Below are 144179 nucleotides of genomic sequence, written 5' to 3'. Positions count from 1 at the left end.
CCAAGCTACACCCTCTGACCACCAATACTTTCCCCCCTTATACATGTGATATATGTTCCTTACGTCTTATTGCGGATTTGGTTGATACGCAGGCAAAACATGAACATACCATGTTACAAATGTTGGGAAACCACTCACTTGAGTATTGCAGCGTGTGGTAAAAGAAAGAAAGGTGGCAACAGCACCCCAAAGAAAAGAATGGAATTTCAGAATGTTTAAAGGGAGTAGTAATAGTAACAATGCAACAAAGAGCTAAAATACTTACAATAGTCCACCTGACTGGGAACTGATGGGTTAAATTTTCATCTCCCCTGGGCCACTGGACCATACAGCACTGACAATGCAGGATGACAGTCGACAAAACTGTCCTAAGATTGAGTCAAACACATGTATTTACATGTGTTTACATGTCTTGGTTAAATTGTAATTACAGAGTGTGTTAATGAAATTGATCAAAACTAAATCAATCAGAAATCTTTTATTTTTCTTGGTTCAGACCAATGACCCAACTTACAGGTGTGAAAGCAATGTGTGAAGTAGGTATTATTTTGGACAAAGTAACAGTTTTGATTTTTATCTATATATAAAAGTTACTGTTGACTCCTGCAGTGTTTTCAATATGAGCAGCTCTGATTTTGATGAATATATCTGGGACAATTTGGTGCAAAAAAAAAAAAAACCTCACTATATGTTATATTGAATGCAGGCTTGTGACTATGAGTAGTGAATGTGTGTGACTGAATCAGACGAGCAGGGCATGGCTGAAAAAGATCCAACATGCACAGTCAACTTTCCCCAGATAAATAAAGGTTATAGGAAAAATCAAACAGGCATGCAGGTTTTCATTGCTAAAATTTCGGGTGCGTGATTTGGGTCTGGCATCTCAGCATTTTCCGATGTTTTCCACTTTGGGAAATACTGATGAATAAGTTCCAATGTGTGAAATTGGGAATATTTAACAAGTTAGAGTGGTAAAAGCAACTACTACTGTTGGAAACAGTAATCCTGATTTTTTTGGGATTTTGTCGGCTGGTGTGTGATTCACCACCTGGTCTTGTGATTGCTACAAGACTCCGAGGCCTAGAGCTGGGTGTCACGTTCAAGTCCTACTGTTTACATTGGAGTGTGGACTCGGCTATGTGGGCTTCACTGCCACTGTTATAGAAGAAGCAGTAAAATAATGGAAAAGGTTTAACACAAGTGTGTGGAAAGGGAGAGGCGTGTGTGTGTGTGTTATATATACTTAAATGCATGTGTGCTTGTGTGTGAATGTCTGCACGCTGTTAAATGTGCATATGTGCAGCTCACGTGTGTGTGAAAGCATGTGTGAGTGTGCACAGGCATGTGCGTGCACGTGTGTGTGTGTGCGTAGGCGTTCGGTATGCCTGCCAGTCTGGGGTTCTCCTGGCAATGAATGCTTCCCGCTGCAGCATCAGAGGTGACGAGGTGCGAGGGCGTACACACACACACACACACACACACACACACACAGAGGGTTTTCCTCAGTCTCATGCCAAAGCAGAGAGAGGAAAAGACCAGTGTGAGGTGCTGGGAAATAAGCAGCATTAAAATAGTGAGGGCTTTTTCCACTGGCACAGTCCCACATATGGCGAATACACAGAAGTGACAGGTGACTAGGCCTGGCGTGACTTCTGTCTACACACATACACACACACACAATCTTCATATGCATACAAACTGTAAAAAACACATTAAAAACACATAAACATAAGCATGCGCTGCGGACACTGAATACTAGCAAAAGCACAACACGTGCATCAACACGCATGAAGCTCTGAAGTGCACACACATACTGAGCTTGATCAAATACCTCTAAATTCATCATTAACACAGTTAAGTCCACTATTAGGGGAAAAAAGTTCTGTTTTTCTTTGCCATGTGTTTGGGGTTTTGGCTCGTATTTTTGTGTGAAGTGTTCCACGCCATGAACATGATTTATTCATTCGTTCAGAGAGACTCTCTGGATCGTGCTGTCTTTCTTGCAGCTTTCTCTCTTCTTCCATTTTATATTCTGTATGGTTCCGGTAAGCAATAACAGGCCCTCGTGTTGTTATTGCTCTCCAGTGTGTCTTCTTAGCTTGGCAGTTATTAGCAAACAGTCACAGAGACACTTACAGACATGTACGCTTAAAACACACAAACACATGCATACTGATGCAGATTTACTAACTTGTTTCACTAAAGACAGATTTTTTTTCTGGCTAAAACACAGCAGCCAAGAAAAGTGAGTGGTAGGGACATTATTATCTTATAATAAATGAAAAAAATGCACTATTTACAGGCATATCTACTTAGAGTATTTGCCCTTTTAGGTTGAACCCTCAAGTAACATGAAATTTAAAATATAGTGTAGGACAACAGCTCTGGTCAATTTAAACCTGCATTTTTTGTCCATTTGGAGGCAGCCTAACAAGCTGTAAACACAGCAGTAATATGGTGATATGTTGAATATGTTAGCAAACAGTTTCTCATTTACAAATCCAACACACAATATCAGCATTCATTTGGAGGTGGCTTCCAAACAAACCAGCATCTGAGGGAAATATTTTGCTCTTTAGTTGCTTCGGTATGTTCACCAGCTCATCAATAATTTTGTCAGTGTACCATTTGGTGCTGGCCAGGTAATGTACAGCTGGTTTATCAGTGCTTTTTCATAACACCACCAACAGGTGAAAATGATGAACCAGAACAGTAAAGCTCCAGAAAACCAAAAGAATGAGCTGAAAAGCACTAAAATGCTTCACAAAGCTGAGGGGAACTGCAGAGTAAGGCTGGATGTTCATATAGAGTTTTTCTCTGCAGAAAGCACTGACAGGCTTCCAGCTCTTCATCAAAAAGTGCTGTTTCTATGACAGCAATATTTTGACAATATATACACCACGTTGTATGATCACTTATTATTTGTTTATTAAGTTCAGAGATTTTCAACTAGAAGTGCTCAGAGCGGCCACACAAACAGGCTGAGCGCATGGAGTATACATCATTCTCTACTCACTGAGTACAGCTGAAAATGAGATGCTGGCACTGAGAGAAAAACACTATATAGCAATGTGCCCTAAGGTGATAATTCTCTGCAGCTATGTCAGTATGAGTGACGCATTTTAACATTACGCACACATTATTGCAAGAATTCTGGCAGAATTAAAACATGAAGCTTTTACAGAGTGAGACTAATTTACACCAAACCAGACAGACTGGCAATGATAGACCACCGAGCCAATAAAGCCAATGTCATCCTTGGCAGCTATAGTGGGTCAGACAACAGCCACTCTGCCCTCCCTGGCTCAACTGCTCCTCTGGATGAAACAAATAAATATTAGTTATATAATTTATAAAAATATTAGTGTTCTTGTTGCTGACACAATGAGGGGTACCCTTATGTAATTCACCCACTCACCCTCAAAATGCCTCCATACGTCCCTGGGTGGTTGTATATTTTGAGTTCTTCTCTTCCCATTACCTTACCCAATTTGCCTGTGGCTGTGGCTCTTGTGGCTCGGTCCACTGAGGACTGACTCAAGCAGTGAGTTAATTTCTGCCTCAGGGAAAATGTTTCTATATAAATATAATGTATTCAGCCCATACGCATTACGAAAACATTCTGTCCTCCTGTGCATAATAGAGGACATCGTATTCACATTAAAAAAAGTGTCCTCCAACAGCAGGGTACTGGCTTCATGTGTGAAAGCAAACAGAAGACGGTCACAGTGGTTATACACCATTCATCCAGCATATAAAGCAATCAGCACCAAGCCTGCACCAGCAGATCATCAGAGCAGGAGACATGATTCAGTGGAACCTTATAGCCCTGCCACTCCCTGCGCTGTGTGTGTAGGCATACTGTGTGAGTGTACCTGAGAATATCCTGCTGTTCGACAATGAAACAATAAGACTAACGGAAAAAATGATGTAATGGATAGCATCTTCAGTTTACTATGACAGAAGTTATAAAATGCCATAAGTTTCCATACATTACAGAGAGGGAGTTGATGCATCAAAGGAAAAAAAAAACGACAGTGAAAGGGACAGGGAGAACCGTGAGAGCGCAAGAGGTGTCATACAGATAGCCAGGCAAGGTGAGGAAAAACTGAGCGCACTGTAAAAAAAAAAAAAAAAAAATAGAAAAGCAAAAGACAGCAGCAACCAGTTAACCATTTGAAAAAAAAAACAAACTAGTCTGCTAACAGACTAGATGCGGTTTCCAAAAGCCAGCCAAATGTTGAAAAATAAATACTTTAGATGATGTGTCATAGCCAAGCTGCATATGACCCTCAGCTGTGTGTTCTTCTCTTAGCCTTTTATCGTAATGTCAATGAGCTACATGAGACAGTTCCCTCAGTTGTGACTATGCCATATCTGAAAAAAAATGTGCCACTTACAAACAATGACAGACAGCTCATGACCTAGTTAGTATTGAAGATATGGCAGGAATTTCCCTCATATTAATAAGTTTTCAATTAACTAGAAATGACGAATGGAGGCAGAGGTGAAGTGGTAGTGGCAGGGTGTGTTAACTCTATGGCTCCTGGACACGTCTGAAGTGCTGCATGCAGTCAGGAATATGCTAATGTCAGTTGTTGATGTTCAGTAAGTACCACCAAACTTTTGCATTAATATTTCTACATGTGTTAAACTAATAAGTTGCTTTAAGTTGCTAACAAATGAGCAAACTCATTTACACATCTAGTAGTAGCACCCAATTAGAGCTGCGTTCCTGGCCATTTAGCTCTGTTTTTGGTCCCCACCAGCTCGAAATATTTGGCTCATTAGCTGCTAAATGTTCCACTGTGTTCACAAGCTCCTCACTCACTGTGTCTGTGTGCTGTTCGGTGCCGTTTGGTGCAGATTCAGATGAGAATTCTCCATGGATTCATCACCACGAGCAACTCTTTTTACTTTGTCAACTGATTTCACATTGTCATTTGATATGTTACTTAAAAAAATATTGATAATAGCTACTTTAAAGAAAGCTACTTATTTAATTGTCAACACATTTTCATGGAACTATTATTATTACAAAATGTAGCAGATTTGTATTCACCTAATAAGCCCATAAAAACTTCATTGGTGGTGCACGGTGCACTAGTGGCCCGTGAGATCCTTCAGCAGTAAAAAGAATAATTGCTGTGTGATGCAGAGTGGTGAGGGTGATGGAGCGGTGAATATGAGTCACGCTGGTTTCTCCCTTGGTCATTATTCTGTCATTGAAATTTCACTTGAAACTCAAGCGCGGACCCGAAACAATCCAGACACTCATTCACATACAAGTTAATACATTACTAATTACGGTCTACGCCCACTGTACGGACAGCTGAAGTCACAGGAAGACTGTAAATGCAACATTTTGTCCAGAAGCGGCCATTGTAGTCCTCCTTTACACATTCATCCTGCATCTGTGAAGTTTCAAAGAATATGAATTTCTGAAGGCACAGACTGACACTGCCATTATTGAATTAGAGTTGCCAACAAATTGAAGTATTTTTTGCCGATATTCAATATCATAAAATTTGAACATTCTCGTGCCAAAGTATCATGTTATTTTCTGTATTTCTGTCTACTCAGAGTTTCTTGGCAGGACAGAAAAGCCTCTGAAACTGTATTTATACCATTACGCACTAAAATCCCCGCTGATATGAAAATAATAATACTTATATTTAGAATAATAGTCTTGTATACTTGTGAGGAATTGTGAGGAAAATGTCACATCACAACCACTTTAACTTAGGGCCTCTCATGGGCTAGATAAAATTGCAGTCAGCAAGGAGTCAACTGAATGGCTACATCTTTATGCATAGAGTATGAAATATATGTGGACATTCCAATACATGCAGACATCCATCCAGGTAAATATCATTAAGTCTACAGACTCATAAAAGTCTCCTTCAAATTTCCTGCTTGCGGTAATCTCCTCTCCTGTGTCTGCAGTTGAACGCAAACAGCAAGACCTGTTGTTTGACTTCGGATTTATATAGTGTTTGATTTTTCCCCTCCATAGGAAGCACATGTCAAGATCACTCAACACAATATTGCAAACCCAAACATCCTATACTCCACTGTAGGAATTTTAGGAATTAAATTTTCCCCTGCACACTTCGCAGGAAGCTGTGGCCTCGCCTCTCGGGGTTTCAGAGAGGAGTCAGTGGCTTCAGCTTTGACCTCTGCTGATAGTCTGACAGGCTGTCAGTATGTCATGAAAGCACAAAGATGAGTGTTGAGATGCTTATTTAGTTTATACAAGGCACTGGATGGACCATAAACAAACACATTTCACAGCCCTCTAACTTCAGATCATGATATGTAAAATTGAAAAAAAGTCAAAGGAGAAATGTTGAAAAGTGAAGAATGTAAAATAAGTGGGAATATAATGTATGAGGGAAAAAACAGACAGAAATAGACACTGGGGGGCATTTTCTCTGCAGCTTGATTGAAGAGACTTTTCTTGGAGGACCTTCAGAAAAGCTCTCATTCTCTTTCCTCCGAGAACTTCTCACTAACTCCCAGTTGTTTTCTTTAAGAAGTGATCCGCCAAAATACTTCATCGCAGCAATAACAGAATTACAGCTGACGTCAACAAGAATTGCACTTGAAGTGTAGCTGGTGTGAGTTATTCGGGGTGTCGAAAGATTTGATTCTTAAAATGTAGTTTCCGTTTGGGATTTTTTTTTTTCGTTTTCATACTTGACGTTAATGAAGGACATAAAACCTGTTGGAAATGTAAAAGGGGTGGCAGTTATTTCCGAGCAAATCCATTAACTTTTTCAAGCTCTGTGACTTTTACTGCCTTGATGTCTCACTTAGTGTTGAGACTAACTTCAACAACTCATTATGCACAATGATTTCAGATGATCTTCGGTGTAGTGGGCCTCGCTGACCAGGCCAAATACACAAATGTTTTTATGTACAGCTTTGGGATCTTTCATTGTTCAACATATACACAGATGCAGTGATCTATTTCATAACATTTCCAAGCTGATCTAAAGTTTAGGCTTTTGCATTGCAGGAATGTACTTGATCAAGAGCAAGTAAGAAAATAATGGGTGCAACATTCATAGACAAAAATCATGGCACCAGGTTAACTCATCATACCATTAAGTTTCCTCATCATTTCATTAACTTTTTTGAATCCCTCTCATTGATACAGAAACATTTTCACCTCAGTGGATGAGTATTTACCTCAGTTTTCATCAACTAAATCAGATATGCATCTCCCTCCTTTTGTTTTTCTTCTGACTTAGTATTCATCCATGCAGCCTACATTTGGCATGCTGATGAGGTCCCACACTTCGAACCCTGCTGCTCTCTGAATCAACAGTGTATTACAGCATGTCCTTGGAATGCCCTTCATATCACATGGTGATAAAAACACCAGACGTCTTACTGAAGAACCAGGCCAGAACCATCACAGATAAAGTAGTTTACCCAACTAAAAGATGTCAACCATATGGTGACTGGCTCTATGGACAGCAATGGTCTGTGGTCTGTGGGATGTTCTATGTCTGAACTGAAACATCTTGACTATTAGATGAATCGTCATTCATGGTCTCCAGAGGATAAATCTTGACGACTTCGGTGATCCTCTGCTTTTTAGCAATGATAGCATAGCACTGCTCAAAGCACCACTGTGCTTAAGTACAGCCTCACAGACTAACTAGCATGGCTGTAGACTCAGTCTCTTTTCTCTCTCTTAAGCCCCCACTTTCCAGCCATCTTCCTCTTCTCTGTGATCTGCTCCATACAATCTTCTATCCATCCATCCCTTCCTCTACCCCTTTTCTCTATTACCCTCTTCATCTCCATCTGCATTGCCCCAATTAATATTCCCAGTCAACCATTAAGCCATCTCAGTGGTAATAACCTCTGAGCCAAACAGACGCAAAAAGCATAACTTTATGAGCTGTGACTCTGTCTGTCTCCATCTTCGAGACTGTTTAAACTGTGATCAATGAATACACGCAAGTGATGCTGCAAAGGCCACTAAACAAACTCTTTATGTTGGAGAGCAGCGGTCGGAACGCTGGGGGAGGTGGTGAACAATGCTCTTGACTTTCACTTGGTTGCTGATTGGAAAAAGCTTAAATACAATCGCCTGCACTTTGATGACCTTCCATACTGTGGAGAGAAGCAGGATCGTAATGTTTGACTCCTCAGACTGGCTCCAGAACAGAACAACAGAATCAGGCTTTTTTTAATGACCTTTATGACCTCTGCCAATAAGTTTATGTTTTCAGCTGTGTCTCCCTGTCTATTTGTCAGCAGGGTTATGCAAATAGTACTGAACCAATTTACAGGGATGGGATATGTGCCACAGAAAAACCCATTAAATTTTGGTGAGGATCGGGTTAAAGGGGCAGATCCAGGAATTCTTTATTACTTAGGTATGCACTCTATTGAGTGCCATTCAATCTTATCCTTTCTTAATAATACCCATATGGCAGTTGCTGCAGTACAACCAACAACTGTCACCTCCTGGCGACAGCTCCACTTCTGAAGATTACTCTACTGTTTCCCAGAAATGTTGTCAATTCATTATCATCAGCAGCAACTTGTTGATGAACAACTTGTTTCTTTGAACTCATAACACTAATAAATCTTGGTCAAATGCCAGCTGACACTGATTACTTAGACTTGACTGCAATGACTGACAACAACCTTCATGACATCAGTCCCAGGACTACAGTGGTGCAACTACTGACATGTTGATAGATTGTTGCAAAGAGCCACCTATTGAAATACTTTGCTGCCGGCACCTGTAAAGGAGGAACAGAGGAGTGATAAAATGGAAAAGAGGACGAGGGCAGAAGGGGTTGGGTGAGAACATGACAAGCCTTCACTGATGTGGTGGTGATGGATAGGCCTCACAGCGACAGCTCTAACACCAGGCCTCCTCCTGAATGTCAGGGGTGTGAGGTGAAGAACAAAACAAACACACACATTTGAACCGACAAGAACAAGGAGTAAAAGATGCTTTTTGAGCAGCATACATACTGACAAGTTTTCGATAAGCGTGTATGTGTGTGAGTATGTTTTTGGCTTGCTGATCGTGTTTGCATTTGCATCTCCAGATGCAGCTGAGTCAAGGGTAATAATACTGATTAATGCATGTGTGTGTGCCAGTATGTGTGTATGTGTGTGTGTGTGTGTGTGTGTTTCCATTTGCATCCAGATGCAGCTGAGCGAACAGGAAATGTGGTGTTAACTAGAGTCTCACTGCAGCGGCCCACAGGTTAAATGGTGTCACACTCAAAGGGAAGGGTTAAATGGAACCACATGGACACACACACACACACACACACACACACACAAATAAACAGATACAGGCAAACAGATGCACATATGGACACATTGTACACAAGAGAGAAAATGCAGAGGCGCATTCTCCCTGCAAGTTTTGGAACATACTGCACACACACACAATATGAGCATGTGTACATGTGTTAAAATGCAGATGTTTTCCCTCTCTCTCTCTCTCTCTCTCTCTCTCTCTTACTCTTTGTCTCTCCATTAGTTTCACACACAAACACACACACGTGCAGCATTCCAAAATTATATTCTGTCACTTGTCTGTGTCTCTCTATTGTCTGCTTGACAGACTGGATCAAGAGTGTGTGAGCGTTAGTTTCATGTGTGTGTGTGTGTGTGTGTGTGCACTACAGCCCGGCAGCTGAAAAACCTCTTCTGCTATGTATTAGCGGTTTTGTCGGGGCTGTGTGTTTGGCCCTGTTACCATGGTGACAGACCCTGCAGGCAAGCTCCAGGGCTTCTCTGTTAGCATTAGCACTGTTTATGATGGCAGTGAGCAGACAGAGGGAGGTAACTGGGGGAGAAAAAAAGAAAGTGCAAGATACTGTGATAGAAAGAGAATGTCAGACATGGTTTTCATCAGTCAACTCTTATTTTTATAATTTGTATTTTCCTTTCGGTCACGTCTTTTCCTCCCTTTCTTCTCACTATATTTACTGTACTTTAAACATCCATTAACAACTATTAACTTTCTGCTTTCTTGACGCAATCAGTTGCTACTCTTCTCTCCTCTGCTTTCTCTCAAAGGTGTAAAGTGGTGTACGTGCAGACAGACCTGTTGCTGTGAGGGCATGAAGCAACATCAGTGATTTTTTTAATATTATACCAATCAAAAAATATTAAAAAATACATAATTGTTTCATCCATCAACAAGCTACAAAATGTAGTTTTTCCAGTCCATTTGCCACTTTTTGGGGTTGTCCGCATGTGCTCCAAGCCTATTAGTGATATTTCCAACAACAAATGAAGGACTCAACTTAGATTTAACTTGGACTCAACTTTGGATTTTGGCAACATAGTGTTTTTTCAAGGACGTTTTTCATCCCTCAGGGGAAAAACACACAAGTTTCCTCTATTTAGGAGGATTTACCATTGCCAGGATGGTGCAGTCCCGTAACAGGTGGGTGTTAAAGAACACACACATCTAGTTTGGTAAATATTTTCCGGGCTTATAGCCAAATATGGCCTTGAAGTGATATTTTAAAGCTTGAACAGATTCATCAAAAACAGTATAAACTCAGATCTTGTTCATGAATGAAGGCAGGATGGAGCAGGCGGGTTGGTGCAGCATCAGCAGTGGTGCTGACGATGTGCAGGACTGTTGTAGTGAAGAGGTGGGTGAGCAAAAGCAAAAGCTCTGAATTTATCGATCTATGTTTGAACCCTCACATATGGTCAGACCACAAGAATGAAAACGCAGATACAAGCAGCCAAAATGAGTTTCCTCAGGAAACTCAGAGATAACTTACAGATACTTGGATTGATACGTGGAGGTCGGATCCCTAGATAAGCAGTAGAAAATGGATGGAAGATTGGATTGATGGACAGTATACGTAAATACATATAAGAGTCTACACAATTTTTACATGCTGCTGTATTGAGTTTGACCTTTTTTAAATCCATCTCTCGCAAGACCCACAACTACAACTACATGCAATACTATAAAGTATGTAAGCTCATTCTTATCTCCAGGCACTACTACAAGGTTTTTATCATTCAACCAAAAACAAAGAAGAAGCAAAAATAAATAAGTAAAAAAGTAAGAACATATGGAAACCCCTTAAGATGGTCAAATAGTTTTTATTATCTGCAGCCAGGTGACCAATCAATAGAGGACAAAACAACATGTAACTTTTTTGCAAGACTATTTCTTAAATTCTTCCCAGGGCAATAATTTGCAGGAGGTATAGTGTGATGTAAAGCAGTACTGGTATGAAAATGTATTTTATTTCTTAGATTTTTTTCTAAAAGAAGGACATACGCCCTAACAGCTCTGGCTGTAATGACTGTCACAGCACAGGCAGGGAAGAGTTAAAGGGGCGAGCTCTAAACCAACACAAACTCCTGCAGCTCTTCTCCAAAGCTCTCATCTGTAATTAGTTGCTCCATTTGTCAGTCATACTCCTAAATGACACATTTCCATTTGTTTATTTCGGTTTAGGTCAAATAGGAATAAATCACCCCACAGATTCTACTGAGGAGTGTGTATTTGGTTTGAATACTGGTTTCCATTCATTTCACAACAGGTATTAAAAAAAGTCAACATGCAGAGATTTACTCACTAAGTCATCCATCATGGTAAAAACTTTAGGTTTTTGTCAGCTTAATGCAGTGGCAAGTTGGGGTTGATTTAAAAAAAAAAACTCTTTACTGGTGCATTCAAGGACGAATTGGCTGCTAAAAAGCACTGCCTTCATGAGCTGTTGGAAAAAAACCCAACAATAATCAAACATGGATCATGTGAATTTGACAGCTGGCTCAAATCTCAAATGTCAGAATCACAAAACAGTTCCAAAACAATCCCTGTCTGCAACTCACCACACAATACTCACACAATAATGTCTTATTTCAATGAGGTTCTTTAAACCTATTTATCTTTACATCCTACAGGAGTGTGCATCTGTAATAATTACACAAAACTGACAGTAACAAAGTGCATTCAGTCCTGAATGAAGTACTGTACAATTGAGGAGTATGTAACTTGAGTATTTCCATTTTGTCCTGCTGTTTACTTCTACACCACATATTTAGACTTAGACTTAGACAGGCTTTTATTCAGACAGAAATGTATTTGTTACTCCAAACACACACATATATATATATATATATATGTACTGTCTGATATACATACATACTGTATATCAGACTGCTGTACGTTAGTTTGCTTTTTTAAGGTTTTCAGTGCACGTAGGATTATAACTGAAATGCATCACCATAAACTACCCAACAGTATTTATTATTTATTTAATTAGTCTGAACTCAACTTGCATTAAATCAAAATGCTACAAATTAATATGAATAATTCAACATTTTAATCAGTGTAAGTACAAAACCTACTTTAATAAATATCAAATACATTTTAAATGTGAATTTTTTAATTATATATCTTCATCCACTGAGTGTGACGTCCTGTTGTAGTGTGTATTTGTTGTGTGTTTATTCTTCAACTGTCATCATATTATTACCACACACATTTACCATACCATACACAACTTGTGGCACAAGTTTAGCCAGGAGGACAACGCAAGAGTTTCAGCTTCCATCCCAAGCACTGATCATTAATTATTTGCATGTGCAAGATAAATGCAAAATGTATTTTAGTCCATGTCAGAGCAGTCTACTTCACACACTGCCTTTGTGTTATAAATTTTGCAACCTCATGATTCATGTTATAAACTATGCAACTTATTTTGGAGACTCACAGTGCATGGTATGTTAGATCAGGACACGTCACCAGGTGAAATTTCTTCTGCTGTAGTTTCACTAAGATAAATGAGATTCCAGGGGAGCTGGGGAGTTGTGGGAAAACTGTTATCTGACCAGAACTGGAGGGTCTGAGGGAAGAGGAAAACCAGGAGCGCACACACACACACACAAGGAGCTACAAAGTAATATTGAATGCACACACATAAATATATTTGTGTGTGTACACAAAAGCAAATACACAAATATGCTTAGTCATTCTATGCATGTATGCATGCACTCAACATGTACAAACACACATATATATACACACACTCACACACATCATGGGATCCTTGTTGGACATATCCAAAACCCTAACCACAATGTTTACCCACCTACGCTCAACTGTAGCTTGTTACCACGACAACGCCAGCAGCCATAACTCCCTATATTGACTGAAACGATCATTAATCTTTTCAAGTCGCTCCCAATGGACCAGTAATGATATGTTAGTATTCCAAACTCCTAGTACCACAGCATTGGTGGACTATCACCCACCAAATGAAAATATGAGGCAATGGCATGTTGGAGACATGGAGAGAGAGAGAGAGAGGCTTGTGACCAGGAGGTTGCCAGTTTGAATCCCGGAAAAGCAGGGAAAGTCTGACTGGGGATAGAGCAGGCCGAATGCTCTCCATTCCCTCAAAGACTCCCACTGGGAGAGAGTGGAAAATACACAGTGAGCCTGGATCAATGGTCATTTTATTGACCACTGGTGATGAGAGAAGGAGCACCACAATTAATCATCATCTGATGGGTCGCTTTCTTCACTAAAACAAAAGTGAGGGGCCATAGAACCATTTTAATCCATTTTATTCTTAGCTTCAGCAGAATACTGTCATGAATGATGCAGTCTGAACATAAAATTATTTTGAAAAGCCAATTTCTTCAAATGGATGGTCACTTGTTGCTACCAAAGTACACTCTGGCTAAAATCTGCTGACCTGCATAAGAGAGGTCACTGGATGCTGCAGGTCACATTATAACACTCAAGACAGACACTAAAAGGAAGAGACCTCAGAAAGAGCAACATTGGACGGATCCTTCTTCCAAGACAGATAGACGTGCTGTAGATATCATTTGTATAGAGCAGACAGACATGGGAATGCAATAATGATTGCAAACATATTTTAAGAATATGGATCTGGGAAGACATCGAGCAACTCCCAGATGCTGCCAGAAGAGGTTGAACTTGGACCACACAACCTACTCTCTACCACAGAGACAGGATGTCGCTCTCACCTCACCTCCAAGTACATTTCTTTTTATTAGCTTGGCAATCAGCACCCCAGTGTCTAAAGTAAAAGTGTCTCAAGTATATGGAAAGTTAAATAGAAGATTTGTATTTATCAAACTGAATCACACTGAGGAATCTTCCAAAAAGGCAACTTAAGAGCAAAATATATCTTCAGTGAGAGCGATAAAACACATTTATCAAGTGACTTACTCCTACTTACAGCAAAGCGTAGGAGTATCATTTAAGAACAACTCTCATGGAGTTGGAAGAGTCAAGCTGATGTAAGAATTCAAGTTCATAATGTCATGTTAAGCATTTTGATAAATAGATCTCCCAGATTTTCAGAGGGCAGAGCTCGACAGATGGACCTTCACAGAACAAGTTCTGACTTTGCTCTTAAATGCTGATCATTTTTATATCTCAGAATTCAAGAATTTGTTAGGTGCATTTGATTATTCAAATCATGAAAGAAAACTTTGTATTTTGTCATCCATTTTCAAAAGTCTGTCAATTAATGACCTTGGTCACCCATAGTAACCAAATTACCAGTTATTTCAACCCAGAACAATTCCTGAAGAATTATATATTTAGATAACCCAGCTAAAACTGTCTTTGAGAAGCTCCAAGTCCCCAGTAGCCACATAGAGTTAAGGTGCTATGTAGCTAATGTGGCTAATCGCCTACACTAGCATCGTCATGGAAAAATTATCTATTCTTGCATTTTCCACACAGTGTGTGTACTGTATATATTCTGATAGTTGTTTCAATATCACACAGAACCAAATCAGTAACATTTAGAAACTTAGGAGGGACTTTATTTATAATATCTGGACGTACAAATTAAATTTAGTTTGACCCCAAAAAAGCACGGAAACACTGCCGGTGAGGAATCTGCCAAGTCACTCTGGCAGATTTTTATTCCAACACTTCTCGTCACCGTTCCAGTCTTGCAGCTCAAAACAAACCGCTCATGGCATATCGAACATACCCAAGGCCGCATTCTCCATTCTCTCGCGCCGCCTGATCGACCGCAGTGCCGTGTTTGTTTTGCTTGCACGCTAGGCAAAGGCTAAGATAAATATACAGCATTGAGAAAGCTACGTGTGATGGGTTATTAATGCGGCATTTTATGATGGACAAATATGTCTTGTTGCAGGGTGGGGGTGTCGGGGGTTGGGGTGGGTTGTGTAATAAGCACATTTTCATCTAACCATAATGGCTTTGGGTTGAGTGAGAGGAGAGCAGAGAGAAGGCGAAGGGCGGGCAATGTGAGTAAATGAAAACCTCCATCTCAGTTCCAGGTCCTGGAGTGTAAGTAAAACTGATTGTTACATGTTTATCTAAGACCAAAGACAATATACATGGAGATGCATTGTATTGTTCTGGCCAACATGATGAAGCCAGTGATGGTTATTTTTCTACACGCTGCCTCTCTCTGTGCTTTCTCTATAAGCAGCCCTCCCCCCAATTCTTTTCTTTTTTGGATTTATCAAACACAAAAGAGTGAAGAAGTCAAACCCTCAACTCAAACTGTGTGAGATATTAGCTATTAGCCTATGGGGGCCTGCAATCTCAATGTCCATATGACTTCACAGGCTAGGAACTCGCTGTGTCTGCAGCTCATGCAGTCTTCAGAGATGAAAGGATAAGCAGGGTGACTCTGCTCCTGTTTTAATACACAAGCGTATGCAGTGGACAGTTAGGTCCAGAGAGGTCAAGTGATTCTTGAAAAGAAGATTGTTGAGGGAGCACAGTAAAACAGACAAATGAAGACAATGTGTTTTAGAACAGAATTAAAGGATTAAGTTCTTTAGATTTTCCACACTGTTACACCTGCTTTCTGCCATCTAAACATCTATATGAAACAAACCAGCTCTTTTTTCTACGTCCATAAAAACTTTTATTTCATCTCTACTCTGCCTTTTTCATCTTATTATTAAATCATTTTTATTATGTTATTAATATTCCTGTCCTGCCTTGTTTTCAGCAGTTTTTATATTTTTTCTGTTCTGCTTTGTTTTTAACTGTAAAACACATAATCTGCTGATAGAGGAACCATATTTACAAATTTTATCATTATCATTATTAGATGTGCAGCCTTACCATCTGTCTGGTGTCATGTAACAATACAAACTAACGTGTTAGCTTAGCTACCGCTGTGCATGGTCACTGACAGAAGAATAGCAGTCTTGCCTTGGCTAGTGTCCTTGACAACTATCTGTAGGAGGGGAGTCTAATGCCCTAAACTGAATGTGTGTGTGTCTACTTATGTGTCAATTGCCTTTACACACACACACACACACACACACACACATACACACACACACACACACACACATAAATGGCAAATTGACATTTAACATAGAATATAAACTTGCATAACTGATTTTTTGGCCACTTGGAGGCAGCACAAGCTATAAAAAATAATATTATCACCACAAGAGTTTATTAACAAATAGCAGCGTCCAGCAGACACAGAGCATTGGAGGCACATTAGCTTCATTTGGGGTCATGTTTCTGGACAGGTGATGAATGTGAGTCCATGGCGATACCTGGCTCTTTAGCTGATTAATGCTCCACCAGGTTTACCAGCTAGTTGCTAACTTTGTCTGAGACACAACCAAAAGTGTAAAACCAAAACAGATCTGTGGTAGGATCATTATGAATGACACCTTTAATAGAACAGTCAATTTTGATTCATGCAGCTGTAATATTAAGCTTTGAACAGCTTATATATTATTATATGCATAGCTGATTTATGAGAACCAAACAGAAGGGAGACACACACACAGTATGCACTCATTTAAAGCACATACATCCCTTCAACATTACCTCATACAAATATATGACAAAGAGAGGGACAGTGACAGAAAGGAAGAAGGAAGGAGACAGTATCTCTTTCCATCCTGTCATTATTTTCTGTATTGGAACTGAATCTCAGGTCTTGTGTTCTTTCTCTGCTCTGTCCTCCAGCTCCCTCCTCCTCCCTCTGACGTCAAACAGCAAAACACACTGCCTGGACGTGGCAGCCTTACAAAACTTAATAACACATGTCAAGAGTCCCCTACCCATAACCAGTTGTGTAACACCGGTGGATCACATTATGTTTCTATTTTTGTTACTGCTTTGGCCGCCGTCAGTCTATTACACAATAAATCCCACCCTTATTTTCATTTTGCCTAAGTTTTTACCTCCATATACTATACACTCACAGACGCCATTTCCTGAACACAGTGTATGTTCTCATACGTCTGATCCAACTTTTTAGGCTGAGAAATATTTAAGAGGAAGTCACATATAGTACAGTAAAATGTCAGTTACATCAAACGTTTGGTAAGATGATGTAAACTGTGACATGACAGGGTCAGGCTTTTTAAAAAGTAAATTTTATGTTTCTTTTGATGGAGTTTCTTCTTTGCAAAGTTGTTTTAACCTTTGTTTATGTGTATTAATATTGATTCGTGCAGCTTTAAAGCTCTTTGCTCCTGATTCAATTATTCTAATAGCAAGGTTAAACCTTAAGGGAGGAGCTCTCTGAATCTTGGAACACATTCCTACAAAATATAGCAAATACTGCTGTAGTGTATATTTTTCCCATAATACACCAATGAAAGAGCTCATTGACCAGCATTTTTACATCGTCTTATATCATCTCAGTGCCCCTTCAATCTGCTGTACACTGTAGACAGGAAGTGAGCACTTCAAAGGCGAGAATTACGAGGAGGAGCATTTCCAGAGCTGTCCAGGATGCTCTCTGGGTGAGAGGATTTTCCGTTTTTATCCCAGGAATAGAAAAGATAGCCGCAATGTGCCAGGAGAAGCTTTGAGGGTCTTGCCAAGGCATACGGAGATCAGAGAGAGATGAGTCTTGTTTCAGAGGAAAGAGAAAGGAACCTCCATGGTGAGATATGACCTAAACCTCCTCACTGACTCATGTTACTTCTCAAAATCAAAATGCCACTGCAGCAGATGGTTTCCTTCAAGACAGGTCAGTTTTCATTTCCTCCAAAACTACAATAATATTTTTTAACAAATTACATTTTTTATGTATTCTTTAGTATTACACACACACAGATACACACACACACACACACATTAAAGTTATACATATGTCATGACATTTTGGGCAAAATTAATTCAAATTAAGTTACTAGATTTAGTAATATCTAAAGATGATACGAGGTGCAATCAAAAAGACTGTGCGAGTGACGTAACAAGTACAAACCATACCTAATTCAAATCTGGCCACTAAACTTGATGTAGACACCTTGTGCAGTGTGAACCCCACACACACACAAACAGCTCCTGCCAGGCTTAGACCACTCCCTGGAAGTCTTGCACATCAAGCAGCCAAAGAGATTGTGCTGGTCTGCCTTCCTCAGTCTTGGAGACTGCAGGCTCTTCCACTGCAAAGACTACTGTTTGGTCTTGGGGTACCAACTGTCATCACTGGTGTTCATCCTCATCCTGAAGGCTGGGTCTTTCTGGACTTGTTGATGAAGATCCTCGCAGACAAACTGCACATGCGATGTAACACAGAATACTGATCCACAAAAGTTATTGCTTGCACCTGCAGCATGCACATTACCCCACCACGCTATGTTCACTCGCAACAGGAATAGTTTTAGCACTGTTCTATCAACTTATTTTTTCCATTATGATGCAAAATATACCACTGGAGGGACACTGGTCCAGTAAAGCTGTAAGTGGATTCAGATCCTCTAAACAATAACAGAGTTTGAGAGGAAGCATAAAGTCGTTGTTTGCTTTTGTGAGACCCAGGGTTTTCTGGGACCACTTGAGTCTCTGTGTTTTTGCGTGTGTATATGTGCATGTTGTCCTTTTTTAAAAATGAAAAACATAAAGAAAAGAAAAAAATATCCCATCAGCTCATTAGAATTACGAACAAAAAGAACAAAACGTAGAGTAACAGGTCAAGCTATCTTGCAACAGGCTGAATCAAAATAACTGAATATTTCCATTCAAGAAATTGAGCTTCACAATTTTTAGGGTTTGGATTATTTCTCTGTTGCCTTTTTTGTCTTCTCTCTGGGATACAAGCACAACTGCTGCCCACATATTTAACATGAAGACACATACTGGGGTCTCAAAAGTCCACTCTGCTTATTTGTTGTTCCAAAGGTCTATTCAACCTGATGGATGAGTACATGAGGCTTCTGTCACTCAACCTCAGGAACACACAGCTTCAGCTGGAGGACACCTGCAGAATAGAGGCCCTGCTGAGCACCCAGCTCACACGACTAAAGGTATTGAACCACAGTTCTTTTTTTAAAATCATAACTGGGCGAAAAAGAGATTCTGTTTGATTGTTTTAAGGCAAAAAACAATCATGTGCATTTAGGAATTACTACTTGGAGGCTCAACGTAACATTATAATCTTGATGTCACTTGGTTTGAAATCAGAACTCCATGCTGAAAGATGGACAAATGTCAACCAGAGCTCTCAGTCACTGGGTGAATGGAGCCGCCTTCCACACCCAAATGCTGATCCACCAGGCCCGTCTGGAGGGCTGGGATGGATCCAGAGTCAACGCTGTTGTGGACTTGTACCAGAGAGACCTCAACCTGCTGAACAACAACTACAGGACCCATGTGCCTGACTTCTCCTTACCTGTGCAGACTGACCCACACATTCCTGATAACATTAAATGTAACAGAGTTGGACGGACCAGAACAGTATTTTGCAGGAGTTAAGAGTAAAATTGAAGCCCTTGTAAAACAACATAACTCCTTTAGTATTGTAGTCAATTCATGAAATATCAATGTAATATTAACTGTGTTTCAGTAAGGCGATCAAAGCATCAACTGATTTGATGCTGTAATTACACCTTGTGTTGAACTTTCTCTCCTGTTGAATGAACAAAATGAATAACACACACTGAGAAGGAACAGCCTGAAGTCAGTCTGCAGTCTTCCTGCTGTCACAGAATAGGACCACATTGATAAGTCCAAACAACCTGTAATCCTTATGTACACAGAAATGGAAGATACATTAAGATCTTATCTGTGTGCACACACTTCACATTGGTGTTGGTATTAAAAGTTTGAAAGTGACTTTACAGCCTCACACTGCACATCCTATATTACATGTACAAGTTACTTTGGCAGCTTCTCCTGTTTGCTCCTGGAAGAAATCATTATTGTCTCAAACAACAATACTGTCTCTCTCACTGTCACTCTGTGGTGCACACACACACACACACACACACCACACACACACACACTTGCAACAAACTTGTAACTCAGAGTAGTACTGTATTTGTGCAGAGAGGGGAACTCCCTCCTGTTTTGTGTGTGTGTGTGTGTGTGTGTGTGTGTGTGTGTGTGTATGTGTGTGTAATGTGTGATTTGTACAGACAAGCTCAGATCATCCACTCTAATCACCTTGTGTTTATATAAACTCTCCTTGTGCTACCAGCTTATTACACATTGGACTGAGGAGACACCAGGCTGTACACACAGTCATTATGGTTGTTGAGCAATGCAGACACTGGCAGCAGCCATGCCTAAAGCACATTACAAGCAGAACTAAGTGTCTATATTTGGAAATGAACTACTATTTGTTGTAAATTGGGGATGACTGCTTCTTGTGTTTAGTTCCACAAATCTGTAAGCGAACAGGGACACCAAGTCTCAGAGACATGGAACTTTAGGACACATTAACAAACAGCTGAATATGAGATGAGCATCAGTCCAGGCTGTGGTTTGCCCTCAGTTCATTTTGTTACACTCGGCTCTCCAGGCATGAGGAACTGCTGCATCCGTCTCCTTCAACCCACAGTGAACAACCCTTGTTTTTCTGAATAGTTCAGGTTACATTATAAGTGAGACTCAATAAAAACCAAACAAGAAATAGCAGGACCATTAAGGAATGTTCCTGGACTAATTGAGGCTAATTGGGGCATTTTTAATTGGTCCATATTTCTGTTTCAGTACTGGCAGTTGGAGCCATGGGCAGATTAACCTGTCAGAGGGCTCTGTGGAAAATGCAGACACCAGACTTAATATGACAGTGATGGGCCCGAGATCCAGAACCCAACCAGGTTTCATATACTGGAAAAACACTACCTAGATCTAGGTTTTCTGCGTCAATAAGTCTGTGGAGATTTGATAAAACACTTGTTCACATTCTGTTGATGTGAAGCATCAACAGAATGTGAACATGAAGGTTCTAATTTCCTCAAAAAGTTGCATTCAATCAAACCACCAAAACCCATTTACATGCATATACCTTGAGAACCTGGGGCTCCTGCTTTTCTAAAACTCTTGAATTGCCCATAACAGTGAGCTCAGTGTTCAGTCAGCCTTCAGTGGATAAACTTAATAATACACAGCCCTAAATGTTAAATTGCTAAACATTTTTGAACCCCATTCCTTGTGCCTTTTCCTCAAAGCCAGAGTAGTGATGTATTTAGTGCTCAGGTGGCAGGAGAGAGTTAAACCACAGTGGAGGGTATAAAAACAACAGAGGACCGTCCCACTCTGAGCGCTCCAAACTCTGACTTATCGCACTCCAGCGTCTAACAATGCAGGAAACGAGCCCAAGCCGGATCCAACTGCCTCTGTTACATTAGCCACTTATGCCATGCACTCTAATTCCACTGTGTATGTGTGTGCATGTGTGTGTGTGTGTGCGTTGAAGGGGATTTGAAAGTGGGGTTTTAGAGACCTAAATCTCTTATTGCTCTTATGACCAAACTGTGCTTTGTGCTATTTACTCCCCACACACATTGACACAGGTCTTGCACACATCTACACACTATACACAACTTCACTTGCATTACACACACATTCAGTATATACAACTAAACTGTGTGTTTGATTTGGCATCAGAATAAAAGAGCACAGAGTAGAGCAACACACAAGTTGCTAAAACAATCCAAAATTCCTCTCAGGAACCCACTGAGAAAGATGGATGAGTGGATTTGGGATGTGGAGGCTTTTTGACATTAACTATTATTAACAACTATTATTAACAACATACTCTACTTCTTTTACTGCTACTAATGATCAACTGCTGCAATTTCAGTGCCATAAAGTACAGAAAATATGACATTTTTATTAACAATCAGCTGTAATAAAACCATATAACTCACACTAAGCACATGACACACCAAATCATGTGTCCCCTGTAGATCATTAGCTCTGGTGCTCCGTGCTAACACTTTCTCATAAACTATGATATACTGAACAGACTTTCATCAATAAACCATTTTGCCTATACCCAGATATGTTTAAATCACATTATCTGATTATTTAACTGCATGGAGTCAGCAGGAGGGAGCTGTAGACACAACACTGACCTTTTTTTATATTAATACAAAGCCTGGGAATCAAAACACAGACGGTACATTTATGCGCTATGCACCTTAAATATTATGCCACCAGACGCCCTTTAACTCTGACAACAGCTCCTTACACATTCAGCACTGTTAGCATGGATTTTCTGTCCGCCTGATCAATTATATCAATATTCACTCTACTTTTAGCTCCAATCTGATTTCCAACCACTCAGTGTTGACAGAATACAAACTAATATGTGATTTTTTCAAATTATTTTTAATGCAACCCATATAGCGTGAGAGTGTGAGTCTGAGGGTACAGTGAGCTGTACAGAGAGCAGTGAGAGTGACCTGAAAGATGTGCACACATTCTGCAGAACTCCTTTTACGTTCCTCATGATCATTTATTATTAATAATAATATAAAATGTTGATTAGAGCAGCTTTAACCATTCGTGTTCATGTAGCCTGTCAGATATGGCTTACAGCCTATGGCCTCTGTATGTTCCCAATCCGGGCTATGGCCTTGCTGATAGTTTGTACTGCAACGTCATTTGGAGGAATTCACCACACGAATCATACTGGTTTATTATAAGGGGAAAAGAATACACTCAGAAGTCCATAAATTTCTCATTTACACTAAAAAAGCACAAAAATTAGATTGTCACAGTGTTTGTTTCATCTAATTTTCCTTTCTGTGCTTGTGGTTTGGCGTCGTCCATCCCATCACATATATTCCACTGAAGCAAATGGCTTGATGTTATGCCTGTGACAGATATTGTTTTAAAAAGAAAAGGATCTGCATAAACACTTTAATGGTGACCAAATGGCAACACATCAGCAGGCTGTCCTCTTTGCCTTTGATGATCGTTCTCACAGCTTTGCCCGTGTAATTAGCAGACTGAGTCGGGGTAAAGGCTACATCAGCGGCAGGGATTTGTGGCGAGGGGAGGAGGCGCCATTGGCGAGGTGACATGGGAGAGGATGACTGTTGGGGTGATAGGAGAGGGACAGGAAGATTTCAAAGAGGGAGTTGGTTACTGTTAAGTCATTGGTCGGCCCCTGAGGGCCCATGTTTAAATGTGAGATAAAACGTGAGACAGAGGCAGAGTTCAGCAACTAAAGGCCATGCTGTAAACATATGTACGTCATACAAGGACTTGTGTAATGTCTGCATGTGTGAAGTGAGCAGGGAGCTGAGGACTGCAGCTCTCTGTAATGTTTGTTATTCTAGCACATTGTGCTTTTTTCCCCTGCCCTCCCTCCATCTCTGTTCTCACTCTCTCTTGATGCTACATAATGAAATCCATCCATCCCAATTAGGAGGTGTCGCAGTCTGTTGTGGTGTGGGAGCTCTAAGTGTGGTTGTGTGCGTGTGCGTGTGTGTGTGTGTGTGGGGGGTGGTTAGTCTTTTGAATTAGGGCTTTACATATGACAAACAACTGCAGTAATGTGTATACAAAATGGATTCAAATCAGGACAAAGGCTTTGTATACATGTCCGGCACTGAGGGTATGCATGTGTCTGCCCACGCATGCTAGTATTCTCACACACACACACACACACACACACACCCAGATCAATCACCCCAACACATGCTCCAGGAGAGTGTTTTTGTTTTGAGAGGAAGAGGGGTTAATTACTTACATTCTTCAATCGGAAACATCTTTCCACCTTCCCCCCTCTCTCACTCTTAAGCTTCTTTTTCATTCTACACTCTAAAAACATGGGATCCAGCTGGGGTTCTTCACTTTAAAAAAGAGCACTGGAAAATGATTCCTCCTTCCCTTCTGACCAATGTATCTTCGAATGATACACTCAAAACCTTCTATGAACAGTATAGATGGTCTTAATGGGATTTTTCCTTTTGAAGTGAGGACAACAGGACGCCCCATAAATGATGGGGACTCATCTAGAGGATTCATGAAGCTACTGTGGGGCAAAAAACTTCTTTAGAAAAAGATTTTGTAATTTGGTTACAATTTTAAGAGTCAAAACTAATTCCACGAACCCCCTTTTTCCCTTTTAACTTTTTAGAGTGTAAGCTAACAGTGGGGAAGAGAAAAGGGGGATGGAGAGGAGATGAGGGGGTTAAAGTCCCAGGGAGCCTCAATGGGGACCAGCTGCAGGGTACTGGGCAAAGGCCAGGGAACGTTCTGGATGGATAAAAAGAGGACGAGATACCCCCAGAAGAGGAGAGGAGAGAAAAAGAAGAAGTGATTGGAGATTAGATTTTTTTTTTTTTTTTAAAGGAGTGACATTGCAAAGAGCAGAGAGAACATGAACAGAGGAGGGAAGAACACAAGCAGGGAAAACAAGAGAAGAGTAATAAATATAGAAAAGTAGAAAGATACATTTTACCAGGAGGAGAAGTAAAAGAGGAATAAATACTACTGGCCATTAAAATCCTCCCACTCCTAACATTGCATTTTCGGGTCAAGTCTGGGCAATCTAAAAGTTTAAACAATGCTTTTCCTAATGGTCAAAGTACTGTGTATCCATAATCAGCTAAGTTTGGTCCATTTATACAAATAACATCCTTAGATACAAATCTTGCCACTCAGCAGCCATCTTGGCAACATCTTCAGGTATTATCTGGGGCAAGACCAGGCTTCTATTTAAATGAATGGGGAGAGAGCGTAACTTCACTTTCAATGGTCACCAGGACATAAAAACTGCTGGTTTAAAATCACCAATCTGATAAAAACCATCACTTTACTCCACAATGACGTTAAAAACACATCTTTTAACAGGTTAGACTTCTGTTACACATGCACATCTTGACATATGACGCAGGCTGCAACTGGCTATTTGACGGAGGGGGCAGGACATGTGTCATACAACCACAACTCTGTTCAGGACTCTTCAAGGGGTTGCCGGTCCTTTACAGTGTCTCTGGTACAGTGCTATGAGCAGTTTCAGAGTGGTAAATACTGTACCAACCGGCGGAGAATACGCAGTGCTAAACTGTTGTATTGAAACTAGCAAATAGCCCTGTCTACTTTTGTGAGAATGTCTTGCTTTGGGTACAGGTGAGACATGAAATATCATTAAGGAAGTCCAGTCTGTCCAATAGATTCATGAAACTGAAAAGCTTATCAGACACTACAACACCACTAGCAGTTTACAATACTCTGAGACAGGCTTTTGACTGGAAGGTTATTACAGCAGCAATCATTTTATCTTTTAATGTTACAGGTAAACAGTAGAAAATGACATTTATGTTACTAAGTAATCTGCCAGGAATGGGTCCTTGTACATTTTTGACAAAGCAGTGCTTTGCTATAGCCGCAGTACTACTTAGCCCTTGGGCAAAGCACTAAGCTTCCAAGTAGAGCTTCCCAGATGCCATAGACGAAGGGATTTCAGCTTTACTTTGTATATTCAAGTGTGAGGTGGCAGCATGAAGGAAGAATTTGGTTTGGCTAAAGAAAACAAAGATAGGTGTCAACAATAACTCAGTGAAGATGTCTTAGGTATCTTAAACAGCAAGCAAATAAACATGAGCATAGCTGGTCATTTCTCAGCTCCAACCATTTACTCTCCCAGCAGCAGTACAGCACTGTAGCAACATGTTCTGAAAAAAGGATTGTGGGTATCTAAATAAACACCTATCAGGGCGGTTCACCAAAGACAGATTTATGCCGAGGGCGCTTAATTTGTGGTTAATGTAACTGTCAGTAGCAACAGATCAGGAAAAACTACCTTCATTAACAACCACACCTTCACTGAGAGAAACATTTTTCTAATGATGGAATAAAAGGTTTGTTTAGAAGAACACTCAAGTTCTCTGTGTTGACAAGAAGTCAAGAGTTTCCAGGAGAAATATGGAGAGGAGGGAAGAGAGCTGCCATAGTCTTGCACCCCAGTGGCACATTAAACAACTATACTTGTATTTAGTGGGCAGCTGAAGGCCATGATATGTTAAATGTGGGTTCGGTAGCCAACAACATTGATGAACACCATTGTCTTTGTGGAGCATTGCTGCCACCATGTGCTGCGAATATGGAAGTTTATTCTAAGAGACAACAACCTAAGCATGTGAGACACTGAGTAATACACACACTGAAGGATTACAGTATTCTAACACATTTCATGTTTCCCAAATTTTAAAGTAGCAGTGATTACATAGTGACCGTCTTCTTATTGGATAATAAATTATTAGGATCAGTGCTTTGGTACGTATGGTAAAAACTCACCCCAAAGTATAGAACAAACAGCACTAAGGGGTGTGTGTGTGTGTGTGTGTGTGTGTGTGTGTGTGTGTGTGTGTGTGTTGGGTGGGGGCTGATGTGTTGCTGTTATATTGGATTGAATGTAATATAGAATGGAATTAATATAATACAGTGGAGACTTGCAATTTCATGTTCAGCCACAGAGGGGCAGCAGAAACAAGCTGTTAACATAGCACTCATACATTGTCACCTGGCTAAAACCTGGCTGTTGATGCCATCTACTGACTAATTTCTGTATTACATATACAGGCAAAAAAAAAAAAAAATCAGTATAGTGTGTTAAGGATGTTGTACTTCCCTACATTCCCCCCAGAGAAATGAAAGAGCCTCAGATGAAATACTAGAAGTTGCTATATGTCTGTGGATCATGAAAACTCAAATGATGACAGTTCATTTAAATTTTAGCTGGTGTTCATTTTCTGAATCACATGATGGACCCTTTAGAGTGCCCTAATGTCTGTGTGTCTCTTGTCAGCTCACAAGTGGGCTTATTTCCTCAAATAACTCTTTCTTACTGTAACTACCAAACCATCACTGAGCATGACTGATACCCAATTACTTTGGTATGAGTCTAGAAACACAATAAGTCTAAGAAACAGGAAGAAGTTATATGAGGACCCCTGACATATGATTTATCTAAGGCTTATAGGTGTCACTTCCTTCTAATAAAAAGCCAATTTTAGATGAAAAAAAAAACAAAAAAAACATGCTGTATAGGCAGGCAGGGCTGAGCGCTGTATCTGTATCTCCAAGACAACCCACTCCATCCTTACACCATCTCTATCTCCGTCTGTTGCTATTTCAAGAAGAGAGTCTACTTACATCACTGACTGAGGCAAGACTCCAATTGTGAGCATGTACCTGCCAGAAATCTATGGAGACACTGGATATTGACAAAGGATGTATTCACTCCTGCCAAGATGCAACTATATTTTTGGGAAACATAGGGAAGAAGCTTGGAACAAGGCAGAGTGAGAGAAACAAGACTGATAAAGAAAGAAAGAAATTCATAAACCACACACAGGGTTGATAATTAACTTTATCATTAACTTTATTATAATTATTCCTCTACATATTCCACAAGTTTTATTTTTGTAATCTTTACAGTATCACTTATAATCAGGATCTACTGGCTTCAGTGCCTTACTGAAATAACTAAATATTGGATTGCATTTCAAACCCAACATGACAATATTTTTATGGCTGCTACATTACATCAGATACCCTAATTTATCAGTGTTTTCATATTAACTGATTAATGACTTATTCTGCATTTACCCTCAGGAGTACTCTGCATTTTAGTGTCTTTTAGCAAGCCTGTTTTGGTTTCCTGACCTGAAAAGTTTCTGTTTTGATTAAAGTTCAATGCTCTCATCAACATGGTTTCCAGATACAGCAGGCAGCTACTTTCTGTGTAAACTACTACTGCTACTGTCTGATAAAAAACAATAAATGTTGTTTGTTCACTACCTGGCCCGCACCATCAGACAGACACAGTTAGCGACTAGCTGGCGGAGGATTTAGCCACTAAAGAGCCAGATTTTTTTTTTAGGAGTTGGATGAGGCAAGTATTAATTCGACATAAATTCATCAGACTCCAAATAATAAGTAGTTATGTTGCTTCATGTGTGCTGGATGTGTAAATATATCAGCAACTGTTTGCTTCAGGAGATTCAAGTTTTAAGTCCAGTCCAATTGCAAAGATTATGAAGAACATCAGTAACATTTAGAGTTTAAATCGGGTTTACACTTCCCCCAGTCATTTCTAACACATGCCAACTCTAGCTGCTTTCCAAAGACACCATTAATCAAAATGACTTGACAGCAAAGTTGGCAGTGTGTTGTTGGCTGAGCTGTGACTGTTGTGAAGCAAAGTAACGTTTAAAATGATTAAATTACCATAAATAACAACCTGTAACCAAAGCCAATGATGGCTTTATGTTTTCTGAGGTGGACTGTGGCTCATGGTCAAAGCAGTTTTTCATACTGTACAGGAATTAACAGCAGGAAGTGGCTGCTTCTTAATTGAAAAGAAGTCCTAATTTCTCAAAGCTCTGCTCTGAACCTTAAAAACACAAAGGAAAGGAGAAGAAAAGACAATTACACTGCAGAGAAGTAAATTATCCCTCACACCCAGTTAATTTTGTCTTAAAGGATAATTAACAAGATGCAGTGATGTTGATGCTGTAGACATGGAGATTTAGTCCTGACAGAATGATTTCACACACATCGCACCTTGTAATTGAAGATGACCTGGAAAAACACCACATCGTAGCAAACTACTAATCATCCCTCCACAGTGCTCAGCATGCTAATCAGCTAGAAGACATAATAAGGAGTGATGAGGACTATATAAAGCTGAACGCAAGGGGATGCAGTGTCAGAGCAAATGCTACAGCCTGTTATTAAGCCCAATAAACACCACAAGACATACTTCTGAGGTGAAGTTAAAGAAAACGGAGATGGATGCATAACTAATACACACACAGATCGTATGTAAACTGTACATGTGGCTTAGTCTACATAAGTGAACTTAATTACTATCTAATGAGTCTATAAAAATCTGAAGTCACTTTTACATATTTAAGTGATTAAATGTGCACCCACATATTCATACAGTGCACACACTCATTCTCATGCATGTTTGGGCTGAATGTGCTCCAGTTATCAGCTTTTGGGCTGGCACTGGGCTGCTGGATTTGGATCAGCATACTGTACTTGGGCCAATCTGTGGTGTGTTTCTGCAACCGGTCCTGCAACCAGGTGGACCCAATCTTCCCAAAAAAAAACAACAGCATCAGTCGCTTCAGCCCAAACATGTTCAAATTATTATGACTCTTGAACATTGGTAGCCATGCAGGAAACTGTGAGACATTAGATCATCAGACTCTGACACGAGACGTTGCTGTTCGTGTCCTCTCCCCCATCACTTACACTGAAATCTCCTTCAGTCAACCCTGATGGCCGGGTTTTCACTACCTTCCAGTGTGGGCATTTGGAACATTTATACTTCACACTTCATGTTGCTCTGGTCAGACAGCACATCAAATGGATTAGTTTTGGTCAAGCAAACGTGCACATAGCACACACATCATTTTGGAAGGCAGTAAAAAACTGCATGTTATTGTTTCATTTGGAGGACTTGTTGACCAGGTGTGCCTGCCATTTTGGCTTCATGGTTGCTAAACACTACAAACATAAAGGGGGGAATTTCCATGCTAATGATAACCCACACAGTTGTATTCTGTTTAGATATTTTAAGCTGTTCATTCAACCTGGATTTATACACATCATATATTTTGGGTATTACAATGGCCTAGCAACGAGTCCAGGGTGCTTTTGTGCTTTTCACCCAGTGCATACTGAGTTGCAAACTCAATTGATTCTGAACGAATACAAGAGTGGCAAATGGATGGAGGTATATTTGAATGCTTTTCGATTTCCAGGGAAAAATCAGTAATGAGACAGGTAAGACTGAGATTGCTGGGGATTTATAGAAAAAGACGAAGAAAAATCCCAGCAACACATGATCCTTTATTAATGGTGTAATAGGCCTTTTTACAAAATGATCTACTTTATTCTTTTTTTTTTAACTATTGTATTTCACAGGTATCTGTCAAAAATAGTAATTATTACCAAAAAAATATGGATTTAATAATTCAGCAGAGCCCCTCAGGCTCCCACAGTGACACCTAATTAGATTTTGTACCACTTCAGTAAAGTTAGTGTTCCACAGTGTCACGTTGCTGTTTGTTACAGTGTGATCCACACTGTGAATTTCACAGCCATTTTCATCCTATGTATAGAATAAAAAAACAGGACACTACATGTGTCATTTTTCACAGCTTTAAAGAGGACTGGGTGGTTTGTTTGGAAATCTGTTTGTGCTCTATGATGATCTTCATTTTTTAAAATTAGTAATGAATGTGTCATTTGTTTTAGTTAGAGCGTGAAAATAGAAAGCTGGATACAAATGGAGCTACAGTACTTATCCTGTCTGTAATAGCCTGCTCTCTGTGAGCGTGACTCATCTGACCTACAGCCCCTCACTCTCTCTTCCTTCATCAGATCATTATCAGTAATGATAACCTGCCGTCACTCTGTTTTTCAGCCGCTATGTTTTAAAGAGGTTTGATTTGTACTGACGGACCTGTCGGCTCACCTTCCTGTGGTTGGGGTGGAACAAATTGTCAGCAGTTCAAATGGAAAAAGCTTGAGCTCATGCATGAATGCTTAGATATCCATAAACATACATTTACAGCTACAGGCAGTTCATTAAAGGGATAATACACTGTATGATGTTTTGACATTGTGAAAGTCAGCTGACACATAGAGCGTTTTTAAGCAGCTCTGTGACAGACCACAGCAGATATTGGATGTGGATTATTCTGAGGCTTATCAGCTGTTCTCATTTTTGCCAACAAACACGTCCTTGCCCTGAAAGCACACTCTTTTGATTCTTACTGATCCTCTGTCCTTCTTATGCTTGCTAAAATATGCACCACAAAAGACCCCTTCAACATCAAATAAAGAACCTCAGTTTTTCCTGACTCTACAGCTCAGTACAATCAGAACCTGAATAAAATCTTGTCAACAAAGCTCAGGGAAAAAGCCTTGAGGTTAGTTTCTGTGCTACTTCTTCATATTGTTATTGTTTAAAATTCTAATGAACTTTTCTTTCTGATCTGAAAATGATTTTTATCTTAAAGTATTTCTGATTCTGTGCTAGAAGCTCCATTTGTTCCATTCACACAGTCCCCCTTCTGTTTTATTGCTCAGGGCCACCTCAGTTCTAGATGTTGACAAGGATGGAGATGCTCTGTTCAACCATATTTTTCAAGCTAACGACCTTTTGACCAAACACCCACTATCTGTATCTCCGTGCCCACACACACACCCACACTCACACTCACATTACTTATGATACTTTTTTTCCCTCACCAGCAAGTGGTGCTGTTCTCTTTCCATTGCTCCTGTCTACACGAATTGTTTATTGTAGGGCTTGTGTTTGTATTTACCGAATGCCTCTCATGTAAATTCACGTTGTTTGGTGATGAATTAAAACAGATAAGATTTTACTGCCTCTACAGCTCAGAGTAGAAAACCAAAGCTGCCTCATATACAATACTGCCAATGGACATGTCCCTGATTATTTCTGTTCAGAGATAACAGTGGTCCACATTCAGCATGGCTATAACACCAGGCCTGGTTGTGTAGTACCTTGAGGAAGACCTCAAGTCATATGCTCATATTCATATTTGTGCCATGCTGGGGATCAGTCCATCATTAAATATGAGGCTGAGAAAAAGGGAAAAGAGAGAGACTTTAAGAGGTCAGGTCAGATCTGACCTCAGAGCTTATTTACAGGTGAGGTAAGAGGTTATTCATGCAATTAATCTGAGAGTTTACTTGAACTATTTGTTGTATTTAGGTGTTTTTAATTCCTTTACATGAGCAGTGGGTATAGTTTTCCTTTACAGTTAACTTTAATTGAATGTAATTATCCTAATGATCAGCAGGTGTATTGCGAGGGCCATTCAGGGTTTTTTGTTTTCTTTACTGGAAGTGGACGGATATGAACCAGCCCTCTAAACTAGGAATGATTCATAAAAGTTGCCATATTGAAAGATATTTAAGCCACTTGATCATGCGTCAGAATAAATAGAGTCTCTGCCCCTAAGAAGCTTCATTTTTTGTTTTTCTAAGAGAAAGATTGCTGCAGTAACTGTCAAATTAGGAGGTCTAATAAGGTAGATAACCTGTTTTATCTGGGTGCTGTGACTCTGACACTCCTTAGTATGTGCTGTTTATGATGTTTCTAATTTAGATAATGAAGCAAAGTCAGCCACTGTGCTGTGTGAAAGTGTCAGCTAAAAGCCTAAAATAGAAAAAAGAAAGACAGAAAACCCAGCCAATTAGTCCAAAGCACAAGCAGCAGCATCCAGGCGACGATGGCCTTGGTATCACTTACTCACAAGCTGTCTGACCCCTGTATAGCCAGGGTGTGTGTGTGGTGGAGGGACACGCTGCATTTTTATGAATGTGTGCGTCTGTCTGCAGCAGACTTCTCTCACACACCCCCAGCTTCTACTTATCTTAGTCGTGACCATTTGTTTAAAATTTGGAGTATTAGATGAGTCATAGTGAATCTGTGTGAGTGACGAGAGAAACAAAAATGGACTTACTTTATACTATGTCTATGCCAGTGTGTGTAATATGTGTGTGCTTTGTTTATTTTGCTTGAGCCTCATCTAAGTCCACTAATTCTCATTTTCCAAGTCCACAAGATAACACATAATGGAACAATAAGTAAAACTCTAATCAGGTGAAAGCAGCAGAGCCAGTCTATAATTGACTTATGGCTCAGACACAGAATACTGATAAGTATGTAGAATTGTTAGTCCGCCCTGTGAATAGCACTGTCCAAAGAGAACTGACCTTTTAGACACAGGGAGAGGTAATGCTAACTTGACAAGACTCTCTAGAGATTCATACATTTAAAAATGTCATCACTGTAACCCTGTGAAGCTGATAGAGCCTGTTCCATTTCTGTCCTACAGTAATGAGGAATGAAATGGAATCCCTGCTTCTTCAAACAAACTATTCGTTCAATCACCAGTGCCTGAAACCTCTGACATCACAACTGTGACCATGTAAACACAACTACAGAGGTGTGACGAATGACAGAAGCATCTCTCAGATATTATTTGATTAAATATAATAGTAGGGGGGTAATCACACTCCTTTCTCTCAGTCAAAACAGACATGTAAAGCTGATAGCTGTGTACTAGTTTTTGGTCCCTTTCTCCTCACTTCTTGTTTTTAAGGTGGCTTCTGATGGACACACACTTAGGGGTTTATTTTATGACTCCAGGGGGGTCAATGTATGTGTTCGTTAATGTGTAAGATGAGTGAAGTTGAGAGCTGTGAGCTGGGTTCTCAGAGTCTGTAGCAGTCTATCGATTGCTTGTTGCAATCAATCACTTAAAATGGTGGTGTGCTTAAGTGTTAGTATGGTATGTTGGTGGCCCAGAACAAACAGAACTCTTGGTGTCATTTTTCTCAGTTACACTTGATTCCAAAAACCTAAGCCCTACACTACAACGTAAAAGCCGCACATGAATATCCCTTGGTGATATTCTATATTTTACTTCAATGAAATAGACCAAAATTGTCAAAAAGTATTGTCTGTGTGGCCAAAATTGTTTATTCTTCTGTTGCCACTGATCTACACTGATGTCCAAAAACTATTAAATACACAACATATTTCTGCACTATGATGAACACACGTTAACCTCTCTAACTTACACTTTGGCAAAAAGTTCAATAAGAAAGATCTTCCCTCTCTTCCCTTCTCTGCCATTTCTGCTTTCACACACTGTCTGAGTCCCTGCAGACAGTGATCTTTCTGCCCATGTTCCTCAAACCAGTGAGTCACTGGATGCTGTTCTCTAAATACCATTTCAGTCTGTCTTTAAGACCCACCATTGTGATACCGGCCACCTCCCCATTATCACCATGACCCCCAGGAAATTCATGGCCATTCAACTGAAATTCTCCATCAACCGCCTGCTGGTTTTACTCCACAAACACCGGTGTATAGACTCAGAGGATCCTGTCTTACCTCCTCTCTTTACAAGAGGGGCTAATGTGTTGCTGGGTTTTATATTTTTCTATTGGATTTGTTGACAACAAGAAACATACAGAATGTCACCAGCCTTATCTTTTAAATGCAAGTGATTACATTTTGCTGCAAATGTTTAATAAAGCTCTCACCCTACTGTCTCCCAAAATAACAAATTAACAGCTTGTGCAGCCTCTTCCTGGAATTCTACACATTTAGCTGTACTGTAAAATCTTGACAACTGGGAAATCAGTTAATGAAAAGCATGACAAGGAGAGGTGAGATTAAATTTGTCCAACTTGGAACCTTCCTGAAAAAAAAAATTTCCTTTAGCAAATTCTCCTCCCTTAGAAGCCGTTTAATTGCTGTTAATTTAAAGCTGTTAAATTGGATCATGTATAGACATGATGGGTAATTTGTTAAAAGAGAAATTCAGTTCTGGTAATCGTGATTTTCAAGTTCCCTGTTGTTTGTCACAGGTGACATGAGTAGGTAGGTTTGCCCGCACATATCAGCTATAGATATGACAGTTGTCTTGACGACACATGTTCCAGCTGGTGAAACCGCAGCTCTCATCAGCTTCAAACATGGACCTAGATAAAGATTTGAACTAATTGAAACTTTTTTTTCCCTTAGTAACACAAAACCCACAAACTCCCACACATGGTTGTCATCTATCTTTGTCTCCTGGCAGAGACGCTTTGAAAACTGAACACACTCTCACAAACAGCAGCCTGCCAATATTAATCTTCTCTGCATCAGGGCTGTTTAATATCAAGTCTATTTTCATTTCTTCCCATATTCATTTTGTTTTTGTCTCATCATCTTCTCTGGGCTGAGTGTTGTAATTTTCTGTCTGTGCCAACTTCATTTATTTCTAATTATTTATTGTGGAGAGTCTTTCTTTATAACCCTCCCAGGTTTTCTTCACCTCCCCCTAAACAGTTTGAATTTCTTATCACATCATCTTTTTTTACTAATTTGTCTCACAAGTGAAGCATTACGGTTCGAGGTATTGATGTGATTGTGGAGGTGGAGGGAATCTCAACCTTACAATTGGAAGGAGGGCAACTTAAAAGAACCATTGTTCTCCTGTGAGTGTGAGTGGGTGACAAGAGGAGGAGGCTTCAGACAAAGTTTAAAGAGGTAATCCACAGACTTTGTTTTCTCCATCTTTAGTGCCATTGTATTTTTGCACTTTACACTTGTTAAACAGTGTGGGCTGTACGATAATGCTCTTTTCCTTTGATTTACAGATGGTTTGAGTATTTGTAGGTGGCATTGAACATTTTGTGAGATGATTTTGTATGACTATGTAAATGTGGATTAGTACTTTAACATGGCCCTGTGTTGACCAAATTACATAAAACGACTTGTCTCAGTTTAGTGATATTGAGAGATTTTATTTGCCAAAGTCATGCAATGTGGTACGTCTAAAAAACAAGTTTTTGTCAACACAATACAGGCAAATAGAATTTAAAAATAACCCTGCCTGTGTGGCTTGGTACAGGGCTGTAGCAAGGATTTAAAAATACTGACACAATGAGTCCACATTCCGCCAATCTAACCCTGACATTTAAAAATAATAAAATGAAATTGTTCATATCTCACTTATTCAGTTAACAGTTCAGTTTTAGTTTCTGCAAATTTAATTTTCCAATTTGAAAAAGTCTAACTGATGTTTCAAAGTCTTCTCCATGCTGCTAGAAGTAAATGTAAGGAGAGAAATACTGAATCCATGATCTCAGATTTGTATTTTAGTTGTTGTTGTTGGCCTAAAAGCAGTCCAATTTAAAGCTGCATTTTAAGACATCATCGCCTGATTCTCACCTGAGAGTGTTTTGATAAGTAGACTATATGTTACCTGCGCCACAGTAAATGACAAAGTCAGCAACTAGCTAATGGAACTTTTAGCAGGTAAAGAACCTGATTTTTTTATCCAGACGTTGTTGAGTAACACGACTTAAAATAAATGCTATGTTGCTAACCATCTACTGGATGTGTAAACAGGCAACTGTTGTGTGAATGATGCCAATTTTATAGTGGAATAAATAAATATAGCTTTAAATACATGCAGTCAAAAAGACAAAATATCCATTATGTGCAAGTTTTTCATTGGCTGATAAAACACACAAATTACCAGGAAAGTACCATGGGCATGAGCTCTGATTCCTTAGTGGTAGCCATGGCTAGATCCCATCAGAGCTAAGTTAGCAAGTATGTGTTTAAAAATTTGGGTGGATTCAACCTTTAACATGTTAACAAGAAACTTGTTACTTTTAAACATGACCCCAGTCTCAATATTGGCATTATAAAATTAAAAAAGAGCAGGAGATGACTGAATGAACAGAGAGGGAGAAGAAGGGGAAGTGGAGAGCTTACATCCTAAAGGTGTTCAGAAGGATGTGAGTGGGTGGCAACGTAACCAAGGCTGACAGGGCATGATTTGGCACTTTGAGCAGCCAGATGGGCTTGACAGCATGAACCTCAAGGCAATAGTCAACCTGCCAAGGCCCTCTCAGTAGCACTGCCACAGCAACAACAGCTTCCAATAGGCGTGCTCCTGGAAGGCCCCAAGCCACCCAGGAGCACATTTTTTTAATGTCGTGACGGCCACTTGCTTGTCTGGACAGAGTGTGTCCTGGCTCATTCCAAAAAGAGCGGGAGTACAAAGAGCAGAGACATGAGGGTCTTTGCATGACCAAATAAACAACCACATAGAGCCATGCATGCAGATATATGCCTTGTACACACTCCAACACATATGCATCCCATCCAAATGTTGTCTTCACTCTTTATGTTCTTCTAAAGCTTCTTCTCTTAAAGAAATATAGCTACAATAGGCAAGGTGTTTAACCAGATTACATTAATGTTGTTCACTTTGTGGGTACTAAATAACAAGATAACAGTGCACTAGAAGAGTCTTTAAACACCAAATAACAATTATGTTTAAGTTTACATTATGTACAAAGTAACACTGCAATAGTACACTTTTGCTGTTTTGCAAGTTTAGGTATGGGTATATGTTTACACACAAAATAAGACTCCAATCCTGCACTTTTACTGTACACTTATTATTTTATAAACTAAAAAGTTGGCCAAGTTAGTCTGAACACGCGATAACAGTCTGCTTACAAGTGTCCCAACAGTTTATCCACTAAATGTCTCCCTCATCCCCTAATCTTCTTTTAATGCTCTTTCATTAAAGCCAAAAAACAGACTGGATGTTTAATAAATTTACGTTCAAGTCAACCTAATGGGGATGGAGCAACAACAGACAATTCCCACTAAAACATCCTATTCATAACTCTATAATTTGACTGCCTTGGGTGATTATCAACTAAGGACAGACTGATAATCTAAATGGCACCACTTATATCCCTATTCATCCATCCTTCTAATTACTACTCTTAAGCAGAGGCTACAGTCCTGTCTTATTATTCTGCATGCACACTATAAAGGTCACAGGTGAGCATGGTTAGCCGTGGGCTAAGAATAAAATTAGTTTTATAGGGTGATGGCTTAATAGCTCTAATAGTGGCGATAACAACAACCAGAAGAGCTTCTAATTTTTTTAATCAAACCTTTATTCCCTATTAACTGTAGGCTGCCTCAAATCCTTCCAGAAGGAAATGTGAAATCGTGTATCTCTTTTACGTGTCATGTAAACATATTATACAGTATAAACACTATATTTTTAATACAATCTTCATCTGTAAACTTACACATTAAGTACTGATATCATAACCATCACAGCTTTATTCTTCTCAGGCTGTTTGACGTCAGCTATTTAAAGTATGTAACTCTTGTGATTTGAGTCCATATTGAATAGAAATGACATAACCTGCAAAAATATGTATTTTGAAATCTGTATAAATCCTGTCAATTGCTGCTGTTCACCATAAATAGCTCACGGACACATGCATTCACACACCCCACATTTTAACCACAGCTGCTCCAACATTCTCCACAGATATTCTCACTTTGTTCACCACCAGCTCCACTGACCCACGAAGATTCTTCTCATTATATGTATTTTTGCACAGTGGGTGGTTTCATATACTGTATGTGTGTATGTGTGTGTGTGTGTGTGTGTGTGCGTGGTGGGGGGCGGGGGGTACATGCCTATCTTCGGCACAAAGCTCCTCATTGTTACCCAGCATGAACTGGTGACGGCAGCACAGCGGACAGTAGTGTGTAAGATCTTTCTATAGCGCTCATCTATTCCTCCTCCTCCGCCTCCTCCTCATCTTCCACCCTTTCTCTATGCCCCCCACCCTTCCCCCACCACCATGCGTGCGTGCGTGCGTGCGTGGGTGTTGAAACACTCACTCTCCATTATTGAAGGTTGCTGTCTGTTATTAGAATGACCTTCTTCCACAAACCTGAACCACACAAATAAGCCTTTATGCTACAGTAAGGTAACAGAACGATATCACCTTCACTGACAATGTTTTCACAAGCCATTATGTCTCCATATTAAGAGGGTTATTTCAGTCTTGGCTTTACAACTTAAAGTCTCTGTGACACTAAAAAACCTCACATGGAAACGCCAGAGGACATTCAATATGGCAGAGCGCACAAAGGATGTAAATAATTGGTGTCTGCAAAAGAGTATTAGGGCATTGTGGGACATTTACTTTGGTGTTACCAGTGGTAAAATGAAGTACACATGCGTCAGAAGAGGCCCATAAAACACATGGCCAGTATTTTTACTGCAGATTGGCTGCATTTGCTTGCATAGATACTAGGATGAGTGCAAACAAACTACGTCAGCAAGCACCTCATAGGCAGGAAAAAAAAATCATGGCAGATGTAGATGGCTCTAAATCTGAGCATACATTACTGTTATATAGCAAAACACAACACATAATAAGCAACACGGTAAAATAGAAAAAGTATGGTCTTACCTTCAGTTGAACTTGGATGCTTTTAATCCACCAACAAGGGATATTGGCAAAGTGTCATGCAGTGTCAGTTGGTTCCACATTAATATGAGATTACATCTGTCATTTTCATGGTGGCTCTCATAGTGAGAACACAGGGACCAGCTTAGGTACTCGGTGTGCTTTCCACTTCACTGGCCGCACATAGCTAATTAGCACCGAGGTACTGACCCATTAAGTCACAATCAGGGACACCTGAGTCATTTGATATCAGGTAGAGAAAAACTTTAAAATCAGACTTGTAGCTTTGATACACAAATACTGACAATTTGACTCACAGACCTCTCTCACTTGGCCCTCTCATCGCAGGAGCACAGGTGTAGCTAACGATACTAATGATGCCTCCAATCACTAGCAGGTGTGCCAGTAAGCCATGTCAAAATATCAAAGTCCCTAAACGACACCTGAACGTCACACCGTCATTATTTATGCTCTCAGTCAAAATGTCCGTCGTGAGAGTAACAAATTTCCTATTCAAGTAAATTATCTCTCTGTTTTAAGCACATTTGGAACAGTGATACTCTAATATTATCATTACCCTCAGCTGCTGTGAAACTGTTGGTCGCGAAGCAACAACGTTCTCTTCTTTGAAAGTAAGCTGCAACAACACTACACCTTTGTTGATATTAGCAAGCTAGGCTAATGTTAGCTACTCATAAAAGTTAGCTTACGTGGTAGAAGCTATTTCACTGTCACAGGAAACATCTACGGTGAAAAAAGCGAGTGATATAACTGTAGCTAGTGAAGCTACAAGTTACTCTTGTTGGAGGTAGCTATAGTAACGTGTACTATTAAAAGATCAATTGCCGTATTAACATATGATACATGGGCAACAGCTTAAGCTAGTACATGGGAGGGAAGTAGGGTGATTTTAATGTGATGGTAATTTTAATCCCATGTTTAAGTAAAATATTGACTGTGACTCCAGTAAAGATAAAACAATTATTTGACACTTGATTTTCCTACCTAACTTTTCACTGCAAATAATTTGACATATATGTCATAGCAGGAAACACACTGGTGCAGTTAATTATACATTATTAATGCCTGCATTATGCTTTGTCCTGCCAGTTCCAAGGCCTGGTATTGTTCACGCTGGTTCACTGACAGGGCACTGGGAACATTTCATTGTAACTTAACCATCATTAATACTATTAATCATACCACATCAAACCTGCAGTAGCTAGTCAATGTCTGCCTATAAACAGGCATGAAGTTGAAACATCTCTTTCATATTAAGTTCAAGGAATGGATTTTTTGCATTTTGTTTGTCTGGGGAGCAACAGCCAGTCTTCAAAGCCAGTAAACAAATCTCATTTGTGCCTGTTTACTGAGGCCACAGGCAGTGAATGGCTAGGAAAAAAAAGAGCGCACATTCAGTGGATTGGTTGGTATTTCCCACTAATCTGTGATCATCATCAGTTTCATTTTGGTGTCTAGGTAACAGTGACAGTTAAAACAATTGTGGCTTGCTGTCCAAAGTGTGACTGGTGACAAACGATGTTTTCAATTAATATCAACTATACCAAAATGCCTTTGACAACTTTCATATACAGATGTCACTGTGCACCAGTTACATCTCTAACTCAAAGAAATTATTACAGCCTTTTGTGAGGTGGTTAATATATGTGTTTTGACTCAGCGAGTCATCATTAGAAAAGCTTCATATTAAACAAAGTCCATCTTGGATTCAATTTGCAGCTCATATGGTTTCTGCTTGAATATTAACTCTTCTTACCCTTTGCCATTTTCACTGGGCTTCAGTAATAGAAAATGTGGCTCTGTGGCTTCACTGTTTGAGGTTTAACTCAACCAATGAGATTAGTGCTGCCTCCAGAGCAGCTGTGCCTGCGAGATATCAGCCAGAATCAGACATGGGATAATTACAGCAGATCCTGTGGATTGGGAAATTTCACCGCCTCCAGAAAGAAGAAAATCGTGGACAGTATAGATCAACACATGCACATGCACACACATATGCATGGACTTACACACATCGCAATGTATGCCCTATTACCAGTGATGCGAGCCGTCCCCAGGGATGCACTTGGCTCATGTGTCTCACGGTCATTGTCTGAGAGGAGAAATTGAGTGTGAGCAACAAGGCGACATATATGGTGGGAATTTGACGAGGACAGCGACCGTGACAAGGCTAACTGTTATGCCTTTGTGCAGGGGAACACGGATGACGCACATGATGTGGGACAGTGGAAAGAAAGAGAGGGAGAGGAGAGGAGAGCCATGTTGTCAATGGATGTTTTCTCTTAAATCCTGAATTACACCTCACTGTTTGCATGTGAACATCCCTAATAATAATGCTTTTTAAATTAGATGTCATGCCTCTCTGCATGCTTGATATATTTGTCATCTCCTAGGCTAATGAAACGTAGTAAGAACTCCACTGAAAAATCTTACAATTTCAGTAGTAGGGCTAAGGAAAAAAAACCTGGTTTTCTTGTTGAATAGGATACACTTTGGAGATACAAGGTTTCCACCCATCAGTAATGATATTCCATCATCTCCCCTGAGGTGGAAATCCTGCACAGTCATGTTAAAAAAAAACAAAAAAAAACCCTAGGGATATTGGGGATATTCACATAACAACAATCATTTGTGTGAGCGCAACAGTGAAAAATGGAGAGAGATGAGATTGACATGTAGAATGTGCTGCACACACGATGTGTGCATGTCCAGCAAAACCAGGAACAACAGCAAATCAGTGTTGATTGTATGTCATGATAAAAACTGCAATGATGTTGGATCATTTTCTGCTTGTGGTAGACAAACCAGTACACTTGGAAGCTGTAGCAGACCAGGAACAAGGCACTACCTTCGGGACATCTCAAATTCCTCGTCACGCTAAATAATGAATTAATATCAGTGAATGAGACTGCTGAACGGTTAACCTCACTCCCACCCCTCCTCCCTGAATTCACTCTGCTGAAGGAGCCAATCAGAGCCTTGCATCCTGTCTACCACTTCCCTCAGGCCCCTCCTCCTCCTCCGCTCTGTGATTATATAGTCTGTGGACATCGGTATCACAACACACGCACACACCGTGCTGCTGCTGCTGCTGCTGCTGCTGCTGCAAGCAGCTCGAGAGACGGCTGCTGTGAAAACATTCACCCATTCATGGACTCTGAAAATACATGGTGAGTGCATCTGTGTGAAAAGGATATTTCTGTCTTGTGTTTTTTTCTTTGTGAATGTTTGAGTCTGTAGCTCAGCTGAGATGTTTGCCCAGTAGTTGTTTTTTCTTGTACATATTGCCCTATTTTTCTCCTACTCTCTATTTTCAGTGCTTCTCTTTTCGTCTCTCCAGTGGCAGGCACATGCTGGCAAGTGTTGAGAGCAACAACAGCAGCAGCAACCTCCCTGGCATTGACAGCACCAGAAGCAGCTTTAGAGAAACCTCCTGTGGTGTCATAAGCTCCAGTAGCAATCATCGGACAGCTCGCTGAGAGGACCGCTGCAGCCAGCCTCCCTTGAATTACCCAAGGACAGCAGCTCCCGAGATGGGCTGCTCTTCGGGCCGTCAGCCCCCAGCCCCAGTCCTTCACCCGGACCTGGACTGCGGCGAGGCCAACACCTTACCCCAGGACTCTGAGAACCAGAACCAAGGTTTGAATGGCCTCGGAGAAGAAGGGGAGAGGAGCCTTGGAAGAGACTCATCCAAACCTCCAGAGTCTCTCCCCACACTGGAGCGGCTCGCCCAGGCCACAGGCGGGACAGAGAAGTCCTGGTATCGCTGTGTGTTCCCGTTTGGTGTGATATCACTGGTGATTGGCATGGCGGGCACCGGGGTGACGTTCACCTTTAACACGCTACTCCAGACCAAAGTGGTGTCAGTAGCACTGCTGTGTGTCGGCGTGGTGATGCTGCTCGTGGCAGCCGTTTGCTGGAGGGCCCACAGACTGAGGAGGAGGAAAAAGAAGGAAGGTGGATTCTTCACAGCTGATCAGGGCACTTTGTGATGGAGGGTGGACTGACAGTCAAATCCTTGTTAGTCCGGACAGTGCACTTCAAGTTGGACTTTTTGAAAGAGAAGAACAAACTGAATACAGAATGAGATACAGGGAGGGTAGAAGAGCTGGATAATATTAGAAATATTACTGTGCTAGGGAAACTTTGTGACTGTCATTCAGTATTCAGAAAATGCAACTTTAGCAAGCATCATCACCATCCTGAGCAGATACACAGGAGTAAAGCATGTGTCACACTAAAAACTCCCCCTCTCCTCTCCTGTTCCTTCCTGTTATGGATTTACCTGGGGATCTAGTGGAGCAGCACAGAGCCCAGAGCACATTATAGATTATTGCTCCAAGGCTGGCCTCTTTGTGTCAGAGAAATGTATGAGAGATAGGCACCTCAGGAATAGTTTTTTAACCTCCTGGTCCTCTATCTGCAACTAGAAAGTGCACAGTCTCCCTAAAGTGGTGTGCGCCAGGAACGTCTGGATCAGCTCATTTCTAAGTGATCAGAGCAACACTATTAGACTTTTGTGTTTGTGTTTGTGTTTGCGCATGCTAGTTGAAATGTGCAGTTGGTTTATACGTAGAGGGACAATCATTTTTCTCTAGCGAGGGAACTGTAATTGAAAGAGAAGCTCACAACCACAAGTTTGCAGGTGTATAACCCGGCCCGGCTTACAGAGGTAAATGAAACATAATTTCCCTTTTGCTACAAAACCACTGTTGAGATGCCCTTTTGCACATGTGCCACTTAGTCTCCAACTGCTCCAGTGCGGCTGCTCATTAGGCAAAAGTACCCAGCAGCAGTAGAAGCTGGTATCTGAAAAGGAAATGGCAAATCAGGCGAAATCAGGCCAAAAGAGCTGGCACCCTCAGGAAGTTTTCTCAAGGGGGACGAATTCTATAATGTGCAGCCTCTCTTTCATGTTGCTTGTGTTTCCACCTGCACTCCAATTTAGTGTTATCAGGCACAAAGGTCAACACTTTACCTTCATGCCACCAAGCTTTGTGGTGGGTAATCCACACAGCTGTGCCGGATCAATAGAAATCACCACTCTGTGAAGTATTAAGCGTTGGAGGTAATGGGCTGTGTTTTCTGTCCCTGCAGATGTAATTGCCTTCCCTGAGTACTTCTGGACTTGTCATAGATGACTTGTGCATTGTATGACCAGGAAATCCCGTTACAGACATGGCTCAGTGAACACAGACTGACAAAGATAAAGCGTCTGTCATCCTTGCCCACCTGATTCCTCTGATCCTGGCTTCCTGCTGAACCAAACAGAGGCCACACCACTGGACATTTAGGGTGTGAGGAGTGAGGGAAAATCAATTCTTCCTTTCTGTGTACCCTGCATTCTCCACCTCTGCAAGGAAGGATGTATACCATTGTTTATATAGGTGACTGATGTGAGAACTCTTTCATGGTGCAGGCTTTATCAGTTTAACCTATCATTCCCCATAGATCAAGTTAGTTCTCCTCCCTCTTAGTTGAGGAGCCAAAATGTAGCAGTATGTTAGCTACATTAGCTATAACAGTATATGGTCTTTAGCAGCAGGTGATGTGTTTTTGAGGAAGACCCAGCAGCTTCTTGTCAGCTGTAGCGATGTTCTTGTGTTTGACTGATGATATTTGATAACTAAAATGTTTACTGGGCATCACAAGTGGTCCATTTTTTGCATGGAGTTACAACAGTTACCATGTGGAGCAGCAGCTGTAGAAGTGTGTGTGTGTGTGTGTGTGTGTGCACGCACACCAAAGCTACACTTAATCTTTTTACTCTGGTTTCCCCACATCCTCCCTCATGTCGATTATCCAGTTTCATGGGGTGCTGTTCACAGTTGCTCATAAAACCTGTGATGATCTGACGTAATCTCTCTCAGTACTGATGTGTTCATCTGTGTGCACACAAACTTATTTTGAAATACTGAGTATTCTTTTAAATTACATATCATAAATACTGTAGGTACTGTGTCTAACTAAAGAGTGTAGCCACATTTCTGAATGTACCACCAACATTGAGTGTCTTACAAACATCCTTGTACAGACTGTAAAGACTATTTATGTATCTTCTATTTTGAGTAGACCGAGTAAATTTAAACACATAGTACACAGTCAGTTTTATTTCTGTCTCAATAGCTCGCTGGTTGTAAAGCATTGCAGTGAGTTTAAATTGTAACTGAATCATTCCAAAATGCCGTTTGAAGAAAACAAAAATGTTCCATTAAAACAAGCACATTATGGGTTATAGTTACAGCTATTTTTTAAGGACAGAAACATGTTTTTTGGTTTTTAACATTGACAAGTAAATTTCAGATTGTATTTTTTTAACTTGATAAATATCCATGGTTTTGGAATGAAACTATTGAGTTGCTTAAGTGTTTGTGGTCAGTTTGCTTTGAGTTTATTGGCATGGCCGGCTTTTCTCTGAGTGCCTTTTACTTGCAACATCAATATTTCTCTGTAAGGTGCACTTAATGTAAGCTGTCCAGGCCTACCAGTGCCAGTAAGAGAGTAGCTAGAGAGAGGCAGAAATATTTCAGTTGATTTCTGTGTGTGTTTAGGTGAGCATGAAGTTCCCTTAAGTCACAGTTTGACACAGTTTCTTTTGTAAATACCCAGAAACACCAAATATATTTATCAAGAAGCTTTTTTTTTTTTCTCTTAACTGTGTGTAAAATTGTAAATCTTTTGTTGTTTACTGTAAGCTGCTGAAGCACTGAATTAAATGCAAAAGTTGATTTTGAAAACAAGCTCAATGGTTGTTTTTTCTTTTCACCATGCTGGGTACGAGCTGCTGAAATGTCATTTGGTATCATTAAGGAAGTCATTCACACAGAGCATTTGGAGAGCGGTAGCAACAGTTGTGATACAACCACCATTTCTTCCTCACTGACCAGCATACACTACATTAGCTATGGTAGAGTGATGAGTTCATATATATATATATATATATATATATATATATATATATATATATATATATATATATATATATATATATATATATATATATACATGTAAAAAAAATTGAGATTACCATAGTCAGAGGACTGTGAACTTTGAATATGCTTGTTGAGTACTTTATTATCATTGTTCCGTTATATCAGCATGTCCCACGTAACTTATTCCCTGTAACTCATTAGTATTCTCCACTTAGTAGTCAAGCCTACCATCCAAAACTCTCAGCAGCAGAGGCTTCTATTGATTTTCACCAATGCATCCGTGCTCATCTCCGTCTCGACGTTTTTGTGAACACAGCTGTTTCTATGAATATTCAAATAAGCACCCATCCTGAAAGCACCCACGCTTTTTCCTCCTCCTCCTCCTCCTCCTCTTCTCATCTATAAGGGATTGTGTCAGTCTCTCTCCCTCTCTCCCTCTCCCCTTGGATAGAGCTAAAAATAACCTGGGATGATGTCAAAAGCAAAGGAATCACACAACAAGAGGGGTGGGCTGCTGGTTGAGAGAAGAATGTGTAAGAGTGAAAGGGAGGAAACAGTTCCTCACTATTTTCACTGGAATTAATTGTTAGTCGATGGACACTGAAAATATTAAGAGCAAGAGAAGATACAACTGATTATTGTAACAGCCATAAATGAATAACGACTACTTGTATGTAAAAAGCGTTGCTTGTAGTGTTCAGCTCACACGTCTCTTTTTCTGACCTGCAATTATTTTGATTTGGTTAACTGTCACTGCTCTCCATCAGTGTAATTTTCAACCATCGCAGGCAGCTGTGGAAAAGCTCTAAAATTATTCATTGTATGCTACGTATTCAGCACCAAACAAAGCTAACAAATCGCTGATAAACGTGGCTGAATTTAGCAACCAAACAAATTTCCTCAGGAGTTGGTAGAGAACAAACCAGAGCTAAAAGGAAACTGAATATTTTTGTCTGAATACTCACCCTCATCTGTGGACATAATCACAACTCCAAATAAATACTATCTTATTCCATATTTACTGGATGTGTAAATCTGCAACTCTTTGGTAACAAGGTCGCCATATCAGCTATACTACATCAGTGGTGCTTTTAGTTTGTTTTCACTGACCTTAAGTGGCCAGAAAGTCATAAGGACAAGGATAGTTAAACATTTAGGAAAAAACACTTGTTTTCTCTCTGAGAATGAAATGAAGATTGACAATATTCAAGAGCAAATAAGCACATATCCCATGTTAGGTATCCACTAAATATTATCTGTTGTTATTCATCAATAAATTAAAAGCATATAGTCCTACTGAAAAAAGATACCCTGTAGTTGTAGAAGCATTTCTGGCAGAGTGAGGAGGAAAGCTTCTCTCTGTTTGTTCAGTGTCGTTTATATGGTGTTTGAATTATTAGCAAAACCAGTGCACATAAAAAAGAGGTGATACAAGCGCTTAGAACAGTATGTGTTAGCTGAAAAGCATCCTCACGAGGGAGCATTTCTTCACCGCCACCATGACAACCATGATGGAATGTGGATAGATTAGTTCTAATCACGTTTAAATATCACTCTCTGTGCTCCCATGGTCATTGTTACTGTCTTCTCCTCCTCCTTCACCCTTCCCCTTCCCCTTTTACCATTTTCACTTCTGTGGTTACAGCCAATGTCATGGACACCCATTAGCATGTTCTGTTAATTAGCCTGCCATGGATTCCTTCTGCTTAGTTGCTTCTGATTCGTGACGGGTCCAGTGTCAGAGACTGCCAAATATCACGGAGTGAAGTCGCCTCACATGCTCTGCTCTATCAGCACGATCTCTCATCCCCTCTGACATCTAGCCTTCTGCTTCTTCTGTTGCTTTCATTTTTGCTGCTCATTCACTTTATTTAGAACATGAGATGAAAATAGCAGCCATTTTCATATAAAAGGTGAGCACTAACTCTCAAATTCAAAACAAGCACCTTGAAAAGAAATGATAATTACACACACAAGCCCAAAGGCAGTACTTAGCACAAGCTCAACTCTAAAGCGAAGGCTGAGGTTTGCTTCTGTATGTGAAGTAAGTACAACATAAAAAGAAATATAAGATTGAAGAGACAAATGCTGGTGCACATTCATACACGGTCAAAAAAGTTTTCAGTACAAAACAAAAGCTATAATTGCAGTGTGTTCTTGCATGTCTTTAATATGTGAGGAACAAAGTGCACAAGAAACAATAAAATAGTGCAGAGCTGTAAAGAGGAGGCCCAGTGTATATAACAGCTCCAGTGTGAATGGTCCTCTCACCCAATGTCAGCTAAGATTGGCTCCAGCCCCCCCGCAAACCTCAAAGGATAATATTTGGATGGATGGATATAACAGCTCCACTGGCTGTGTATGATAGTTCTGTCTTGACAGTTTCCACCTGTAAGCCTCAACAAAGACCATGTAAAGACAGTTTTATCCCCTCTGCTGAAACTGCTCTAACTCATTTTGCCCTTAACATGACACTTTTATGTCTGAGTATCTGTGCTGACAGCAGGCTGACTACAGATCACTGCAGCTATCGTGCTCAAAGTCGTGAGGTACATTACTCCACATGACTCTATTTTAATGGTAAAGCAAAAGTCATCTCTCTCTGGCATGCTTACTGTGATCCAGGTGTTACTTTCTGATCAAGTGTTGTAAATTGCTTTTCCCTGTACCCTCTAAACCCCTCACCCTGCCTTGTCCTTCACTACAGTTACTGATTTACTACATTTTCCAGAATGCTTTAACATATAAATCTGGTTCGAGGCTGCTCTCCATTAGGTTAACATGGCTCCTCACTTCTCCCACTCACGTCTCCTCTTCATCAGGGCATCATGGAGTGTGACTGCTAACATCAACAGATGATTAGGGAAAGAGCAGAAAAGACACGAGTGGTTAGCAAAAATGCTCTAAATAAAATTGGCGTGCTGCCTTAATTATTGTTTTTTCTCTATTTTTTAGGTTAATGAAATAAAAAAATAACAATGTGTTAACATTTGGAAAAAGTCTTTTTATGTCTGTTTGCTGCAGGAGTTTACCTCTTTTCACTCCTCAAATTAACTAAATATGTCATTTGCTCAGGGGTGCCCAAACCTGTGCATAAAACTGTACAAGTACACTAAGCTGTGCTGACACATTTATTAACTGAGTGGGACAGAAACAAAAATGAAGTCAAAAAAGCATAAACTTTGAATGTGCAGTATTGTAGCCCTCCTCTGGCTTACAGTGGTTCCTACTGACAGATAATCCCATCTCCACTGTGGATCTGGATCTTTGCAGCTTCTTCAGTGTTATCTTTGGTGTCTTTGTCTCTGATTAATGCCTGTGAGTGTCAGTGGGCGGCCTTATCTTGTCAGATTTACAGCGGTGCCATATTAGTTGCATTTTGTTATAATGTGCTTAATGATGCTATATGGGATGTTCAGAGTTTGGGATATATTTTATAAGCCTTCCCTGATCAATATATTTCTCTTCTCTCTGAAATGTTTGGGGAGTTCTTTTCTTTGCGGTGGTGCAAACACAGGGGCTTTTCACAACAGGTATTTATACTGACATCATGTGACAGATCATGTGACACGTTGATTGCACACAGGTGGACCTTAATCGACTAATTATGAGATTTCTGAAGTTAACTGGTTGGACCAGGTCTTATTCAGGGCCTTCATAGCAGTGGGGCTGAATGCATATGTAATCACAGGTTTTCCATTTTTATTTATTCATTTTCATTTTAATTGGTTGATCAACAGGTTGTAATGTAACAAAACAGGAAAAATGGGAAGTGAATAATGTGTACAAGCAGATCCACAAAAAATCCCAGAAACCACTTAGAGGTTCTTCTCAACCTCTAGCCGGTTTTATTATTTAATCATTATTGTCTGATTCTCTTCCTTTACCACTTAAATTCATTCTTTCTATTTTTGTCTCTTTTTTTTCTGGGGCTGCAAAACAAGACATTTCATTTTAAATTAGTAAGCGCTTGGTTAGGCCTTGACAAATAATGACTCAATTTTAGTTCTAGCTCAGTTTCTTTGCATAGGAAGAAGCAGAAACACATTCAGTAACTGCTGTCATTTTACCATTTATTGTAAAATATTTGAATGGAAGCAATTGGTTGTAGACAGCACCGTGTATCTTTCTTTTCTATTTCTGTCACTGCCCGTTATCTTTATACTCTTCAGGTTTGTGTTTGTTTTTTTTTTTAATGCAGGTCTCTAATCTCTTTTGAATCAATGTATCGCAAGTAAGCCAAGAGCATTTGTTCCCTACTCGGATGAATCAGCGGTGAATGACAGGAGAGCAAATGAGATCTCCTATCAGGTTCTTTAACACAGCTCACACACAAGGGCAACTGGGCATACACATGCCTTGACACACATGCTCACACAATTCACCTCCAACTACACCTTTTTGACAGGTGACCTCAAAATGAATGAAATGAATGCTTACTACAATAAGAATGGAATGTTTGTGTGTGTGTGTGTGTGTGTGTGTGTGTGTGCAACCTGACTGGAATGCAAACCTAAATTAACAAGACTACATGAATCTCACCTTTCCAATGGCCTCCAAAAAGTATTTTATATATATAACACACACACACACACACACGCACAGAGAGAGAGAGAGAGAGAGAGAGTTTGGTTTATTCTGTGTGGGCGAAATCTGTAATTTCAAGCAAAATACTAAAGGACTTTTCTGGACATGCTTGATATCTTAAGCCTTAATCATAGTCGAGGATGCATGATAACATGGATAGCTCTGGACTTGCACCTTGACTGCACACATTTCTATACATACTACAATCTGTGTGAGAATGTTTAACAAGAGTAGGACCAAGGATACATTCCAGTCAATCAATCCCAATCCTACATTCAAAGATGTTCAGTTTACAATCAACACACCCTCTCATTTGACAAGTTAAAACCAAAGAATGTGTAGCATTTTTAGCTATTTTTGCTTTAAAATAACCAAAATTCTCAGTTGGCTTATAATTATAGGGCTTCAGCCCACTCAAAATGGAGGATGAGACCACATGGCTCCTCAACAACTCTTTCTCATCACCCTGCCACAAGCGTAGGAACAAATCTTCTCACTGGCTCCTTATCCTGCAGCATGAGGTCTGCTTGAAGCAGACTGGTGCTCTGAACCTTGGCAGCGATGCAAGATCCTGCCTAGATTTAAAACAGTGAACAAGAAATTAATCACCAGTAGGTACGACACAACGTCTGCCAGCTGATTTCCTGACAAGCAACCAGAGCTGCAAAGCAGAGTTAGCATCAATATATAATTTTTTTCTGATAGCCAATATTGATAAGCTATGCATCTACAGAATCCCCAGTGTAATGTATTCCCTAATTACTTTCAACTAACTGATCAATCAAGTCATTATTTTTAGCATAAAACATTAATGTCCATAAAAAATAACATTCAAACCTTCTTATACCCTGCGCACATGTGCATAGGAAAAGCTAATAATAGGTTGACCATACCATGTGAAAGCAGCTAAGTCTGACTCACTAATCAATGAACATCCCTGCGGACTACTACAGACACTTCAGTTAAACACACATACATGTACACACACACACACACACACACACACAATCACAAAACGCTAGCACATGGGACCATTCAATACATAACACACTCACTCAGACACTGGACAGTTCAATTACAGGGCGGCTTTGCTTTGTCACTACCTACAATTGATGCTATTTCTTCTCTGGCTGAGACACACCAACGCAGCGCAGATGGCCACACAGATGTATACACATACATAATACAAGGACTGAGAACAATTATGTTATACAATGTAATGTGATCCTGTGCAATAGCTCAATAGCTAATAGGCAAAGTAATTTTGTTAAGAACTACACTGTGGTCATTTTGATTTCATCAGTGGGTGTTACTACTCGGTAGTATTATATGAACAAGATACAAGATAACACAATACAAATGACATCAGTAACACTGTTGCTGCTTTTGTGAATCAATTTCTTCTATTCATATGTATCATAATGCATTTCCACTGTTTACAGTCTGGAAATTCATCCATTTGCCTTTATGGTGTTATCTTGGGTCATATTACAAAATGCACCCAAAAAGGATGGAAATTATATTTAATGATCAGTGGCTGCAGACCTTTGAACACAAATGAAATATTTTTCACTGGTGTTGGCATGAACATCACTTCATATAAAGAAGTTAAAGACAGGCAAGAAGTGCTAATTAGGGAGCCTTAATAACATCAATGATACAAAACTTAACAAGAGTAGTTTCTTATTATAGTTTTTAAGGTGTGAGCTCACTGTAAAAGTTACAACAAAAGTGCCCAAAAACTTTTATAAGTCAGGAAAATAATCATGTTTTTTGCTGTGAAAAATCAGGCAGGAAGGCAAGGAGAAATGCGGAGGACTTAGTCAGATTTTCATATGCACAGCAACAAATAAACATTCACCTCTGTTCTATATCAAAGAGGAAACACTCCAAAAGTCAGTGGCACCCATCTCCTAACACCATAATCAGACTTAATAATTGATACTTTTCCTGATAGCTGTCTCAAACTTGAAAGATCACACAGCACTTTTTCGTGACTCAGTTTTATGTGCCTGAGAACACAATGCACTTTTCTTGTCACAGTTACATTGTATTTTGTGCTCCAGTGTGGAAAAATATACAGTTTATTATAATGCAAAGAAATGATGGCAAAGAATGAAAACCCAGCACCATCTGCTGTTATTACAGACTGTTCATCTCTTTCAGAGGAGCAGACAGCCATCACATCTGTCATTGTTGGGCAGAGTTAGCTTCTTTTGTGAGCCTTTTTTTTTTTTTTTTTTTGAACAGAAAACTTTCTTGTTATATGAGATTTGTCGTTCTTATTTGCAGTTAGATGTTTTATAGTTCCCTTGGGCATGATGTCACCCACACTTTATGTGATCCTTTTCTCTCATGCATTTAGAGGAGGATAAATGACATAAAACTAAAAGCCTATTATTATATATTATATTATTATATAATTATATATTATTATTATGAGGCAAGTGTGTAAGCAGTGCAATTTAAAATAAAATGTGCATATCAAGGATCAAAAATTTGTCAAGTACTTGCTCTATATTGTTTTTTTCATTACCCAATATTGGAATACAAAACTAGTAGTATCTTCACCCTGGTGTTGACTTTAGCATTTCAAAATTTTGTGCCAGATCACTTCATTCAAATATTGCAATAAATGGAAGTCCAAAATGGAGGACACCATCCACTTTTATTTACATGGTAACCCCCACAATAGCTACTCCACAAAGCAGAAATGATCTGCAGTTATGAGGCACAAGTTGATGGTACAAATACATCTTGTAAATGAGCTTGTAATCCTGCTAACTCACAGTTAGCATGCAGTTAGTGAGCTTGTTAGCTTGGTGAGCTTTTGTGCGTGTCCAAAATATTTTTACATTTTGGCTTAGTTTTATTTACAGATGGACAGGAGAGACAAGGAAACGCTGGGAAGAATTGTTCACAGAGGAAGTAAATGACACAGTACAGGAAATATAGAAGTTTGAGGAGCTATCATGATTAGCACATCTTAGCTGTCTAGAAAGCTAGCTAAAGCAGTTCACCTGACTTGTAAGTAATCACTACAACCCCAAGCTATTAGAATCAAATATTTTGAATATAATTGGTTGAATTTGGCTGTGTGACTTTCTGGTGTGACCAAGTCTGAACTGTAATCGCTAAACAATATTTTAAGTCTGTATAATTAATGTAGTTTGTTTCTCTTATATTGCATTCTTCCATTACAAGCTCAAAGGAACTCAAGGGTGCACCTTGGCTCTGACCTTGCAGTTTCAGTAATTAAGGGACTGGCTTTATTATTTGCACTCACTGGTGCATATAGGTACACTGTCTAAATGCCTACAGTGTGAATGCAGTAATGGTGGTTATACTACCTTGTTGGCTTTTCTCCTGGGTAAATGGATGTAAAGCAGCCGGCTTACCCTGAATGAAATGTCAAAACCTCCATGGCGGAATCAATATCAGTTTTATTTAATGTCATTTCTTAAATGGACTCGCTGAAATCACCAAATTAGAAATGGATTAGCTGTTAGCTCTGACAAACACAGAAAGTGCTCACCAATAATAGAACTGTCGTCAGGTATAGTGCTGCTTGACATTTCCTGGCATTCATTTTTTAATTATGATGCTGCTGTGTATATTCCCTTTCAAATATTCAAAAGAGTAGAACGCATTTGTGATTATGTTTAAAATTTTATCCTCTCTGTTTGTGCAGGGCCTGAAAAAAACTATCTGCAGAACTACAGACATAATCAGGGGTGTCAAACCACCATAGATAGAAATGGTGATGATGTGGATGGATAACAAATTATTTCTTAAGCTGTTCAGTTCAACCAGTTTTCTTTAAGCAGTAATTGAAGATTTTTTTTAAAAAATCCACTTTGCAGCTTTTGGTGAAATGAGAAACAGGAGCAAACTGGTTTGAGAGTCAAATAAATGCCCACATACTGATATCTTCCCAATTCCTTTTTTATATTTATCATTAATGAGACAGCGTCCACCTGAGGAACCATTCATGGTTAAAACACTGTTATATCCTAGAATTTAAGTAGGAATGAGATAGCAGTGTGGGGGGAATTTTTATTGTCTTTTATGTGGATTGTTACCCAACACCTGCAAATAATTAATGGATGTGCATGTTGATTGCATGATTTAACTGAATGAACTGACAAGCTTTACTGCTTTATGTGATTCACTGTCGTGGCAACCTCAGTGTACAAGCCAGGTTGCACTAAAATCTATAGTACATTACAGTACCTAAAAATGTCTTTTACTCCAAAAACATATCGCTGGAGTGGGAGGATTATACTGTAGGAGTTAGATAGCAGAGATTGTCTGATCTGTTACACACAGCTCACAGAAAACTTATCCTTTCAAAATCCCACCTTTCAGTCAATAACATCTACAATTGCTGAAAAGGACATGAGCTAAAATGAAAAATAGGCACCTTTTCGGGTAACATTTTTACTTCAACCTGAGAAATACTTGATTCAGCCAGCTGGGCATGTAATAAAATGTATTATTTATATGTTACATTGCTCAAACATGGTTGCTGAGAGAAATATCAGAAATCAGTAGCTGAACCAAGTAGCAAAACCAGTTAAGAGAAAGTGTGTGTTTTCCAAAAAGTTACCACTGCATATTGTCATAAAACAGCTTTCTAAAATTGTGAGTTATAGATTGGTTATTCTTCTATATCCATCTCAACAAAAGGATATGTTTTTGCCATTGTCTTGCAGTGTCTCTTGTTGTAGTCGAGTCTGTGAGGAACCTCAAAGTTACACAATCAACTCTGTCAGTTCTTGAACTGCAATGATTTTGAGACAAGTTAAAAACCAAGTATTGTTTCCATTTGATGCTTTTTTCAGCTGTTACTGGGACATTGCAGTTGTATGATATGAAATTAAATTAAATTATCCAAGCAATGGAGATGATGCAAGTTTTTGATTGTTATTTAGATTTTTTTTTTTCAGGGAGTAAATTCCATGTAACATACATGTCAGTGTCATCAGATGTATTTTTCCCACTCTAGAAAAACAGGTTTTTTTTTTCTGTTCTTCTGTCATAACTGATGAGACACATATTGCCTACACAATACGTGTAGGCAATATATGTGTCTCAAAATAAAACTGTAAACTAATGTGATAGGATAAAAAGCTGCCAAACATAAAACCAGTTATTAAATGAATTACTTGAGTTACATAGATATTTGAGAAGTATGATGCGTCAAACAGTTCTATTTATGCTATATACGTCAGTTGGTTCCAGTACATTGGAATTGAATCAGCACACTCCTGAGCCTACCACATGATGGCAATAACTGTAATGGAGGTGAAGACGTAATTTCACACTGTCAAAATCTATTCAGAAATATAAAGGGTTGCTTGTGTCAAATATATGTCCTGTGTAGACCATCTGCTGTCTTTCTGTTCAAGAGCTGTTCAGAAGGCTGAAGTGGGAAGGTTGCCATGGATCCCCCTATCTTTCTTCTGAAGATAGTATCTGTTTATCCAGACTTTTCTCCTCCATTTCTTTGTCATTTATATCTTCCTCTGATTCATAAACCAGTGAAACCAGTTTCTCAATTTTTAGTCATTTCCTGCTTCCTTTTCTGCCCATGACTTTCCACTCCCCTTTTCTCCTCTGTGTCCTTCTTCTGACATCCAGTTCCAACTTCCGCCCTGAAGATGACAGTCAACCCAGGAGGAGGCCACTGGGGTCAGCACCTGTTAGCTGGCATCTGTGCTGTGTGGCACAAGTTTACACACATCTTGACATATGGGCAGAGTGTGGTTTTGACAATGTAATGTCTATTCGGCTACCCTCCACTGTGCAAATAACACACCAGATGCAATCATAACTTTGAGTATGTATGAGTGTGTAGCTGTGAAGTTAAAGTGTATATTGTGAGTTGAGTACATAGACTATATTGAGCAATGTAGGGAGAAATCAGTGCTAACATTAGCAAGTCAAGCTAACAAGCTTACAAATCTATCAGCACAATGGTTCTTCCAAATGTTGAATGTTAGTAAAAGGACATATGTCTTAAATGGCTAACAGCACAGAACACGTCTTCCAACAAAACTACTGTTAGCACACCACAGAAGTTAAAAGTATAAGCATAAGAATTCAGGCTCTCTGGTGTTAGTCAACTATTGCCATGACAAATACCCATCCTTGAGATGTTCCATAAGCTAACTATGTCCACAAAAGGTTTTAGCTGCCTTTTAAGAGTGAAAGAACGATCACAATAGCCGCAGTGTCATTACAGCGATATTTTCTTACACACAAAAAAGCGAGGGGAGATCAAATTTCACTTCAGCTTCTAAAAGTTCAACTTTTTGAAGGTAGTATCTGATGCACTACTTCTTTTTTTTTTTAGTAAAACTTTCTCAGATGGATGATGCATCCTGTTCCTTATCATCTCCTGCAGGCTTGCCAGTGTCATTTGGAGGGGAAGCGACATGTTGCTGTTTCCTTATTTTTGAATGAAAAGATGAGTGGAAACACGAGAAATATCCAACAGAGAACCTCTTTCAGCCTCTTTCAGCCTGCATACTTAGAGATTGGTGTTAATTAGAGTGGATGTCAGCTTTCCGTTCTCAAACAGATGTTCCTTGCTTTGTTTGACCCACAGAGATGTGTGTTTACAGTCATCATCCATTTCTGTGTTCAGAGGGATTTGTATTATTCTGTCTGGTTTCATTACGAGCAGTTTTTCAAAATAACTTCCCAATGCTGCACATGTAATGACAGCTCATGTGACAAAAAAAGAGGCAAAATAGATATATTCTGTCTATGAAAATGTCACACTTTATTACTTTAATTGCACTTTTGCTTTGCAGTAGATCCCCTTACACACTTGAGCTCCTGTGTGGGTGGGTTGGATGTGCATTCCTGGATTGTCTGGGAAAATGTCACAGGAGACAGAAAGAGAAATGGAGAGGAGGAAGCAGTGCTGGGGTTGACATTGATCTTCCTTTTATACGGTTGCATATCGAATGACTCACTCATTTGCAATGGGGTGTGTGCAAGCGTGGGTGTGCACACGTCCACATGTCCTAAGGTGTGTGGTCTTTGTGCATCTATTGTGCATATAAATGTGTGAGCGCTTAACCTGATTTGTTGCACAGTATGTATCCGAATTGCCCTTAGAAGCCTCTTTTTAATCATTCCAAGTGCCTCCCATGAACTCATACTGTATATGTGCTCCATCTCCTGCTGAAATTGGCTTACCCACATGGCTATCATTTTCACTTCAAGTCTGCGGTGGGAAATGCAAGCTTTTTGGGTACTCAAAATAAAAGTAAATAAACCCTAATGTTTCCCAGAAATAAAGACGACAAGTTATTGACTTGTCTTCTTTATTTTCAGCAAACATCAGCTTCGGTTCACACATGGACAAACTCCTGGACCCCTCCATATGTTGATCTGGAAGGAGAAATTGCAAGGTGGTTACAAAATTAAACTCAAAAGAAAACTGTGCAGGTCATTGGTTTCCCAGAAAAATAAACTGCTGTTGTTTATTAACACGACAGAGTTTGTGTAGGCTCCATCTAATGTGTGTACATGTGCGGAGGAAGGTGCTGTGTGAGTTGTGTAATGAGAAAAAAACTCAAGTATAACAAATCTCCTTCTTTCTTTGTCTGTCATGAAGCACCCTTTTCTTTTTTGCACCTACACTCTCTCTGCATCATCTCATGCAGTAGAGGGAATGGCTACCCCTCATGGTCCCACAGTGCTCTTAGCTTCTTCACTGGTCCACCCACAGCCACTGAAAGCAAGGTGTGAGTTGACATCAACAGACATTACCCCTCTGGTGCTATTCTGCCTAGCCAGCATATGTGTCAGATGGTGCCTCCATATGCAGAGTGTGAGAAGCATGGTGGTTGTCTCATTTTGGTGTGACAGTGATGAAGGCTGGATGTACGGCAGTGTTGAGATCTTTGGTAACTGGTTATCCACTCAAGCAAACAGATTTTGGTAACAGAAGTAAGCAAATTCCCATTATTTTTTTCTGAGAAATACAGTGACTCAGACTGAATTATAGAGTGACTACAATCATTAAAATATTTCCATATATAATTCACTTGGAATTTGTATGATGAAGTTTGCGCAGCTATCCTTGTGAGGACATTGCATTGACTTCCAGTCACAGTGGACAGCCTAACCCAAACCCTAACTCTAACCTTAACATAATCTCAGGTCAGATGTCAGGCCTTACCCCTAAACTTAACCAAGACCTCAGAAATGTTGTATTGCCAGGACTGGGCTTTAGTCCCCATAAGGACTACTGGTCCCAACTAGGTTGGTGTTTGTACCGGAAATGGTCCCAGTGAGATATAAAAAACATGTACACACGAACACACACTGAAATTCAGTGTTGCTGTTGTTGTTAATTTACTGAGTAGTGTAAGGCGAGTAATGTAACTAATTATCCTGGCAGTACAGTAATTAGATATTTAATTCTTATCTAATTTTGTAATATGTAATGAGTGACTACATTTCTCAAGTAACTTGCTCAACCCAGCTTATGTGCCATAATATGAACCTGCAGACAGTTCCGCTGTCTGAGGTGTTTGAACTAAAGACACTTTTACCTGTATTTTCTCTAGGACCAGTGTTCTGTGTACACATGTTCTTTTTCAAGCTTTAGGGCTTGTCCTAAAAGTGGCTTCCAGCTACCACCTCTCCATTACATACCTGCCTCCTCCCCACCTACTCCCTCTGCTCTTTGTGATAACTCAAGTAGCTCTCATAAACATTGCAAGGTAGGATCACTTTTCTAAATGGTAAAAAGATGTGTGGGAGGTTACCCATGGGAGGGCATTGAAACACTGAAACCTTTATGGGGTTGCATTATACTCATTGCTGAATCATATCTCTCTTACAGACCTAAATTGTTTTCACTGTCACTTTTCATTCAGCCAGCTAGGACATGAAGTAATTGTGTGTCATTACCTGGGCTTTTTTATCCAGTGTTTTGTTTGCAAGATTAAACAAGCATGTTTTGGGCATAAACTGATCTCTGTCCCCAGACACCAACGTTGACATAATCGCACTATCATACTTTTCTGTTCACTTGTGTATTGGTGCATTAGTGTCAAAGCTAGCAATGCTCTGAATGATAAGCATGTCCCATAGAGCATAATGCTCCCATCTTTGACTGTGATACTCCATCACATTTTAGCTTTTACAGGGTGACTACTTGATCTTTTTCATAGCCAGCAGCCTCTTTACTTGGAGGAGGGTTAACAGCACAACATAAACACTTACTCAGAAACTAGTAGAGCAGATAGAGCAAACTAGTCTTTTCCATATTAGCACAAGGCTGTACCTGTAGACTTCCTCAACACTAAAATTTGCTCAGAGCTGCATCTACCTGCTAATAACAAAAACAGATGCAACTCTCTCTGAGAAAGCTCTCAAAAAATCCAAAAAGCAGTAAGAATTCTGCTGGGCGATATTCTACCCACATAACAATGACATACATGAAGCATTAACTCAACGACACCACAAGCTTCAGTACGTAAGGAGGAGGATGGGCGAGATGAAGAGCGTTGACTGGAGTGTATTATCCTATAATATCTTCTTTTGTCAACTTAGAAAGGCAGCACAGAAGAATGGATATGACTGGAATGACAGTCATATAGGCTATCAGCTGACTGTATGAGCCACTGATTTTGAACTATATTTGGAATAGCTGATGCAGCTTAGATGAGGGAGCCCTCAGGTGGCCCATGAAGTCAAGCTTTACCCTGTTTTTCAGCTTTAATTCTAAATAACACAAAAAAAAATTACAAAGCAGCTGCAACCAAATTGTCCCTCTGGTGTTCCAGGTGAGGGTGAAAGAGAAAGGGAGAGAGAGGGAGACAGAGAGAAAGCAGGTGGCCTTGTTAATCACACCTCCTGTCAGTAAGATGGATGTATATATGCAGCCAGGCTCAACCAATCTACAGGCTGCTTCTTCGCTCTCTATCATCTCCGCCCCTATGCTGTCTGAGGCTCTCTCTCTCTTTCCCACTCTCCCTCCACCTGCACTTTCATGAGCAGTACAACCCACTTTCACTTAGCACACTAAGTAGTCATCCACCTAGGCTCTCACATATGTAGAGACACACATGTACAGGTTTATATTACTGTACTTGTGAGGGCCTCTGTTGACTCCATTTTCTCTAATGGCTATTAGATAGGCAACTCTCAAGAAAACTGTACTGAAACTGAATCAAAATATCAGTTTACCCTAATAAACTTGTCAGAGGTTGCATGTGGTTGCAATAAAAAGCTATGCAATGCAGGGATGTATGTCGAATACAAAGTCACCTTGGCAGCAGCAGCTTTATTTCAAATTGTGAAAATGGCCATAAGCTATTATGACTGTGTGGAATACACCAATGCTGGGTGCACATCGATGGGAAACACATACAGCTAGAAGACACAAACATTTGCATTTATTTAAAGTTGCACCTCTGGCCAACCAGCAAATGTAAGTTAGCCATCTCTGCTAACTTTGCAGACATTTGTGTTTTTCAGAGCTTTTTTCAATAGATTTTATTCAAACTGTATGTTTTGTTTCACCTCACTTAAAATGACTAGGTCTGATATGAGGAGAGAAAATAACAAAACCGCAAAATGAACTGACATCAGAGGGCTCTCCTCATACTTCGATCCTTGTCAGGACATTCCATCTGCTCCATAAACATAGAGACAGACAGACACACATCTACACACACAGGTAGTTTTAAATTTTTTTCCTGGCCCCAGCTTCTCACTATTATTAAATTCCTCATTTTGTCTGTAGCAAGAATCGGCTTTGGGAGGATATTTCTCCTAGAGAGAAACAAAGCAAATAAGAGAGAAAAATTCACAAACTCTGTGATATTGCCTGTGTATGTGAGAGAGACAGAGATAGGAAAGAGTCCCCGCAATTGCAGGCGCAGTGATCGATGACTCATATGTGGAACCAGCTGATGGACAAATGGGCAGCATAATTTTTTTTCTCATTCACAGAATCTTTTTGCCCACACATCACTTTGCAGATGTCATGAATAATTCAGTGTATTCTGTGTGGTGTGTATACAAAGGAGAGAGATGAGGGTTGAGAAAAGAAATACCGGTGTGTATCTCAATGTAATGTTGTATGAAAGTGTGAAATCAGCCGTGGGATTGGAGAAAGTCATAGTGTTGTGGTGGGTATGTATGCATGTGTGTGTGTGTGTGTGTGTGTGTACAGGAAGTGATAAGGAAAATCACACTGTTTTACACAGGCATGTGCCTCCCTTCATATTCAGTGTCTGACCGATTTCACTGCCTCTTGATGTTTGTGTTCATGTATCCGGTATGAAAGTAGTCACAACAGATCTGAGCAAAATAACTACCAGGCACTGTTTACACTCTCCTACATACACAGAGGGATATTTATTCCTGAGAAAGCCTATTTTTTCTTTTTTTGTTTTCTTTGTTCCTGTGGCCATTTCGTCTGCCACTTGTAGTATGAGGCATCACAGTGGACAGTCTGGAAAATGTGAACTTTGATTGCAATACATGACAAAGATTTTTCATACATAGGAGATGCAGGGAAAGTCTTTTGTTGATTAAGTAAAAGCAACAGAAAATACATTTGCTGAAAAATTAATGACACAGTAACCTTTGTAGTCAAAAGCTGTCCATCCACCAAGATATCCCAGAAATGTCATTTGTGCTGTGGCTCAGATAAAAGCACCCATCATGGTTGTCTGACCAAGAGAATGTGCATTATTGCAAAGTGCAGTTCTTTTTGATCTCTGGACAGCATGAAATCTGTAGTAAGAGTGATATTTGCTTCAATACATTAGCATCTTGGCTAAAGGAAGCAACAGCTGAAATGAGATACAGAATGTGTTTTGTGCAGAGCAACGCCAATACAGCTTCAGCATACATAATTAATAAACTGTATTATTAATATACTGTAACTTACTTAATCCATTAAACCACAATTCATTCAAAATGCATAAATGACTCAGATGGCTTACAACAGTGAATTTAAGCACATTGCTCAATTTGTATATTTGATTTAAAAGGGATTCAAATAAACCCACACTGGGATTTTGATTTGTTCACTCTTTTTTAATAACTGCCAGTGCCATTCATTTTTCCAGCATGACATTTGAGCATGTTATGTCTAGCCGTGACTGTAACACTTCACTCTCCTCTCTCTGCCACCTCCGTTAGAAAAGACTAAAAACTCATCCAAACAGTGTCAGACAGGGAGGGTCCTGGTGAGGACAGTTGAATTGCTGTTTGGTAAAATGACGTTGATGTTATAGTTATACATATTAAGTAGAGGGAGGCAACTCTGGTGCCAGTCCTCCCACAATGTCAGGTCAGTTACTGAATCTTCAGATGGTGGCTGAGGTTACCACCTTCTGTCCTTTAATAGGGCCTTTAATATTTGCCTCAGTGCTTTGCCTTCTTGAACCTCACAGACTGAGCCACAGTAACTGAGATAATTTTGTATAGAGAGTGATAAATGCTGCTCTGCTCTGTTCAGTATGTCAGGTAGAAGGCCAACAAATCTGCCCTGAAATGCTCAAGGACCTGCTGTCTCATAATATATGGTGTTTGAATCAGTCTCCCCATAAAAGCTTGCTAAGTGTTATTGATTTAGTAATGCATCACTGGTCTATCTTTTTCCTTGCTTCATCCTACTCTCTTGCTTTCTTTTTCCATGTTGCAAAGAAAATTCAATCAATTAATCCAATTATATGAACAGTGGGGCACTGCAGCTGGACATAATGAAGGTAGGTTGTCTCATTTGTCAAAATAGCATTTTTATCAAGTAACCAAAAGAATAGCAGTTACAGAATAACAGAATCATATTGGTGTTATTTGTCATATTGTAGTTCACAAATTGTCAATGTATTTACCCATTTCATGGAGTCTCAATTACACACACGCTGTGGTTGGTGACACTCTATTTTCTGCTTTTGAGAAGTGTTGTTTATTGGTTTGTCAGGTCAAAGCAGGCCTGGTTGGCAGTGCTGTCACACTGGAAGAGACAAGTTTCACACTGTTTCTAGTTCCACACTTCAAAATAAACAGCATATCCACCCACACATTAAAAGTCTTTTTTTTTCTTTTTTTTTAAAATGTTTTTTGATAGTTTCACCTGAAACATGTATTGGCCTTCTTTGAACTCAGTTAGTTAGTTTTAAAAACAAATCCCTTTCTCTCCAATTTCTATACTGAGCATGGTGTTATAGTCACAATAGCAGTATCTAGTTGAACCCTGTTGGGTATAGTATTGGGTCCAAAACCCCAGACTACAGTCTTTACTAACTCATCTTTATGTCCAATGATGTTTTGAGAATCCTCATTTTATACAATACCTGTGTACGGCAGGTACAGTTGGTTTAAGAATGTCTGGAGTTAGGCAACTAAAAAATTGTAGTCTGAAAATATGTAATACCTTGGATACTGTACTAGGTGTTTGCTACCTGTTGCTTTATTCATGCTTAATCATCAGTGGCTCAGTCATCAGCTTTCTAACTATTCCTTTGCTGATACATTCATGCCACAGCTCCACGTTATGTTGCTGATTTAGCTAAGATCTAACTTTTATGTTATGTCTATTAACAGGTGATCAGCGCTCTCAGCAGAGTCTTTGTTGCTGTGTAGATTCCTTCCTTCCTCAGAAAACAGAGGCTTTTCTGCCATAACTGCATAACAATTCAATATAATTGGTCAATTCCTTGATGTGTTTCTGACTCAGCTGACTAATGCTGCTAATTGGTAATTCAACTTAATTTGCCGCACCTTCATAATAGTGTTTACAACTGTAATGAAGTTAAGTCCCTTTCCTCACAGTGATTGCCTTTTTTGTCTTCCTGCTCCCTTCTGTTTGTTTCCCCTGCAGCAGAAACTTTGCTGTTTGTTTTTGTTTTGTGTTTTTTATTTCTATGTCCTGACGTCTGTGTTTTTCTCACGTCAAAAGTATTTCTTTTTCTATTGTTTCTATCAAATTTCACACTGCATTATGGTACTTTTAAAGGATGGCATAATGCAGGGCTTTCTGGTGACTCATCCCAGGACTCTACAACACCCCCCACCCCACCCCCATCTCCTCATTCTCCTCCTGGTTTCTACATCGATGCCCAGTAGAACAGGCTAATTTCTCATCCCCAGTCATTACATTATCTCCCATCATTCTTTTTCCTCTACCCCCCCTCCCACACACACACACACACTCCTGTGTCTTGTTTCTTTTACCATCTCATTCCCCAAGTCTGGTGGCCTGTCAACGAAGGATAAATGCTTTCAAAGGGTGCAGAATGACTCAGCACATGTTCCTCCTGGAGGTCACTGTTAATGCATACCAATGGTAGTTTGGCCAGATGGCTGGGTGTCTGGGCTGGGAGGATGACACAAGGGCAGCAACATAACATGTGACCAGCAGACAGCCTTGCTTCTCCTGCAGCCAGTGAGGGCACAGAGGGAAGACAGAGCAGCATGGGTTTTGGAGGAGCAAAGCCAGGGCCTGATAAATACAGAGATAAACCTGCATAAATAAAATCTCTATGAACGGACACATTTTCCTCACGTGGGGTTAAAACGTCCCCATAAAATCACAACAAATGTCACAGCTTTGTCTCTGAAAAGTTAGAGTAGGAGACACATGGTTTTCACATTACAACAAAGAACACTTTTTACACTCATACCACAGGTAAAGGTATTTTTTATTATCTTACATCCCAATAAGACTATTTAATATATTAATGTGATTGTGTCTTCAGACTGTCAGTATATAAAAATCATTTGCTAGATATAGATAGATATAAACACAGTATATGGAGCCGTCATAACTGAAACATGTTTGTGATGGCACTCATGCTAACCAAACCTTTCTGGACTAGCAGCCTTTAAGCTAAGCTAAGCTAAGCTAAGCTAAGCTAGTGGAAACTTGATACTTACTGGACAAAAGAGTGCTGTTTATCTTCTCATCTAACTGGCAAAAACCCAAATAAGCAGTTTTCAGCAAATGTTGATGTTTATGTGCTGATTAATTGTTGCTGTTGTGAAGTTAGGTTTATCATAAACAAGATGTCAGCAAAGTATAGTTCAGCATCAGATTTCAAATGACTTAAAACCTGTGTATCATGGCCATATCATACATAAAAGAGTGCATACACTTCACAGTATTGTCTTTATGTCCTTTCTTTTAATTTGAGATATATATTGATGCTCAGCTACTCACATATTTATATATATGATCTCCAAATTGGGTATAAATAAAAAGAATCTGCATCCCCTGCCTCTCTTATTCAAACAGCCAGACAGGGAAGCAAAAATGAGGGTGAGGTACCATGCCACTCCAAAACAGACCCCAAAACTTAATGTTGACAGCTACTGTACATACCCTTATTTCCTCAGTGGCAGTTCATAGCAAGTAATGAAAGTTTGTCACCCACTGTTACTTTTAACAAGCCACCAGACCTCCATTGCATATTTTCCAGTTAATGGAAATTAAGAGGAGCTGAGCAGTGAGCCAGTGCAGCTTGAAAACTAATCACCACTATTTCTTTCTCTCCCTCTATAAAATACTTTGAATTAATCAAAAACTAAATGTCCCAAAAAAATAATTTCCTGTCAAACTAAATGAGCAGTGATTAGCTTTATTGCATGCTCACATGCATTCCATTTCTGCCTGGTGTGTTTTGCATAAATGTACTTATTTCATATTCAGTATATAGGACAATTATAGCTGCATGCAGCAGTACAGAAATACCATGGTTGGAATACAGTTATCAGTGGATCATGGGCTGTGTCTAAAATCATCCTTTGTTCACTCACTCCCTGTTCCCTGTATAACGGATGCCAAGTTCACTCAATGGTGCGAAGCAAATTGAGACACAGATTCAGACACATAATTATCATCATGGGTGGACAATTGTATTTTTCACATCTAGAAAATGCAGAGCACTGCAGTGTGGGATTGTTTAAAAAAAATTCTTGCTCTTATGGTGTGAGTGGAAACTTTGGTGACAAATACATCACATGCTTTATGTGCATCATGATTTATTCTCTGTTGCCATTGCTCTTTGTTGCATTTTCAGTTTTTTTTTTTTTTTTGAACATGAAGCATTTTCACTCAGGTTTTCAGGCTTCAAGTCCTCTGTACGACAGTTGTTTGAGTTTAACAGATGAAACAGATGAGTAGTCGCTTAGACCAGTGAAAGATCTTCATGGGTTTTGATGCTTGGTGCTGCCGAGGCTCTGAGTGGGATTAGAAATGAACTCCGTCTGTTCCATTTCATCTCGGATTTCAGTTATGGAAATGATGATGGTGAAGAATAATTGTGTTTTCAATGATAATGGTTCAATTTCTGATGGGATCTCTTTCTCCTGCCACCGCAAATCAGATTACAAAAACGACAGAAAATAATTTAACAAAATTGAGGTTTAATGTTGAAAAATGCCACTGTACTGTAAGCCTAAAGTCACTGATTTAAAGTCTCTGCTCCAACTAAATCCCAAAAGCTCATGAGTTGGTTGAGAACCCTGTCTCTGGCTGACTTTTCTCAGTTGACACATTTTAAAAGAAGAATGCTGTATATAAGGGAAATATATAAACTACGTCACATTAGAGGAGAACAAGCCGGATCATCGCTGTCACATTGCGTCAGCATATAGAAAAATCCTGATAGCCCTGCCATGCTTAGCTACAGTTGCTAATACCACTTGAATGTGGTATTGCATCAGGGGTCTGTCTGTATCTGTATAACTGTCATTGTTCTAGGACTTGCTTCTGGTTTGAAATGCTACACGACGATGAAAATGTGTAAATGTAAAATATCACCTCTCCACCTTTACAATATCAAAGCAGAGAGACAAACACATTTGGGGCCCCCAGCAAACACCTTTCTCAGTCAGTGCAGATGGGCCGATTCTCCATTATGTTGAGCTGACGACAGCTACAGCCAATTTGGATGAAAATCTGCTGTCAGAGAGCTTGCCAGGTGCCTCATTATGTTTGCAATGGCTCTCATTCAGTGCTAAATGCATTCTCTCTCAGTGAGGGGTGATGAGGAGAGAGATGAGGCGATTTTTCTCCATCATCTTGTCATGATATATACAGGAACCTGTGTGTGTGTGTGTGGGGGGGGGGCTGCGTGCCTGCTGTAACTGCCTTCTCTCTGGATCCACAACATCAGTCATGTCCCTTGAAATGCCCTTGGCCTCCCCTGGGTGCCGGTCGTGTGAGTATGAGTAAGCGTCCATTCACCTAAAAACACTACTTGCTGCTGTTTAGGAAATGGGAAGTCTATTTTATGTTTTTTATTAAAAATGTTTTTTATTATTCCATTTCCTTCTTTGTCTGAATTTCTCCTTCCTTTATTTATTACCTGTTTTCATCCCGTTGGTACTGGAGGTCAATAAGGTCATCGGGAAATCAGTTCTCTGTTTAAATAAGATCTCATTTCCCCTGAAGTACCTGAGTGATTCCTAATGACATTGCCACTGTCAGATACACTGATCAGGGACATGAGGGAGGAGAGCTGTTGATGACAGTGCCCCCCTCCCTCAGCGCTCTCTCTCTCTCCAGTTTTCAAAACTCATGCTGTTACTATAATACAGCAATACAGAGATCTCATCTGCCTTTACAGGGAGTGATAAAGCAGCCAAAGCACAGAGCTGCCCCGTGTAGCTTTAAATCCGGGATGGAAAACCGACCCTGAAACAGAATTAACATACAGTGTATTATTTTTTCATCATACCATGACGATGGGAAACACTGGGCAGGTAAATAATCATACATCATTGCTCAACTAAATGTACAAATGTAACAAATGCAACATTTTTGGAAGGATACTCATGACAAAGGAGGGACAGTTAGTCCCTTGCTAATATCAACAGTGCATCATGTTGAACAGGAGCTTGTGTTGAAGAGGACAGGTGCACTTCCTGGCATTACCCCATATTACCCATCAGCACCTGAAACCTCAGTTATATCGTGCTTATTGATTGATTGATTTCGCTGAGATTTGCTTCAGTTAAGATAAAAGTTCAATAAAATGCCTCAAACTCCCCATGACAAATGTTATTGCGTGTATACAACTCAGATTTGATTGGATTTTGATCATTAAGTGAATCACAGTAAGGAAGACTGGTGTCATCAAATGACAAATTCTGTAGCTGCTCCCTGCAGACCATATATAATGACAGTCGTGACAGCAGCCGTGGTGACTTCACTGGAATATGGGCTCTTGGAAGAGACAGAGCCAAAGCTGGTTACGTCTCAGTCACAGCACCAAACTCAGCAGGTAATTAGCTTTTTGGATACAGTGCAGCTCAAGCATGTTTCTAACAATAGCTCTAACGTTACGTAGCAGTTTTCATTTTGTTCTCTAAAAACCCAAGAGCTAGATGTGGGCATTTGATCTGCAGCTTGCTGTTAGAGCTAAGGCTAACATAGCAAACGTATAGCGTGTTTTTAGTTATTGCATATAACATTAACCTCTATGAATAAATATGGAGTATTAGCATCATTTTATCTCTATTTATGTCCCTGAATGTTTTTATATCTGTAAGAAGATGATTCTCCGAATGCTGGCTGTGTTTTATTTTATATTTTATTCTCAAGGAGAACATAACGCTGCTGCAACCCAGGGCCTTGTGTCCATTTTAAAATAAACACTGGATCAGCAGTGACTATTTGTGAAATTCAGACACATTGATGCTGTGAATGAGAGGCATGATCATGTGGCTCATCATCAGTGTTAAAACTATACTATACTGTATACAGAGAAGAGGAACATAATGTGAAAAGCTATCCTGCAAATGTTCATTTCTTTTTGATTTAAACTAAAGTGTGCATTGTATTGGACTGTACTGTAACCCCTTGTCTCACATTCAGCAGCTGATACTTGAAGCTGATTCCCATCAGTGCCACCTTAGAAGAGGCAGAATAAAACCAGTCTGTTCCCCCTTCTGCAGACCTCTCTAATTCCAGAAAGTGAGGAAATCCTTCAGTCTGTCGGTGTGTCTTTTACCGAACAGTGAAATTACACCATCCCATCATGAGGAGCTCGGGGACACAGGATGACCTCTTCTCTTGCTTTTGCTTCTTTTGCTCCCTTTCTTCATTCCCTACTATTAAATTACATTTTAGGATTATCAATATTGTACAATTTAGGATCAGATTATTTTTATTGATTATTATCTTTTATGCAGTAACCTCCCATTATTGTTGTACATCAAGCTGTCTCAGTTTACTTGCTATTACTTTTTATTATTACCCATCCTTTCTACCTCTTTTTTCCCTCTCTCTCCAGTTCCCTTCCCCACCCCCCCAACACTATTATATTCTCATGGCCAGGTCAACACATACACACACATATTCTTTACCTATTTCAAACATTTCTCTCACAATGGATCAAATCAAGTGAAATGTAAAGGGAGTATTAATTGACTCTGTAGCCTTCAGCTATACAGAGTGTTTTAGTGTCTTTCAGCTCATTGGTTTGGTTTATCAGCCTGCAGCTTTAATGTCATTCTCACCATTACTCAACTGTTATTTCCAACTGCAGCAGGCAGCTGTTTTCAATGAGAAATATGACAAATGAAAAGATCGATATCAATTTAAAGTCTCTGTGTTAAAGCTGCACTAATCCATATATATATATATATATATATATATATATATATATATATATTTATATATATATAATTTATTTATTTATTTATTTTTTTGGTTTCTCGTTCCAGGTCCCTTGACTTCCTGCCCTCTTGTTCTCCCCACCTGTGTGATCACTTGCCCCCGCCCTAATGTGTTGCACCTGTGTCTAATTGTCTTCCCTGTCTCCTAGTATATAAACCCCCCTCTCATGCGCTTCTGTGCCACTTTGTCTTTGTACCAGCATTCCAGCCTTTTTCTCGTGAGTTTTGTGTTCCTGGTGTTTTAACTGCTTCTTGTTAGTTTTCCTGCTGATTTTTGTACCTCTGCCTGAACTCCTGTTCTTGTATCAGTGTTGCTATTAAACACTTGCCTTGTTCCTGTACACCTTTTTCTGAGTTGTGCATTTTGGTCCAACCAGTTTGGTGTTGTGTGTTCTCAGCCTGGTTTATTAAATATGACACCAAAGTGCGTGTCTATCCCTGTTTCCCCCTTACCAAGACAAAAGGCCAAACAGTAATAATGACTCATTTAGCTACCTGCTGATATCAGAGGTACAGGTCGGCCTGTGTCAAAGACAATGATGATGATGATGATGATGATGAGGCTCTCTGGCAGGCCCACTGTGACCTCCTGTCTGCTTCATAATAGCATCATCAGCCTGTTTTGCTGTGAAGGGACACAGGGAGACTTATACAGCTTTTATAATACAAACTATTCTTGTCCATGGCATACGTGTGTAGGCGCGTCCACAACAACACTCCAAAAGGTGGAAAGACAATAGAGTGTGATAATGTTTTCTGTATTTCTTTGTTTTTTGTCTTCTGAAATGATGTTACAGCTCCGTTTTTGTGTCTTTTCCGTTCTCAGGTGCCTGGCAACATTTTCTCATGTCTTCATAGAAACTAAGTGGAAGTGCAATTAAAGGACAGGCTCTTTACTCCCTCCACCATTTTTGCACTCCACTTGCGGTTGCCAAAGGAAACCTGCACTCTTCAGTTGAAGAAGACGACGCAAGCAAATGCAGCGAGCTAAAACACACCCTTTGCCTCATTGTCAATTCCTTTTACCAACCACCTCTCTAAGCCCACTTTCACCCAGAAAAGACCAAAGACTCTGAAGCACCACTTGGTACCAGAAACATTCAGAGCAAAAAAAAAGAGCAGGTGCACCTCTTTGAACAGGTACGTCAAGAATACATTAAAAAAAAGATGAATGCGACAAATCTCTTTCATGAAAAATGTATGAATCTCAGATCAAGCTGTCCGTCAAACATAATACAGTATTGTCTGCCATCTCCAACTTTGTGATAAAACCATCCATCCATATAAAAGATGGCAGCGAAAGGGTCAGTGTCCTATTTAAATGGTGTAATTTTAACTTCAAATGTCATCTTGAACACTGCCTTTCTAAGTCTTAGGGACACTGAATACTGAGTTGTTGGTCAGTTTTCTTGTCAGTCCTCTGATAGGAAGTGACATTCAACGAAGCACAGGTTTTTGCAGGCAGGATCACTAGGGTCAAATCCCACCAGATTGGTACCATTTGGGTTTTTTTACTGTGTTCCAGTAGAGTGTTATTTTATACCAGGACTAGACCTCTAAATTTATTTTGAGTTTTCCCAGTATTGGGTTTTGTGGACCTTTCAGGCCACAAGAGTGCAGGGTACACCAGCTGATGTGCCAGAAAATAAAACACCATCATTATCCTCCCAAAATATTAAGATAAGTCAGCTACATAGAGCTTATACATATGTATTTCAGAGTAATTTAGTAACATATAACAACCTGTATAAATGTGTATGATGGTAGCAAAAATAAGAAATAACCTGGAGATGAAAAAAGTATTGAAAACACAATACAAAACAGCCATGAACACTAAAGCAACCACTCAGTCTCTTCAATTCAATTCAATTCAATTTTATTTATATAGCGCCATATCACAACAACAGTCATCTCAAGGCACTTTTCATATAGAGCAGGTCTAGACCGTACTCTTTAAAATAGGTATTTACAGAGAGAGACCCAACAAATCCCACCATGAGCAGCACTAGGCGACAGTGGCAAGGAAAAACTTCCTTTTAAGAGGCAGAAACCTCGAGCAGAACCAGACTCAGGGATTCAGGATTCTGCAGTGTATGAACTGCAGCTCAGCTTGTATGGGAAGTGCTGAGCTGGCAGCCAAGTTTAGTAAGTCATAGAACATGGGTATAGAATTTATTGGTGTGGCAGCTAACAGGAAATAAAATAGCAGTTGGATGGAGGTCAGGCTGGTGTTGTGACAACCTGTGCTTTTATAATCTACTGTTAAATTTGCAAGCATTTTTTTTATCTCTGTGTAGCTTTAGGCATGCTGGAAGGCAGATTCTTTTTACCTTTGGACAGAGTAAAACTAACAGTTACCCCATTTCCAGCCTTTACGGTAAGCTAATCTAACAGTCTCCTGGCTGTAGAATCATAATTGCAAATAATATCTGCTTTGAGAGCAGTATCAAGCTTCTGATTTAACCCTCGGCAAAAAAACTCATTAGCATATTTCCAAAAATGTCAAATTATTTCTTTAACTCTGGGCTGGAAATGCCTCTGGGCACTGAAAATTGGAGAATGAGCACAGATAGTAATTGACATTCAGTCTTATCCCAGGTTAGTCTGCTGAGTCACTGTGTGTACTGTATGTGAAACCCTGGACGTGCTTCACAGAGCTCATGTTATAGCCCTAAGCTCTGATAAACACATTCAATCCCTGAGATCATTAGGCATCCCCTTAAATGGACCAGAGTGTGTTCAGAATTTAACCTGGTCTTAATCAGTGTATTTAAACATGCCCTTGTCTTTGTCTAGTCCATCTCTCAGGACTAGATTTACTATATCTCTGAAGCGTAATGGGGAACATAGGAATGACTCCAACTGGTTTTGCTAGCAGACTAATTTCTCTATTGTTTTAATAAAAATGCAGATTTTAATTCGGTTTACTGGCGTGAAAAGTGTTTTTACAGCCACTTGTCTGGGCACACAATTAAATATGAATCATATTTTTCAGTCATCTATTTTCAATTTCAACAGCCACAAGGCATTGCTCAATTATGCTGAAATGATGTAACAGAGTCCAATGAAATACCATACTTGAACCTCTCCCCACTTTAGCATGAGCTGTTCTCAAACAGCACTTGTTTCCATAAATAAACAGTATTACGCTAACAGTTTTATTGGGAGTGGGTAGGAGCAGTTGGATTAAAGTGCTGAGAAGGAAAGGGAGCCAAAGTAATGTGATTAAATGTAATTAAGACGGCACTTGGATCAGACAGGTGGAATCAGTCAAAGTACCCGGAAGGAAAAGACGACATAAGTCAGCACTTTCGTTTTTTATTATTGTGCATAGAGTAATATTTTGGATTGAATAAATACAATCAATAATAACTGCAATTTTTTACAGCATGAAAAATAAATATATTCAATAATTACAAAATACAGCCTGAGCATTACATAGTGTATTTTTTTCCCCTTCCTATCATAACATGCTTTGGTTAGACCATGTCATACAATAATAGTAATTTCATTCCAGTCAGTGCACAGCACCTTTGACATGCTACAACAGTATGTTTTTGGTTTTTTTTTAAACCTGACATCCAGCATTAAAAGTGAAGTTTCCAAGAAATCAAAGGTTGATTTGAATTACATATTTAAAAAATAATGTTTTATTCCATCTGCATTTCCCTCTTATAATCTTCATACCAAAAGCATCTTAAATGTAAAATAAGAAATATCTGCTATTCTAGGAAAAAAAATCAAATAACTCAGACTGATGAAGGAAACATGCGGAGGCCATGACAGATGGTCAACAGAAGGTTTGGAGGGGTTGTGAGCTGACAGCTGTTGGATTTAAAAGTGTCATCTTCACTTGGGGGTTTACATCTGTGATTCATTTCTATATTATACATTGGGTATATTTGAATACATAAAAGAAAGCAAGCCAAGAACAGTGACAATGGTGACACCTACTGGATGATTTTAGGCACTGCATCCATAAATTCAACACTGGAGTATACAGAAAATGTTCTAACAGTAGTCACATTGCTGTCATGCCTGCTGTTAGTAGCACCACAGGTTTTCAGGAAATGAATAAATGTCCTGATGGACATTCGTGCAGATAAATGTGACAGGGGAGTCTAACTAATATAGTTAAATTACACATACAGTCCAGTTGATGCATAAATAACAAAAAATAAAATAAAATAACTCAGACTACAGATGCTTCATATCCTGTAAAATTAACCAAGTGGAACATGACACTAAATCTGCCAGAGTTTGGAGTCAATATTTCCACTTGGATCAGTCAATGGGAACATGTACACAAACATGGATCACTGAACTGGACAGAAATGTCAACAAAACACAGAATAAAGTCAGATTACACAATAAACAAGCACCGTTATCTACCCAGTCCAGAGGTGTTGAATTAGGGTGGGTAATCCTTTAATACATGCAATTCAAATGATTACCCAATCTACTGCAAACACCTCTGTTACTGTAAAGACCTGCAGAGAGTTTGAGTGGATATGAATGTGGGTTATGAGGCTAAATTTGAAGTATATGATTGTCTTGGCTGCTTCCTTGACATCACAAACACACATCACGACTGACACGATGATTATTGGAGGTAGGTACCACAGGACTGCAGGTTTCACAGTGACAGGCAAGGAGAGACTACAGCAGGTTTCAGATCAGACTATTTCCTGTATGCTGTAATGTGAATTTCATTCTTACCAATAAACTCATAAAAGGGTACAATAATACCAAATGTTGATCAAAACTTTGGCACAAAGTCATGTTTATGACGAAAAAAAATCAGAACAATAAACAACAACAGCAGATTGAGCTAATGTAAATTCAGTTGTTTTGTGAAGATCCGGGAATGTTTCTTTTCAGCTTACAATAATAATGCAAATCACATTGCTTTTTAACCGATTATGTAGGGGTGTACTGAATGAGAGGGAGATGGGATGGTTTTGAAAATTACAGTTAACCTCCTAGTGTTCTATATCACTGGAGATTGTGTGGACACTTGAATACCACTCTTTGATAAGGCATTAAGGCCATATTCAGTACTAGAGTACTAATGAACTTTTATTGGCCATTGTTAAGTTTCAGTCCCCGTTCTTATGGCTGGGGCTGGGATCTTGTGTTAGGGTAGTGAAGGAGCTAGCTGCACCTAGTTGGTAGTGATCCACAATGGGCTCATTCACCTGCCTCTCTTTCCTCATTTCATTTTTTCTACCAAACTCTGCAGTAATCTCAGCCAGCGACTTGCCTTTAGTCTCTGGTAAGGTGAGCCCCAGAAACACAGCAGAAACCAAACACACAGCCAAGAAAGGCAGGAAACAGAAATTCCCCAAGCTGCTGACGATGAAGGGGAACAACATTCCTACCAAGAACAGGCTGATCCACATAAGAGAGCCAGCGACCATGTACGCTGCCGGGCGAGCTGCCTGGTCAAAGATCTCAGCTGGTAGGATCCCTGTCACCCCTGCAGGGCCCAAGCCAAAGCTAAGGATGTAGGCGAATACGCATGCCATACTGAGATAGGGCATCCCTGCCACCCCATGGCTCTGGAGGGTGAGGGCTACAGTGAAGACTACAGTCCAGCAAGACATAAGACTGTAGCCTCCAACAAGAAGGTACCTGCGGCCCACACGTTCAATCAGAAGATTACTCAGTATAGAAGCAGTAAGCTCAGATGCCCCTGTGCCAATGGTGACATACTGGATTTTCTCTGGAGGGATCCCAGCTTCAAGAAAGATGTACGAAGCATAGAAGTAGATGGAGTCGTTGCCGCAGAGCATCATAGCACTACTGGCGGCCATGACTGTTCTGAGCTGGGATCGCAGGTCACGATCCTTAAATAGGGACCAGGGTGTTTTGGCAGCTGCAGATCCAGAATTTAAGGTTGTTGATTGTTGCTGCTGCTGCTCCTGAAGCATCTCCTCCATCTCCAAGACAGGAGCCTCCCCACCACGGAGTCTCCCAAGTGCCCGGACACATGCTTCCCTGTCACCCCGGTCAATGAGTAGGTATCTGGGGCTTTCAGGGAACCAGGGTAGGGTAAACAGCTGTATCAACCCCGGCAGAGCATTACTAGCTAGTAAATAGGGCCAGAGAGGCTCTGTGCCCAGCAGCTCAGTGAGACCCACAACCTGACCCAGGAAAATCCCAAATGCAGTGAAAACAGCAGAGGAAAAAGCCACAGCACCTCTGAGGTGTTTGGGGGCACTTTCTCCAAAATACATAGGCTGGATGTTCATACTTACACCTGAGTTCATCCCCACCAGAAGTCGTGCAAGGATGATCATCTCAAATGATTTCGCCAGCTCACACGTTAGCACAAGCCCAGCGCCAACAAACAGGAAGGAGTTGTTCAGAAGCAGAGACTTCTTTCTCCCAAAGTGGACTGCCATAGGCCCTGCTAATAGCGCACCAAGCAAACCTCCCAGTGAGAACGCTGATACAATCAGAGTCCACACAAGGGTCACCTGAGGGATGTCCAAGCTTGTGCCCCAGCGCTCCACGTAGGTATCATTAATGAAGCCCTGGATGTAGCTGGTAGGAGCATTGATGATTGAGATGTTGTAGCCATACTGGAAGGTCCCTCCAATGGCTGCAGAGCACACAGTCAAAGCAAGGGTCCTGCCACTGCCTGATGGTTTACTGGTTTCTTCTGGTACAGGGTCATTTGTGGAGTTCATCTTAAGACTGGCTACTTTATAGATAACTTTACTGTTAAGAAAATATGGCATACAGGAAGTGTCTTTGGTCTTCTATGACCAAACTAATGTTCTCCTCAGCCTGTCCCTGCCTGTGACATTTTACTCCTAAAACCGGTTTCATTTTGTTAAAGTATTGTTGTGCCCTCCGTGTTACCTGTCAGGCAACTTCCCGACAATCAAATACTCTAGTTTTGTTGCATTGAACCTACCACAGCTGCATCACTTAGTAGTCCCTAAGCCTTTAACACTGTAGTAGTGTTTCTGCGTTCAACTATTACCATTAAAGTAATGAGCAGAGATAACACAAGCCACATAACCAGCGGAAATAAGAGAAAATACCCTGACAGAGAACGCTGAGGGGATTAACGTACACTCTCCACCGCATGTCCCTGCCGCTGTGCGTACAGTGTTGTGATTGGTTCACATCCGACTGCGCTATTGCGTCATCTCCCTGCGACTGTAACTGTCACCAGTCGGCGAAAAGATGTAAGTGAACGTTATTATTTCAGTTAGTGTTTCTTTCATTTATGTATGTATGACAAACACAGAGCACCGCAGTAACGGAGGAGTCAAAAAGTACATTATATTTAAATATGCACAATTGAACGCTAGTACAACATTTTAACCCATATTACCTTACTAGCAAATGCCTTCATTGGTAACTGTTTGTTTTCTTCTCCTCTGACAGGGCGCCTTCCCCAACAAAGAGGAAGGAGGATGACAAGAGCAAACAGCGAGGTAAAGAAAAGTCAGGAGCTACAAAAGAAGGAGCTGCCAAGGACCGGGGCAAAGAGAAGAACCGTACACGGTGCAGTGCTTCTACTGCTGATTACTTTAAAAATATTTAATGTGTCTAGATGTAAATGATGAGTGAGACAAATGTTCTTGTGTCTTTAAAGGAACATATCCAGGAGATTTTCTCCACCTATGGCAAGATAAAGATGATTGACATGCCCATGAACCGTGTCCACCCCCACCTGTTCAAAGGAAGGACATGGATGATGCGGAGAAGGCCTTGAAACACATGGATGGAGGTAAGAGGATGTTGGGGGGGCATGAACACAGAAGACTGACTCTGAACGGATTGCTTAAGAGCCATGTTATGAGGCCATATACAATACAGTGCAGCTCTGACACTAGAGTCAGCTCATGTGTAATGAAATAAATGTGTGGATTTTCCTGTATGTTTTTCTTTCAGGTCAGATTGACGGTCAGGAGATCACAGTCACGGCTGTGCTGACTCCCACAGTGCGCCCTCCCCCTCACAGACTGTCCCCTCCCCGCAGGATGCCTCGTGGTGACGCACTCCACCGCGAATGAGGAGGAGGTAAGCAACATGTAATGTGAGTACTGCTGGTGGAGAGGGTGCAGCAGTGCTTGACCTGGGAAACAAATCATACAGATGTCACCACAGCTGATAAAAACTTTGGATTTAATGTTTGTTGCCGTGATACTCAAACTCCACAACCCTGTATATGTAAGATGAATAAGATGTCTCTTTTTTATTCTTGTTCTCTCTGCTTTTCCATCTGTTACTCTTTCTTTTTCTGTGTCTTGCTTTCCCTCTCCTTTAGGTCTCGGTCTCCACGGCGACGCTCTCCGGTGCGGCGCAGGTCTCGATCCCCTGCCTGTCGTCATCACGGGTCCCACTCCGGTTCTAACTCCTCTCGCTAGTGATTGGGAAACCACTCCTCTACTGTGTCTGTGTCCTTTTGATCAATGTGACCAAACAAACATGAAAGAAATACAAGTTTTTATGGTTAAACGTGATGAGAGCATAGATGTCCAAATCATCACTGTGTCACTCTAAAGCTCTAAAGCTAAATGGCTATAGTAATCTTATTGATATGCTATTGGTGGTGGTGGATCTGATAGATCTGCTTTACATGTTCCACCTAGAACTACCTTCCATGGTTCATATAGATGGTGTCTAAATCTTTCCATTGCTCTGTGGCGCTGTTAGCTTTTAATGATGAACCTCAGCTGGGCATAAAAACCTATTTGGAATATGTGTACTTTTTTGTATTAATGGTGTTTTTTGCTCAGGTTTTAATTTTTTTTTAAATACACAATTTGAAAATTCAGATAAAGGATGGAAAATGGACAGATTTATTATCACCTACCATCATATGTTAAAGTTGTGTTAGCACAGAGCAAATCATCTGCTGGGACAGATTCTCTCATCTGTGTCTGTGCTCTCATCACTGAAACAGTAAATTAACTTTAAAACTTAAAATTATAGTATTATATGTCAGTCAGTGTTTATGAAATCTATCTGGCAGGGCCAGAATGTTCACCTTGTTCACCTAGTTGAATTGCCCTGTGGTGAATGGCAGTCTGTCTACTGTAAATTTGTAGGTTGTGGCTGGATTGAAACACCTGTTTGATGTGGTGTCATTTTTGTAGAATTTGTTTCTGATGCTCCCACATCACAGTTTACTGTAAGTCGTTATGACAAAGGCAGCTATCCATGCAAGTCACAGGGAGGAAAATACTAATTAGTCATATAGGTCTATTTTAAAATAAGTACAAAATAGTCATTATTACACTGCAAAGAGGTGAAAGCATTACTGCCTGTATTACATCAGGAATTACTGTTGTAGTCACACTGTGAATTCAGATGTTTGTGCTTTTAGTTTTGGGAGTGAGAGTTGTGTTCGTTTCCTCAGTGGTGCACTGATGTTATTTGCAGGACATGGTGTGTGTGTGTGTGTGGCTTGACAATAAAGGTCATGCTTTGAATTTAAATACACTGTTTTCTGTCAGTGACTCAAACACGTCACACCATGATTTCAACAACTGTTTCTGGGAGGAACACTGAGCAACCATCACAAAAACATTTGGTGTTGCTCTGTCTCTAGAATGAGCGATGAGGGGAGTTTCCTTCATATGGGTTGATTTATACGAGAGATTTTTCATCTAGGAAGTCAGAGCGTTATCGTTCCTCCTCTGTGACAGGTGGTCAGAATCACTCGCTTTAACGTTTCCTATTAGCGGACCTCTGTAGAGACGTGCCGGCAGTCTTGGATCCAGGATGGCTTTCTCCGTGAGCTGTGAGCTGGTTTTCATGTGTTTGACTGTGCTGCTTTTCATTCCTGCACAAGGTGAGTGTGGCTTTGAATAATAGTCTTTTAAACAATAACTACAGCTAAGCTACTTCACTGAGTGTGACATACTCAATAATACTGTGTTAAAGCACAGACATGCAGTAGACATGAGAACTAATGAGAACATTATTACCTCCCAACTTTTTCATTGTAGGGCAACTTGAGACTGTGACGCGTGAACAACCAAGGTTAGATCACGTCATTCCCTCCTGCTGCACGGCTGCCTCAACGGCCCCCGTTGTGGAAACTGTCAAGGCCTGCTACGAACAGAGGGAACACATTTTTCCCAACTGTAAAATACATGCATACATGTAAGTAAAAATATATATACATGTACATACAAGCTTCATTTGCTGTTTGTGTTGTGGTGAGTGAGCCCCCCTGCAAAGCTTATCATGATCAAACCAGAATGAATGAGAAGGAGAGAGAAGACAACTGGACCTTTGGCTCAATCTGTTGATGGAATTTTCAAATCTGGATCCAGATAACATTAAGGGACATTCTCTAATCTACGGTCAATACCATTTCCATGTCTGTGTGTTAAGAGCTAGAGCCATGAGACAGTTACTTTATCTTAGCATGACTGAAAGCAGCTAGCCTGGAGCAGTGCACCTGCTTACACCTGTAAAGTTCACTAATAAATACATAAAATTGTTGGTTTTACCATGAAACATGTTTTTGTTTTTCATCTAATATTTGACAAGAAAAATGTCATAGCTTCTCTGCTGATGCTGCTGCAGCTGTTTTTATGGCTTAGGTTATATATGACTCAACATTTCTTTTCCCTTATCTGTCTTTTCAACCCCTCCTTTAGTTTTGTCACTGAGAGTAACCGAGCATATTGTGTGGACCCAAGTGCCAGCTGGCTTCCAAAGAGGCTTGAGAAGTTAAAGGAAGTAAGTCTGGAAAACATGCTTTTCTTTATTTCCCTCTAAATTTCTTTGATCTTGTCCAAGGACAAGGATAATTCCTAAAATTGAAATTTTCCAAGCTCAGTTTTTGTTTCTCTCCTCAGAGGGGAATACTTTGCAAACTGTTGTGAAAGGCCCTCACCAAGTAAGATGAAGACGATGCATCTGTTTCATTTATTTCCTCACTTGACAAATATATTGATTAAAAATGCACTTGTGGGAATCTATATCATCTTTAAAATAAATAAAGGTCATTTTGAAAGTTGTCTTGGTTCCACTGGTGAAGTTTTCAGCATACAGTTGCATGTAAAAGCACACAAATAGTAAATACAGCCCCAATTTTTTTAAAGACTTCATGTAAATGTTAATGTATATGTTAAAGTAAAGTAATAAAGTTTGGACACCCCAGTGAGTCAGTACTTAGTAACCCTGTCTTAGCAGGAACAGCTCAGGTCAGGGGACTGTGAGGGACATTTCAACATGATTTATTGGTAGTGGTTAAAAATGGTTATATTTACAGGAAAGGTTACATCTCACTAAGCATTTATTGGCTTCTACATTTGGGATTCAGATTGTGAAATGCTGTTTCTCTGTGATGTCAGCACATCACACCATTACTGAAGAAATGTAGTTTATTTTTTATCCCTATAGAGAGGAAACATGGTGATGAACAATTTAGTAACACAGCTGAGTTCCTCTTTCTCTGGGATTAGGGTGTGTGTGCGTGTGTGTGTGTGTGTGTGTGCGCCCCCATATTGGCCACAGATTTTTTCTTGCAAGTGAAACTTCACGAAGTGTCGGTCAGCGAGTGTCAGAATCAGGCTCTTCATTATTCACTATGATAGCTCTGTGCAGAACATGCTTCTCTAATAGTGTGGACAGTCTCACATGTGTTTAATGTCTTGCTGCTTCCCTGCACAAGGTGAACAAGGCTTTGACTGATGACTGTTAAAGTCTTTGAAGGGTTAGGAAAATCTTTTTGAATTGTATTATTTACCAAATGGATAGCATACTGTCATCAAAGAAAAAGAAAGATGTTCAGTGGAGAATGCTATGTGGTATTGTGCAAATCAAAAACAGATGCTGCTGCAGGATATTTGGTCCTCTCCTAACAGCAGCTGCACTGTGCTATAGAAAGCGTATGGATTTTCCCACAGTTAACATATCAGTCAACATATATGTTGAGGAAACTGAACCTGAAACTTCAGTTTATCTGTACTTTGGCTAATGCTCCAGTTTTTCTGTCACTTTAAAGCTTCATTAAAACAAGTCTTCTCTATTTGTCAGTGAAGTATTGTCAGTGTCTATTAATATGTCAATTCATTTCGTATAGATCAGATCTAATTGATCGATTACAAACTGTTATGAAATCATTTGTCTAACTGTACTATATAACAGCCTACTGAACATTCTGGCCCTGCTTAATTTGGAATTTGAGGGTATTGCACGTACTGAGTATCTTCCAGTTGGGTAACTCAGTAGCTCCCTGATGTTTTGGTAATCCCTCTCTGCAGCTGTGCAGCTGCACCCTGCAGGACATCTTATCCCTCCCTCTACAGCAAAACACTCCTCCTTTACAGCTGTCATCATATTTGTCATTCAACAGATATCCCGTTCGCTCACTGAGTTTCCAGGCTCGTCATTAACCACTGTTACCACATTTCTAAGTTACTGAGTTATACCAGGACCCAGGATGCATTTCTCCATTAACTTCAGAGTGTGTCTCATGTTTCTAACCACGCTGCTCATCCTCCCTGAACAAGGTGAGTGAGATTTTCTCTACTAATGAGTAAAGTGACGAGCATTTGCTAAGGGCATGTATATAATTCACTGCCACTGAGAGCCTTCATCAGTTCATTCCTTTGTCTCCTGAAGACATCTTAGTTCATTTTCAATTCACTTAATTCAAATATGACTTTATGCTGTATGCACACTAACTGGACAGTACAGTGATCATCTTATGGGTGCAGGATGTTTTCATCTGGCGACAATATGTATCTCAGCATTGCCAAGGCCTGTATTAAATGTTCATGGATAAAACCTCCTGATATCATTGCAGAATGTGGTGCCCTGTATGTTCTCCAAAATACCCCGAGGCAAAACAAAAACAGAGGCAGATGAAAGCTTTTCACACAGAACATCCTGGAGATAGATCTCTGGCTAAGAAGTCCACATGGACAGTAGCTGGAGGAATTTTCAATCACCAGTTCAGACAGAACACAAGGCGAATTTTAGAGGTGACATAATTGCAAAATGTTGCATTTATCCCGAAACTTTATGAATTTACTTCATAAATGTCCAAACAGGACAAAGGAGAAACTGAAAGGAAATAACAGAAAGCTTTGAGTTTAGCTCTGATGTCTGTACCGGCGGCACGTCGGCTGTTGAATGAATACAAATGGTCACACAGCTGTTCTTTTGTTATTCCAGTCACTTTCCACTGAATCAAAATGTTTCTGCTTGGACCTGAGGAACAGTTTGCCTTGTGTAGTCTTGCTAATGTTACTAATGGTATTCTGTGTGTTTGCTGTGCTGTAGGGCATCCTCAGTGTTACTGGCCCAGGCCCAGGAGTCTAGGACATCTCACTCCCCCCTGCTGCCGACAAGTTTCAGTGGCCCGCATTTCAGAACCCATCGCTTCCTGCCATGAACAGAAAGAAACCACGTTTGGTCACTGCAAGGTTCATGCATTCATGTAAGTAAAAGTTTGAACTCTGACACATGCTTCAGTGATCTGTGTGGTCTGTGTTACTTACCACTGCCCCCAGCTTTGTGTTGTTCCTGGAGACCTGGTCTTGAATGGGGAGCAAAATTTAATTAATCTCATTAGTAACATTAATCATATTTGAAAAAAAAGTGGGAATTGTCCTTTCACAAAGCCATGTTTTTTTATTTTTACCCTTTTCTTCTATAGCTTCACCACTGTGAACAACACACATTATTGTGTGGACCCAGCAGCCAAGTGGCTTAAAAGAAGATTCCAGATCTTAATGAATGTAAGACTTTAGGAAACACTTTTCACAGCTGAAGCTTTTACATAGTAATGAGCAAATCTATATTATTTTGTTTTTGCTTGCTTGTTTGTTTTAAGATTCTAATTTGATTTGCATAATTTTAATTTAGTTCTCACAATGCTCTCATTGATGTTGTACATCATTTACTGTGAGAGCTTTCCGTGTTTTTATTGTGTTTTTACTTTTGTAATAATTTGCAGATTTCAACTTCAAATTGGCCTGAATGGGGGGAATTTGAATATTCTAATAATGTGGAACCTTTTATTTTTCACAGATGAACTGAACTTGTTTTTCTCCACAGAGGGACACACCTGTATGTTGCTACACCAGCTGAAAGGTCTTCAACAAAATGAAGATGATGGATCCTGGCCTGCTGAGCAGAAATCTTCACATTTACACCTTTTTTGTAATATTCTCAATATATATATTATATATAATATATATTGAGAATATATATATATATATAATATTCTCTTACGTTTAATAGACCCACTTCTGTTGTTTTTAATACATCTCAAGATACAAACTGAGTCACTGTGGACAAAAATAATCAGTTTAACTAAGTCTTATGTCGCCATATAAAGTCTCAGGCAGCTGAGAAAATTAAGAGTCTGGAGTCAGCTGAAATAAACACAGTTCAGTTCAAATACAAAGGATTTATTGACAGTTCAAAACAACATCTCTATATATTATACATTTTTATCTTATGTACACAAGTGATTGATTGAATAAGGTTGTACTCTGTAACCTCAGACAAAGGCCACAGTCTCCAGCAGTCATTCTCAGCTTCACTCAGAACAGTCTTTGCCTCTCCTTCTTTTCCAGGACTCTTCTGTCACATCATTTCCAGCAAACTGTTGGACATGTTAAGTTCAGAGAAACACCATCTTCGTGTTTCTGACGCAGCAGCTGTGGTGAAAGCAGGTCAGGGTTTAGTGTCTCTGTCTGCTTGGCCAGGAGGAGGATCCATCAGGTCCTTGAAACCCAGTTTCTCCAGAGGCTCCCTGGCCATCAGCTGACTGGAAAACAGGAAGATAACAAGGAAATGATTAAAAATGACAAGTCATGTTTAACAGTGTGTTTAGCTTTACTGAGTCACCACATGTAAGGATAATGTAAAATGTAGGCAGTATTTATAACGATGGTTCTTACTGGTTCATCCGACACTCCAGGTAATCTTTGGACTGCAGGCGACACAGGGAGTTGTCGAAGCTGTTGTCTCTCAGACATTTCATAAACTTCTCCTTGAAGTCTTTACACTCTCCTGAAATAAAAAATACATTTGTCAGGGCTTGTCATGCTGCAGACAGTGTTCATATTTGTACTGCTGGGATGTTGTTTAAGGATTCTCCATTATACACACAATTGAACGTGTGCTTTCTAGCCATATAAACTTTCCACTGTTTGTGATGGAGTTTCAACTTAGGTTTGAAATATTCTACTTTTTTAATGCAGTAAATAAATCACACTTCACTCTGACAGTTTGCTGATTTAAATAGAACAAAGGTCAGTCTGAAGCACTTCCTGTTCTGAGAGCTGTGAGATGTCTCACAGACTGCACCAAGGAACAGCTGGCTGTTTATCAGTCAAAGTTACAGAACTCAAAACCTTCAGTTCTGCAGTGACATATAGGTAAGAGCTTGTTGTACACATCGGTTCTCTCAGTGTTATTCAACAGCGACGCAGCACAGTCTGTGTCTTCACTTACCAAAGTGATCCAGAGGAAAAGACCCTTTATCCGGAGGCCGAGGTTTAAAAGTCTTCGAGCCGAAATTCATGGCAGTGGACATGTTTATCAGTGTTTAGGTCGCTTTATCCACAAGGCAGCAGTGACCGTACGTGACTCCGCTGTCGCGTAATTATGACGTCGTATTTTGGGGGCCGTCTCAGCAAACAGACATTAGTAATGGAGTGGATCTCATCGATGACTCAACTCCAGCTCATTTTGTTCCTTAAAAATGTATAAACCGGACACCATCCCATATCAACCAATACAGAATCAGTCTAATAATTATATAAAACATCGAGACGTTGTATTTATACTAATATGGCTTAATATGCCCATAAATAAAATAGAAATATCATACTGAGACCACAGGAAATAAACAAAATGCTTACTGTAAAATACAGCTCAGTATTATGTAAAGAACTAGTCCACACAGATAAAATAAAGTAAAATAAAACTGACCTATAATAAGATAAAAACACCCAGAGTCATAAACTTAACAGGGCATTTTTTAATTTATATACCCTATATTGGAAATAAAAAATACATTGCATATGTTTACCATGAAACTGTGCAGCACTGGTTGAAAACTACAAAATAAAACTAGTAGATATAGTTAATATAAATAGTTAGATGGCAAAAACTATTTTTCTGCGTTTTCTTTCAGTTTCTTTGTTTTTAACACTTTCAACATATATTTTGTTTCTGGTGCCTTCGTCTCCGTGTGTTTTAATTGTCTCTATTTGGTCCAGCTTTCTTGGTATTAGGCCGTCAGCCACCTGTAAACCAAAGGTCCCTCAGAACAACCCTGAGGAACTGATAGAAATATTGTGTGTGAGTGTGTTTAGTTCATTCACCGCTGGAGGTCACACTTTCATAAGATGAAGGAGGTGGTGGCGGGAGAGAGGCCAGGCGGGCAGGGGAGGGAGGAGGTGATGGTAACATATAGGCTTGATTATTATGCAGTCAGCGAGACTTGGTAATAGAGCTATCAGTGAGTGGGAGAGAGAGGGAGGGAGAGAGAGAGAGAGAGAGAGAGAGAGAGCGCCTCGGCACGGATCGTTCAGTCTCATCCAGTCTTTCTTCTTCTCCAGTCCAGATTAGAGGTGGCAGGTGATCGGGCAGTCTGCTCCGTCTGTCTGCTCCGTGGATGTTCAGCGGATGTTCTTCTTCTTCTCCTTCTTCCCCACCGCGGTGAGGCTGGACAGATAAACTCACCATGACGCTGGAACCGGAGGGGAACAACCGGCTCCTCCAAGACGTGCTGGCGAGACCGGGCAACGAAACGTGCGCGGACTGCGGCAATCCAGGTAAGCAACAACCCAAAACCATTAGGCTCCGCTCCGGAGTCCGTCTGATAGAGCCAGTGCATGCAGCTGCAGTTGCACTAATGCATGTTAAGCTGCATGAGCACAAGGTGTGAGGATGAGCCTGAGTGAATTTAGTCCAGATACGATGAAAGTGAAGGCCTGGCAGGACACAGCCACCTGAAAACACCCACTCCGCAGGTAGGATCAGGCCTAATTAAAACAGACTGGACTCTGGACTTAGTCTGAGCCATAAACACTCCTGTGTTTGGCCGTTAATGGTGTGTGAAGACACACCAACTATCCTCTTCACAGCTGTTACTGTTGTTGCTGACATTGTGTGTGTCCACAGTGTGTGTTTGCTGGTGTTGTGGTCTAGTGTCATCATGTTCTACACTGTCAGCAACCTCCACACAGCCTTGCTCAGTAATTACTGGTGTGTAGATTTTTGCTTTACATGTTTGTTTGTCATTCACAGAGTGCTACACTGTACATTGCACAGGGCAGTACTTTGACCTGGGTTACGTTATTCCCTCAGAGACAGCTAAACCATATTTGTCTTCATTCCTTCCCTCATCTCTCCATCCTCTCCCAATTCCCCCCTTTTATCCCCTCTCTTCCTCGCCACCCCTCCCTCCTCCCCCTCCTCCTTTCTCTTCACTGAAATGGCAATAAACCAGTGAGTGGCCACCGAGGCTCCAGTACGGGCCGTACGCCCAGTGCTTGGAGCCGAGCCCGCCCAGGATGCCTGTTCCTTGGCCCTGGTTACGGTTCCTCTGAGGACTGGCTGTAGTGAAGCAGCTTCTGGAGCCAGCAGAGCGCTCGCAAAATTAGATAGCTTTGTCTGAACCGTGAACACTTGAAGGGGGATTTCATCTTGAACAGAGGGTGTTATCATGTTGAGAAATACGCAGAGAGGCTTCTCTTATCGTGGTTGGTGCTTCTACGTGTGTGTTGACTATAGCAGCTTCAAAATATCTGAATTTTTATGTGGCCTTTTGCTTCTCTGTACCACTAACTTACATAATGCAATTCAGCCTATAGTCAACCCATAAAAGCTTTTACATAAACTGTTGCAAACGCTTGTCTGATGATTTGTAGCCATGCTTGTGGCAGCTCTAGCAGTGGTTGGTCGATCAGTCCACCACTTTGGTCTAGACTGAAATATCTCACCAACTATTGGATGGATTGTCAGCAGCGTTGGTGCAGACTCTGGTTCCCAGAGGATGTATCCTAAGGACTTTAGTGATCCCCTGACGTGGGTTAATGACCAAATACCTGCCAAACTAATCACCATCTGCTTCAGCTGTTTTGTATTTGATACTTTATTGTACTGTATTAAATGTTAGACTGCCAATATGCTGAAATACGGGCTGGGTTATGCAGAAAAGAACTAGTTCGTACAACGTGTCAAAGAGGCAAAAGTGTTTTTAGTTGTTTCTAGAGAGTGGGGAGATGCAATAATTGAAACATTAAAAGCACCTGCCTATGGTCCAGGTCTCGCTCATCCTGCCAAAAGAGCACTAACCTGTCAGGGCATAAACACAGGACCTCTGGGGTGTCCTGTGTCTGGTACTGGGGTATTGGCAGAGAATCTTTTGGGTCCTGTGTGTTGTGGGGTGTGGCCTCTATGGATCTGGCTTGTTCTGGTGCATCCCACAGATGCTCGATCAAACTGGGATCTGGGGAGTTTGGATGCCAGGTTAACACCTTGGGCTCTTTGTCAAGCCAGCTATTGTGGTGTGGTGGGTGCATTACCTGGTTGGGGAAGGCCCCTGTCACTGGGGAGTGCCGTTGCCATGGGGTAGTGCACTGCAACAATGTTTAGGGGAGTGGAACATGTCAAGTAAAATCCAGATAAATGCTAGGACCCAAGGTTTCCCAGGATCAATGTTATTCACGTCACCTGTCAGTGGCTTTAATGTTGTGGCTGATCGTTGCTTTGGGATAATGACACATGCTTGTAGACAGTCTCTCTTGGAAGTCATTCATAGTGTTGCACTTGATTGTAAACATGAGAATTGGTCGAAACAGTTGTGCAAAGAAAACAGAGCCCAGGAGAGAAGTTCAAACCCTGGCTCCTTTCTCACCTCCAGACATCTGGCAGTGACAGTAAACATGGATATGAACGTCATATTGTCACCTTTGAATCCCAGCATCAGGGCAGGCAGTTTCCAAAACTGTTTGGCCAACCGCCTGACCATCTGCAGTGTACCAGCATCATTAAGATGTTGAACATTACATGTTTAACATTATAATGCTAAACATCAGCATTTTCGTAGCATTTAGCCGAGAGCTGTGTCTTAGCACAGCCTCACAGAACTGTTGGCATGGCTGTAGACTCTTAGTCCTATTTGGAGAAAAGTGGCATAAAGACCGATACCCACAGAGCCTTATTTGACTCTTGGGAAACATGTTGTTTCTCTAAACTGATCTTCAGTGATCCGCTGCGCTCAGAGAAAACATTGGCTCTGAATATTCCCATGTTGAGATGGTTCATTAATTTTGCCTGGCAAGCACAGCACTTAGACCTATGCAGTCATTACACAATCAAATTTAGCCTCTGTGAAGCAAAGGTGGGACAGATGCTCTGTGTTCCACAGGTGTGATAAGCACATCTGGCCTATCATATGACAGTTCTGGCTGGAGGGCAGCACCAGCCGAACAGTCAGAGAAGCAGGTTAATTGCAGGGTGACTGACTCAGATCACAGGTGGTGAAGTGACTCATGTTTTTTTATTCCTCAACAAGTGCTGAGATTCCCTCGAGAGAGGCACTTCAAACACTGCTGCTAGTGATGCTGCTTAGTGGTCAACAGTGTAACTTTGGTTGGGTTCAGAAACTGCTGTCCTCTGTATTTGTGTTCCTACTCACTGGGCTCATTTCATGAAAGCTGTGAGGATCCATCAACCAAACCATCACCCCACCTGCTACCAGATCAGGAATTCCCAGGCTCATAATTCATATCTCATAATGCTCAAGATATGAATTATTGATGCTGGTTCGGTGGCTCTGTCCCAGATGGGGACAGGATCTTATCTCACCAGCTTTTTCAGAGAAATATCACAATTTCATTACAGCTGAAAACACCAGAAATCATCTCAACACAGCAAAGTAAACAGACAAACTATTACTGTCCTGGAGTGAGTGTGAGCTGAGGTTACTTAGGAGGACAGAAGAAGAATGATTATTGATACTGTATATACGAAGACTGAAGGCTTGGAACTACTACCATAGACCTGTCCACTAAAAAAATATGTCTACACTAAACAGCTTCTCCTGTGAAAATGCCTGTCCACAGTAGTGGTTTTGATGAAGAACTCTGTCTACAGTGAAATGTGAGTAATAGAACATCTCTTCTTCTGTATATCACAGTGAACATTTGGTAAGGAGTGAGACAGGCAGCCCAGCCGATTGTGATATGGTCTCACAAAATCAACATACAAACAGTTAATGACAACAGTTGTGTGATGGCCCATATTGACATTTAAATCAGCAGTGAGTCAGAGACAAGGGAGAGTTGCCTTCATAACTTTGCTGCCACACAGCTGACTGTGACTGTGCAGCTACCCACAGCTGGTTACTCTGCTGAGTGTCAGCCCACTACACTTCCTTTCAGTCTCCTCCTGCTCTCTGTGCTCTAATTTTCTGTGTAACAATAGCTGAATTCACTATTTAGTCATTCTCATTTACATATTTTTCTGTTTCTGTTTTCACACAGCTGAATGGATATAAAATAATGATTTACTCCCAGGTCAAAAAAAAGCTCAGTTTTCCTTGTTCACACTAAAACAGCAAGCCGGTGTTTTAACATTTATGCACCCTGGAGGCTGTTTTGGAAAAAAGCTTGTTTTTGGGCAAGAAAAACACAGTTATAGTCTGGATGGAGGCCTGAAACAGAGAGAAGACACATTTTTAAATTTACCTGGCTTCATGCGAATGTGCAGCACTCTCAGCTGTAGCTGGTGAGGATTCAGTTACACTTATTGATCAAATATGTTAACAATAATGGTTTGCTATAGCCGATGAGACATGATCCAGGCAGAAATTCAGTCAGTTCTATGAGTGATCAGATGTTTAGTTCCCAGTCAAAAGCGAACAGAAGTGAACTAATTTATGTTTAGAAATTATAAAAGCAATGGAAAGTTCAGGACCTCCAATATGTCTGCTGCATTACATCACATGAAATCCCTTCATTGTCTGTGAATCTGCAGGCTTACAGAGTAGAGACAGACTATCACATCATCAGCAGTGACCTGGCTGTCCTCCCTCACTCCAGTTTTATCTTCCCATCACAGATACAACATCCATTAACCAGACAGAAAGCCTGCTGGAATTGGTCTGAAAACACACAATGTGGCAACACTGCTTGTGCATTTTTATGCTTAGTCATTCTTACTCTGCCCTTCCTTACCTTTGCGCTTTTTTTTCTCCTATCTTCTCTCTGCTGGTGTGCTCAGATGAGACCGCTGAGAGGCTGAGCTGGGAGCTTATACGGCAGGGTTTCTCTGTAGCTCAGCAGCGTTGTGGTTCTGCCCTTCGCTAAGGACACTCAAACGAGTTATTCCCTCCAGAGAGAAGCCTCAGCAGCCCTCTGAGCAGTGAGGAAGGTGTTTGTTGAACAGCAGAAACAGCAGGAACTCTGATGAGATAGGAGAAGGTTCGCTCAAGCCTTTCCCAACTATTTTTAATGTTTTCTTCTTTTTTTAGTAGAAGAAAGGTGAAGAAAACATTTCCCCATACAAATTCATTTTACTCCTGTAACTGAACCTGTGTCTGCAGGAGATGTTTGGTGGTATGCTACAGGTGCGTTCCCTTTTCTCAGAGCATGTTGAGAAATAAATGATGTAGGAACATAACCACACACCTTCAGTAGGATAATGTGACCATACCTCTGCCTCCTACCACAGAGGTAAGGACGACCTTGAAGTTGCCTTCAAATTGGAGACAAAGTGGTAAATCCAACGATAAACTCAGACACGTTTAACGGTACAAGTTGTGTCTTAATCTGGCAGTGTCTGTGTCACAGGTTAGACTGTGGATGACAGTCTCTTACTGTGACCCATCAGGCAACTCCACTGGAGTAATTCAGAGTTCTGATAAGTATAGTTGAACAAGTCCTTGATACATAAGAAGGGACAATTTAAAATCAGCCCTTCCATGGATAGGAAGCCAGTGCAGGGAGAGTAATACTTCAGTTGTATTATTAAACATACCAGCTGCTTAGAATCATTATGACAGACAGGTGAAGAAGTTACAATAGAATGAACATAAGTATCAGTATCTACCATGACCAGCTTAATCATTACATACAGTGGTGAAAATGGGCAAATACAGTGATATTATTAATATGCTCTAAAAGTTTGCTCCAGATAATGCTTCGAGGGTTTTAGCAGTCAAAGAGCATGAAATGAGGAACCTTTTACAGTTTACACACATGTCGAAATGAAGTGACTTTTATCTCTTAAGATAAGCATTTCTAGTGTATTTACAGGAGAAAATACAGCTTTTTGTTTTTAACAGATAAGAGGCAGGACTCTAGGTTAGATAATTGAGCAACAAGACTGACTGTGGATTATAAAAGAGGGTGTCGTCTGCATACAAAATGCAAATACTCTGGAAACAAGACAGTATGAGTCCAGCACAGGCAGTTGATGAATAATTAACTGAGTGAATGAACTGTTAACATTAACCAAGATGAAAAAAGATGTAGAGTAGCTGCTAGATAGGACCTCAATTAAAACAGCACAAGCTTACGAACAACAGTGTTTAAGAAGGACAGGGGAGATACTACATGATATCAAATGTTGCATTGGATCAAGGAGGTTTAATCCACAGAAGAGCTGTGACGTACACTCTATGAATATGACTGGATGTTAGTTGTCTGCTGGTACCCAAGCAGTTGATGAGCTAATAACAGTGAGGCATGAGTGACACAACTGATGCCAATCAGGAAATGCAATGCTCCACTCGAGTATATCTGTCTTGTCTGAAACAAGTATCAAATACACTTTTAGTAAGAAAAAAAGAAAATGATTACACTCGGCAACATGAACTCGTCAAGGGTTACACATCTTGAATATGGTGTTGCGACAGCCACCAGCACGTTTCCTGAAGAGCCTGAGTCTAGATGGAAGATAAAATTGAGGACACGTAACAGATGAATTTTGGTCATGTTAACGGGAACCAGGAGGAAATCTTGCACACAGACGTCACTAGCTCACAGAAGATCAGTTAGAATTCACTGTTGATACGTGTCCCACACAGATTGCCTACATAGCTGTCTCCATGGTAGGAGGTAGTCTTTGCATTGTTTTCATTCATTTCTGAATATATTTTTAAGGCATCAAATAAGAGAAGAAAAATAACGATAGACAAAATCCTCCTCATCATTAATTATGTACAAATGTTGATTTGTTTAATCATGTATACTGCATTATGTTATTCATTTTATTTCCATCATTGGGTATATCCTGACATATTATGAGGTCAGTATATTATGCTGTTGCTGGTGGGAATGAATTTGTCTCAGTAATTCCATGGGGAATGGGTGTAAAGAAATGGAAATTACTCATTCATTCAACATAAGAGGAATGCCCTATGTGTATACTATATTTAATGTTCACTTAAGCAAAAATGCATCTGAGAAGTCAGCCTTTCTGAAATGAGGAATGCCTTGATGATTTGTTTATGAAAGCCTCAGGCATTTTTGATATTTTATAGAGCCAGGGTCAAGCTGAATTTGCAGTGCAGGTTCAGTAAAATCTATGACTGTAACTGCTGCTGTAGAAATAAAACTATGCTGTTGCCTGGGGGATTTAGTGGAGACATGAGAGGGTCACAACCTCAGCTGGCCCCGCTGTGTAGTCATTAACCCCCACCATGATACAGCCACTGACAGACTGATGTGTATATGTCCAGACATACAAATGAACTCCTGCAGATGCAGAAAAGTGCCTGCAAACGCACACAGGCACAGGGGCTGCGATTGTGTAAATGCCCCCTCATTCATTTATCCCTGCATCTGCCCTGCAGTAACACCACAGGCACTTCTTTCTTCAACCTTGTGTGGTTGAATCAACGGCTCTGTTGTCTCTCTCTCTCTCTGTTGACTTTTTTTTTTCCCCCTAAACAATTCCTCCGAGATGGAGCCAAGACACAGATCTTTAACAAACACGCCTCAAACAGCATATGCACTGTGGAGAGAAAAAAGAAGAAGAGAAAAACCAGCAGTCGCACTACATCAGGAGTGTTCCACCTCCTGTTCATTACGGCCGTGCATCTGTTGTTCACAGTAATCCTGTTGAGAAACATCTCCTATGTTCATGTAGAGGAGGAAGCCCTGTGTGTGTGTGTGTGTGTGTGTGTGTGTGTGTGTGTGTGGTTAGTCAGTCATGCGGCCCCAGTAATCTCCATGAGTGCTGTCTGCGTCTTGGTTAGGCCTGACTCAGACAGCGATGACCTCACCGCTCAATGGCTGGTTGTGTGTTTTGGTGTCAGCAGGGTTGTGGGTACGCGTGCATGTGTCTGTGTGTGTGTGTATTGTTGGCAAAAAAGACAACATAACAGACAGACACAGGAAGAGGTTTGATTCCTGCACGTCAAAGCACCGTCTCCAGATGCTTTTAGCTTGATCACAATCCTGTGTGATTAAAGGATGAGTTGACATTTATGAAAACATTACCTACTTGTCACGGGTTAAAAGAGAAATCGAAGGCAGATTATCGCAGATGTCACATAACACACCCATGGGGATCTTGTGAGCTCACATCATCTCTCTGCATGATAAAGAACCCACACACTTCCTCCCTCTCCCTCACCCATGTCTCCTGCATCCCTCCTACCTCTCCTCCTCCATCACTTCCTCATTTCTAAACCCCCCCCCCCTCTGATCCCCAGTCAGGCTCCATGGCATCTCCGTCTATGCTTTCTCCAGCCTCAAGAGGACGGAGAAATGCAAGAATAGTTTTTTTGCCCTCTTCCACCCCTCGCTCTCTCCTGTAGCTCTTATATGACCCCCCTGGGTATTACACGCTCACACTGTGTGTGTCTGTGTATGCATGTGTGTATTCACATCACTGTGGTGCACCACGCTGATGGTCTCCTTGTGCAAGAAATGGCAGCTGCAGTGAGATGGAGAGAGAATGTGGTGACTTTTGAGTGTTGCCCGTTGAGGACATCGCACTCTCAGGCACTTGTGGCCACACATACATTTGAGGTATCGCTAATAGTCTCAACTGCTTGGTGCGTATAGTTACAAGTCTTCAATACACCAAACACATTAAAGTGATTATTATCAAAAATACTTCATCAGATATTTATGTTTAAATTGTCAATCAAATGCCTTTGGGTTTTGGAAAATTGTGATTGCCATATTTCACTATTTCTGACATTTTAGAGAACAAAATATTATTTGCTTTATCGAAAATTTGATAGATTAATCAGCAGTGACAATAACTGTTAGTGGTTTCCACCCATCCAGCAGTTTTTTAAGCGGCCATGCGTTAAGCTGCTGTTGATCATTTTACTGTAGATTGATCTTTCATCTATACAAGTGAACTGTATCTTTTTGTTCAGAAAATATGTACATTATTTGATTATGTAATGGACCGATTCATTGCTAGTGGGAATTTTCCCAGAAGTCCCCCAATGTCTGAAAGCCAACAATGCTACATTTTGGTGTAATTACCAATGAAAGCACAGACAAACATGAATCCATCCTTTTTTGAGTAACTGGAAATGTCTCAAGCTTTTTCTGTGGTCACCAACTGGGCTTTAATTTTCACTACTCAGTTATGTTTGTCCCTCTGTCTGGGTTTGTATGTGACTCTCTCTCTGTCTCTCATTTTCTCACACTCACTTCTCACTACACTCTGTCTTTCTCTCTCTCTGCCACCGTCTCTGACACGCTGCGTCCCTGACTTTGACGATTTCATTTGCATGGACAGAATCAAAGTCTATGTGTGATACAGTGACTCAGACGCACCTTTCCTGAACACCCACTGATGCTGCTTCTGTGTCACGTTGCAGAGAAAAACCTCTTTTTTTCCTTTTTTGCTCATTCTCTCTGACTGCTGATGAGCCTGTTAGTTTTCTAGAGCTGTACTCAAAGCTTGTGTTTAGTCAACAAATCATATTGATGATAATTAGCATACGGTGATGCACAGGTGCATGTGTGCATGCATGCCAGGACTTTGTGCATTTGCACTTTTACCCTTTAAACCCTTTAAAGCATGAAATGCTGCATGTCCATACAAATGTGAGTGTCAGCATGCAGATGTCGTTTTGGGTGTATGCGTATGTGTGATGATGTTATCACAGTGTATTGAGAAGTCTGATGATGTAACTAACCTAATAACTATCTTGGCTGACTTCTGATCAGATCTCTGGCTGTCTGTTTCCTGTCAGTAAGCTAAACAGAATTTCCCCAAAATCATATTTCTGCCCTGCTCTCCTTTATGAGCAGCAACACACTCAGCCAAAGTTCCTTGTAATATTTGCTTCATTTACTTTGCTCCTAACAGCGCTAGCATCAGCGCTTTCAGTATTTATAGCCTGAACCTTTAGCTGCTGTTCTCCTTGTTGCGCCGCCTTTATGACAAGTCTTTCTCACACCTCCTCTTTTATCTCCACTCTGTCTCTTTCTATCATCCTCCTGCACCACTTTGCCCAATTTCATTTCCTTCCCTTTCTTTCTCTCTCTCTCTCTCGCTCTCTCCCCCCAAACTCACATCCTCTCCTTTCACCTCCACGTTTGTTCTCCCTATGTCACCTCTCTTTATCTCATTCCTTCACGGCTCTCCCTCCTTCTCTCCCCCACCCCCCGCTCTCTCTCCTGCAGAGCCAGACTGGACGTCGCTGACTTTGGGTGTGTTTGTGTGCCAGGCCTGCTCGCTCCTTCACCGGAGCATCCCCCACATCAGCCGGGTGAAGTCGGTGCAGGACACATGGGATGCCAGCGAGGTGGAGGTAGGGCAGTAAAGGCAAATATACAGCATATTACAAAAACATGTAATCATCGCCTCCTCCGTCTCTCAATGGACTGCTGCCTGCCATTACATTACCCCCCTAATTCTAACAGTGGAATGGACATGACAAAATTTGAGACATTACTTTCCAGTAGCGCCCAATTCACCAAACTCTCTCAACCACACAAACCTGTTGTAAACAGTATATTCCCACCTGATAAGTCAAACCTTGTGAGTTTTGATCGTTAGCATAATCTTTGCCTGCACACTGCTGTGTAAGGCTGTAAGTTCTGCTCCATTTGTGGGCAAAGGATTTCACAGTACAAAGCTTGTGGTTGATGTTGAATTATCAGATGCAATGGAGGAAGTTTCCCTTGGCAGACCCCGAGGGAGGTGTGAGGAGTGAGAGAGATTATCTGTTGTCATTTTAGAGGATTTCAGTAATATACTTAAAACTCCAAATACATTCAGATGAATGATGATGAACTCTCATGTCAAAAAAGTCGACCTTCTGTGAGGAAAGGCAGACTGACTGTTCACAGACAGGTCTGCACCACTTGTGAATTTTGTTCATAGGAAAATTCTGATAGGGAATTCTAAGCACAAGCTAATCAGTGAATGTGTCACTCATATGATCCAGTTAAAGGAATAACTTGTCAAAATACATATGTTTCTTGCCAAAAACCAGATGAGAAGATTGACACCACTCTCATATTTGTATGGTATACTGTATATGATGTTAGTGCCAGCAGTTTGTTAGCTTAGCTTAGCATAATGACTGGAAGCAGGGAGAAACAGCTAGCTAGTTGTTGGACCATTTCTTGGCTGGGCACAGTTATTCCTGGAGTCTTGATAACCCCCCTGTAAAACCATAACTTGTCATTTTTACACCACACTGTATGGATTAAACAAACAAGATGTAGCGTATCAGTTAGCAAGCTTTAGAGATGCTAGTAGGTGTATTTTTTGCTCCTGTTCCCAATCTTTAATTGAAGCTAAGCTCCTGGTTGTAGCTTCATATCTAATAGGCAAATACGAATGTGGTATCACTCTTTTCATCTAACTGCAGGCAAAAATGCAAATAAGTGTATTTCATGAAATGCTGAATTATTCTGAATTAAGTCTCTGCATAAATCTGTAAATTAAACTCTGAAAATGAAAAACTGTGCTCAAATTGTGAATTCAAAAAACTAGTTGTGCTCAAATCCCAGTATGTGAAACATACTATAAGTAGCCTATGCATATGTAGTATGTAAATGGTATGAATATGCTGACAAAAAATGTTAAGTATGGAGCCCATTGTAACTACAGAGTCTGAAATGGTACCATTACATTTGTTGTTTCCATGGAAACGACCCAGTCAGAGATCACTTTTCTTAACAATATGACTGTATGAATAAAGCAGAAAGAGGCGACATGTTGGATTGGATTTTTTCAGCTCTGCTTGCTGACACGTGCTGTAAGTGCAGATCTCATTAACTCAAACTGCTGGCTGCTGTTTATTTTTTGCTCTGCACTTGTAGGGTTTTTAGGAACCAGTAAGGTAACAGTAGATTACCACAGAAACAAAGGGTCAGAGTTTTATCTGGCATAACACAACCAGTGTTGATCAATTAGTAAAGTTGATTGGCTGTTATACAGGCGCCTCAAGACATCTTTAGTCCGTGTGAAAGACAATGAATTCTAATCAGCCCAAAGAACATTGATCTTCACCTGACCCTGACCTCTGACCTCCCTGTGGAAGGAGAGAATTTCCTCACAGGAATCAATATAGTATTATTGCATTAGTGAGACTGTTCACCCTTCTCTTCTGGTTGTAGAAAGGAGCTGAGCTGTTGCGTGCCTTGCAAACATGCCCCCTTCAGAAATACGTCAGCAAGAAATATGAGTTCTGTGCAAAACTGTAAACACAGAAATGCATACTTTGTCATACAGGTGAGACTGGTTCAAATCTTTGGCTCTGCAGGGGAAGTGTGAAGTTGTCTATTGAATGTATCACGTCAGCGTGAAAACACCACCACCGCGTGGCAAGAAGGACTTTGGGAGGGAGGTGACGCAGATGTGAGTCATGAGGAAAACCAGGAGGTTGGAGATGTGGGAGGACAATAATTGGGATGTAATGGGGATTTGACTTGAGAGCAAACTGGGGAGGTGGTAGGCAGCAAACTAAAAGAATATCACAGTGGAGTGTTGATATTTGGAGATAAAACCAAACAGCTTTAGAATTAGATGAGTGGATGAATAGATTTGATTGCAGCGTAGGAAGAAATGCATTGTGAGGGTTTTGTGTGTCAGTTTGTGTTAAAATTCTTCTTCTGTAATTGTTGTATTGGGAGAGTTTAGGGGTGATTTCAAGATGCCAGAGTTTATTGTCAAGTCTTTTGGAGCTGTTGTAGTCCCATTCCAATAAAACATCCACAATCCAAGGAGCCACTTTTGACGCTAATGTTCAGAAGTCCATAAGACACATGCTATGAAGCTTCGAGGGTGTGAACCTCATTTCTGTGCTTTATGTTTCATCTGTATCTTTCTTGGCTGAAACTTTTGCCAACAAGTCACCCTGCGTGAAGGCCACTTAGACATGGTTTGTCATTCTAGGGGCGTTTCTGTATGTAAATGAGCCTCAATGTGCAAGTGCAGATGGCCGTAGAACAAATAAGATTTATCATTGTTACCGCGTGAAGGTGGGATACGTGTGTTTTGATGATTAAAGCTCCAGCCTCTTTGTTTAATGCGATGACATTGTAGGGATGACAGATCAGTCGTATGACACATGTATGTTTCGTTATCATGAAGAGTTTGTTATTTCATTGTTCAGTAAGTAAACGTTAGCTCTGTAGATGCCTCTGATTCAGTTTCAAGAAGTGAGCACTTTATATAAAGGGAAAGCATACAAATTAAATTAAATACTGAGCAGAGGTGGTTATGCTAATTAGCCTAAAAATTGTTCCTGATCTTTTGCTTTGATGATAGTGATGCCATGTTCTAAAGGTGACATCTGAGGTGTCAGATGCATCACATTTTGGCAGCAGATGTGTCACATATATTTATTTCTGCGACTTCCTCAGACGTTTGTGTTATGGTAGCATTTTCTGCCTCTATTTGACCTTCACAACAAAAAAGCCAAAGCACTGCAACCCTTCCAGAGTCCCCGAGAGGATAAGAGAGGCGTGTCGAGGGATTGAGCCAGCTGGATTGGGCTCAGGGATTATCATTGGATGAGACGTGTGATGGAGGGAACGAGGGTGGGAGGCAGACACGTCCTGATGCAGTAAAGCCATTTCTACAATTAATCCTATAGAGAAGCAGAAGGCCTCATCGTTGACTTAACAAGTCCTGTTATAGCCCAGGTTATGTCTGCTTTAGCTAATTTTTGTTGAAGTGAATGTTATTTTCCTCTTCCTGTTCTCACCATTCCTTAGGTCTTGTTTCCTTGATCTGCTGTTATGTGGATCTGCTGTCAAGGCTTTTTTTAACATTTCTGTTTAGTAACATCCTTAAGCTGCAAGAATAAATAATTGTCCACTAAAAAAAGTGCAGTCTTTCTGTAAGATAGGAAATGTAGACTATTATTGTTGTGACATTTAATGTTTGATATTGGTATGTCCCCAAAAAATTCTCCTGTATTTCCCCTGAGAGAAGAGTTTTTTCAGAATGAAATATGTCTAAACTATTGCTGGTTAACAACTGGTTAAATCTGCTGTTATATACAATGTATCTGGCTTCCCATTCACCCGGATTATCTCAAATGCAGCAGTGTGGAAACGGTACTGTATATTCTATTGACGTAAATATTTGACTGTGAACAGTAGATTAACAGGTTGTGTTGTTCTGTCTCCCTCTCAGTTAATGGCTGCTATGGGAAATAATGCAGCCAAAGCCAAGTATGAGCAGAAGGTTCCTCCTTTCTACTACAGACCAACACACACTGACTGCAAGTAAGTACTCTTTCTTTTGTCACAATCAAAACACAAATACTGGAGGTGCAACTTTCATATATATGTATATCATATATCATATCGTATCATATATAACACAGTCTTTATATGATTTTTACAAAGCAGTTTATGTTATGCTATGTATCCTCAGCTCTGCATCCATTTAATATGACATGGGCTGTTGTGGGTCAAAGGGGTTTTCTGTTTCCCCAGCACTGACATATGGCTCTCAATATAGTAGGCCTACATTTGAGGGAATGTGGGGTTAGGGTTGTTGTGGTGATATGTTATTATTTATGAAACATTTTAACTTGAAATGGGTCAAATTTGACCCAAACATATTTAAGTGGGGAACACTGGTCTAGGAACAGAGGACCCTGGGAGCATAGATGCTCCCAATTAGTCCACTTGCTACTTACTGCTTACTAATAGATAACAGTTTGTTCAGGCTAATTGAGCTAACTCCTCATACTACTAGTCTTCTGGAGTACAGACTAAGTTCAGAATAATAAATTTCATTACAAATGTGTCATATGACAATATTCACTTCACAACTATCTCCTTTTTTACGTGGTTATGAAATATTGTTAGTCAGTCAGTGCTCAGCTGAACTTACATCACTTAAATGTCACCGCGTGTGTCTTTGTGTAATATAACCTTTATTGCACAAAATATCAAAGGTGACTTGTAAGTTCACTTATATTTTGTCTTCTGTTTCCTTTTCTATAAATAACAAAAAGACCTTTGGCATGTCAAGGTATGAAAAGCACAGGTGTAAACAGTAAAATAAAGATGAAGATGATACTGGCTATCAACAATATTGGATTGGTTCTATAAAATCATAAAATATGTTCATATTTAATAACATAGTATTTATCTGCAGCACAGCAAGCTATGAACACACACACACATGAAGTTGCTATGGCAAAGTTAGCCTTCATTCAGAGTCATGTTTCTGGCCACCTGGTGGATTTAAGACTTACTTTCACTGTTGTTTTAATGCCAGTTTTGGTCTCTTCCAACCGGCTCCTAAGCTGCTAAATGCTCCACTATTTTCACCAGCTAATCGGCAACCATGGCTGTCTACAGTTTGGTGCTGGGCAAGTAGCGTACAGTGGGTTTTTTCACAGGGACTAAAATATAACTTCCTCTTCCTCTTTGTATAAAGAGCCTATAAATAGATAGGTAAAGTGATACTCACACATCCCCGTGGACTTTTTCATGCTTTACTGATATAGAACTTTCAATTACAGTAGATTTTTTAAGGTTTTTGACAGTGAAATCCCACAAGCAAAACATAGTATTTTACCTGGCAACTGCAGTTTATGCAGTCTTAGTTTTTTTGTACCAACAGTATATATTTTTGAAGACCCATTGCCATCTTTTTTTCAGCCTTTTTTAGTTCAGGTGCTTAATTCATCCATCCATCTCTCTTTCTGCATCAGCATCTGTCCAAAAAAAACTGGATTAAAATAGAAAGAAACAGAAGCAAGACAGAGAAAGCTCAGATGAAAGAGCAGTATCTTCCTCTGTTCCTGTGTCTGTGCCGTGGCGTCTGTTTGTGTTCACACGCTCTGCTCCCCTGAGAACCAGAGTTTAGTGTCTAAGATCCAGTGTCACTAGAAGGTGTCATTCAAAGAAATATCCTCTTAGAGTAAGACATTTTACCTCTTGATGCAAATAGAAGAGTCGTTTTATTTCTAAGAGAAGCCAATAAAAAGAGAAATGTGTAGCGAGAGAAGGGATGAAAGCAGTTTGAAGCCTGAAGGGGAGGCTGAAAGGTTGGAAGAGGTAGAGAAGGAAACAGGATGAGAGAGACTGTTGGCATGGTGATGCGCTGACTGTTGCCATTTGTTTCTCCGCACACTGAAGAGGAAGAAGGTCTAAAATTGAGGCTGTTTCCTTTAAATACAGCTTTGGTAGAAACCAAAGACAGTGATCACGTTTGATGCTGAAGTCTATATGCTTCAGCGTGATACACATCTGTGAGTGTTGTAGCTCGGGGGTCGTCCATTATTCTTTAATTAGGGTTAGGTAACAAACTTAAAGTAACAAGAGGGATAATGTTGTATCAGTTATTTCCATGTGATTATTTTTGTGTAGTAAAACGTACCAGAGTGTAGTGTGGGTCAGGGCAGTTGGTGGGTGTGTAACTGACATGAAAGCTAACTGTGTGTGTTTTTCATCATGTCTCCAGGCTGCTGAGAGAGCAGTGGATCAGAGCCAAGTACGAAAGGAATGAGTTTGAGTTTATCGAGAAACAGGAGCCTTATTCTGCAGGTACGTGAAAACTGATATGTTTATATTTGTGAGGGCCCTCGTCCGTCTTACCCCAACAGTAACTGTAGCACTGACCGAGCTGATACTGTCCCCAAAACCAGGAATAAATATGGCTTTTTAAAGTAGTGTGAAGGCACAGTGTGATTTAACTTATTCATCTGTGCCATAGAACTCATTGTCATTCAGGAGTCAGTCCCACTCCTGCTGTAAATACTCGCCAGTCCACCTAATCTAGGTTTGAAAATTGTTCCCAACAAATAACACTGTTTACTCTTGTATGAGTAGTGTATGATTTTAAGCTTGTCTGGCTGGAATGACTGTCTCTGCTCAAGTGCTCGCCAGCCTTATCCTCACAGAAATGAGGACATGAGACTTGACTTCCTAAGACGTAAGACCTCGGTCAAATCTCAAGTTTTGACCCAGGTCTCACGCCTCGGAAGGATAAAAATTAAGACAGCATTAACCAGGCCGTGTGAGGCCACGCAACTTAAATGTTGGCAAATGCATCGAAAGGATTTGGTATCAGCTAAAAAACAAAACAGCTATGCTACAATTCAAAAAGAACAGCAAAATCTCCTCATCTTGGATTTTCAAATTTTTGTTTCATGTTGTGTCATTGCTAAAAAATGCAACTTCCACTATTGTTTGGACAACTTCAAAGCTAAAAACACTGCTAAAGCATGGCAGAAAAATCTAATCCTCTTGTGTTGTGAATGAAACAACGGCTGAAGCTCTTGTTAAGTGACCATCACTGACAGGAAACCATGTTCAGTGGCAGAGAAAACTACAAATAGCCCCCGTAAAGGCACCTTGTTGCCACTCCCAGTGTTTTGTTATATCACACTTGAGTTTTTCCCATCTAAAATAAAGCAAAAGTGGCTGTTCCATTGTTGTGTCAGGCTTGTGTTGTTTAGCCTTCGGTAAGCAGAACCTTGAAAACTCCTTGGTCAGACATGTCCCAGTGGATGCCAGTAGCAGGAATTCAATCACCCTGAAACATCGACAACTTTCAAACGTTCGTTTCCATCCTTCCTCTCATAAGTGGCTGTGTGTATGTTAGCAGTTAAAAGCATATTTAAGCAGTGGCACCGTAATTGTCACTGACGGAAAATAGAACTGCCATTAACGCGCGTGTGTGTGTGTGTGTGTGTGTGTGTTTATGTAGGCTGAGTGTTACAGTATTAGTGTGTGTTGGGTCCAGTAATGTGTGTATCCTCTAGTATACATTTCATGTCTTGTTGAAGATGGAGTTTTCTGATTGGCTTGCAGTGACCTCACCCGCTTATTGTTACAGTGGATACACACACACACACACACACACACACACATCACACACACACATCACACACACACCACACATGCAGACAGAGTGTAATAATATGAGTCATTCTGTCATCTCTTATTTGTGCATTCATGCTCTCTTCATCACTCATTGTGAGGTGACATGTGTGTGTGTGTGTGTGTGTGTGTGTGTGTGTGTGTGTGTGTGTGTGTGAATGTGGGTGAGTGGCTGAGACTGACTATTGGCAGTAACCTGGCCTCTGTGTTAACATTGATCCGGTATGCAAAAGGATAGGAGGAAGAAAAAGAGTGCGAGGGAAGGAGGCGAGGGTGGGGACACGGAGGGCTATTGATCGATGAGGTAATGCCAGTGTAGGTGAATGTTTCATGTCAGAAAGTCACAGCCACAAAGTGCACACACACACACACACACACATATAGATAGAATTAAATGAGTGCAGAGGACGAAAAGACAGAGATGTAATCAATTGTAGTGAATAAGAAGGGTTGAAAAGAGAGCAGTAGAGTAAAGAGACTGTGGGTGAACATAACAATGAGGCATGTGGAAGATTAAATGATGATACAAGGAGTATTCACCACACCACAGACTGTTCAGCAGGTTCATCAGCACAAGCTCACATTGTGTTAATAAGCACTGTAAAAACAGATTTTTACTTAAAAGCTGCACTCATAAAAATGTTCTTAACTTAATCCACTGGACCAACATAGTCAAAAATAAAAAATAATACTGCTTTAAGTTGCAGTTAAAGGGTCGTTTCCCTTGAATTACAACAGAATAGATTTTAATAAACGTATGTAAAGTGGTAATTAGCTTCACAGAGACAGTAGTCCTGGGTTCGTTTGACCAGGTTTTGAGATATCTGAAAATATCTACTTATACTTAAATACATCCAGAAGTGTTTAAAGCTGTTCGGAACAACCACGCTCAAAGACGTAGTAAAAAGCTGATGTCAGAGACGAGACGCAATATTCTTTAAATACGGGGATGATAAAGCATATTTTCAGACACTCTCTTTTGGAAGACATTGCCAGTGTTCCACTCAGTTGCGAAGAAAATAGTTACGTAAGAATTTTAAAAAGAGAGAGAAGTTCAAAGCCTGGCTTCTGTCTCACCCCCACACCGCTGGCTAATTTTGTCGTGAGGTGGGTGTGAATGTTGAATTGTTGGTTTTGGGAGGTTGCACAAATGATCAGACATTATGACGTCAGAAGGGGGGGTTATTATCGGCTGTACTCCTGATCATTGACAGACTTTGCAGTGAACAGCTTCATCAGCTTCATCCATTGTTTTGAGGTGAAGACTGTTTTTTTTTAATTGAGCAAATAAAGTACTGTCACTGAAATAATCTCCCATCCATAGCTTCCTCATGAGAGAAATCCTGCTCTTTCTTTTCTTTTACACTCTACATTCTCATTCAGGACACGTTAGCTCCTTTTACACAATACTCACCATTTTCAGTTCATTTGACAGTTAACGCTCATTATAAAACACTCAGCATCAGGTTGATGGCTAGGATGGAAATTAGTCACTTCTTTGGGGTGCCACCCAATCACTAATGTGCATCCTCCTCTCATTCAAGCCACAGAAATAGATCCAGATTAGAGAGAAAACTCTTCACAGTGTGACAGAAATAGGAGAGAAAAGAGAGAAATGGAGGCGGTGGAGGCAAAGCGTTTTACCAAAATAGGCAGAAGGAGAAGAAATAAACATTTCAGGCTATAAATGGAACTGCACATAATTAACATGAAAAAGGATGTTCTTTGGTACAGAGACAATAAAATCTCTCTGTGTGTGCTGTCTCATGCTGCATCCCCTGCTGAATGCTTTCCTCCCCTGTCTGTTTGTTTCTTGGATGTTCCGCTGTGTTTTCTCACTCTCACGCACCGTCTCCTTTTCCTTCTTCCCCTTCTAAATGAGATTTTAAATGATCTTTGATTTCAGCTCAGCTGAAGTATCATCTCACACCAAGCAGTTACAACATCGCACCATTACTGTTTTAAATGTCTCCTATGTTTTATTTCTCGTCCTCCCTGATGGGTTTTTGATACCAGCTTCCCAACCACATACATTTTTTTCCCTCTCTGTCCAGGGTACCGAGAGGGGTTTCTATGGAAACGAGGAAGAGACAACGGTCAGTTTCTCAGCCGAAAGTTCATCCTGTCAGGAGAGGGAGGGAGCGCTCAAATACTTCAACAAGCAGGATGTAAGCGAGATGATACAGCTGATTTTAAATTGTGTTTACAGTGGCAAAATGTGACTTTGGTGAAAGCCAAGAATACTCAGGAATATAGGACTTTTACAGTGTACTAGTAGTTGTTTATGTCTGCCTCCATCAAGGCCAGGGATCCCAAGGCAGTGATGAAAATTGAAACCCTCAATGCCACCTTCCAGCCGGCCAAGATCGGCAACCCCTGTGGCCTGCAGATCACCTACCTGAAAGACAACAGCACAAGGAACATCTTTGTCTACCACAGTGATGCTAAGGTGCACTATCACACTGTTATTTACACACTGTCAGCTCAATAACTGTACACCCTTCTCTCTTCTTGTTTTCTTCAGTGCAGTGACATTTTTCTCCTATGCGCCACATCAAGTCTTAGATTATGGTATTACAGGGTTAGTGGTATAATATGCAAGCCGTCTGCTTTACTAAACGCACTTTAACTTGGAAATCTCCCTTAATAATTAATCTCCTTTTGGCTTTTTGCAACTAGCATCAGTGGTTTCAGTAGCTACAGTGCAGTCAGGAAGTGTTTAGACGGTGGCACATTCTGCGTAGTTTTGGCTCCGAGACAAAGACCGTGAGAACCTGCTGACTTTAAGCTTTAATTTGACGATGTCTGCATTAAGACTCTGTGAATAGTGTAGGAAGTGTCTTACTGTTTAAGTACTTGGGGACTATGTTAAAAAAAAGGGCTGCGATTGCTACATGAGGTTAAAGTGCTGAAAGTCAGCACTTCAGCCTCATAAGCCATTGTGCTTAAGACAGAAAAAATGTGTCACAGTTCTACTATGCACAGACAGTACTGTATGTCTGTTGTAAAACGAATTACATTTGCAGTTGAATTTTTAAAAAATCAAAAAAAATGGCCACGTTTCTGACATCCTGAATGATGCTGATCTTCCTCTGACAGGACTCAGGCCAACTTCACTCTAATAAAATGTGGCTGTAGAGCTAGTTAAGTCAGTCAGCTGTGTCACATGCTGACGCCACTGCGGCTTTTCATGCAGCATATCAAACGTCCCTCATCCACCCCAGCATCCATCTGTAGGTTCTGAGTATTCACTTCCCTAGTGGGCAAGTTACTTTGTCACATTCTGATGAGGTCACAGTCAAGAGGCCAAATGTCAACGATGTACGTTTTCTGTGTGACTGACGTGAAGCTAAACGCAACTTTTATTTTTAATTTTATCTTTACATCCACAGTAAAACACAACACACACCAGCATTTTAATGGTTTATAGATTTGTATTGTCATCGACAAACTCTACCAGAAATTTGTAAATGCTGTGGCAGCACTTTATTTTATGGGTCCTATAATTTCCTAATGTCCAAGGAAGTTTCCTTGAGAGAACTGTGTAATTTGAAACCAATGATAGGGAAACAGAGACAGATGTTCTGAGCAAATACAGAAAGAATCCACTTATTTATTTTTGTTTTTAAGAAAGAACAAGGAATTGATATAATAGTTGCATAGTTTTGTAGATTTTACAAAGCGTTATTGATTTTCTGAGAATTTCCTCTAAAATACTGGTTACACCAGCAACTATTTTGTGTGTGTGCGTGCGTGTGTGTTTTGTGTGTGTGTGTGTGTGTGCCCTATGTCTCTCCCTGAGGGGTTTTATAGTGCTGAGCACACAAATCATTGCTTCACAGCACTGTAACATCTCTGGGATTTACTGTATGACTAAAATAGAGAGAGAAAGAGAGAGGTGGTGGAGAGGGGTTGGGTTGGGGGCTGGGGGGTGGGGACATAGTTAATCAAAAGCAAGATTAGAGAGAAGAAAGAGGCAGATATTAATATCCATTCAGGAGAGTGAGAGGAGTCAGAGGCTGAGATAGAGAAATCACTGCTCCCTCTGCTGGCTGAGTCGTGTCACTGAAGGCTGCCACAGAAAAAGTTCATTGGGTTCATTCGCTGTCGCTGTCACTCCCGTTCCGTGGTGTAGTTATTGACAGCGCTGCAGCATCCACACAGCACAGATGCTCTTGGCTACACCTCTCTTCTGTGTAGAAAAGATACCTTCACTGGCCTCAGAGAAAAAACTGTTAAAACTGTGAATAGACTGTGATGGTGAATTACAGCAGGACACTGAGGGTTGTTACTTTATTATTTCTTAATCTTTTTCTTATGTTTAACAGGAGATGGTTGACTGGTTCAATGCTATCAGAGCAGCCAGGTTCCACTACCTGCAGGTGGCTTTTCCTGGAGCAAGTGACGAGGAGGTGAGGATGACAGTTTTAATCCAGAGTAGTTAAGGAAGGAATTGTCAAGCCAAAATGCATCCCTCTTAGAGTTTAGCAAATGCACATTAACCTATATATATCTATATTTAATACCCATGTGAGAATTAGCGATATTAATATTTCATGCATGCTTTTATTTCACATGATTCTGTCTGCCTTCTTGTGCCTTTCAGCTGGTGCCCAAACTGACCAGAAACTTCATGAAGGAAGGCTTTATGGAGAAGACAGGCCCAAAGGTTGGTACAGTGGTTATACTCACTCACATCTTACCAGTTCTTTAAACTGAGATAAGGATTAATAGTATTAATTCCATTGCGAGTTCAGCAAACATATTTCCTTAATTCACTTGGAGCTGACTCCAGTGGAGGAAAGCAACACCAATTTTAACTTTTGTTTCGCTTTTAGTTCTGTCACAAGTCAGAGCATGCCAAGCTCCGGCCTGGCCAGACCATTTCGTCACTTTCTGATAGGAACTCCAGACTACCCTGAAGAAGTAGTGCTACACTTTTTGCAATGAACTGACTCCCTTTGTTGTTTTCTCTTTTCATAGTCTTCGTTCTGTTTTTCTTTGCCACAGCACACAGAGGGCTTTAAGAAGAGATGGTTCACTATGGATGACAGAAGGCTCATGTATTTTAAAGACCCTCTGGTAAGAAGAGACCCACCTTTGCTTTGTTCTGATCATTTACTCAGCAAACACAGGTCTGTCCTTCTTACTCTGTGTCCCTCCTCCTCTCCCAGGATGCCTATGCCCGTGGTGAGGTGTTCATTGGCAGTAAGGAGAACAGCTACACTGTCTTGGCTGGCTTGCCCCCGTCTACCCAGGGCTACCACTGGAACCATGGCATCACCATTGTCACACCAGACAGGAAGTTCCTATTTGCCTGCGAGACAGAGGCTGAGCAACGGGATTGGATAGCGGCCTTCCAGAGGGTCATCAATCGACCAATGAGGCCGCAGGAATATGCAGGTACAGAAAAAAGTTATTAATTAATATTGATCTTTTTCAAATGTAAGGGAAAAAATATATAACAGAAACATGAAACTATTCTTAAAGATTATTGGTTTTAAAAACACTTGGACTCTCCCCAAGAAATGTCAGAAAAATCAGGAGGATTTAAAAAGCTCTAAGACGCTTAGAACAAGCAGCAGCCACACCTGATTTAAATTTTGCCGCCATCCCCTTCAAAGTGGTCACCTTGAGCAGCGATACACCACTCCTAGCGCTCCTGCCACATTTGGAACTTTCCCAGGTCTTGTTCTGTAGGTGCGTCAAGCGCCATCTGTGACTCAGCTGGTTTTCCTCCACTGTGTCAAAACGGCAACCCTTCAGCTTTAATTCTTATTTTGGGGAAACAGGAGGAATTTGCAGGGAGCCAAATCTGGCAGGTAGGGCAGGTGGGAAGCGACGATTGTGTTGGTGCAGTCAAAAAAAACTGCACGTAAAAACCATTTTTACATTATTGCAGCTCAGCATATTGGTCAAACCATATTCTCTGACCTGTGTTACCTTTATTTTTATTGTTCTTTCTGTTTCTGCAGTGGAGGCCCATTTCAAACACAAGCCTTGAAGCCTGCAGGATGCAACAACTCCAAAAAAAAAAAAAAAAAACTCCAAAAGCCAGTCTCAGTCAGATCAGAGACAACCCCTATGTGTGACCACAGACCATGGCGGGACGAGGTGGGGTGGGGTTGGGGGATGGGTGGGCATTTTGGGAGAAAAGATAATGAAGAAAAAGAAGAGAAAGAGACAGCGGTATTCCAGTCCATCTATATGTAGGAAACTCAAACGCTAAAGGGACTCATAGCCCTTCATGGGGTGAAACGCTGGTGATCTAAGGCCAAAGGGTAGGCGATGTCATCCCTATTGCGCCTACCAACCTTGTGCTATACATTACCATGCCAACCCCCCCCCTCTCCTCAGCCATGTGGGCCCTTCCCCTGCAACAGCCTCTCCTTTCCCCTGGATTTCGTCTTGTGAATGGTTCATTCTACCTGTAATCTAATGTAATTATGTAATCTAGTCATTTCACTGGTTGCTTAACAAAGACAATGCATTGTTAATTTATTGAATGTACAGTTTTGATGACAGTGGCTTAACGTGTGTGTGGAATCGTGACGTTTTCATTGAGGAAGCTGTGAGGTTGAACCTCTGGCACTGACACCCTGTTAAACCTGAATCTTCAAAAGTGCTGTTAACAACAAATATGCATAAAAAACACACACGAACTCTCAGTGATCACCGTCGCTGTTAACGTAGCTGGAGGTGACTAATGTGCATCCAGGCAGGGTTCTCTTAAAACCTCAATCTGACAGCTGTTCTCTTATTTATTTGTACTGTTGAACATACTGAGTCATCGTAGACAGTTATTGCTGCTTTAAAGGATTGTAATGTGACAGGATTGTAATTTATATAACACTTCTACAACTTTTATTTACTTTTTGCATCTTGTTTTAAAGACACATCGTTGGGTTGATCCTTAAATCACAGTGATAGTTTGTTTCATTATAAAAATCTTAACATCAATACAGATGAACCTGAAATCAAGTGCCAGTGTCTCATTTGTGTTCAAACCAGTTTTCAAGGCATTTCCATGGTGTCCTCTGTGTCTTCAGTACCCAAGTACCCATGCTGATTAAAGGATAACTTTGGTTTATTAAAACTTATTTTCATAGTGTTGGCCATCATTCTTATTAATAATAATTGTATTTGTCCCTACTGTAGATTGGCCTTTATACAAATACACAAAATCCAACAACAAAAAAATAGAAAACAGCACGAAGCACCTGAAATCACAAGTGGAAGAAATGAATCTATAAAACTAAGACCCAAGTAAAAATGAAACAGAATTATCCTTTAAAGCTGAAACTTAAGTATCTCTCTATAACATGACATATTATATAACATATTATTAAGAGTTCTATTTTGAGTGTATACTAGAAAGGCTAGCTCTGTATTGAAAGCGTAGGTATGTCCTTTTGTCCAGCAGATGGTGCTCTTCTGCTACTTTAAATGGGAGATCACGTAGTGAGAATCTGAAATCATCAGGGTGAAATGCTCATGAGGACGGTGAAATCCTGTCAGCCTGTAGACGAACATGTCATCCTAGTATTGAGAATTTTTCATTGAATTACAGTAATAACTGGTAGTAGTTTGATATTTTGGGAATACACTTATTCACTTTCTTGTCCACGGTTAGATGAGAAGTTGATACCTCCTGAGAGCACTCCAGTGATTCAGCATTATGGTCCTATAACATTGTTAGACTCCGTGTGGACAGTTTAAACAAAGAATCAAAAACAATACTGTAGAACCAGAGATGTCATCTTTTTTATTCCACTCATTCCTCCTGCTGCCTACATTACCCACAATGCAACAATCCAACTGTTTGGTCAAAGATTTGAGCACACTATTGCTAGTAACAGCTAATGAAGCCTTAGGCCTCAAGCAGACATCAGCGGGCTACAGAGGTCTGGTGAGTTCACTCTAACTTGATAGCCCTAGATTTTTCTTTTCAAACTCTCTGGACTGTACTTCAATGTGCTACATGGACAAATCCTAAGTACAGAGTTTTAGCTTGCAGAGAATTAGCTTAATAAAGCATGGGGTAACAGCTAGCTTGGCTCTCTACAAAAGTTTGCATCTCTCTGTAAAACCACAGCCTATCATTTTCAGTTTCTGTTTATAGTTTAAACAAACAAGATATATGTTAATAAGTGAGCCTTTGTCAGGTTTTTAGCTTTACCCTGCTCCAGTCTTTATGCTAAGCTAGAATAATTGCCTAGAAGAATCATTGTCAGGAAGAGCTGAAGATGCTCTCAAGGCTCATGTTAAGCATCATAAGAAATAACTGGTTGATTTAAGGTTAGGGGAAAACATAATGAGGAATAAACAGACTTCACTTCCCTCAGGATCTGCTCCTGTGAGTAACACCTTACCCTGACACTGTGTTGGATTTTTTTTAAATTCATTTTTTCATGGGACTCTTTGCAGTTATGGAAGATCCAGTACTCCAGTATTTTCCTATTAGTAAATGCCTAAGGATGTTCACTTGTTCCATATTACAGTAGATGGCGCTCATCAGTCACTGTGAAGGGCAACCACAGACGTGTAGGGTTGCACACTCACATCAGGACAAATCGTGGACTGAGGTCTGCTGGTGTAAATGTCACCTGATGATCTCGCCACTCTTACACAAACTTCCACATACACATGCTGGCTCCGGGGCCTTGGGGAATTATGGGTAAATCAATGTTGCTCCTGTCTGGCCGTCGTGTTGTCGTTGGCAACTGGGTTGTCATGGTAAACTGCTAAGACAGTGAGCCACTGAGCTGCAGCAGCCAGGTTGAACCCGCACAGGAAGTGTTTAAAAGCGGGTGGGACCTCGACTCAGCAGCCACCATGTTTGTCCTGAAGATAATATGGGCAGTGAGGCGCTGGCACATGCAGCAAACATTTAGTCATGGTAAAACTCTTGCTTCGGTACACAGTAGTTTGGCCTGAATATTATGAGAATTACCCTAATTTCATTTTTGGTTGTTTCTATGCTCTGACTTTCTTTGAGTGTAGGACTTAAAAATGCATTAGAATCAGACTTGCTCAATGAGTTGAAGCATTTTTCTGAGTTTTACATAAGTCAATATAGCATCTCTTGTAGTTATTTACCGAGCTTCTGGAAAACCCAGTCCAGCTGCCCTGTCCATCAGGCCCTGCAGTCAGTAATCCAACCAGAGCTAGGACTGTGAAATTAGCTAATCTCCTCACAGGAAACCCAGCAGGAGCAGCTGTTGGACTGGAAACAAACTGGAAATGAAGCAGCAGTGAGGGACAGGTCGGCAGTAAGAGCAAGAAGTCCAGCCAGGGGAGAAAATACCTCATTGATATTGGATTTGAATCTACTGTGTCTATTGCTGTGACTCTGACCCTTACATCCACTTCTTTGGACCATGTGCCTCATGCGTGAGAAAGAAAAATGCACTGTGAAATCACTGGAATAGTTAAATTACACACAAATTACATGACATTTGATGACATTTTCCTGGATACAGGGGTGATACACCAAAATCAACTATTTAATTGCTAACAGCCAGGTGGTTAGCATTCTAGAAATGGCTAGCTTAGCTCATTACTTATCACAAGACTCCAGGAAATAACTGGTCCCAGCCAAGAAATAGTCTAGTACTAATTAGTTAGCTGTGTGGCCATGAATCTTTATGTTAACCCAAGCTGACTGCCTGCTCGCTGGAGCTTTATATTTAGTGTACAAGCAGGAGAGTGGTATCAGTTTTCTTATAAATCTCAGCAAGAATGCTAAGAACTGTATTTCCAAAAATCAGGAGCGATTGTTATCAGAGGCACAATCTTTGTTATCAGGCTGATGGGAAACATTGTTCCCTTCAGGTGGAGAAAGAATCCTTAGCAATTAGTGAACCTTCACATATCTGCTGTACAAAAAGAAGAAAAATGAAATACCTTAAATTTGAATCAAAATGTGCTTCAGTAGACTCTGAATCCAGTATGAAGGTGAAGGTGAGGAAACTATTTCACTCAGCCAGATTAAGTGTGGAAAATCCGCTATTAAATCTGCGACACCCTGCCTTGAATATGAGCTACTCACACACCTAAATTTCATTAGTGTGGAGTTTTAATGGAACATTCTAGTCTACTATAAAGGTTTAAATGACATTTCACAGACCGTTTTACTCAGTAAAGAGACAAAACACTGAATCTTTGTTAATCTAGATTTTTTTTTCCATGAAAATAAACAAATGTAACATAGTAACACTGATGCACAGTATGAGCCATTTTGCCAGCAGGTGCTGGCACTGTCCCTCAGAAATCCAAACTGGTTGAAACCTTCAGAAATAACTCTTACTGAGTCAAAATGTCAGCAAAGCTCAGCGACCGTCTTTATACTCCTTCACACTTGACGTTTACATGACCAGTTTTATTGTTTCCTTCTTCAAGGCCTGGTGAGCGTTGTATAGATAGGTTGCTCCCAGCCAGAGGGAGGACTGTGCGGAGGTGGTGCTAAGGTCAGGCTGTTGATAAGCGGTGTGGCGTAGGGCCCTCTGGAGGAGTGGAAGTATGGGTACTGATACAAACTGGCAGGGTAGCCAGAGAAGGCGCTGTAGAAACTGGAGCTCTGAAGGTCAGTGTAATCTGACTGGTTTGCAGGAGACGTGGAGGAGGTGGAGGAAGGGCAGATGCCTGAGCTGAGGGAGGTGTACTCCGGTTGTGGTGGTGGAGGAGTGGAGGAGGAGGAACTGCTGTAGTGACCTGGGCTCATCTGCTCCGTTTTAATCTGAGGTTTGGGGCTGGTGTCCTCATGGGTGTCACGACTGGAAGAAGATGGTGGCATTCCCGTGGAGGTCCCACCAGATATTTTGGGTGTCCAAGTGGGAATGCTGTGGGAGTGAGAGTGGATGCTGGGGAGGATGAATGGTCCAGGGGGGTTGTTATGTGTGTGGCTGGTTTCAGGCGGGGTTAGAACAGCTGAGCCGTGGCTGTTGGGAGGCAGGTACTGGTCGAACTCATGGACGTCAAATCCATCGATGGTGCCAATGACGTCAGTGCTGAGCTCTGAGATGTCCACGTTGCTGAAGTCAATGTTCTGGCGGCTGGGAGGTGGAGCAGAGCCCGTGCTGCCGTCCGCAAGCCGGTGGGCGTCATGCTTGCTCCCCACGTGAAGGTCAGTTTTAGGTGTAGTGGGAGGTGTTGGAGGTCCATGAGACTGACCTAGAAATCAAAACAAAGAAAACATAAAATCAGTATTTCCACCACTGCAGCATATTCCCTGTGAAAAGATCTGATTCCTCCTCTCACCTGTCCTGTCTGGATGGTAATGATGGTGTACATCCCCTGTCCCACCCAACCTGGCCACCCCAGGTTCCATCTTATACAAGCCCTGCTGATGTTGCTGCTGTTGGACCAGTGCCGGTCTACAATCCCCTTGACCTGGCTTAGTGCTCTTGCGTCTCCGAGGCTGGTACTTGTAGTCTGGGTAGTCTTTCTTGTGCTGCAGCCTCAGCCTCTCTGCCTCCTCGACGAAGGGACGCTTCTCTGCTTCAGAGAGAAGCCTGAGGAGGAGAAAGGTGAGTTTACTGGAAGTTCCTTTAAATACCCGCAAGTGCTATCTATTTATATTATCTATCTATCTATCTATCTATATCTATATATATATATATATATATCTGTGAAATCACTGGAATAGTGTATAGATACGATTTTAAGATTAAGATTTTACATTAAAATATGTAATGATTGTTTTAAATATAATGCACAGTTAAAGATTACACCACACAACAATATGTAAAAAGGTTAAAATTAGCTTCACATTGACCAACAGTTATATTCTACTTAAACTACACATTAATGCTTCTTTAATCCAATAATAACTGGAGTAATAATTCACATAATTCTGCTTTTTCAATGCAAGACTTTTACTTGTGATAGAGTATTTTTATATTGCAGTATTGCTATTTTATGTAAAGTATGTTTAACTTAATTATTACTCCATCTTGCATGTTAAATTGAATCAGCTGCAGTGCACAGATTTTGCAGGTTCTTTACACTTGCATCATTAATGAAGCAGTTAGCTGAGAATATCGGAGTCATCTGTCTTTTATTAATATGTTTTGTACTGCACAGGGGTGTATATTATTTTCCAAACATTTCTTACTTGTGCAAAGTCCCAGTAACTGAGTTGATCTGATTTCAGTAAAATTCAAACTGAGCTGCATGGAGCACTAACTGCTCATTAGCTGAAGTTGAGACTCGCTGGTTGAGTTCCAGTGCTCACCTCCACAGTTTACCCAGCGTCTTACTGAGCTCAGCGTTGTGCAGATGAGGATACTGGTCCGCCAGCTTCCTCCGCGCCGCCTGTGCCCAAACCATGAAGGCGTTCATCGGCCGTTTCACATGAGGTCTGCTCTTCAGCCCTCTCTCCCCTTGACTGGGCATCGGTACCAGCGACCAGTCGTAACCTTTCAGCACCTGCGACACCGCGTCGCGGATGCAGGCGGGGAAGCGCTCATCCTCCGCGCTGCTCTCCGGTTTGTGCGTATTTCCGCACGCAGTCCCTTGTCCGGCTGGAGAGGCTGAATCCGAACCATGCGGGGACATGGAGCTGTCGCTGCCTGCTGCTGGACTGCAGGGATGGTCCGTCAATGACTTTTTCTCTTCTGTCATGTTTTCCAGTAAAAAGCAGTGAGGATGGTAAAGCCTAACGTCGCCCAAAATTTCTGCACACTTCTCCAAGTGCGTAAAGGCGCACGGCTCTGAATGAAGACTGTTTCACCACGAAGTCAATTAAAATCCTACATTTCTTGACTTGGACTTGCCATCCCCTTCCACAGCAAGACAAGGTTTGACAAGCCAATATTTTCTTTTTCAGTTCTTAAACTCTCTTTAACACCCCTCACCCGCATCTCTCCACCCCTCGTGTCCCATTGGCTTTTGCAAAGGTTTAGTAGTAGAGTTCCTCCTAGTTTGGCAAGAAGAAGCAGGAGGAGGCACAGAACAGTGGTCAATACCAGAATGTAAAACTTTACATTTTTATGATGCTTTTGATTGTAGTCAGCTCAGTAAAAGTTATGGCTGGATTTGATTTGTTCAGGCTCAGAGGAGATGATATTAGATTTCCATTCATGCTGCTTCAGGCTGCACCGCATTTCTGGGACAAATGGCTTTTGCTCCACAACATTAATCTGATGCCAGCAATTATTTTGATATTTAATATACAAAATTCATACATTGAAGTACAACATAAAAATAATACTTATTATTATTGCAGACCTAACCTCCCTCCATATTTGTTTCTCAAATAGATTTTTATTTTATTACTGCAACATCCTTTTTGTAATAATTCTTACTTATTCCGTTTTTACAACAACAACAACAACTATAATAATAATTCTAATAATAATCATCATCATAATTCACTTCCGCGTTTGTGCAGTCACATGACCGTCACCTCCACAAACATGGCGGCCAGCAGTGACAGCTCAGAGAGCACGGTGAGGAGGAGACGCGTGGACGGCAGAAAGACAGAGACAGACTCCGCAGACAGCTGCAGAGAGAATGGAGCAGACAGCAGCAGAGACACGGACACAGAGAAGAGGCGGGAGTCTGTACAGACCGGGACCTTCTGGCTCACTCGTATCGTGCTGCTTCGCTCCGTCGCATTTATTTACTGTGAGTCAGCTGAGCTTTTCAAAATACTTCGCGCCACAGTCACAACTAGACGCGAAGTTCTTCTGTTGTGTACAAGCTGCAGTTCTGTCCTGGGTATTCTGTGGTGTATTTTCCTCTGAAGCTATCAAAGTGACACACAGAAAGCAGTGCAGGCGCTTTCTGTGTCTCAGTTTCTAAACAACATGAGCACAGGTGTGTGGACTGAACTCAGACTCCATGTTTTGCCCTTCAGACCTTTGTGTTTGCCTTCACATCCTGAGGTGACCACACACACTCTGCCATTATAAACAGTTTTGACTGAAATATGAAGACACCTCTCACTTACTGGTGCTACTGTTAATTCTTACTTGCTGATGTACAAAGACCCTTTCAAAATAAGGTTTAAAAAGACAGTATCTGTGTTTCTAAGCAGTGTACATGGAGAGGTAGAGCACTGAACTGCATCTCATCTCATTTCCTGTAGTGGTGGCGTTCAGCGTTGCTTACAACCAGAACAAACAGCTGATAGGTGAACATGGTCTGATGCCCTGCAAGAGCTACCTGAACAGTGTCAAGCGCTACGTGGGGGGGAAGGTAGGCATGGCCGCCCTGGCGTACACACCGTCCATCCTCTGGTTCTTGGACTGGGACGACATGGATGCCAACCTGGACGGCATCGCCCTGGTGGGGATGGCTCTGTCTGCATTTGTGCTGGTGACAGGAATGGCCAATATGGTGATCATGGTGACGTTGTGGGTGCTTTACCACTCGCTGGTCAACGTGGGACAGCTGTGGTGAGTCTGAGATAGACACACCGAGTGACTCACAAACAACAGTTGTATATTGTTGCTGAACAAATACATGAACGAACCCACAGAGAATTATCACCCAACTATTAAGTGACTATTTGGCAGCTGAAGAACCTGATCGGTTTCATTAGGAGTTTGTGGATGATTATTATGAAGAAAGTGATAATGTTAAAGAATGCATCAGAATCCTTACTTTGCAGAATCATTTCTGTTTTCTTCTCTGCCTCTCTCTAGGTACTCCTTCGGTAAGTGAACTTCATGATCCACACCAAGAGACTCGCACAGTTTTCAACCTTAAAACCTGTGATTCCCCTCGTCAAAGAGAAGTGGATTAGAGACAAAACATTTATGTGAGACACTCAGGTTTGGATACCATTTTAGCTCAGTGTGGTAAAATCCCTCAAACTAAGCTTGTGTATACACTGAGCTTATCTGACACATCTGATACATGAATTGAGATACTTTAGCCTGATGTTTTTAGAGGATAAATTAACATGAAGAGGAGATGTCTGTCCAATCCTATTATTTAATTCAAGGAGGGTTACGAATGGGCAATTAGTATGAAGAGTCTAGTTGTAGGAGTCATGGATCATACCCATAATGCATAATAATCACTGCACAGAAATCTACTTTTATGCTTATGCTTCAAAATCTCACCAGCAGCTTTCTCATGATTGTTTCCCAACGTGTTTACAGCCAGTCATTTGGTTTAAACCCAGTCACTGGCAGAATTAAGGCTTATTGACATATAGTACATTACTGTGAACCCAGTAAACCATCATGAATATAACAGTAAAGAGGGAGGACAGGGAGGAAAGAAATAAGAAAGTATAAATAGGAGGTTACATGTAGGGCTCAGGCCCAGATAAGTGGCGAGGTCAGTGGCAGCTCTCTGACTGGTTAATGACACTTTGTAGTCAGAGACGCCAGGCCTCTGTCTGTGGTTAGGAGCTGTGGCTTCTATTCCTCTTTTTAAAAAACTTTTTTTTTAATTTTCCTCTCACTCACACTGTCTTTCTCCCTTCTCTCCCTCTTTTCTTTTGGACCTATTATCACCCTGTGACTGACAGTGCAGCTTCAAGTCTGCAGACTAAGCTCCTCCAATTGTTCCCAAGTCTAGACTAAAAACCAGAGGCTGGGGGTTTGTGCTGTTAGGGGCATTAGTGGCAGACACTGTTCGCTCACTTGAACCTCTTTTTAGAAATACAAAGCTACAATATTGCTTCTAGTAAGGTAAACTTGAATATAATCAAATTATATTGGATTTGTTTTTAGTCATGCTAGCTTTGTGGTTTTATGAATTACAATGCTGGTTTGTGGGTCAGTCAGGCCACCGCTTTGGTCCAGACTAAAATATCTCAACAACTATTGCCCAGAATTTTAGCGGAGACATTGATACCCCCCTCAGGATGAGTTGTATTTATTTTGGTGATCTGAATCGAGTGCGGCCTGTTGTCATTAAGCACTGTTTGTTTTTCAGTAGCACACTGCACCTCATATAAGAAAAGCACTTAACAGGTGATATTGTGATTGTCTGTGATGTGCAGGTTGGGAGAGCCAGCTGTTGGAGACGGGCTTTCTGGCCATTTTCTTGTGTCCGGTTTGGACTCTGTCCCAGGTCCCCCGCCGCTGCCCCCCCTCCCTCACCTGCATCTGGACCTTCAGGTGGCTCATTGTCCGCATCATGTTAGGAGCTGTGAGTAAAACATTTTACAGATACGGAGAATGTATCGCTTAAACTAAAGAGCACAACAGAAAAGAGATATTTTCTGATGAGACCAAAATATTGTCCAGCCAGTTTTTGACACCATAGAAACAGGCTTCATAGCTTCTATTATCCAGTATTTTAAGACATGTTTAATATTCAGTATTCTTTTCCATCATGCTTTTTGCTGCCTCTTTCCCTTCATTGAACTTCTCACAGCAGTTATTTAACTTGTTAAACACAATAAAAACCAATCAAATGGAATTTACATTGGGGCTCTCCCTTTCCTAAAACCCCTCTACTGCCAGCAGCACCTTGACTAACACGTTTCCCGTGGGGACACCCTGCATAGATGTGGATATTTCTGTCTAGGAGGAAGCAGATACTATAAATTCAAACAGAAAGATTTTCACTACACACACACACACACACACACACACACACACACACACACACCTGAATACATTCAGCAAGACAGTGTGTGAAGAAATGAAACCATTTCTCAGCAGCATAATTCCCTGGGATATTCCAGTGTTTGTCCTCCTGATTTCAGGCCGTTTCTCTTGGAGCTGTGCTTTGCAATAAAACCCTGCCAGTATTTAGAAATCCAACCCAAATATATGGTCGTCTAAACAACATGTCTGGTTGTTTGACAGTTTCCATGGTGAATTTCAGACCACCGACTGGGTTTTATCTGCCAATCACTGTGGTTACCACAAACCCAGTTGGGTTTTTCCTATTAGGACCGTGAAGAGAGATGAAACACAGGGGTAGCACCTCAGCTGTAGGTCACTCGAAAGCTGAAGAGACCTGACTTTATTCCTTTATTTGGAAAGTTACATTTGAAAACACCTCATGCGAGCTTATTGTTACAGAATCTTTAACTGCAGAAAGGTCATGTTTAATCACTGAATTATCATGTGCAGGAAGGTAAAAGAAAATTCTGTTGGTTCACAAAAAAAGAATAAATATGATTTTATGCTTTTTATTTATTGTTTGCCCATCATGCAATATTTATGTAAAATTTTGGAACAGAGCTATGTATGCAGGTGCCTCATGTACAATTAGAAGCTTACAAATTCAGTTAGACATTGAAAGTTACTGAAAACAGGATGGTTATTTCTGTACCTGATGTGCAACAAACAGAAATGTATTCAGCAGCTAATTGAATGATCAAATAATGGTTAATAATTTTCATGCAAAAATCTCAGATGGTCCCAGCTTCTTTTGTGTTTTCTCTGCTTTTTTCTTTTCTGAATTTTAATTAAATTGAATATTTTTAGGGTTTAGACTGTGGGTTGGAGAATATAAGACATTTAATGACATCACTGGGCACTAGGAAATTTTCATAACATTAATTTGAATTTGTCATACTAGTTTCCTAGTTCAAATTAAACCCACCATTATAGTAGTGATATGTAAATTCTGCTTGTGTATGTTTTTTGTTGTTGTTTGTTTATCTTTGAATGTTTGAATGACTAATATCTGGTGAACAGCTCACCCTCAGCCCACTGGGATCAGCTGATTAGATTCTGGTGATAATCCAGATCTGGGATTTTCATAATGACATTTTCATTTTTTGATTATTTATAACAATGCTGCATTCAAGCGCTGGCAAGAATGTCTGACATCCAGAACTTTAATGTTAAGTTCCAAATAGCATTCACATGCTGTTTTGTCAGGAAATCACATCCAGATGCTAAACAATAAACAAAGGAAACAGTCACAGAGGCTCTGACTTTGTATGTTGAGGAAATGTTATGGATTGGCTGAGTTTTAGGCTCTACGAAGGTTTTTTTTGCCCAAAATGCTTAATTGATGGTTGTACTGAACATCATCAGAGATTAGATGAGATTACGGTGGAAGAACTCTCATTTTTGAAACTGCAATATGGCAGCAGAGCAAAGACTCGAATCCTAGTGACTTTGTGTGGCATCTCAGCAGTGCTAAGTAAAGTACAGCCCCTTCAGCAGTCGCTCAGGGTTTGATCCGCTCTGGTCACAGCCATCTGACAGCCTGTGGTTCACCACAGCTCTGAGACTTCCACAGAATTCCCGCCTGTGAAGATGCCATGTCTTAGCATACATTTCAAAGAACCCCTCATTCGCAGGAATCAAGTGGGAACGGGGGGGGATGTATGAGCCCACCCATCATGTGTCTTGACTGTGTTTTTGCAGCATGACTAAGAAAAGTTGTCACTCTGGGTACTGTTTACATGGTTGAATCTCTGATGTTAAGTGATGCCTCTTTTTTCTGTCGCGACATCAGGGCACATGTCACTGTGGCATCTGTATGAAGCATGAGAGAAAAGAATCCAAATGCACTGATACTTAGAGTTTACATGCATGTGATAGGCTGATATGCTTTGATGTTACTAGTGGTTGCACTAGTTGTGTGTAAAGACAATACAATACATTTAAATTGAGGAATGAAACATCATGTAACACAGATTTGTCATTATTTTTTCTCTCCATACTTTTGTGAAAAAAGCAAAGTATAGAGCACACTCAAGCTAATGTAATGCTAATCAAGTTTATTGACATAGACATATTTGCTACATAATACATGAATTACCTTTATTGATGTCTCCATTAGCATAGCTGCATATGTTTAATAGATCATGCACATTATGGTGGGACATTAAACTTGCTCTGATGCCTTTTAATTTGTACTGCAGCAGCTTGTTTACATCCTCAGCTGACTGTGAGGGTAATCAGGCGACAAACCACAAAAAGTGGTGCTAATTGGAGCTGAGTGGCTCATAAGCACTGAATACTCTGAAATACAATTAGTCATGTTTGCATAAGGGAAAACTGATTTGAAGCCTTATAGCCCTTTTTTCTCTCCTTTTCCTTACAGTTAAATTATGTTGAGGTTGCTGTAGACTTCAGTTCGGACACAGCCCGGTAAATGCATATGGTCTGGTTTTGCCGTTTGATGACTTTGTTAGAGTGATGAGTTTCAGACCATTTGTTCACATGTGTGTCAGCCTTTCACCATCTGTCCATGTTACTTTATTTCCTCATCATTTTCAAGGCTCCTGGATTCTCTTCAAGTTGGCCCTGAAGCCTTCAATGGCTCAGTCCAATCAGCTCTTTCCTGTATGGCCCAAACAAAAAAATTATGTGGAAGTCTTTTCTTTTCTTTTTTTTTTCCTGTACTACCTTTTGTACCAGGGCAGTTCACCCATCTTTACATGCTGGCAGTTTTCTGATAGCGTAGTATTTGCCACCGCCAGACAAAAACACCTGCATTTAAGAAACATTTTAGGGAATATTATGATATTAACTTAATTTTTGTTCATCATATACAGATCTAGGTCACAGATGTAGTTGGCATTATCTTAGCACAAAGACTGGAAGCAACTGTTTCTTCTGCAGCTTTTCATAACTAGCTTACTTGCTATTTCATTAGCAGGTAAGCTAGTCACAGGTTTTGTCCATGGTAGAGTTTCTACAGTGCTAACAACTGAGAGTGTAGCATTAATTTTTGTGCGAAGGAGAACCTGTTTGCTGAATAATGCTGTTTTTTTTTTTTTGTCACAGAATGAGTTAATGTTGCGCCTTTCTTGTGGAGAAACTTTAAAATGGCTAATTTCTCTGCTAATGTTTATGAGCTTCCTGTTTAAAGTGCTGCATGGCAGGGGGATTGTGAATTGGATGACACTTTTCACTGCTGGCAGGAACATCTCTGTGAAGCACTCCAGCAGTTGGAAACGCTAAGCTAGGTGTGGAGTTTTGGGTGTTAAATGGGATTCGAGTGTTACAGTGAGAGCCTGCAATTTAACTTGATTATGTGTTGGTGTCTACTGGGAAAGACACCAACAGAACATGTACAAATTTATAGGTGCTGCAGTGATGAGTATGTGGAGTATCACTGATTTTGAGGTGTACAAGTGTTGTTAGAGAGGTCCCTTTTTTTTTTTCTTTTTTTTTTTTTTACTATGAACTGTCTGAACTGTGGCTTTGATCCCAAAGGGAAATATTGAGGAAAAATCAGGTTTTCCTCTCTTTAAACTATAAGAAATTACAGGAACAGTCTGGCAAAAAGCAGCTTCGTAAAGGTTAGAGTTTATTTCTGCTAATTCAGTATGTTCATGGCAGAAGGTTCTGTAATACTAATGCTGGATTTAACTGAATACATTCTGTACATTGATACTTGTCGTTCTGTGTAGACAGGGTGTGTGGCTACAGACAGGGCACCTCTGATCAGTCACCCTTTACTGCCCCTCTTGACTCTTTTTCTTTCTCAGATTTGAAGCACAAAAACTTGACTCCGCTTCCTAACCTTGGTGCCTGCTCTATATAACAGTCCAAACTGATTAAACACTATGGTTGGATAGGCTTAGGTACATGTTTAGATAGTAGCGCACACTAAATGTTGGGAGTTAGTGGTTGCATTCAATGTCTTTGGCAGAAAACAGGATGAGAAGTACTGTAAATTCAGTGCTGTATTTGAAACTTTGTAGCATTTAGTTTATTTAGTCAGCTTAGAGAAGGACGCTGAACTATCAGTTTACTCTTGAAAAAAAGTCATTTTTTAGATGCTTTGTCTCCCAATAAATGCTTATTTGACTTCTTTCTGTGAGAAAGATATGCTGGAAAAAAGCCATAACCTTATCCATCAAAGCACTGAATCCATGACCACTTATATAAATGACGCCCTGGTGGTGCTGTTACCATGGCTCCTGTTGCTTTCTTTTTTAAGTCCTCTTTTCATCGTTGGAATCCAGGGTAAACCTTTGCTTGCCAGTCTCTCACACTTGAGATGACGGGGTTTACCTCATGTCACTTGCATTTTCGTCAAAGTCTCAATGTACCTGGAAGACAAGACTTGTGGTCTCTAACTCAGTTGTTTTGGAAGAGGCCAAATTTCTGTATTTAGAGCATTTACAACCTTTTGGTAGCAAACGCCAAATGCCAATTTTCCAGTTTATTTCTAGTAGAAACTTGTCCACAAATTACAACTTTCTAGTAAACCATCCTACACATTTTTGAAGTCTATATAAGAGGGTCATAGTTGTGTAGAAATATATCTGTTAAAACTCTCAGTTTAATCCTGGTGGTGGTCCTCAAGGAAACCTACTGAATTCCTCTAGGTGTCCTTTCCCCAGGCTCTGTTTATGTCAGAGGTCTGAATCTCAGGTTATAATTGTTGACATTTCAGGATCTCATGATTGAATTGGATTATCAGCAACATCTTCGGCAGCAGCATCTCAACAGCCAGCAGCTGCAGGCGACAGCCAAGCTCATAATCAGAATGAAATGTCCTGGTTTTTCTAAATCTGGTTAAAGAGGTTAGCGGCCGATTTATTCCACATTCCAGTGCCAACCACATGACGGGCTGATGTGTCAGTATTGACAGTCTCGTGTCCTGGATAGCACTCTCTCTGCTGAGTTTATTTGGGGGGAAAAAAGGCGCAGGACTGAGGACACGTTTCTCTGTAATTCTGGTCCTGACTGAGGTTTATTGTTTATTTCCTATTTTATGAAAGGAGCATTCTCAAACATATTGTGAGCTATTTTGAAATAAGTGTTTAATTTACCTTTTTCTGTATTGATTTTCAGTAACCTGCCTCATACACTAAAATGATCATCAGTATCGCCTGCTATGAGTATCGACAGCCTTGTGCTATCATAGCCCTGTGCTATTATTATTCTCAGGGATATTTTTATTTGTGGGATAAATGCTCTTGTTCAGTTCCTAACACCCTGTAAAGTTAGATTTATTAGAGCTCATTGCCAGTCTCGTGTGAGCTCTGAAGGTCAGGACAGCTAATGATGTGTTCAGACAGCAAGCAAATTAAATTAGTTATTTCAGATTTGATTTTTAAGGGCGACTCCTCACTTTATAATGTGCAGGTGACTGAATTTGTAGCTGGAGTTGTTTTGTAAGTGTCAGTGCACTGTTTCTATGGTGACAACAACATCAGAAGGAGCTTGTTTAGCTACTATGCTTATGCTTTCCTTGAACTGTTTCAGCTGGATATGTGATTTAAATGACTGCAGTCTGTAATCTGATTTTATAATGGACTGTTGGTGGTTGCTTATTTTACTTGAGTAAAACAAAGTGGTTTCTGCTGCAAAGTGTGAAGGTAGTGCAACCTCTAAACAGGTGTTCATGTTCTCTGTCTTTTCCAGGGTCTCATTAAAATCAGAGGGGACAAATGCTGGAGAGACCTCACCTGCATGGACTACCACTATGAGGTGTGTATATTATGTCTGTTTATTTAAAGTACACAGTGTGTCTTTCCAGTGCATGGGTTTCTCTGCACTGCGTGTCATGCGATTAAATTAGCCTGTTACAGTACATAATCATTCTCAGTGTTCTACCCTCCACCCATAAACTGATTAAAGTGCAGCTGAGCCTTGCTTTCTGTCTGCTGGAGCTTTTTTAATAATGTCACTCATTGCCAGTCTTACATATGAACTCTGAAGCTCTGAGCTCTTGAACTCAAATTTAAGATTTCACATGAAGACAATAATCTAAGCAGCAGTCCACATCACAAAGATATTCAGTTAACAAAGATACAAAAAAGCAAAACACAAAACGCATTAGGAAACAAATGCCCATGTGTTCATCCATCAGATTCAACATCACATTAACATTTACTTCAGTATGTCATGTCATGTTTCAGGTAAATATAAGTCGAATAATCAGTCTCACTTTAGCTCTGTTTTGATCACCAAGTTTCGGGTAAAATATCTGTCTCTTTAGTGGCCAAATGGTCCACTAAGATCTCTGGCTATATGTCAACTCTTAAGCTCTAGAAATGACACTGATGAGTGGGGAGACTCAACCAAAACAGTCAACAAACAATGAGCTGAAAGTTGCTGAAACACTTCATTCAACTGAGGAGAACAGAAACGTGGGATCATAATTCTCTGTGGCTTTGTCACTTTGAGTGACACCATTCACATTAGACACAGTCATCTGACCCATTTTTAACATACACATCTTCATTAGAGCAGATTTAAAATATACTTTGCTCATGAAAGCGTTTGCATTTTTACTTGGTACCTGGTTCTTTGTTCTTAGGAAAAATGCTCTGTTGCACATTAAATTATACATTTGACATTTCCAGATGCAACAGCAGTTAAATATGAGAGCATGGTTAGCATGAACACTGACCAAAAATATAAGAGAAACTCAAATTTTCTCAACATAAAATACCAAGCCTCTGGGAAGTGCATCAACACCACATCAGTGAATTCTGAGAACCCAAGATTTAACCAAAACTATCAAATTACAAGTTCAATTGACACTTGTTGCACTGCAGTGTTGTTGTAAATTATTCTTGAGGCAGCAGAAGTAAAGAAAAAACAAAGATTATTTTCTGAAATACTACTTTTTAAATTTCCCAAAGGCTTCTTTTTATGATGATCTGAACGTCAAAGACTTAGCCAGAAATATAAGAACATTGTGCCTTGGCTTTGTCGACTGACTGATGACAAGACAGCGATGAACTCACATCAGCCTAACCACACCAGGGCAGCACATTACAGTAACCGCTGTCGAGGGTTTCAATAAATCAGCCTCTTACACAGAGCGTGAGGTTGTGCAAGTCCAGTGTTTGCTTTTCCCCCTGTGGGACGTTCAACCGCTCTGACCCACACTGCTCTGTGTTAGCAAGCCGCAGAGGGAGGAGGGCCATCTTCTGTAATTAACATAGACAGGAATACACTGGCTCCTATGGGACCGGATGACTGGAACTGACACATATCAAGAATACAATATAGATACTCACAGTCTTAAGTATAATGGGAATGTCTTACACACTGTAATACACTGGCTCCTGTGGGACGTGATAGCTAGTGCAGTTTGGGATAGTTCCCATGGTTAGAACAGCTTTTGCATTGCTAATACCATGTAAAATAATAGACCAGTGGTTCTCAAACTTGGGGGTTTGTGAGATGAAAAATGAGTGAAGACAAATGCTATCCATTGTACTATTTTTATCATGTCAGTTGCAGGTGAAATTTTTTTATAGATGCCAAAACACTGCTCAGAGTTTTATAGTATTATAAGGAAGGAAGTTCTGGAAAATGATGTGACATTTGTGATCATTTTATCACAACAATGGCATGGTTAACAGTAGAAATACAGACAAATATCAAACAGCAGAGGACATTAAAACTAAGGCTAAGTGAGCATAATTCCTTAAGGCAGAGTGACTTACTATAATTATGCAGTGGTAGAGAAAACTCTTGGGTACATGGAGCCTTTCAATGACAATTTACAAAAAAATCTAAATATAATTTAGCAGTTCAGTGATGCTTTGGTTCCAAATTCCAATGGCTAGGAGGAACCAAAGTCATGATTATAATGCCTATACAGTTCATATTTTAAATGAAGCACAAGTCAACCCGCTACAGAGGCAGCATGTGCACTAGATGAACTTTAGCAAGGAGAGTCATCTGTAACATCAGAATGTCAGCAGGATATTTTCACATGTAAATCAGCACCGTGTGGCTTTCAATTTACTGAACCGTGATTTATATATAAATATATTGTGTGTGTCAAGAAGGCCTTTCTCATGTTTGTGTATGGGCCCTTTACGGTTTAGATCAACTTATTTTATGTGGTTCTCTGTTGTGTCTTTGTGCATTTCTGTTCTATTTTTGGTGGTTTGGTTTCCTTAATCTCTTCCATAAGGAGAGATCTCATGTTTTTTAAAGGTTGTCCTAAGAAACTTGGTTCTTACAAGAGTAAAGAGTTACTCCAGACTCTCGACATGTTACTCAACAAAATATACCGTCTTTTATGGCTGCTGTGTGTTACCAAACTTGCACAGATACATTGGCAAATATTGCTTATGATTTAATATAAGTAACAGTTTTTTATAACTACCTCTAATGACCTTGTTTAAAGCTGGAGTGTTGAATTTAATCTTTTGGGGGCAAATTCCAAAAGCTAGAAGCTTATTAATGTCTTATGATGGAAACATTAGCAAAAGCTGGCTACTCATATACCTAGCAGATACAAAGCAACATGATCATCACATTCATGTCCTTATTCTTGACAAATATAATTGTAACATCACATAAAAATATCTTTGTGTCTCATTGATTTTCTATGAGAGCCATTGGAGCTCAGTCATATCAAATCAGTCAACAAAAATATGCAAGAATGGTTGAAAACTCCATTGATTTGTAGATTTTGTTGTTGATTCTCAGTGGGATCAGAGGTACCAGCAAAGTTTTTACATTACGGGGAGTCATTTTAGTCAGAGTTCATATCAAATCACTGTGCAACAGTTAAAAAAATGATGAGGCCTTCTTGTATTGTAGCAATTTCTTCTGTCTAGCATGATACCAAGAGGCAGCTGTTGAGTGCCTGAAGATAGGTGGTTTGCTTTAAGGCTAGTGCTAGCTTGACCTCCAGAAGTTGTATGTTATAGCTTTAACTGAACTGTGAATCAAACTCTGAAATGGGAAATGCTTGCAAAGGGAATTCTTCTCTTTACATGGTGACAGGTTTTTAGTGCTGTTTAAAATGTAATTTAATGGAGGGTATCAGAAAATGTGCTGTCACCTGGCATATTACAATATGGGCCTTATTCCATGCTGGGTAGGTTTCCCTGACCTGCTCCATCCCCAGCTGTCAATGGCCTTAGGGGTAATGTAGATTCTCTCTCTCTCTCTCTCATACACAGCACTGGAAGCCACTGGCGCCAGGTGAAGTCTTATTAACCCCCTCTGACACACTGCTCTCTTTCAGACCTGCAGAGGAACTGCAGATCTCCTCCTGTCCTGACTCTCAGGGGGCTACGTCGGTGTGTTTTGGCACAGTTGATGTTTTGTTTGCTTTGGTTTGTTTGTTGTAGTGCAGCTAGTTTGCAGGCCAGGTGGGGTTGTTTGGTTGTCTGAGGTTGCAGGCTCTTTGCCCTTGGATTTCCTGGCATGTTTTGGTTAGCTATAGGTTAAAAAACCCATTTTTTTCTTCCATTAAAAAGAGTATATACCAGCGTGCCAACAGTCTTTTCTTTTTCCTTCCACCTATTTCTGTGCTATATTTATTTTACGCCACCTCACCTGAAACTGTTTGCGTGTTCAACTATTACACGGTTTGCATGCAACCACCTAATGCACACACACTTAATCATACGTACACAAACACTGCACATCTCTGTATGAAACCTCTGAGTGTTTTTTTGTGTGTAGGTGGGTTTTCCTTCATTTGAATAAAGTTCCATCTTAATTTAGACATGGAAATGTTTCCCCTCGAGGTGTGGCACCATAAATTACTCTCCATCCTGGGCTGAGACGAGAGTTTAGTGCCAAAGTAAAGCGGAGAAAACGTCCATCTTGAGCAGCAGAAGGAGTCTATGTTTAGAAAATGTTGCAACAAGTACTGGAGCATAGCAGACACTGGGCATAATCACATTTTGATTTCTCGTGTTTTTTTGTTCTGTGTAGAAATTCATGAAAAAATCCATTGATTCAAATTCTTGATTATCAGGACAACCCCCACTTTGTAGCAACCATCATTTCAAAGTCTCAACTTCACCTGTTCTCTGTCACCCCTCTCCCCATTTCTTTCCAGACCCAGCCAGTTCCCAACCCTCTGTCCTACTACATGCACCGTTCCCCATGGTGGTTCCATCGCTTCGAGACATTGTCCAACCACTTCATCGAGCTCATTGTCCCATTCTTCACCTTCCTGGGCAGGCGGATGTGCATGGTCAACGGAGCAATCCAGATCCTGTTCCAGGTAAAACAACCTATTCACCAACCCATGGGATTTCTTATTCAAAGCAGAGTGTTCACAAAACGGGATTGTAATGCAGTCAATACAGTAATGTGTGTATGACTTGAGCTTGATTTTTATATTTCGTATAGAGCCGTCAAAAAGGTTGATTTCAGGGGATGTTTTATCACATTTATCTGTGTTTTATTGCATTACATGTCCTGAGGATGCCTTGTCATGCCGAAGTGAGGCAATATAATCATCCCCTGCTTTGTCTTTTGTGCTGCAGGTGGTTCTGATAGTGAGTGGGAACCTCAGTTTCCTCAACTGGCTGACCATAGTTCCCAGTCTGGCCTGTTTTGACGATGCATCCCTCAGCTTCATGTTTCGCTCCGGAGGAGGAGCCAAGAAGGCAGTGCTGGAGATACAGAACGAAGATGCAGCCGGACGAACCCCCAAACCCACCAAAGGTATTTAGATTCAGAAAGACATAGCAATACACACAGTTTCTTTACCTTTTTTCTGTCTGTTTCTCTTTCAAAGTTTGGTATTTTATTTTGAAATTAAACTGATACACCGCATGGGTATTATTTACAGTAGAAACCAATGGCCTATGTAGATACAGGGTCTGGTCATACTGGTGATGGAATTATGGGAAGGAAAGGGATTAGCACTTGGACAGCTGAGTAGCTGGGAAAAGTATGACATATGGTTTATTGGAATTTAATGTGATGTCGCCTACATTTTTTTACAGTACAGACTGGTTAAAATGTTATAAAAGAGTGAGAGTGGCCTCTCCCTAATTGGTCTCATTGGACCCATTAGTGTCTTTACTTTATTGTAAGAAGATGTTGAATATAAAACAGGCTTTTACCCTAAGTGTGAGCATGTTTTAATCATTTGAACAGCCCTAGAAAGTCTGTAAAAAGTGTTAGTTGGATTATGCTGATGTCTTTACCATGCATGGGATAAGCAGGCAGACACAGGTAGGAAGGAACTGATGCAGACTCAGCCAACATTTGTCAATACCAGTCGGCCCATGATCTAACAGGCCAAACCTTTTCCACTGAGGAAGTGTTAAAGTGATCACACGCATATAAACACACACAGACTTACACTCTTAGTAGCACTGACTCTGACACGTCACACCCACCACCCAAATGATGAATCCCCTTCTAGGCCAGACACTAACAAATATGTCACCTTGATTTAAGCTCTAATTACAGTTTTCCCTTGGGCCGCTCAGTTTCATTTTGAAATTTGGGAATATACAGCTGTGAGATGCATTATTTTTCTAAAAGTCAACAGAATTTAACAAGTAAACAAACGATGTAGCAGCTCCTTCAGGCTAAAAGGGAGCAATGACGTGCATCCCTGCAGTTTCATCAAATTTGGCTCAGGGTGTTGTAGATAGAGTATAATGGATGGATAGGCAGACTGGAGCTGATCCATGAAGCACAAATGGATCCAGTTTCCTTACTGTGTTCATGTCGTTCTGTTGTTTTTCTTGTGTGTGTCAGGTATGTTGATTCGTCGGGTGGTGAACATTTCTCTGGGCATTCTGATTGGCTTCCTCAGCATTCCTGTGGTGATGAACCTGATTAGCTCCAGGCAGGTGATGAACACCTCCTTTGACCCGCTGCGCATCGTCAACACCTACGGGGCCTTTGGCAGGTACAGTACTGAAACGATTTAATTTAATGTTTTTTAAAGGATGTTTTAAAATGAACTGCACCACGAGTACAATAAAGGAGAAAGAAGTTTTGTTTGTGACATCTTTCCAGGAAAAGAAGTCCTGGCTGTAACTATTTAATCTTGTTTTCCAAAATTTTGGACCCGCCTTAATGACGGCCCCTCTCCCTTCCTCATCCAGCATCACTAAGGAGCGTACCGAGGTGATTTTCCAGGGCACACTGAATCCTGATCCCAAGGACCCTGAGGCAGTCTGGGAGGAGTACCAGTTCCAGTGTAAGCCAGGGGACATTTACAGGCGACCGTGCCTCATATCGCCGTACCACTACCGGCTGGACTGGCTCATGTGGTTTGCTGCCTTCCAGGTACATGCTTATAGTTTTTGTGATAATTGAGTTAATTGTTTTTCCACCAGAGTTTAATCAGTGGAAAGGCTTCAGCATGTTGTATTCACCTACAGTGTCTGGACACTAGGGGGCAGTAGTTCCATGATTTACACAGACTTCGTCTCGGTATAACCTGACGCTGGGTGTTACCCGTCTCTAATCTCCCTCTCTTTTCTGTGCAGACCTATGAGCAGAGTGAGTGGGTGATCCACATAGCAGGACGTCTGCTCTCCAACGACAGCACAGTCCTCTCCCTGCTCGACCACAACCCCTTCCAAGGCAGAGACCCCCCCAGGTAACCACAGAGAACGCAGTAACGTTCAGAGCAGTGTGTCTTTCCTTCTGAACACAGCGTGATCTTTATCCTCCACTTTGACTTAAGAGCTTTTATTGCAGTTTGCACCTGTTATTTCTGTTATTTCCTGTAGTAGCACATACTTTTCCTATTAATTATCAATCTGTCATTTTACATAGGCACATATGCTCATGAGTAATTATTGTCTGTCCTGTAGTGCCCTCTGGTGAAGCACAGAGTATATAATGTTTTTCTCTTGCTAAAAAGAAATCTGAACACAAAGAGGGTTAGGGAAGGTATTTGGATACAAGAAGCTGGGGTTTTAAAAGTCTTTGTTTCCTGGGACTTCACCCCCCCGTGTCCTCCTCCCTCTCAGGTGGGTGCGAGGAGAACATTTCAGGTACAAGTTCAGTCCGCCGGGCAGTGCCAGCGCAGCGCAGGGGAAGTGGTGGCTGAGAAAACGCATCGGAGCCTACTTCCCTCCTGTGGACCTGGAAGGACTCAGGGGCTACTTCCAGTCCAGGAACTGGCCCCACCCACATATACCACCAAACAGGAGCTAAAGACAAGACCTGAGACAACAGCACCTAAAGGTGATCACTGAGGACTACAGTTCGATAGAAGTTAGTCTCAGTGTGATACTGCCGGAGCTGAATAAATGTTACAAGGAGGGACCGAGGGTCCGATTTTTGGGTTTCATGAAGAACTGCTTAATAAAACGGTTACTGAAATCAAACATCAAGTGTATCATCAAACAATGTAATGATTTCTCAGGATGTCATTTAGGGATCTGTCTTCAGTGATCACAAATAAGGTGCTTAATTAGTTGTATTTTATAAAATGTCAGTGAATGCTGAATTTCAGTATCAAAACAGGGTGTGTACTATCAGGGTGTAGACACACTGATCCGTTGTGTTTGTTGGAATATTCTGGATAGGCTGAACATTTTGAGGCTGTTCCAGTGTCACCTAACATGTGACTAGCTTAGCTGCAGGTTCAGAGCAGGTTCAGCTAAAGTGGAACTTGCTGGGGTGTAAAGCACAGCTGTGTGATAACTGAGATGTGTCAGAATGCACACAGATTGCACAGGGAAAATGAAAGACAAGCAGCAAGTTGATATTTCCTGACACAAGGCACAATGCTTTCTCCTCACTGGCTAATACAGTACATTCTCTCTCATTTGACTGATGCTGACACACCTACACACACACATACACACATACTCATACACAAACCACCCACTCCCAGAACAAAAATTTGGAGTGATCAGATGCTGTCTTCAGAGTAGATGTGAAGATTGATAATCAACTAAGAATGTTTTAGACAGAGAGTGGGTTTATCACATGATTTGTCAGTTATACAAGATTTGAAGTTTTATTGCCACGGAGATAGACGCAAGAGGACACTGAGAGGTAAGAAACCCGGAGCAATCCACAACTGATATGACTTTGTAATGTCCCCCTCAGATACTCGGGCAAGCTAAACAGTCCAATCACATTAAAGCTCAGTTAAAAATATATCACTTTTGAAAAATACTGCATTTTAACCTTGCTCTGCTTTCGTTTCCTCAAAGCAAATACATCTGGTTAAAAGTAAATTACGCCGCAGGGAAAATTGGCCTCTCTGCTATCTGATTAAACACTCTGGAATGCAGAGAGACTGGCAAAGGTGCCACACTTTCATTGAATCAAAGGAAATACTGCCCAGATAAGAAAAACACAGTAAGTATTTATGAAGTCATATTAAAATGCTAAGAAATTACTTGCTTGACCATAACTGAATGTTACAAATTATTATTATTTAATTTATTTTTGTTGTTCAGTTGGTAGAGAATTCTGACAATAAATGAAGGTCTATGGCCATCTGACAAACTTTATGTATATTACTATGAAATCTGTTACAGTTCCAGCTGTTTTTATCCCGCTGGCAGCACAATTCCCAGTGATTAATTCCAGGGGAATAGCAATGTTTTACCAGTGTGTCCCTCAGTTGTTTGGTCCACAGTAAAATTTTGCAACAACTATTGGATTTAATTTGGTATAGACATGTAATTTAAACCACAAATGTCCTGAATGAATGAAATGTCCTTTTACTATAGAAACATTTCAGGCACTAAAAATGTAATCAAAAGAAAGAAGAAAGTCAAACAAGGAGAGGAAGACATAAGACAAATGCTGACAGTGAAAATAAATAATTTAGGCTCACCCAATAAACCTATAGACAGTAATTTAAGCACTTGCATGTGATGGTATGATAAAAGTCCAGGAGATTTTTTTTTAAGCTGAGGTAGGGTTAAGTGTGTGGTGACATACATACAGTGACATATTTAACATTTCTTTCCTAAAGCTACAAAAAATAAAAAGTGAATACGCTGCCAATTTACAATGGTTATAAAGCTGATGAAGTGAAGTACAGTCAAGTCATTTTGAATTTAGGTTAAGATTAAATCATTTTCTCCTCCAGAAGAGAGCTCTCATCTGTGGTGAACAAGGAAATAAATATGTGGCATTTAATCCTTTGTTAAACTGCAGCTGCTAAGAAACACCACTCCCGCACAAACAAAAAACAATAAGGTCAAGCCAAAAGAACTGGTTTTATAGGGTGTATAAAAATGCCTTATGCTTTTTATTACAGTGTTATCTCACCGTGTGACAAAATATATTTTACTTTACAAAAATATTTTACTCTTCCTCACCAGGAAAGGACATGAGCAGAATGGAGTGATGTGTGTGTCCAGTATCAACATGTACAGACCTGTCCCTGTGCACTGTAGGAGATAATGAAAGAAAGACAAGGAGGATAGTCCACACCCACATGACGGAGCAGAGATGGATGCCAAAAAGAAGAAGAAAGCCAGTTCCTCCAGCCGTCTCTCTATGATGAGTGACCTCTCAAGAGAAGCGCCTCCAGATTTCAGCAATGAGGAAAAGTATGTTTAGAATTAATTTCATAGTTTTCCCTGTGTGTCGTCTTTCGTTGAATCAGGCAGGTGTTGGTAGTTTGACAAAAAATCTTAACTTATTTTTGCCCTTTATAATCTAATGGAACAAATACCCATCTTGGTATAGAATGGACAGTGGTCTTTGAAATACTTAGGACACTGTTGTTAGTGATATTGTGAACCACACACCTTTAAAACACAGACAGACTGAGTGGATAAAACAGCTAACAACACTAGGTTTGGCCAGCAATCTTAAACTTTCAAAGAAAATGTAGCGTGGATTGCGTACTATTAAGTTTTATAATCATTTACCATAGCAGAACCTTACCGTAGCTGTCTCAGATTTATTGCATAGATTGAAATGGTGTTGGCTTGCATCTTTGAATGCTAATTAAAAAGCAGTAAATGAAACTGAATCATAACAACCATAAATAATCATAAAAGGGAAGTAATTCCTGGTTAAACCCGTAAAAGAACTTGAATAAAGAGTCATTTGATGTAACTCAAACAACTCTCTGTAAGAGATTAAATCATTCTGGGTTATGATCTTACATACACCATGAGACCATTTTGCAGCTCTTGCCTTTCATAATATTTATAACTTCCAGGAATCCTCCATGTGCTGAGACAGACAGAATGGATGCAGACCACGAGAAGAGACCTACATCACCAGTTTGTATGTCTGTGAAGAGCGATGAGTCAATGAGCCTGCGAGTAACTTTTAACTCTGGAGAAAAAGAAGCTAGGTAAGACTTTTGTCCACTTTTAACTAAGATGACACACAAAATCAATTTATATCTACCAATTTAATTTCTCTATTTTAATAACTAGATACAAAACATTAATTGTAAATGCATGCATGTACATTGATGTGACACAGGTGAACCAAAGTTTTAGTCACAATGACCCTTTTCTATATCTGCTATAACAGGCTAAGTAAAAGCCAGTCTCTAGTATGCTAGATTAAAAACATTTTGTAGGAACAGTATACTTTGATGTAATTATGTGTTTTTCTTTTAAAGGAATGTGATGCAGGTTGCAAAACAATCCCCTGCCGTTGGATCACAGGCTAACACAGTACGTAACAGCTGCTTTATTTTAATTACGGTAATTTATGTTTTGAATGAAACTGCTATCAAAATATCCTACTTTTTTCCCCTTATTTTTAGTGTGACATTAAACTTCCACCAATGATTGAGGACTGGACAAAAGAACATGTAAAAGACTGGCTGATCATTAGACTTCGAGTACCACAGCAAATTGCACAAAATCTCTATGACCAAGAGTTGTCAGGTTCTTGCTTGGTCTCCTATGAGAAACAAGACTTGTTAGAACTAGGTGTTCCACTAGCTCCAGCAATACAAATCATACGACAGGTTGAGAAGTTCAAGAGGCACTCTGAGACTTTTGAGCCAAGTATGAGAACTCATATGAACTATTATGAACTCAGCAAAGGTGAACTATGGAAAAGTGCAGAGATGCAGATTGTGTCAGGAAATATGGATGAATCTATGGAAATGCAAACCATGTCATCAGATTCAGGAATTCAAAGTCTAAGTTCAGTACAGATGTTACAAATAGCAAGAAATAAAATAAGATCTGTAATAGATCAGAGGACAACAAATGACATACAGTTACATACTGAAATGACTGACAAGGCAACATGTCTACATTTGAAGAAGCCAGTATGTCAGATTCGGCCCTTTGACAATAGAAACTCCAACATCTTTTACATAAAAAACAACACTCTTCCTCCTGTAGCTGGTCCAAGTAATCTCCTTGACCCTGTGCATGAGTACCAGCTTCTGCCTAGTGCAGATGAAACCAGTGAAAGAGAGATCCTTTATGAATTCACAAAAGAAGTATTTAGTTTTGCAGCAAGCTGCATGAATTCACGAACCAATGGCACAATTCATTTTGGAGTGCACAGCCAGCCAGGACAGGGACATGGTGAAGTAGTTGGACATGAGATCACGTCATTCAGCAAATATAATGAAGCATTTGAATCATGTCTGAGTGAATACTTTGAGGAACAGCATGTAAATACTGCCAGAATGTGCATCAGGCCTCCACATTTTATACAAGTTCACTCTGAGGATGGAACAACTTCAAACAAATGGGTGATTGAGGTCGATGTTGTTCCAACATATTCTGAGACACAAGAGAATGTTTTCTATACCCTGTTGAGTATAGAATCAGCAGAAAAAAAGCAACAATGCAAAACTGAATGTCTCTTTGTACGGGATGGCCTGAGGTCAGTCAACTATTTAGCAGATACAGATCCTCGGATAATTCAAGAGAAGATGAAAAGTTTGACTGATCAAGTCAAGTGTTGGGCTTCAGCGCGAAAAGCAGCAGAGGAAAAGGATGAAAAACAACCCTCCCAAGGCCACCAGGGCCAAAGGTTAAAACAACTGATAACTCGTGGAAGAGATACATTTGAAAATTCCCTTCCAGTTATTGTTGTCACAGACAAATGTCATTCAAGCCAACTGGAGCACTTGGATTTTTTGAAAGAGATGAAGTTGTTTGCTGTACTTGATTTTGACCCAGAGTCTGACGTGAGTGGAACATGCAGTTCTTACAGAGGAGATCGCATAGCCAATCTGCACTACCCACGCATGTTCACCACTCAGGACAGTATAACTACGATCATTGGAAAACTGAACTTGTTTAAGCAAACAAGTTGGATTTTCTGCAATGGACGTGTGAATGAAGAGAGTGAGACAGATAAGCCTCTAACAGACAATGAATGGATTAAGAAACGCTCCGGTGATGTTAACAACATGGTTTCATTGCTTTGCAACCCAGATTTGCTTTCCAAAGATAGACTACTGATATTCATTCTTCACTCAGCAGTAACTGACATCTCAAGCCCTATTTTGGAAACCTTCTGTGCAATCTATCGCACACTGGAAGGGGTCGACAATATGCTGTGCATCTGCAAAAACTATGACATATTTCGTCACTGGCAGAGACTGATTGAGTCTCGCTGTAAAGAGGACATCACCAGTAAATGCATCTACGACCTGAGTCTGAATGAAATATCAAGCACCATCAAAAGACTTAAAGAACCTCAAACACAATCTTCCAGGAGATTCTTGCCATCCACAGGCTCAAGCTCTGTCCTGCTGGCAAAAAAAGATGAGGAGCTTATGACTGTTTTGGACATCTTGTGTGAAAATGAATGTCAGAACACAGAAATTGAAACAGAAAAGGATTCCTTTGAGGAGTTCAAAAAGAAGACAGAGGAAGACTTTTACAGAGGAGGACAAGTTTCATGGTGGAATTTTTATCTTTCTGAAAAGGAAGGAAGCCTGCCATTCATCAAACGAGACAAATACAATGAGTTGCATGACTTGATCACACCTGTAGAAGGCCACACATCTCCATGTGTCATTATCAATCTCTTCCACCACCCTGGATGCGGGGGATCAACTCTAGCAATGCATGTTCTTTGGAACTTGAGGCACAAATTCAGATGTGCTGTTGTTAAAAACAGCACGGCAACAAATAATGAAATCGCAACCCAAGTCATGAAGCTGCTGACATATGGAAAACAGGAGCAGTCGGGATATACACCTGTTCTCCTCTTGGTGGACAACTGGGATGATACAGAGGACCTAAAGTTATGCATCCTTGCCAGTGATAGGAAGCGGCACAGCACCTTGATGGTAATCATACTGAACTCTGAGAGAACCCAGTTCCCTGCTGAGAGCTCCAGAAATAGCCGCAATTTAAATGTGTTCATCACCAACAAGTTATCAGCCAAAGAGCAGAGTTTGTTTTCAGAGAAGCTTCAACAACTCAAGAAAGACCACAAAAAGCCAGAGACTTTCTATGCCTTCATGATCATGACAAATAATTTTAGTGAGGATTACATCAAGAAAACAGTGAGCAACATTGTTAAAGATCTCGACACCACTACTCAGCAGGGTAGGCTTTTCTCCTTCCTAGCTTTGCTTAACACTTATGTCAATGGATCCCACATGTCACTCTCTTTGTGTGAAGAGTTAGTGGGGATAAGGAATGCTCTGTGGAGGCGAGAAACTCTTGATGATGAAATGAATCCCTATTCCACACTGATGATCACTTTCACAGTTGAAGAGCATGGCACCTATCGAGCTGTACGATTCTTACACCAAATGATTGCTAGGAACTGTCTAGACCTTCTTACCCTGAAATACAAGCTTTCTCTGGCTGAGATAACTATTAATGTTTTGCACTGTGACAGACTCTACAAATCATGCATGGGAAAGGATTTCCTAGTCCAAAACATCCAAAGCATGCTCGTCACACGTCACCGAAAAGAACAAGGAAATGACAAAGACACATTGTTTTCTCCATTGATTGAAGCCATAGGTGAGGCAGAAGGACCTGGCAAAATCAAAGAAGTATTAGAGAGAGCCACAGAGAGGTTTGACAGAAGTGCAACACTGCCACAAGCACTGGCAAGATATATCTGCTTGAAAGAAGAAGACTTCAACTCTGCCCTTAAGTGGGCTTTGAATGCACGAGAGAAAAATTCAAATTCCTATATTGCAGATACAGTTGGACAAGTGTACAAGGGCCATCTCAAAAAGGAAATAAAAGATTGTGAGGATCTCACTCCTGAAACACTTGACAAATACCTAACAATAGGATTCAAGGCTGTAAAGGCATTCCAGGATTCACAGGAGCTAGCCAAAAAAGATGAACAAGAAGATCCACTTGAACTACACACCAAAAAGAGACCAAAGTCATACAATACATCTGGCTATGTTGGAGAGACAGAAGTCATGATGATCCTTCTAGATGTCATTAAAGATCTTCCTCTTTTTGCTGCCAGTGACAGACATAAAAGAGATAAAATGCTACAGTTTCTCAGAGATCAACACCCAGTGAGCAAATTAAATGATCACAGCGACACAACAGTTAACCAGTTTGTGTCTGTCTTAGCAGACCATGAGAGATTTCTGATCTCCTTGAAGCCAAGACTGAAGGAAATTTTCAGCTTTTTTGAGACCTACTTCCTATACCTGAAGCCTAGGTCAAAGGAAAGGGAAATAGCTGATGAAAGAAACAAACGAAAGGTGTCTGAGTACTTCAAAAAGTACATTGAAGTATTCAGTGGTTCCGAAGAGGAGAAAGCATCTGAAAAAGCCAGTAAACCCAAACTGAGTCTTCACCAGACAATAGTGGAACAGAGGTGCTATCTGGAAATGAAGCGAGCAGACTCATTTGCTGGACTTCTGCAGTGCTTAAATGACAAGAATGGGTCAGAAGTAGAGCACATTCTCAAAAAATGGCAGTTTATAATTGACAACTCACCAAGAAGATGTGTTTCAGATACAGTCAACTTCATCCTGGCAAACATAGTTGTCCACAGCATCAAGCCCTCCTCCAAACTGCTGAAAAAATATGAAGATTTGGTTGACCTTCTGAATGAAGAACTGCAAAAGGAGGGTACTCACTCAAAATGTACAGAGCTGTATTACCTCTCCATGTTGCTCATGTGGCCTACACAAGACAGAAGACTTGAAAACTCTGCAACATACAAAGACATCAGCATGTACGTCACATCAGCCAAGAAAACTTTTCATCGACGCTTCTCTCACATGTTTCCAGCAAGGAGTGTTATTTCTCATTTCTTCCTTGGAAAATCCAGTGGACTCAAGCGAATAGTTTCAAAAGTGAAGCTTGATCAAATTTTGACAAGAGTTTCAAAGGAAGACGATTCTCACAGTACCCAAAGTAGTCAATCACGTAACCTGCACCATCTGTGGCAGAGTGGTGCTGCATGGAATGAGCCAGAGGTCCAGGGGAAGCTATTAAGGGTAAAAGGAAAATCAGAAAATGGTGAGATCTATGTCAACTATGGTGCCAACCTAAAAATGCTGGTGCGTCCTGTCTACCTGGGTGATATCCGCAGTGGATACAGCCGTGAAGATGTATCCTTCTACCTTGGATTCACCATGGAAGGACCTGTGGCCTATAATATTAAGTATGAAAATGACCAATGAGGAAATTTGTGGGTGACAAGCTGTTGATCATCCTAGCTGCTTTCTTTTCTTTGAGTACAAATAATTTGGGTCTGTAACCTTTTAAACATTCTATTATCACAACAGGGTTAAGCAATATGAAACAAAGCTAAGCTTATGTCAGATGTTTTATTTGATAATCTCTTTTTGTCATTTTATATTTTCATATTGTTTTATCAGTTTTGGAAAAGTGGTCATACATTTAACATAAGTTACTCTCTTACTTTGAAGCATATGCTGGCCACTTTAGAGAACCAAGTTGCAGCTTGTAGCTGGTCTGTCACTGACATTGTTGAGAGATATTCAAAGTATTTGTCATTACTATTATTACTATTATTACATTTTTTCTACTTTTGATGCATTATATTTTCTATTGAGAACAGCTTTTTAAACATTTAGAATGTGTGTATAGCATTTTGTCAAAACTCAACCCTGTGTGAACAAGTGTCTTGTCCTAAAACAGAGACTGAGGTCTTAATTTGTGGTGTTATGCAATGTTTCAGAGTCAGGATTTACTTAATGTATGTTTCATTTTAATTTTTAAAGATTTTTGAATATGGATATTTTTAGACTGTATTGACACAAGATTCACAGATATACATCTAGATATTTGATTTCATGATAATATGATGTTCTGTTGATTTTTTTTTTTTTTTTTTTGTTGAAGCCTTTATAAAATTTAAATACTGATGAAATATTGGGAAGGGGTCTTGAGCATGGGGAGATCCTTTACCTTCCTTTAGCATTTTAGCAGCTTTTTAAATGTATATCATACAAATGTATACAAGTCTGTATGCTTCATCTGCACTACTTATGAGGAACAATTTCATTTATATACTATTCAACAAACATTTTTCACAGAGACATTCTAATCTAATGAGGGACATTGTTGTGTTCCATCATTAAAAAAAATACTTTTTACCACTAGGTGGCCCTGTTGTGAAGCACTATTGGGTAATAGTGAAGGTATTGTGGATAGAGAGGTAGCGAGAGTCAAGATGACAACTACTGAATGTACAATATTATGCCTCTACTGAGAACTGTGTCTTGCTTTATTGTTAGCCTGTTGAATAAATGGCACTTGTTTGAAGACTGGCATTCTTTTATTTATGAGCTAACATCACAAATATATTCAAGTGTTTACCCTAAACAGCTGTCAATCAAGACTACACGTTTTATCTGTTTAATTTTAATTTAATTTTTGTGTAAATGTGCAACATTGACTTTTAATACCCAAAGGTTTAGTGGTAGTTGAGTGAGAGGAGTTCACCAAGTTTGAAAGATGTGGTCATTTAGAATGCATTCTGTGCAAAAGCAATGAAAGTGACCCACAGTTTAGTCCACATTGACTTCTGTTGTGCAATGAAGTGAGTTTTGAAAAGGGAACTCAGTATTATGAAATGTGTTAGCACAAGCACACAAACTGTA

At 40.4% G+C, this 144179-nt stretch overlaps 5 protein-coding genes, 1 long non-coding RNA gene and 1 pseudogene across 10 annotated transcripts; 5 read left to right on the top strand and 2 right to left on the bottom strand.

Annotated features, from left to right (window-relative positions):
- Window positions 1-73604: 73604 nt before the first annotated feature.
- Window positions 73605-77048, bottom strand: LOC108889179 (solute carrier family 2, facilitated glucose transporter member 11-like). Its single transcript, XM_051066141.1, has one exon. It carries the CDS (start codon window positions 77046-77048, stop codon window positions 75402-75404), a length of 1647 nt encoding a protein of 548 aa, XP_050922098.1. The 3' UTR covers window positions 73605-75401.
- Window positions 77049-77397: 349 nt separating this feature from the next.
- Window positions 77398-79727, top strand: LOC108889180 (RNA-binding protein with serine-rich domain 1-like; annotated as a pseudogene).
- A 3851-nt stretch (window positions 79728-83578) lies between these two features.
- LOC127139166 (uncharacterized) lies at window positions 83579-84703 on the top strand. Its single transcript, XR_007809162.1, has 3 exons — window positions 83579-83731; window positions 83951-84032; window positions 84352-84703. It is a non-coding gene; the product is annotated as an uncharacterized LOC127139166 (long non-coding RNA).
- LOC108889182 (cytochrome c oxidase assembly protein COX19) lies at window positions 84692-85927 on the bottom strand. The gene is made up of 3 exons (XM_018685545.2): window positions 85759-85927; window positions 85203-85314; window positions 84692-85069 (listed from the first exon to the last, which is right to left on the bottom strand). The coding sequence occupies exons 1-3, from the start codon at window positions 85838-85840 to the stop codon at window positions 84976-84978; spliced, it is 288 nt and encodes a 95-aa protein (XP_018541061.1). The 5' UTR covers window positions 85841-85927; the 3' UTR covers window positions 84692-84975.
- Window positions 85928-86689: 762 nt separating this feature from the next.
- Window positions 86690-111706, top strand: LOC108889166 (arf-GAP with dual PH domain-containing protein 1). Its single transcript, XM_018685530.2, is given in 12 exon segments — window positions 86690-87086; window positions 96924-97051; window positions 100897-100988; window positions 103186-103268; window positions 106661-106734; window positions 106736-106774; window positions 106909-107055; window positions 108935-109018; window positions 109213-109275; window positions 109617-109688; window positions 109781-110009; window positions 110582-111706. Coding segments are annotated over 12 exon segments (1131 nt in total). The 5' UTR covers window positions 86690-86995; the 3' UTR covers window positions 110611-111706.
- Window positions 111707-112355: 649 nt separating this feature from the next.
- Window positions 112356-134499, top strand: lmf1 (lipase maturation factor 1). Of its 5 annotated transcripts, none has more exons than XM_018685526.2 (13): window positions 112357-112515; window positions 117240-117406; window positions 118000-118235; window positions 118699-119008; window positions 119258-119268; window positions 120571-120719; window positions 126869-126934; window positions 131274-131441; window positions 131707-131887; window positions 132938-133091; window positions 133291-133474; window positions 133678-133790; window positions 134167-134499. In XM_018685526.2, the coding sequence occupies exons 3-13, from the start codon at window positions 118004-118006 to the stop codon at window positions 134351-134353; spliced, it is 1755 nt and encodes a 584-aa protein (XP_018541042.1). In that variant the 5' UTR covers window positions 112357-112515; window positions 117240-117406; window positions 118000-118003; the 3' UTR covers window positions 134354-134499. The 5 variants fall into 5 exon arrangements, with proteins under 5 accessions (XP_018541043.1, XP_018541042.1, XP_050922095.1 ...); XM_051066138.1 differs by lacking the exons at window positions 117240-117406; window positions 118000-118235 and adding exons at window positions 115521-115701; window positions 115929-116134; XM_051066139.1 differs by lacking the exon at window positions 117240-117406.
- A 126-nt stretch (window positions 134500-134625) lies between these two features.
- On the top strand, window positions 134626-143825 carry LOC108889163 (sterile alpha motif domain-containing protein 9-like). The gene is made up of 5 exons (XM_051066137.1): window positions 134626-135511; window positions 136489-136719; window positions 137340-137477; window positions 137754-137808; window positions 137901-143825. Exons 2-5 carry the CDS (start codon window positions 136619-136621, stop codon window positions 142731-142733), a joined length of 5127 nt encoding a protein of 1708 aa, XP_050922094.1. The 5' UTR covers window positions 134626-135511; window positions 136489-136618; the 3' UTR covers window positions 142734-143825.
- Window positions 143826-144179: the final 354 nt, after the last annotated feature.

This window comes from Lates calcarifer, linkage group LG23, assembly GCF_001640805.2.
Source record: "Lates calcarifer isolate ASB-BC8 linkage group LG23, TLL_Latcal_v3, whole genome shotgun sequence".
NCBI lineage: Eukaryota > Metazoa > Chordata > Actinopteri > Centropomidae > Lates > Lates calcarifer.
Note: the sequence above shows the minus strand (reverse complement) of the source record. Positions and strands in the feature narration are given on the sequence as shown.

Excerpts from the sequence above, each read along its gene's own strand:
- LOC108889182 (XM_018685545.2), bottom strand. The coding sequence starts at position 85,840 with ATGTCCACTGCCATGAATTTCGGCTCGAAGACTTTTAAACCTCGGCCT. Across the intron at positions 85,315-85,758 it reads TTTTCCTCTGGATCACTTTG|GAGAGTGTAAAGACTTCAAG; the intron begins GTAAGTGAAGAC and ends TTTTTATTTCAG. Across the intron at positions 85,070-85,202 it reads CTGGAGTGTCGGATGAACCA|TCAGCTGATGGCCAGGGAGC; the intron begins GTAAGAACCATC and ends CCTGTTTTCCAG.
- lmf1 (XM_051066138.1), top strand. The coding sequence starts at position 115,595 with ATGGTGCCAATGACGTCAGTGCTGAGCTCTGAGATGTCCACGTTGCTG. Across the intron at positions 133,092-133,290 it reads ACCTACGGGGCCTTTGGCAG|CATCACTAAGGAGCGTACCG; the intron begins GTACAGTACTGA and ends TTCCTCATCCAG. Across the intron at positions 133,475-133,677 it reads TGTGGTTTGCTGCCTTCCAG|ACCTATGAGCAGAGTGAGTG; the intron begins GTACATGCTTAT and ends TTTTCTGTGCAG.
- LOC108889179 (XM_051066141.1), bottom strand. The coding sequence starts at position 77,048 with ATGCCATATTTTCTTAACAGTAAAGTTATCTATAAAGTAGCCAGTCTT.
- LOC108889163 (XM_051066137.1), top strand. The coding sequence starts at position 136,619 with ATGGATGCCAAAAAGAAGAAGAAAGCCAGTTCCTCCAGCCGTCTCTCT. Across the intron at positions 136,720-137,339 it reads GATTTCAGCAATGAGGAAAA|GAATCCTCCATGTGCTGAGA; the intron begins GTATGTTTAGAA and ends TATAACTTCCAG. Across the intron at positions 137,478-137,753 it reads TCTGGAGAAAAAGAAGCTAG|GAATGTGATGCAGGTTGCAA; the intron begins GTAAGACTTTTG and ends TTTCTTTTAAAG.